The sequence below is a fragment of the Triturus cristatus genome, chromosome 3_2, assembly GCF_964204655.1.
Source record: "Triturus cristatus chromosome 3_2, aTriCri1.1, whole genome shotgun sequence".
In the NCBI taxonomy this organism is placed as follows: domain Eukaryota; kingdom Metazoa; phylum Chordata; class Amphibia; order Caudata; family Salamandridae; genus Triturus; species Triturus cristatus.
Window position 1 is genome coordinate 31,246,503 of NC_140584.1, and position 144,179 is coordinate 31,390,681.

General features: G+C 44.4%; 1 long non-coding RNA gene across 1 annotated transcript; it reads right to left on the reverse strand.

Annotated features, from left to right (window-relative positions):
- Positions 1 to 51,835: 51,835 nt before the first annotated feature.
- Positions 51,836 to 110,068, reverse strand: LOC146856723 (uncharacterized). The gene is made up of 3 exons (XR_014979808.1): positions 109,967 to 110,068; positions 109,743 to 109,834; positions 51,836 to 53,674 (listed from the first exon to the last, which is right to left on the reverse strand). It is a non-coding gene; the product is annotated as an uncharacterized LOC146856723 (long non-coding RNA).
- Positions 110,069 to 144,179: the final 34,111 nt, after the last annotated feature.

Genomic DNA, 144,179 nt, shown 5'->3' on the forward strand with positions numbered 1-144,179 from the left:
CTGTGTCCTATCTCGCATTTGTAAAGCTTTACAGTTTACAAATAAAAATTCACATGAGTACTATCTGTCTGTTTCCCTCTTTTCATGAAGGACTCATCCCTATTCCACCTAGCTGTGTCTCACTGGCCCAGGTATCAGTGCATGTGACTACATCTCCCATAATGCATTTCTGGGTGTGCTGGTGGACATGTACTGGAGATGCACTAAGGTTGCCTTTCGGGGGGTGTGAGTGGGTTGGGTATGTATCAGGGGGTTTTGGCATGCATCTTACCTTTTCTGGTGTCTGTGCGTTCGGAGCTGTCCAGGTCAGCCACGCTACTCACACTCTCAGGCTGAAGGGTGCTCTCCACCAGCTCCTCCAGGGGTGTTGGGTCTGTTGCTGTTGACGACCCACCTCCGGTCTTTTTGGCCTCGGCCAATCTTGTAGCCACCCTCTCCTTTGACCTTTGCCGTATGTCATGCCACCTTTTTCTGAGGTCTTCGACTGTGCGGTGTGTCACGCCAATGGAATTTACTTTTTCCTGGATGTCACTCCATATTTTTCTTTTTCGTGCCTCTGGCACACGTAGGGAACTTTTGCCAAACAGGAGGTCATGGCTGCTGACTATTTCCTGAGTGAGGACCTCCAGCTCCCTTTCGCTAAATGTTTATTTCCTCTTTCTGGGTGGTTCTTCCTGCTGCTTCTCTGGACCCTGGGACTCCATTTCTCTTGCTTTCAGTAGTTGAGCACAAATCTGCAACTCTCCTGACAGGCCCTCACTCAGCTTCTGGTTCTCATTCAGCTTCTGGCAATCAGGTGTAGCATGGGCAGTCACACTTCCTGGTTTGTGATGTCATCATTCTGCACCTGAATTGCAGAGTCCCAGATTTGTGATTCCTTAATTGCGTTCTCGCAGTTAAGGAATCGCAATTTTGGTAATCGCAAAGTAATTCTGCGATTTTTTGGGAATCGCTATTATTTTGCGATAATTTACCTACATCGGAATTTGCGATTCTCAAAATGCGATTCACAGAAAATCACAATTTCAGAATCGCACATTGCTTTTTACCTACATATGGCCCAAGGTTGTTAAACTTGAGCCCGTGCCTGACAGCGAATCGCACTGAAAACAACTATTTCTCAAAAAAGACCAATCAGCTGAAGAAACAATGCAAACAAGGGCAATTTTGCAAAGAACCCAACCCTTGCTTACAGTCCAAAGCAAATTTAAAAATGCTGCACCGCCACAGCAAGGTAGCTTTTCCGGCACTTTCAGCACAGGAAAGCTTCCACAACAGAGGGGTCCCCAAGGAAAAAAAGCAAAGGACTTTTCAGCCCCTTTACAAGTCACATGGTAACATTGACATCTTAAACAGAGCAAATATTTTGACATTATTGGTAGCTCAAGAAGATCTAAAACATTTACCTCCTAAATGTACTGAGGCAATATAATTTAAGTGCGGTAATTCATACGAAGCAATTTAGTAACTTGGGCATCACCTAAAATCGCTGATCTGATTTTAACAAAGCACAATGTCTTCTCTGAGTGGGGAATTATCATATCAGAGCCTCCTGTGGAGAAATAACAAGTAGTGTTACTGCAGAACGACCAAACAAAATCATCAAAAAAGGGTAGTACACACCTAGAGCAAAGACAGCGAAAGACCATTTTCTTTTTAAGGAACTCAATAGGGGAAGGCTCTGATTCTTATCCTTTCCCTGAGGTGGCTGGCGCCATATTCCAATAATATATATATGAACATACTTTGGTTTTTTCAAACAAATTTCGCCCCCAACTCTGGCAGACTACAAAAAAACAATTTTTTCATGAGCTTCACTTGCAACTCGCAAGCATCATTTATGGCATTGTGTGGTAACATATGCATTATCTATTTATATGTTTACTATTTAGTTGCATTTGGCTGTTTATATGTTCTTTTAGTGATGACATACTTCATTTGCCATATCTATTGCCATTTAAGTTCTGGTGCTGTTGGAGGGCTGTGGTGTATTTACAATGTGATCAGGCATGATGGAACAACGTTCTTCTATGTCTATGTTTGCCTATGTGTGGGAAGGGCTATAAAAACCGGTATTACCATGGTGCTAACCAGATTGAGAAAGGCTGCTTGACAGCCGAAACGCGTCTCTCCAGTCGTGGGGTCGAGGGTGACCCAGGGTAATAAAGAAGCCTTATACCTGCAGTCCTGAGTGCGTGCCTTCTTCCAGTGTATATACAACTGTAAAGGGTTAGGACCCTACTCAGTGAGGCTGAGCTCCCGTATATCTTAAACAACAAAACAGTGCCAACACTGATTTCTGATTCATTTTTTTTTTTAAAACATTGTAAAAAACAATGTCTTTGCGGAAAATCAATTTCCTTTTGAGTTAATCAAATGATTTATTTGCTTGACATCAACACTTTATACACAACTTAAATTCAACACACTATCATATCTTAAAAGAACTTTATTCTCATCCTTCAACACCCACTCTTTTTTCTCATCCTTCAATATTTTACATTCACATCACTTTCAGCACCCATTCATACAACAAATCTCACACATATTCAATGATTCTACCAATCATACTTCCCAAAGCTTACAGGCAACCCACACCCAGCTCACACTCCCAAAACAATCAACAATAAATGAATCCAATATTAGACGAGGCCAAAGATCAAAATGCGTTTCCAATAATTCGAAGCTTTTTTGTCTTAGATAACATAAAAAACAATTGTCCATAGAAACAGAGGTCGACGCGTTTCGAACCCCTCTCAATACGGGGCTTTCTTCAGGACTAGAAAGCTTAATTTATGTTATTGCTGGATCAGCCGATCCAAGCCTTTAAATCACAAAACTTCACATAGTGTTTGTATAATGGTGGAGAGAAAATGTTGAAGTTTTCTATCTGATGTATAGCCCAGCTCCCTCCGTATGGCACTTTTTGTTCCCGTTTGAGGCTACAGCTACACTTGACTGATTCGATTGAGTGTGGAGCAGGAGTTTGGATGAATGTATATATATATATATATACATATATATATTCAGTGAAAAAACCATGGGTTTAACACACGTTATAGTTAGGAATTAGCATTTAAAAAACCTTGCAAATTCAGTGAAAAAACCATAGGTTTCACACACGTTATAGTTAGCGGACATTTCACTCATAAAAAACCAATGAAATTCCCCCGTTATAGTTAGTTAAGCTAACTATAACTCGCGCACCCGCAATCCACTGCTGATGACGTAACATATTACATCACTCATGACATGGTCAGTGACATCACTCATGACATCACTGATGACATCTCAAATGACATCACTGATGACATCATCCAGTGAATGTGTGTTTTTCTGAATATTAAATATGTTTTATATATGTATATCTCAAGGTCGATGGAAGAATAAATGGGTATATAAGTGTCTAAAAGGATGATTTGTTTGTGAAATCCTAACAAGAAGTATTCCTTCGGGAATCACACTATGTTACGACACCTTGAGGATGTACACCCTAGGACACATGCACGACATACTAGAGGAAACCCTTCAGTAAGTCGAGCAAGCACATCCACAGCAGCTCAGCCGAGTCCTTCTTCGGAAGCTCAGCTGAGCCCTTCATCTGTGGGGGCAGATTCACCTTTTTCTGGTCCTGTGGAAACTAACCATCGGTTTGCGAGGGTTACAATGCGGTGTTCATTTTGCCATGGTCTAATTGTTCATAGGGAAACCAGTCTTCCCCTCATTAACAACAAAATAGACCAGCACATTTGTCCTACCAGCTAATGTTCCCATTCTTCCTTTCCTCTGTCCCTGCATGAACACAACGGCTCTTTTAAGAGCCAACCTTACCTCTCAATTTTTTTACATTTTTTCTTAAAAACTTTTTTTTTTTTTTTACCGTTCAGTAAGCGTATTTTTTTTTTTTTTTTTTTAAACTAAAAAACAATTACCACATTACAAGGTCTTTGAGGGATTAATAACTAAATACTGAAAATCTGTTTGAGGAGAAGTGGAAGAAAGGGACCATCTAATTTCTGACTTACCTGACCCACCCAACAATTTAATTTTTAATTAAAATTTAATTGAAATTACTTGTAAAAATGTTTTTTTTTTCGAAAATTTTCTTTCACAATCTGAAAAAAAAGAAAAATGTATTAATATTTAATAAATCATGATATAATACAGTACACGTATTTACATATTTTCCAAAAACAATTTTTTGCCATATTTTTGCTGTTTTCAGAATATGTTGCATCTCACTATAAATCGTGAAAGCAATTGCATTCATCACTTAACAGCGGGCAAAAAAAAAATAACAATCTCCTAAAGATTGTTTTAAAAAAGCCCAGAATCTCTTTTCACTTAAACATAACGTTATAGAAATGCAAAATATTAAAAAAAAATATCATCTAATAACAATAACTATTTCTTTAAAATACCGTCTGACAATTTTGTTACAGAAGCATAATCACAAAAATAATATATCTCAAATAACTCCACAATACATCTGGTTACATTTCATTTAGGCCAAATGGTAATTTTAAAATTCTTTTTTGATTAAATTTCCAATGGTAATCTAATAAAATTCCAAAATTTAAATTGTACAGATGTTACCGATTCTCTCTAAAATTTTGGTTTCCGAAAGATTAATTAGTAATTAAATAAGTCCACAATACAATTGGTTACCTTTCCTTATGGCCAAATGGTAATTTTAAAAATCTTTTTTAATTAAATTTCCAATGGTAATCCAATAAAATTCCAAAATTTAAATTGTACAGATGTTACCGATTCTCTCCAAAAATCAATTGGGAATCATTACACAGTGTCCAGCCTTTTTCACATTTAAGATAAACTGTGTAATGTCCTGAAGTTACAGTAGGTCCTTCATGGAAAATTATTGCAACTGTTACAAAAGTTTTTTCTGAAATTGATAATTGCTGTCCTATAAACTTCTTTATTAAAGTATCCAATTTTGAACCATCAGCTCTACATCGTTGCATCATTAAAATTACATACTGTCCGTATTCCTTTAAAATTAACGTTGAAAACATGTCTGATTTACACTCACTGCATTCCATGCTATGATTAGCATCTTTAACTAATTTAGCAAAAGTGACTGTTTTACACTCTGGCAATGTTAAATAAATAAACCTTTCAGAATCAACATTAGAGCCACATGTATGGAAACAGTTTTCACAACTATGTTCCCATTTATAAGAGAGACCAAACATATTTTCAATGTGTACCCCTTCTTCTTCCAGTACCTGAAGAAATTACATCAAGAATTCCTGTGCGTCTTGCTGTACATTTTGAGAAAACTGTGTTCGTCCTGAACATACATCTAAAAGTTTTCTAATTTCAGTAGCACTTTCTATTTTAGTTTTATCATTACTCAGCTTTTCAAAAAGGAGACTCAACTCAGAACAGAATCTTTTTCTCTGATTTACTATTATCTGTTCTTTCAAACTTTCCAGATAAAATACAACATTCAGCACTACATTAGCGTAGCAGTTGACACCAGAGCTATTTTCAAAATGACAACCTACAACCTCTTCAACATTTTCCTTTTTCTTTTTGCTTGCAATTACATCACTCCTCTTTTTTTTCTCCTCTCTACATCCTCATTATAGATATTCTCAATTCTCCTTTTTCGAGAAACAACACGTTTTTCCAACACAGGATACTGACCTAAATGAGGAGCATAGGTTCTTCTTAATCTATTATACTCCTTTACACAATTTGCATCAGCACTAACTTTTGAGTCATCAAAGTCTATCATAAATAAACCAGATAATGTTTTCACTCGTGACAAAGCAACATAAGCCATACCTTCTTTGAACACAGTTGAACCAATGTTTACAAAAGCACAATCTACAGTCAATCCTTGAGACTTGTGAATAGTTACAGCATATGCTAGAGAAAACGGAAACTGTTTCCTACGTACATATAAGTCTTTCACAAGCATGAAACGAACTGTACAACGACAAATGTCTATAACTTCTTCTATCTGATCAAATTTTATTTTTAAACATTCAATTCCATCTTTTTTCTGGTAATTAATAAAACCCACAACTCTTCCCATAGCTCCATTCACTAAACCTTTTTCAACATCCAAATTTCTCCTTAAAAATACTCTACAGTTCATGCAAACATATAGATTTTTTTCTAATCCAGCTATTTTGGAAATGTTCTTCTCTAGTGAATCCAATTTATTTTTCAGTTTGCCTGTTAATGTAATAGTAATTCTTTCATGCTGAATTTTGTCCACTGCTTCCAATTTCCTAATCTCTTCCTTTTCCAATTTCAAAAGTTCCTCATTGAATATTGAGCATTCACGTAGAGTTGGCATTAAGCAGATGACACTTTTCTTCCCTGCAATGTTCTTGTATATTTTTGCTGCAACTATTTCTTCCTTTGGGAATAAATTATGTAGCAACCGACTCTGTAATGCTTTCGTGCCAGCTTCAGTGAGTAGTCCAATTCTGATATCTTTCAGAATACTTCCATATTCTTCATCGTTTGCTTGCCTCATATTAGTAGTAAGTTCCTTGTACTCAAAGAAGGACCAAATATTTGCATTACCAATGCTTCCCAATGACTTCTTTGTGTCTTCATGTGTCACAGTATTAAACACTGGTTGTCCTTTAACTGGAGTAAGCTGTAGAATATCCCCAAAAACTATGACATGTTTTTCACCAAATAACACGTCATAGTCTGTCCTTAGAATTTGCTGCATTCTTAAATGCACAAAGGCAAGCATTAAGTTTGATACCATGCTCACCTCGTCAATAATGAGAACTTGCATCTTCTTCAATACTCTTGAAACTTCCAAGCATGCTTCTCCAGTTAGCTTGTGGTATTGTATTTTGTTCTCATGCTCCACTGGTAACATTAGCAAACGATGTAAGGTGATTCCTTTTATGTTATATGCTGCTAACCCAGTTGGAGCAGTAACCACACAAGACAAAGTTGAATCTGTTTTTTGCTGTAGGTAGCTTCTGATGACTTTGATTAAGAAACTTTTTCCAGTTCCAGCTTGTCCGCTTACATACATCCTGATTGGGTGAAATGATGTGCATGAGCACTCTTTTTTTTCATGTTGTAATCCGTGATCAATTTTGTTTCTGATCTCTTCATGAATTTGTTGCTGCTCTTCATTCAGTTGTCTTTCCAAATTTGGTAAGTCTATAAATTCTTCTTGAGCTTGATTCATAGCCATTTCCACTTCAGTCATTGCTATTGCAGCTTCATTTTCAACGATTGGTTGTCCTAGGGGATCTTGACTGAGTGTTCCAGAACTTTGGCTGTCTTGAGAACTGTCTCTAGCTACTTCAGCTGCAATTGTAGTTTCCTGTTCAATTTCTTCATTTAACATTTGCACATAATTTCTGAAAGTACTGCATTCTATGCTGTCTTTGCAAGCATTAAAGGAATCTTCATAGCTTTGAAATTCTCCCAGTAGTTCGTCCTCTGAACGCCATGGTTTAAACAGCTGTAAAAGAGCCAAGTAGTAAAATTCCTTTTTGTCAGTAGTGTCGCAACTCAGCTTCCGGTGATTTATCAAACTTCCTTTTGTTTGCTTCACCAAACATCCTTCCTCACCAATGACTTTATATTTTCCATTGTTGATGTCTTCTGCGGCTTTCCGTGAATAAATGTAGTTCTGCAGCACTTCATAGAGACACATGTTCTCTAGATGAACACTTCTCTTTGGGTAATATGTGTCCAACATGTTTGATTTCAAAATATCTGTACTTTCTGGGTCATTCTCGGCCAAATATTCAATTTCTCCAACAGATTTCAGTACCCGATTTCTCATTGCTGCAAGGCCTAAACTTGCCCAAATTATTCTTCTTGATTTTGAGTAGAGACTTGCAGAAGATAACCTATCTGAACATTCGTAGGATCCAATTTCTCGATGCGATAACATCTTTAAACTGAAACTGTACAGCTTCTTACTGACAGTCTTCTCGTGAGAAATCTCTTCCCATTCAGTTTTTTCTGATTTCGTAATGTAAGACGTAACATATCGAGCAACAGCAATGGAATTGCCAGCTACATACTGTATATCCATGTTAGCATTCCACATGAATAAAATGACTGGGTTGTAGTCATTTATATTTTTTGATTCTTCTTTTCTTTTTAGGTTGTAGGTATTCTTAGGTGATTTTCTTGTAATAGTATGTCTCACAGCTGACATAAAACTGTTTACTCTTCCTTTTGAAAGAACAGGTCTAGGAAATCCAAATCGACATTTAGTGTAGAATTTATCTTTTGTCTTGTACTTCCGTCGACAGTATTTTCCACACCGATGACTTTGGAAACGTAAAACTTGCTCTTTTAACTTTTTCTCTTCTGTGCTTTTTGGTATAGCACATGTTGCATATTCTTCAATAAAAGATAACACTGCTTCATCAGTATCTGTTCCAAACTTTGGGGCATCCTTGATCCACAACAGCATATGAATATGAGGAGCACCTCTTGCCTGGTACTCTTTTCTCCAAAAGAAATCCACAACTTCTCCAAGAGGTGGATTTTTTGCAGATGATGGACATCATAGCCTCAAATCTATGATTGAAATATCTGCAAACATTAACCGGATCCAATGAGCACAGTTCTCCTGCTGGCTTGTATTCGATGTTTTTAATGTTTGAATTTGCCTCTCGTAGAAAATCCAGTAAATCATCCCAAGCGTACTCAGCACAGCTTAGGGTAAGGAACCATGTTGGTGTTCCTAAATTCCGTAACATGCATTTTAATTCACCATGGCGTCGGTACCAATATTCATTTGTCCCACGCTGACAAGCCATCAGATTGATCAGTTGTGTTTCCAAATGATCATCTCGGTGCTGCACTTTCTCCATAAAATCCTTAGCAGACACATTTTGTAAATGTACTCCACTTTTTAAAATGTGATTTACTGCATAAGACAATGCAGACAAGTCGCTTTCAAATAAAAGATGGAACAAATAAGGAATACTTTGTCGAAATCTTGGATCTTCTGCATATAGTCTTGTAGTCCGATACTCAGATGCTGGAATCTGTTCTGGACGTTCATCGTATCGTCCTCCTTTTCCTGTAGGAAACAGCTGGGAAAAACATCGAGCTTCCAAGCTCTCCTCCCATACACTCACGGGAGTTCCTTTTGCTTTCTTCATCTGAAAAAGATCAATAGTGTCTCCCATAACTTCTTTTGAATGAAGAGGATGTATGCTAAAATGTTCATAAATTTCTTCTTCCTTTGACTTGTCCACTTTTTCAATTTGTCCAGTTGGTCTTTCTGTGTCTTCTTGTAAATCTTCTTCTTCTTCTTCTATATAAATTGATTCATACCATTTGTTATTCCTTTTCAAATACAAATTTGCTCTTTGTACTTTCCGTACATCTACCAGCTCCTGCCAAATCTTCTTATTCTTTGTAGGTACACCATTAACCAGAATAACTAATGGTTCAGTTTCCAAAGTATCTGCATCAATAGTTTCCATATTTTTTTTCAAATCCAAGGGCAAATACACCACTCTTCCTTTTAAACCTCTCAGTAAATCTGAAGGAGGTAATTTACCAGTTTTGGGCTCCATACGTACTATGGTCTGGAAGGGATGAACACATTGAATAAGTATAGACTCATATGTATTTAATTCAGAAAGTTCGGCAGGAATAGCATCCAATTCTAAATTATTATGTACAGCTCTGGTCGGCATTCTATTTTCTTCTAACTTGTTGTAACAGTATTTACAAATACGCTGATCTTCACCCAATTCAAAACAATTTTCAAGAAATATATATGTGGCAAAATCCTTCCACTTATAATTATCTTCATTTTCACTTTTTCTGTAGAGATCAACATTCCTGGTTTGTTTTTTATAATGAGTTCTGCGGCAACAAATACAAGTAATATTTGGTCTTTCTTTAGAGATGATTGCAAATTTTGTCATTTGATCATCAAATTTCTTACTTACAGAGGGTTCTACATTCTCTTCCACATCTTCCTCGATAACTGTGTCATTACCTGCACTCTCTTGTTCTGGACCAAAGTAACAAAACTGAATTTCATCAGTAACCTTCTCTACATCTGATACTGATCCACGGAACAGAGCCCTATTCAATTCATCTAACTTTATTGCTGGACTTTTAGCAAAATACAATCGTCTCACAAACTTTCTCATTTCAGTATGATGAACAGCCAGCATCCTAAAATGATGAAAAACCCTTTTACACACTTTTCTAGATAGACAAGCCAGAGAATGTCCCTGCCAACCAGTATTCTCTCTCACTCTGCATGGATCTAGACTTTGAAGCACCTTAATCTTCTGTTTAACACTTTTTTTACTATATTCTCTTAGAAACTCACGAAATTTATCAATAGATTCCTGACGCACAGTGCAAATACTACTACAATTCCAAGTGTACACTGGGGCTTTAGGACGTCTCCCCATAGCCTCATCCGCCATCACTTGTTCCTCATCTCTTGGAACCATTTTCTCCTTCTCCATTATACAACCATTTTTCACTTCATAAGCACGACCTCTGGTGTCAACTGCATGCAGCAAACTATTACTTTGAAAATAACTCTCTTCATTAAAAAAAGGTTCACTACTTGAACTATGCATCCATTCTCCTAAAAACACTTTACAAAAGTTTGTTCTTTTCACTAGTCTTTTCCTTTTGCTTTGTGATTTCAGTACATTGACCATTTTATCTAATGTACGCATCCTGTTCAAAATTAAAATGAATAGTTTCCTTTTTAATTCTAAAGCCTTTGCTGCAATGGCTTCAATTTCTTTTTTTCTCTTATAAAATTTAGCTTTTTTCTTATATTTCTTCACATCCTTTATCAAATTGGACATAACTCTTCTCTGAAACATTTTTCTACGAATCTCTTTAAACGCTGTTTTTCTTTTTAAGTTAATCTTTATTGTTTCTGAAGGTATATTTGCATTAACTAAATGCTCAATTTTTTCCTGTTGTTTTCTATTTAAAACATTCTTTCCAGTACAGACATTTTGTACATTTTTCCTTTTTTTGAATATATTGTTTAAAAAATCTTTTGTCTGCTTACCAGAAGACTTTCTCTTTTTCCCAACATGAGCATCTCCAACTAACTTAGGTCCTCCAGTTGTCTTCAAATATAGATTTTTTTTGTGGTTTTTCCTTAGTCTGGATTTTGTAGGCATCTTAAATTTTGTTCACTGCTCTTCAGCAATATCTGAAAAAAACTAAAAAAAAATTCCTTTATTTTTTTTAAATATATTACTACATTTTTTATGATCTTTTCAAATCTTAAAATACTATGTACCCCTTTCCTACAAGTGAAAATCACAATAACACCATCACAAATTAAATATCTAAAAACAATTCCTGTGTGCACACAGAGTCATGGTTTGAAATTAGGCAGAAAACGAAATTTCTTTGCCAATTTGAAAGCACACTTACTACTCTTTTTTTGGCAAGTGATAAGTACTTTTACAGTCTGACACATTTTGAATCCACTTTTCAGATTCTGAAAACAGCACATGTCCAAACAGCTTTTTGAGACCAGCAACATGTGTAACCTGGGTGACTGACTACACTCCAGCAAGGGCAACCAGCCTTAGTGATGCTGAATGTATTTGCATTACTGACTGCAACCTCAAACCCCACTCGGTTGTGAATACTATGCATGATTCTACAGGATAAGCAGCTGGGTGTGTGCTAAGAGTCTGCTTCTGCAGAAAAAATAGCTCCCCCTTTCCTACTAATGCAAATGTAAAATTACCAGAGTAATACGCAATAAATCTCTGTCTATAATTCCTCTTTGCACACAGAGTCATGGTTTGAAATTAGGCAGAAAACGAAATTTCTTTGCCAATTTGAAAGCACACTTACTACTCTTTTTTTGGCAAGTGATAACTACTTTTACAGTCTGACACATTTTGAATCCACTTTTCAGATTCTGAAAACAGCACATGTCCAAACAGCTTTTTGAGACCAGCAACATGTGTAACCTGGGTGACTGACTACACTCCAGCAAGGGCAACCAGCCTTAGTGATGCTGAATGTATTTGCATTACTGACTGCAACCTCAAACCCCACCCGGTTGTGAATACTATGCATGATTCTACAGGATAAGCAGCTGGGTGTGTGCTAAGAGTCTGCTTCTGCAGAAAAATAGCTCCCCCTTTCCTACTAATGCAAATGTAAAATTACCAGAGTAATACGCAATAAATCTCTGTCTATAATTCCTCTTTGCACACAGAGTCATGGTTTGATATTAGTCAGAAAACGAAATTTCTTTGCCAATTGGAAAGCACACTTACTACTCTTTTTTTGGCAAGTGATAAGTACTTTTACAGTCTGACACATTTTGAATCCACTTTTCAGATTCTGAAAACAGCACATGTCCAAACAGCTTTTTGAGTCCAACAACATGTGTAACCTGGGTGACTGACTACACTCCAGCAAGGGCAACCAGCCTTAGTGATGCTGAATGTATTTGCATTACTGACTGCAACCTCAAACCCCACTCGGTTGTGAATACTATGCATGATTCTACAGGATAAGCAGCTGGGTGTGTGCTAAGAGTCTGCTTCTGCAGAAAAAATAGCTCCCCCTTTCCTACTAATGCAAATGTAAAATTACCAGAGTAATATGCAATAAATCTCTGTCTATAATTCCTCTTTGCACACAGAGTCATGGTTTGAAATTAGGCAGAAAACGAAATTTCTTTGCCAATTTGAAAGCACACTTACTACTCTTTTTTTGGCAAGTGATAAGTACTTTTACAGTCTGACACATTTTGAATCCACTTTTCAGATTCTGAAAACAGCACATGTCCAAACAGCTTTTTGAGACCAGCAACATGTGTAACCTGGGTGACTGACTACACTCCAGATAGGGCAACCAGCCTTAGTGATGCTGAATGTATTTGCATTACTGACTGCAACCTCAAACCCCACTCGGTTGTGAATACTATGCATGATTCTACAAGATAAGCAGCTGGGTGTGTGCTAAGAGTCTGCTTCTGCAGAAAAAATAGCTCCCCCTTTCATACTAATGCAAATGTAAAATTACCAGAGTAATACGCAATAAATCTCTTTCTATAATTCCTCTTTGCACACAGAGTCATGGTTTGATATTAGTCAGAAAACAAAATTTCTTTGCCAATTTGAAAGCACACTTACTACTCTTTTTTTGGCAAGTGATAACTACTTTTACAGTCTGACACATTTTGAATCCAATTTTCAGATTCTGAAAACAGCACATGTCCAAACAGCTTTTTGAGACCAGCAACATGTGTAACCTGGGTGACTGACTACACTCCAGCAAGGGCAACCAGCCTTAGTGATGCTGAATGTATTTGCATTACTGACTGCAACCTCAAACCCCACTCGGTTGTGAATACTATGCATGATTCTACAGGATAAGCAGCTGGGTGTGTGCTAAGAGTCTGCTTCTGCAGAAAAAATAGCTCCCCCTTTCATACTAATGCAAATGTAAAATTACCAGAGTAATACGCAATAAATCTGTCTATAATTCCTCTTTGCACACAGAGTCATGGTTTGAAATTAGGCAGAAAACGAAATTTCTTTGCCAATTTGAAAGCACACTTACTACTCTTTTTTTGGCAAGTGATAACTACTTTTACAGTCTGACACATTTTGAATCCACTTTTCAGATTCTGAAAACAGCACATGTCCAAACAGCTTTTTGAGACCAGCAACATGTGTAACCTGGGTGACTGACTACACTCCAGCAAGGGCAACCAGCCTTAGTGATGCTGAATGTATTTGCATTACTGACTGCAACCTCAAACCCCACCCGGTTGTGAATACTATGCATGATTCTACAGGATAAGCAGCTGGGTGTGTGCTAAGAGTCTGCTTCTGCAGAAAAATAGCTCCCCCTTTCCTACTAATGCAAATGTAAAATTACCAGAGTAATATGCAATAAATCTCTGTCTATAATTCCTCTTTGCATACAGAGTCATGGTTTGAAATTAGGCAGAAAACGAAATTTCTTTGCCAATTTGAAAGCACACTTACTACTCTTTTTTTGGCAAGTGATAAGTACTTTTACAGTCTGACACATTTTGAATCCACTTTTCAGATTCTGAAAACAGCACATGTCCAAACAGCTTTTTGAGGCCAGCAACATGTGTTACCTGGGTGACTGACTAGACTCCAGCAAGGGCAACCAGCCTTAGTGATGCTGAATGTATTTGCATTACTGACTGCAACCTCAAACCCCACTCGGTTGTGAATACTATGCATGATTCTACAGGATAAGCAGCTGGGTGTGTGCTAAGAGTCTGCTTCTGCAGAAAAAATAGCTCCCCCTTTCCTACTAATGCAAATGTAAAATTACCAGAGTAATACGCAATAAATCTCTTTCTATAATTCCTCTTTGCACACAGAGTCATGGTTTGATATTAGTCAGAAAACGAAATTTCTTTGCCAATTTGAAAGCACACTTACTACTCTTTTTTTGGCAAGTGATAACTACTTTTACAGTCTGACACATTTTGAATCCACTTTTCAGATTCTGAAAACAGCACATGTCCAAACAGCTTTTTGAGACCAGCAACATGTGTAACCTGGGTGACTGACTACACTCCAGCAAGGGCAACCAGCCTTAGTGATGCTGAATGTATTTGCATTACTGACTGCAACCTCAAACCCCACTCGGTTGTGAATACTATGCATGATTCTACAGGATAAGCAGCTGGGTGTGTGCTAAGAGTCTGCTTCTGCAGAAAAAATAGCTCCCCCTTTCCTACTAATGCAAATGTAAAATTACCAGAGTAATACGCAATAAATCTCTGTCTATAATTCCTCTTTGCACACAGAGTCATGGTTTGAAATTAGACAGAAAACGAAATTTCTTTGCCAATTTGAAAGCACACTTACTACTCTTTTTTGGCAAGTGATAAGTACTTTTACAGTCTGACACATTTTGAATCCACTTTTCAGATTCTGAAAACAGCACATGTCCAAACAGCTTTTTGAGACCAGCAACATGTGTAACCTGGGTGACTGACTACACTCCAGCAAGGGCAACCAGCCTTAGTGATGCTGAATGTATTTGCATTACTGACTGCAACCTCAAACCCCACTCGGTTGTGAATACTATGCATGATTCTACAGGATAAGCAGCTGGGTGTGTGCTAAGAGTCTGCTTCTGCAGAAAAAATAGCTCCCCCTTTCCTACTAATGCAAATGTAAAATTACCAGAGTAATACGCAATAAATCTCTGTCTATAATTCCTCTTTGCACATAGAGTCATGGTTTGAAATTAGGCAGAAAACGAAATTTCTTTGCCAATTTGAAAGCACACTTACTACTCTTTTTTTGGCAAGTGATAAGTACTTTTACAGTCTGACACATTTTGAATCCACTTTTCAGATTCTGAAAACAGCACATGTCCAAACAGCTTTTTGAGACCAGCAACATGTGTTACCTGGGTGACTGACTACACTCCAGCAAGGGCAACCAGCCTTAGTGATGCTGAATGTATTTGCATTACTGACTGCAACCTCAAACCCCACTCGGTTGTGAATACTATGCATGATTCTACAGGATAAGCAGCTGGGTGTGTGCTAAGAGTCTGCTTCTGCAGAAAAAATAGCTCCCCCTTTCATACTAATGCAAATGTAAAATTACCAGAGTAATACGCAATAAATCTCTTTCTATAATTCCTCTTTGCACACAGAGTCATGGTTTGATATTAGTCAGAAAACGAAATTTCTTTGCCAATTTGAAAGCACACTTACTACTCTTTTTTTGGCAAGTGATTGTAACGCCCTGAACGTCTCAGGATCGTTTAACAGACACGATAATGAGAACGCAACCACTTGTGAAGGTTTAGTTATTTTAATGAAGGCAAAAATAATACAAGGAATAAACAAAGGTTATAGTCACTGGAATCCTCCAGGCTAAGTACGTTACCAGCCCACAGCATGGATGGTCCTAACCGTCCTCTGCATATACGCCGATCCCGGCGTATGCCAACAGAGGGCAGAAATGAAATGGCCGACAATGCCAATCGGTAGGCTGTGAGGGGCACGAAGAGTGTTGGGGAGAATCGAGGAGTCAGGGAAACACCCAGCCGGGGTCTCTACCTGAAGGGAGCAGCCGCTCAACCTCTTCCTCAGACTGCACCGGGACGCGGAGTCACCTCCTGGTGATGCGTCACCGATACCCCAATCACAAGCAAAGAAGACTGAACCGAGAGCAGCCGCTCGATCGATCCTGTGGACTTCCGAGTCTGTAACGCGGCAAACACCTCCTGGTGTGCATTACAGCTGGCAGTCCCTGTATCTCTGGTCGGGCTGGGAGTTACGACTCCAACCAGCAAAAGCGCCACTGCGCTTTGACTCAGCCGAGTCAAAAAGCGAAGCTCAATGGTTATCCGGTAGAGCTTCCGGGTCCTTCACAGGTGACGATGGGGCAAGACACGGCCCAGGGAGTAACGACTCGACCTACCTCCGTTCTTGCCTTACTGGAGCACCACTCCGGAACACTGCTCTTCACTAAGCAGGTACGTCGGTGTAAACACAATATCCGACAGCGTTGTACCTCCCGGTTCCTCCCTTTATAGGGCGTGTTTTCCTTGAGTTATGTAACAGCTCTCCTGTTTACATAAGGGCGTGTTTTCCTTGAGTTATGTAACAGCTCTCCTGTTTACATAAGGGCGTGTTTTCCTTGAGTTATGTAACAGCTCTCCTGTTTACATAAGGGCGTGTTTTCCTTGAGTTATGTAACAGCTCTCCTGTTTACATAACCTCTCAACCGCTAAGCATCCTGGGAGATGTAGTCCGTTTTCGCTGGTTACCGTTTTCCTCCCCTCGCATGACAGGAATTCTTGACAGTACATCCTCCCTCTCAGCGGCTCCCCACGGGTCCAGCGCTGGCAGGAAAACGCCGATGGAACAAGGAGACCAAGCGCGGAGCATGAACCCCTTCAGCCGGTTCCCATGACTGCTCCTCCGGGCCATAGCCTTTCCACGCAACCAGGTACCACAGCTTCCCCCTGCGCCATTTGGACGCCCGTATGCCCGACACTTCATACTCCACCTCCGACTCCACGCATACCGGCCTAGGTGTCCCAGACGGCTTGGAGGGTGCTGGTTTGAGCAATGATACATGAAAGACAGGGTGTATCCGCAATGACTGGGGCAAGCACACCTTCACGTTCACGGGACCCATACACTTGGTAATTCGATAGGGGCCCATGTACTTGGGATGGAACACACTGTTCTTTCGAAACCTCATGTTTCTTGTGGATATCCAGACATAGTCTCCAGTGCGGTACAGTGGCCCGGGCCTTCTCTTCCTGTCTGCCGCAGCCTTGTATCTTCTCTTGGCCTCTATTAGGACAGCCCTTGAGCGCATCAACGTGTCTTTTATGTGTGCCACCCTGTCCGCTGTGGCGGGAATCCTGTCCTCTCTGAACGGATGTAGAAATGGCAAGAACCTGGGATGTTGGCCATAGTTGCTATAGAACGGAGATGACTGTGTGGAGCTGTGAGTGGCGTTGTTATAGGCTATCTCTGCAACCCATAGCAAGTCGACCCATTCTTCCCTGCCCTGGTCCACAAAACATCGCAGATACTGTTTGAGCGTTTGGTTCAGGCGCTCGGTTTGGCCGTCCGTTTGAGGGTGGTAGCTGGTGGACAGGGCGGTCTTAACATGCAGCGCAGTGCACCAAGTCTTCCAGAATTGCGCAGTAAACTGCGACCCCCGGTCTGACACGATCACCCCAGGTAATCCATGCAGTCGTACCACATTCTTTAGGAGTAGTGACGCCAATTCCCCGGCCGTAGGGACTCTCTTGCAGGGGATGAAGTGCCCCATTTTCGTCAAGTAATCCACCACCACCAGTATTGCCGTCATCCCCTGGTCTACCGGTAGGCCCACCACGAAGTCCAGTGATATGCTATCCCATGGTCTATCCGGGGTCGGAAGTGGATGTAAGAGCCCTTGGGTTCGGCCATGGTCGGCCTTCATGGTAGCACACGTAGGACACTCCTGTCCCCACCTCCTGACATCCACTCTCATGGTTGGCCACCAGAAATGCCGTCCCATGCTAGCCACCGTTTTTTCAAAGCCCAAATGACCTGCGCATGGAGAGTCATGGCACCAGATGAATGCTTGTTTCCTTAGCCTAGGCGTGGGTATCAATAGGCACCTGCCCTTCAGGGGTATCCCGTCCTTCAGCTGCCATTCTCTGTGACTGAGGAGCCACCTCCGCCATGCGAATGACCTGATCCCTCTCTTTATTCCCCTCAGGAAAGTATCCGGTTGGATAACCCCCAATACCATCCTCGGGGAAATGATGGAATGCTCGGTCGCAGGCAATGGTTCCTTAACTGCAGATTGACGGGACAGGGCGTCCGCCTTCCGGTTTTCCGTCCCCGGCCGATATGTGATGCGGAAGTTGAACCCCGCAAAGAAGATCATCCACCGCAGCTGTCTGGGAGAAAGGTGTCTTGTGGCCGTCATGAACTGTAGGTTCCGATGGTCCGTGTACACCGATACCACATGTCTTGCCCCCATCAACCAATGCCTCCATTCGGTGAAGGCGTCCTTGATTGCGAGAAGCTCCTTCTCCGCAATATGGTAGTTGCGTTCGGCGTCGTTGAGTTTGCGGGACATGTACGCAACGGGATGAAGCACCCCTGTGTCGTGGTTGCGTTGGGACAAGATAGCCCCCAGCGCCACATCCGATGCGTCCGCTTCCACCACGTAGGGGAGATCCGGATCGGGGTGAGCCAACACCGGCGCCTTACCAAAGGCGCTTTTCAGGGCCTCAAAGGCTTTGTTCGCTTCAGGGGACCAGACAAACTCCTTGGACTTCCTCAGTAGCTGTGTGATTGGGGCCACCAATCCTGAAAATCCATCTATAAACCGCCTGTAAAAGTTGGCGAAGCCAATGAAACTTTGGACGTCCTTCACGCTTTGGGGCACCGGCCATTCTTTCACCGCCTTGATCTTTCGTTCTGCCATCTCCTGTCCCTCTGGACTCAGCATCACTCCGAGGAATTCCACGGATGTGACGTGTAAGTCACACTTGCTGAGTTTACAAAACAGCATGTTTTCCCTCAGCTTTTGGAGCACAGCTTTGACGTGGTGTACGTGCTCCTCCACACTGGACGAATAGATGAGGATGTCGTCGATATATACGACCACGTAGATATCCAACTCTGAATACCTCATTCAAAAAGTACTGAAAGGCTGCCGGGGCGTTGCACAGACCGAACGGCATGACGAGGTACTCAAAAAGGCCGAACCTGGTCTTAAAGGCGGTCTTCCACTCGTCTCCGTCCCTCATGCGCACCAGATGGTATGCCCCTTTCAAATCCAACTTGGTGTAGATACGAGCTTTCTTGACCTGTTCCAGAAGTACACTGATGAGAGGCAAGGGGTACCGATTCTTTACGGTTATCGCATTCAATGCCCTAAAGTCCACAGAGGGGTTGTGTTTCTGTAGCCACGGCAATCCCAATATGACGCCATATTGGGGCGCTCGGATGATGTTAAAATCGATTTGTTCCAAATGGTTCCTCCCACATCTCATCGGAAGGACCCCCGTGTGCTGCCCGATGGGCCCCGTCACCAATCGCCTTCCGTCTACAGCATAGACGTCTTCGGGTACAGCTTTGGGAAGAAGCACTAGCCCTAGCCTGCATGCCTCGTTGTGGTCCATAAACATGCCAGTGGCCCCTGAATCCACCATGGCCACAACGGGTATCCACTGGTCATGCACTCCCACGTGCACTGTGAGAAACAGGTGTCGTTGTCCCTTAGTGACCGAGTTGGAAAGTGAAGGGATGGATGAGTGACTCCGAGATGCCCCTTCTTTGGTCTGGGAGTCCTCTAGTTTTCCGCCGGTACGTCCACCACGTCTGTTACCGACCGGTTGGCCCGATAACGTGACGTCTTCTGTTTGGCAGGGCATTCACGTACGTAGTGGCCTTTTTTGCCACAATATAGGCACAATCCTTGTTTACGGCGTGACTCTTTCTCCGTGGCTGTGAGGCTCGCTCGTATTGCGCCGATGTCCATGGGTTCTCCCTTGGATGCGGTGGAAGTTTCAGGACTTCCCACTGTCACATAGGATGGAAGGGATTTTCCTTTTCTCCCATGATCCCCCTTTCTTTCACTTAGCCTATGTTCCAGCCGTAATACCAGGTTGATAAGGCCCTCACATGTCTTGGGTTGTGGGTCAATATGAGCCACGGCGTCCTTGAGCTCATCGCACAGCCCGTGATGGAAGAGCGCCGTCTGTTTAGCAACAGGCCACTTGGTTTCCGCAACCAGCCTTCGGAACGCGTTGAGATACTGCACCAGGTCGTTGGATCCCTGTCTCAACTCAAGCATTTCACGGTCCGCCGTGTACGAGTCAGCCCTTCTGTCGAAGACTTTCAGGAATTCCTCGCGAAAAGCACCCCAATCACATAAGATGGGGTCGTCCCTGCTCACCAGAGGTACGGCCCATTGTGCCGCGTTTCCAGCCAAATAGGATATAAGGAAAGCCACACGACCCTGACTCGTGGGGAACGCCCTTGGATTGCACGATAAATGTAGCGCCACTTGTGTGAGGAATACCTGCACTGTGTTAGGATCCCCACTGTACCTCTCTGGTGTTGCCAAGGGGACGGCTACCGGCATTTCCACTACTACCGCAGGGGTCTGGTTCGTGAGGGAGGTACTGGGCGTGAGCGGGTCCAATTGGATAGCATCCAGTCTGGCTTTTACATCGGCTGTTTCTTGCCTGGAGGCAGCCAATTCAATTTGCACGGTCGCTAAAGCAGCCAGCACATCATCAAGTGTTGCCATGTCTGTTATCGACCGGGAGACAGTTAGTGTTATTAAGGTCAGATATTTTGTAACGCCCTGAACGTCTCAGGATCGTTTAACAGACACGATAATGAGAACGCAACCACTTGTGAAGGTTTAGTTATTTTAATGAAGGCAAAAATAATACAAGGAATAAACAAAGGTTATAGTCACTGGAATCCTCCAGGCTAAGTACGTTTCCAGCCCACAGCACGGATGGTCCTAACCGTCCTCTGCATATACGCCGATCCCGGCGTATGCCAACAGAGGGCAGAAATGAAATGGCCGACAATGCCAATCGGTAGGCTGTGAGGGGCACGAAGAGTGTTGGGGAGAATCGAGGAGTCAGGGAAACACCCAGCCGGGGTCTCTACCTGAAGGGAGCAGCCGCTCAACCTCTTCCTCAGACTGCACCGGGACGCGGAGTCACCTCCTGGTGATGCGTCACCGATACCCCAATCACAAGCAAAGAAGACTGAACCGAGAGCAGCCGCTCGATCGATCCTGTGGACTTCCGAGTCTGTAACGCGGCAAACACCTCCTGGTGTGCGTTACAGCTGGCAGTCCCTGTATCTCTGGTCGGGCTGGGAGTTACGACTCCAACCAGCAAAAGCGCCACTGCGCTTTGACTCAGCCGAGTCAAAAAGCGAAGCTCAATGGTTATCCGGTAGAGCTTCCGGGTCCTTCACAGGTGACGATGGGGCAAGACACGGCCCAGGGAGTAACGACTCGACCTACCTCCGTTCTTGCCTTACTGGAGCACCACTCCGGAACACTGCTCTTCACTAAGCAGGTACGTCGGTGTAAACACAATATCCGACAGCGTTGTACCTCCCGGTTCCTCCCTTTATAGGGCGTGTTTTCCTTGAGTTATGTAACAGCTCTCCTGTTTACATAAGGGCGTGTTTTCCTTGAGTTATGTAACACCTCTCCTGTTTACATAAGGGCGTGTTTTCCTTGAGTTATGTAACAGCTCTCCTGTTTACATAAGGGCGTGTTTTCCTTGAGTTATGTAACAGCTCTCCTGTTTACATAACCTCTCAACCGCTAAGCATCCTGGGAGATGTAGTCCGTTTTCGCTGGTTACCGTTTTCCTCCCCTCGCATGACAGGAATTCTTGACAGTGATAAGTACTTTTACAGTCTGACACATTTTGAATCCACTTTTCAGATTCTGAAAACAGCACATGTCCAAACAGCTTTTTGAGTCCAGCAACATGTGTAACCTGGGTGACTGACTACACTCCAGCAAGGGCAACCAGCCTTAGTGATGCTGAATGTATTTGCATTACTGACTGCAACCTCAAACCCCACTCGGTTGTGAATACTATGCATGATTCTACAGGATAAGCAGCTGGGTGTGTGCTAAGAGTCTGCTTCTGCAGAAAAAATAGCTCCCCCTTTCCTACTAATGCAAATGTAAAATTACCAGAGTAATATGCAATAAATCTCTGTCTATAATTCCTCTTTGCACACAGAGTCATGGTTTGAAATTAGGCAGAAAACGAAATTTCTTTGCCAATTTGAAAGCACACTTACTACTCTTTTTTTGGCAAGTGATAAGTACTTTTACAGTCTGACACATTTTGAATCCACTTTTCAGATTCTGAAAACAGCACATGTCCAAACAGCTTTTTGAGACCAGCAACATGTGTAATCTGGGTGACTGACTACACTCCAGCAAGGGCAACCAGCCTTAGTGATGCTGAATGTATTTGCATTACTGACTGCAACCTCAAACCCCACTCGGTTGTGAATACTATGCATGATTCTACAGGATAAGCAGCTGGGTGTGTGCTAAGAGTCTGCTTCTGCAGAAAAAATAGCTCCCCCTTTCCTACTAATGCAAATGTAAAATTACCAGAGTAATACGCAATAAATCTCTGTCTATAATTCCTCTTTGCACACAGAGTCATGGTTTGAAATTAGGCAGAAAACAAAATTTCTTTGCCAATTTGAAAGCACACTTACTACTCTTTTTTTGGCAAGTGATAAGTACTTTTACAGTCTGACACATTTTGAATCCACTTTTCAGATTCTGAAAACAGCACATGTCCAAACAGCTTTTTGAGACCAGCAACATGTGTTACCTGGGTGACTGACTACACTCCAGCAAGGGCAACCAGCCTTAGTGATGCTGAATGTATTTGCATTACTGACTGCAACCTCAAACCCCACTCGGTTGTGAATACTATGCATGATTCTACAGGATAAGCAGCTGGGTGTGTGCTAAGAGTCTGCTACTGCAGAAAAAATAGCTCCCCCTTTCCTACTAATGCAAATGTTAAATTACCAGAGTAATACGCAATAAATCTCTTTCTATAATTCCTCTTTGCACACAGAGTCATGGTTTGATATTAGTCAGAAAACGAAATTTCTTTGCCAATTTGAAAGCACACTTACTACTCTTTTTTTGGCAAGTGATAACTACTTTTACAGTCTGACACATTTTGAATCCACTTTTCAGATTCTGAAAACAGCACATGTCCAAACAGCTTTTTGAGACCAGCAACATGTGTAACCTGGGTGACTGACTACACTCCAGCAAGGGCAACCAGCCTTAGTGATGCTGAATGTATTTGCATTACTGACTGCAACCTCAAACCCCACTCGGTTGTGAATACTATGCATGATTCTACAGGATAAGCAGCTGGGTGTGTGCTAAGAGTCTGCTTCTGCAGAAAAAATAGCTCCCCCTTTCCTACTAATGCAAATGTAAAATTACCAGAGTAATACGCAATAAATCTCTGTCTATAATTCCTCTTTGCACACAGAGTCATGGTTTGAAATTAGACAGAAAACGACATTTCTTTGCCAATTTGAAAGCACACTTACTACTCTTTTTTTGGCAAGTGATAACTACTTTTACAGTCTGACACATTTTGAATCCACTTTTCAGATTCTGAAAACAGCACATGTCCAAACAGCTTTTTGAGACCAGCAACATGTGTAACCTGGGTGACCGACTACACTCCAGCAAAGGCAACCAGCCTTAGTGATGTTGAATGTATTTGCATTACTGACTGCAACCTCAAACCCCACTCGGTTGTGAATACTATGCATGATTCTACAGGATAAGCAGCTGGGTGTGTGCTAAGAGTCTGCTTCTGCAGAAAAATAGCTCCCCCTTTCCTACTAATGCAAATGTAAAATTACCAGAGTAATACGCAATAAATCTCTGTCTATAATTCCTCTTTGCACACAGAGTCATGGTTTGATATTAGTCAGAAAACGAAATTTCTTTGCCAATTGGAAAGCACACTTACTACTCTTTTTTTGGCAAGTGATTGTAACGCCCTGAACGTCTCAGGATCGTTTAACAGACACGATAATGAGAACGCAACCACTTGTGAAGGTTTAGTTATTTTAATGAAGGCAAAAATAATACAAGGAATAAACAAAGGTTATAGTCACTGGAATCCTCCAGGCTAAGTACGTTACCAGCCCACAGCACGGATGGTCCTAACCGTCCTCTGCATATACGCCGATCCCGGCGTATGCCAACAGAGGGCAGAAATGAAATGGCCGACAATGCCAATCGGTAGGCTGTGAGGGGCACGAAGAGTGTTGGGGAGAATCGAGGAGTCAGGGAAACACCCAGCCGGGGTCTCTACCTGAAGGGAGCAGCCGCTCAACCTCTTCCTCAGACTGCACCGGGACGCGGAGTCACTTCCTGGTGATGCGTCACCGATACCCCAATCACAAGCAAAGAAGACTGAACCGAGAGCAGCCGCTCGATCGATCCTGTGGACTTCCGAGTCTGTAACGCGGCAAACACCTCCTGGTGTGCATTACAGCTGGCAGTCCCTGTATCTCTGGTCGGGCTGGGAGTTACGACTCCAACCAGCAAAAGCGCCACTGCGCTTTGACTCAGCCGAGTCAAAAAGCGAAGCTCAATGGTTATCCGGTAGAGCTTCCGGGTCCTTCACAGGTGACGATGGGGCAAGACACGGCCCAGGGAGTAACGACTCGACCTACCTCCGTTCTTGCCTTACTGGAGCACCACTCCGGAACACTGCTCTTCACTAAGCAGGTACGTCGGTGTAAACACAATATCCGACAGCGTTGTACCTCCCGGTTCCTCCCTTTATAGGGCGTGTTTTCCTTGAGTTATGTAACAGCTCTCCTGTTTACATAAGGGCGTGTTTTCCTTGAGTTATGTAACAGCTCTCCTGTTTACATAAGGGCGTGTTTTCCTTGAGTTATGTAACAGCTCTCCTGTTTACATAACCTCTCAACCGCTAAGCATCCTGGGAGATGTAGTCCGTTTTCGCTGGTTACCGTTTTCCTCCCCTCGCATGACAGGAATTCTTGACAGTACATCCTCCCTCTCAGCGGCTCCCCACGGGTCCAGCGCTGGCAGGAAAACGCCGATGGAACAAGGAGACCAAGCGCGGAGCATGAACCCCTTCAGCCGGTTCCCATGACTGCTCCTCCGGGCCATAGCCTTTCCACGCAACCAGGTACCACAGCTTCCCCCTGCGCCATTTGGACGCCCGTATGCCCGACACTTCATACTCCACCTCCGACTCCACGCATACCGGCCTAGGTGTCCCAGACGGCTTGGAGGGTGCTGGTTTGAGCAATGATACATGAAAGACAGGGTGTATCCGCAATGACTGGGGCAAGCACACCTTCACGTTCACGGGACCCATACACTTGGTAATTCGATAGGGGCCCATGTACTTGGGATGGAACACACTGTTCTTTCGAAACCTCATGTTTCTTGTGGATATCCAGACATAGTCTCCAGTGCGGTACAGTGGCCCGGGCCTTCTCTTCCTGTCTGCCGCAGCCTTGTATCTTCTCTTGGCCTCTATTAGGACAGCCCTTGAGCGCATCAACGTGTCTTTTATGTGTGCCACCCTGTCCGCTGTGGCGGGAATCCTGTCCTCTCTGAACGGATGTAGAAATGGCAAGAACCTGGGATGTTGGCCATAGTTGCTATAGAACGGAGATGACTGTGTGGAGCTGTGAGTGGCGTTGTTATAGGCTATCTCTGCAACCCATAGCAAGTCGACCCATTCTTCCCTGCCCTGGTCCACAAAACATCGCAGATACTGTTTGAGCGTTTGGTTCAGGCGCTCGGTTTGGCCGTCCTTTTGAGGGTGGTAGCTGGTGGACAGGGCGGTCTTAACATGCAGCGCAGTGCACCAAGTCTTCCAGAATTGCGCAGTAAACTGCGACCCCCGGTCTGACACGATCACCCCAGGTAATCCATGCAGTCGTACCACATTCTTTAGGAGTAGTGACGCCAATTCCCCGGCCGTAGGGACTCTCTTGCAGGGGATGAAGTGCCCCATTTTCGTCAAGTAATCCACCACCACCAGTATTGCCGTCATCCCCTGGTCTACCGGTAGGCCCACCACGAAGTCCAGTGATATGCTATCCCATGGTCTATCCGGGGTCGGAAGTGGATGTAAGAGCCCTTGGGTTCGGCCATGGTCGGCCTTCATGGTAGCACACGTAGGACACTCCTGTCCCCACCTCCTGACATCCACTCTCATGGTTGGCCACCAGAAATGCCGTCCCATGCTAGCCACCGTTTTTTCAAAGCCCAAATGACCTGCGCATGGAGAGTCATGGCACCAGATGAATGCTTGTTTCCTTAGCCTAGGCGTGGGTATCAATAGGCACCTGCCCTTCAGGGGTATCCCGTCCTTCAGCTGCCATTCTCTGTGACTGAGGAGCCACCTCCGCCATGCGAATGACCTGATCCCTCTCTTTATTCCCCTCAGGAAAGTATCCGGTTGGATAACCCCCAATACCATCCTCGGGGAAATGATGGAATGCTCGGTCGCAGGCAATGGTTCCTTAACTGCAGATTGACGGGACAGGGCGTCCGCCTTCCGGTTTTCCGTCCCCGGCCGATATGTGATGCGGAAGTTGAACCCCGCAAAGAAGATCATCCACCGCAGCTGTCTGGGAGAAAGGTGTCTTGTGGCCGTCATGAACTGTAGGTTCCGATGGTCCGTGTACACCGATACCACATGTCTTGCCCCCATCAACCAATGCCTCCATTCGGTGAAGGCGTCCTTGATTGCGAGAAGCTCCTTCTCCGCAATATGGTAGTTGCGTTCGGCGTCGTTGAGTTTGCGGGACATGTACGCAACGGGATGAAGCACCCCTGTGTCGTGGTTGCGTTGGGACAAGATAGCCCCCAGCGCCACATCCGATGCGTCCGCTTCCACCACGTAGGGGAGATCCGGATCGGGGTGAGCCAACACCGGCGCCTTACCAAAGGCGCTTTTCAGGGCCTCAAAGGCTTTGTTCGCTTCAGGGGACCAGACAAACTCCTTGGACTTCCTCAGTAGCTGTGTGATTGGGGCCACCAATCCTGAAAATCCATCTATAAACCGCCTGTAAAAGTTGGCGAAGCCAATGAAACTTTGGAAGTCCTTCACGCTTTGGGGCACCGGCCATTCTTTCACCGCCTTGATCTTTCGTTCTGCCATCTCCTGTCCCTCTGGACTCAGCATCACTCCGAGGAATTCCACGGATGTGACGTGTAAGTCACACTTGCTGAGTTTACAAAACAGCATGTTTTCCCTCAGCTTTTGGAGCACAGCTTTGACGTGGTGTACGTGCTCCTCCACACTGGACGAATAGATGAGGATGTCGTCGATATATACGACCACGTAGATATCCAACTCTGAATACCTCATTCAAAAAGTACTGAAAGGCTGCCGGGGCGTTGCACAGACCGAACGGCATGACGAGGTACTCAAAAAGGCCGAACCTGGTCTTAAAGGCGGTCTTCCACTCGTCTCCGTCCCTCATGCGCACCAGATGGTATGCCCCTTTCAAATCCAACTTGGTGTAGATACGAGCTTTCTTGACCTGTTCCAGAAGTACACTGATGAGAGGCAAGGGGTACCGATTCTTTACGGTTATCGCATTCAATGCCCTAAAGTCCACAGAGGGGTTGTGTTTCTGTAGCCACGGCAATCCCAATATGACGCCATATTGGGGCGCTCGGATGATGTTAAAATCGATTTGTTCCAAATGGTTCCTCCCACATCTCATCGGAAGGACCCCCGTGTGCTGCCCGATGGGCCCCGTCACCAATCGCCTTCCGTCTACAGCATAGACGTCTTCGGGTACAGCTTTGGGAAGAAGCACTAGCCCTAGCCTGCATGCCTCGTTGTGGTCCATAAACATGCCAGTGGCCCCTGAATCCACCATGGCCACAACGGGTATCCACTGGTCATGCACTCCCACGTGCACTGTGAGAAACAGGTGTCGTTGTCCCTTAGTGACCGAGTTGGAAAGTGAAGGGATGGATGAGTGACTCCGAGATGCCCCTTCTTTGGTCTGGGAGTCCTCTAGTTTTCCGCCGGTACGTCCACCACGGCTGTTACCGACCGGTTGGCCCGATAACGTGACGTCTTCTGTTTGGCAGGGCATTCACGTACGTAGTGGCCTTTTTTGCCACAATATAGGCACAATCCTTGTTTACGGCGTGACTCTTTCTCCGTGGCTGTGAGGCTCGCTCGTATTGCGCCGATGTCCATGGGTTCTCCCTTGGATGCGGTGGAAGTTTCAGGACTTCCCACTGTCACATAGGATGGAAGGGATTTTCCTTTTCTCCCATGATCCCCCTTTCTTTCACTTAGCCTATGTTCCAGCCGTAATACCAGGTTGATAAGGCCCTCACATGTCTTGGGTTGTGGGTCAATATGAGCCACGGCGTCCTTGAGCTCATCGCACAGCCCGTGATGGAAGAGCGCCGTCTGTTTAGCAACAGGCCACTTGGTTTCCGCAACCAGCCTTCGGAACGCGTTGAGATACTGCACCAGGTCGTTGGATCCCTGTCTCAACTCAAGCATTTCACGGTCCGCCGTGTACGAGTCAGCCCTTCTGTCGAAGACTTTCAGGAATTCCTCGCGAAAAGCACCCCAATCACATAAGATGGGGTCGTCCCTGCTCACCAGAGGTACGGCCCATTGTGCCGCGTTTCCAGCCAAATAGGATATAAGGAAAGCCACACGAGCCTGACTCGTGGGGAACGCCCTTGGTTTGCACGATAAATGTAGCGCCACTTGTGTGAGGAATACCTGCACTGTGTTAGGATCCCCACTGTACCTCTCTGGTGTTGCCAAGGGGACGGCTACCGGCATTTCCACTACTACCGCAGGGGTCTGGTTCGTGAGGGAGGTACTGGGCGTGAGCGGGTCCAATTGGATAGCATCCAGTCTGGCTTTTACATCGGCTGTTTCTTGCCTGGAGGCAGCCAATTCAATTTGCACGGTCGCTAAAGCAGCCAGCACATCATCAAGTGTTGCCATGTCTGTTATCGACCGAGAGACAGTTAGTGTTATTAAGGTCAGATATTTTGTAACGCCCTGAACGTCTCAGGATCGTTTAACAGACACGATAATGAGAACGCAACCACTTGTGAAGGTTTAGTTATTTTAATGAAGGCAAAAATAATACAAGGAATAAACAAAGGTTATAGTCACTGGAATCCTCCAGGCTAAGTACGTTACCAGCCCACAGCACGGATGGTCCTAACCGTCCTCTGCATATACGCCGATCCCGGCGTATGCCAACAGAGGGCAGAAATGAAATGGCCGACAATGCCAATCGGTAGGCTGTGAGGGGCACGAAGAGTGTTGGGGAGAATCGAGGAGTCAGGGAAACACCCAGCCGGGGTCTCTACCTGAAGGGAGCAGCCGCTCAACCTCTTCCTCAGACTGCACCGGGACGCGGAGTCACCTCCTGGTGATGCGTCACCGATACCCCAATCACAAGCAAAGAAGACTGAACCGAGAGCAGCCGCTCGATCGATCCTGTGGACTTCCGAGTCTGTAACGCGGCAAACACCTCCTGGTGTGCGTTACAGCTGGCAGTCCCTGTATCTCTGGTCGGGCTGGGAGTTACGACTCCAACCAGCAAAAGCGCCACTGCGCTTTGACTCAGCCGAGTCAAAAAGCGAAGCTCAATGGTTATCCGGTAGAGCTTCCGGGTCCTTCACAGGTGACGATGGGGCAAGACACGGCCCAGGGAGTAACGACTCGACCTACCTCCGTTCTTGCCTTACTGGAGCACCACTCCGGAACACTGCTCTTCACTAAGCAGGTACGTCGGTGTAAACACAATATCCGACAGCGTTGTACCTCCCGGTTCCTCCCTTTATAGGGCGTGTTTTCCTTGAGTTATGTAACAGCTCTCCTGTTTACATAAGGGCGTGTTTTCCTTGAGTTATGTAACAGCTCTCCTGTTTACATAAGGGCGTGTTTTCCTTGAGTTATGTAACAGCTCTCCTGTTTACATAACCTCTCAACCGCTAAGCATCCTGGGAGATGTAGTCCGTTTTCGCTGGTTACCGTTTTCCTCCCCTCGCATGACAGGAATTCTTGACAGTGATAAGTACTTTTACAGTCTGACACATTTTGAATCCACTTTTCAGATTCTGAAAACAGCACATGTCCAAACAGCTTTTTGAGTCCAGCAACATGTGTAACCTGGGTGACTGACTACACTCCAGCAAGGGCAACCAGCCTTAGTGATGCTGAATGTATTTGCATTACTGACTGCAACCTCAAACCCCACTCGGTTGTGAATACTATGCATGATTCTACAGGATAAGCAGCTGGGTGTGTGCTAAGAGTCTGCTTCTGCAGAAAAAATAGCTCCCCCTTTCCTACTAATGCAAATGTAAAATTACCAGAGTAATACGCAATAAATCTCTGTCTATAATTCCTCTTTGCACACAGAGTCATGGTTTGAAATTAGGCAGAAAACGAAATTTCTTTGCCAATTTGAAAGCACACTTACTACTCTTTTTTTGGCAAGTGATAAGTACTTTTACAGTCTGACACATTTTGAATCCACTTTTCAGATTCTGAAAACAGCACATGTCCAAACAGCTTTTTGAGACCAGCAACATGTGTTACCTGGGTGACTGACTAGACTCCAACAAGGGCAACCAGCCTTAGTGATGCTGAATGTATTTGCATTACTGACTGCAACCTCAAACCCCACTCGGTTGTGAATACTATGCATGATTCTACAGGATAAGCAGCTGGGTGTGTGCTAAGAGTCTGCTTCTGCAGAAAAAATAGCTCCCCCTTTCCTACTAATGCAAATGTAAAATTACCAGAGTAATACGCAATAAATCTCTGTCTATAATTCCTCTTTGCACACAGAGTCATGGTTTGAAATTAGACAGAAAACAAAATTTCTTTGCCAATTTGAAAGCACACTTACTACTCTTTTTTGGCAAGTGATAACTACTTTTACAGTCTGACACATTTTGAATCCACTTTTCAGATTCTGAAAACAGCACATGTCCAAACAGCTTTTTGAGACCAGCAACATGTGTAACCTGGGTGACTGACTACACTCCAGCAAGGGCAACCATCCTTAGTGATGCTGAATGTATTTGCATTACTGACTGCAACCTCAAACCCCACTCGGTTGTGAATACTATGCATGATTCTACAGGATAAGCATCTGGGTGTGTGCTAAGAGTCTGCTTCTGCAGAAAAAATAGCTCCCCCTTTCCTACTAATGCAAATGTAAAATTACCAGAGTAATACGCAATAAATCTCTGTCTATAATTTCTCTTTGCACACAGAGTCATGGTTTGAAATTAGACAGAAAACGAAATTTCTTTGCCAATTTGAAAGCACACTTACTACTCTTTTTTTGGCAAGTGATAACTACTTTTACAGTCTGACACATTTTGAATCCACTTTTCAGATTCTGAAAACAGCACATGTCCAAACAGCTTTTTGAGACCAGCAACATGTGTTACCTGGGTGACTGACTACACTCCAGCAAAGGCAACCAGCCTTAGTGATGTTGAATGTATTTGCATTACTGACTGCAACCTCAAACCCCACTCGGTTGTGAATACTATGCATGATTCTACAGGATAAGCAGCTGGGTGTGTGCTAAGAGTCTGCTTCTGCAGAAAAAATAGCTCCCCCTTTCCTACTAATGCAAATGTAAAATTACCAGAGTAATACGCAATAAATCTCTGTCTATAATTCCTCTTTGCACACAGAGTCATGGTTTGATATTAGGCAGAAAACGAGATTTCTTTGCCAATTTGAAAGCACACTTACTACTCTTTTTTTGGCAAGTGATAAGTACTTTTACAGTCTGACACATTTTGAATCCACTTTTCAGATTCTGAAAACAGCACATGTCCAAACAGCTTTTTGAGACCAGCAACATGTGTTACCTGGGTGACTGACTAGACTCCAACAAGGGCAACCAGCCTTAGTGATGCTGAATGTATTTGCATTACTGACTGCAACCTCAAACCCCACTCGGTTGTGAATACTATGCATGATTCTACAGGATAAGCAGCTGGGTGTGTGCTAAGAGTCTGCTTCTGCAGAAAAAATAGCTCCCCCTTTCCTACTAATGCAAATGTAAAATTACCAGAGTAATACGCAATAAATCTCTGTCTATAATTCCTCTTTGCACACAGAGTCATGGTTTGAAATTAGACAGAAAACGAAATTTCTTTGCCAATTTGAAAGCACACTTACTACTCTTTTTTTGGCAAGTGATAAGTACTTTTACAGTCTGACACATTTTGAATCCACTTTTCAGATTCTGAAAACAGCACATGTCCAAACAGCTTTTTGAGACCAGCAACATGTGTAATCTGGGTGACTGACTACACTCCAGCAAGGGCAACCAGCCTTAGTGATGCTGAATGTATTTGCATTACTGACTGCAACCTCAAACCCCACTCGGTTGTGAATACTATGCATGATTCTACAGGATAAGCAGCTGGGTGTGTGCTAAGAGTCTGCTTCTGCAGAAAAAATAGCTCCCCCTTTCCTACTAATGCAAATGTAAAATTACCAGAGTAATACGCAATAAATCTCTGTCTATAACTCCTCTTTGCACACAGAGTCATGGTTTGAAATTAGGCAGAAAACGAAATTTCTTTGCCAATTTGAAAGCACACTTACTACTCTTTTTTTGGCAAGTGATAAGTACTTTTACAGTCTGACACATTTTGAATCCACTTTTCAGATTCTGAAAACAGCACATGTCCAAACAGCTTTTTGAGACCAGCAACATGTGTTACCTGGGTGACTGACTAGACTCCAGCAAGGGCAACCAGCCTTAGTGATGCTGAATGTATTTGCATTACTGACTGCAACCTCAAACCCCACTCGGTTGTGAATACTATGCATGATTCTACAGGATAAGCAGCTGGGTGTGTGCTAAGAGTCTGCTTCTGCAGAAAAAATAGCTCCCCCTTTCCTACTAATGCAAATGTAAAATTACCAGAGTAATACGCAATAAATCTCTGTCTATAATTCCTCTTTGCACACAGAGTCATGGTTTGAAATTAGGCAGAAAACGAAATTTCTTTGCCAATTTGAAAGCACACTTACTACTCTTTTTTTGGCAAGTGATAAGTACTTTTACAGTCTGACACATTTTGAATCCACTTTTCAGATTCTGAAAACAGCACATGTCCAAACAGCTTTTTGAGACCAGCAACATGTGTAATCTGGGTGACTGACTACACTCCAGCAAGGGCAACCAGCCTTAGTGATGCTGAATGTATTTGCATTACTGACTGCAACCTCAAACCCCACTCGGTTGTGAATACTATGCATGATTCTACAGGATAAGCAGCTGGGTGTGTGCTAAGAGTCTGCTTCTGCAGAAAAAATAGCTCCCCCTTTCCTACTAATGCAAATGTAAAATTACCAGAGTAATACGCAATAAATCTCTGTCTATAATTCCTCTTTGCACACAGAGTCATGGTTTGAAATTAGGCAGAAAACGAAATTTCTTTGCCAATTTGAAAGCACACTTACTACTCTTTTTTTGGCAAGTGATAAGTACTTTTACAGTCTGACACATTTTGAATCCACTTTTCAGATTCTGAAAACAGCACATGTCCAAACAGCTTTTTGAGACCAGCAACATGTGTTACCTGGGTGACTGACTAGACTCCAGCAAGGGCACCCAGCCTTAGTGATGCTGAATGTATTTGCATTACTGACTGCAACCTCAAACCCCACTCGGTTGTGAATACTATGCATGATTCTACAGGATAAGCAGCTGGGTGTGTGCTAAGAGTCTGCTTCTGCAGAAAAAATAGCTCCCCCTTTCCTACTAATGCAAATGTAAAATTACCAGAGTAATACGCAATAAATCTCTGTCTATAACTCCTCTTTGCACACAGAGTCATGGTTTGAAATTAGACAGAAAACGAAATTTCTTTGCCAATTTGAAAGCACACTTACTACTCTTTTTTTGGCAAGTGATAACTACTTTTACAGTCTGACACATTTTGAATCCACTTTTCAGATTCTGAAAACAGCACATGTCCAAACAGCTTTTTGAGACCAGCAACATGTGTTACCTGGGTGACTGACTACACTCCAGCAAAGGCAACCAGCCTTAGTGATGTTGAATGTATTTGCATTACTGACTGCAACCTCAAACCCCACTCGGTTGTGAATACTATGCATGATTCTACAGGATAAGCAGCTGGGTGTGTGCTAAGAGTCTGCTTCTGCAGAAAAATAGCTCCCCCTTTCCTACTAATGCAAATGTAAAATTACCAGAGTAATACGCAATAAATCTCTGTCTATAATTCCTCTTTGCACACAGAGTCATGGTTTGATATTAGGCAGAAAACGAGATTTCTTTGCCAATTTGAAAGCACACTTACTACTCTTTTTTTGACAAGTGATAAGTACTTTTACAGTCTGACACATTTTGAATCCACTTTTCAGATTCTGAAAACAGCACATGTCCAAACAGCTTTTTCAGACCAGGAACATGTGTTACCTGGGTGACTGACTACACTCCAGCAAGGGCAACCAGCCTTAGTGATGCTGAATGTATTTGCATTACTGACTGCAACCTCAAACCCCACTCGGTTGTGAATACTATGCATGATTCTACAGGATAAGCAGCTGGGTGTGTGCTAAGAGTCTGCTTCTGCAGAAAAAATAGCTCCCCCTTTCCTACTAATGCAAATGTAAAATTACCAGAGTAATACGCAATAAATCTCTGTCTATAATTCCTCTTTGCACACAGAGTCATGGTTTGAAATTAGGCAGAAAACGAAATTTCTTTGCCAATTTGAAAGCACACTTACTACTCTTTTTTTGGCAAGTGATAACTACTTTTACAGTCTGACACATTTTGAATCCACTTTTCAGATTCTGAAAACAGCACATGTCCAAACTGCTTTTTGAGACCAGCAACATGTGTAACCTGGGTGACTGACTAGACTCCAGCAAGGGCAACCAGCCTTAGTGATGCTGAATGTATTTGCATTACTGACTGCAACCTCAAACCCCACTCGGTTGTGAATACTATGCATGATTCTACAGGATAAGCAGCTGGGTGTGTGCTAAGAGTCTGCTTCTGCAGAAAAATAGCTCCCCCTTTCCTACTAATGCAAATGTAAAATTACCAGAGTAATACGCAATAAATCTCTGTCTATAATTCCTCTTTGCACACAGAGTCATGGTTTGATATTAGTCAGAAAACAAAATTTCTTTGCCAATTGGAAAGCCCACTTACTACTCTTTTTTTGGCAAGTGATAAGTACTTTTACAGTCTGACACATTTTGAATCCACTTTTCAGATTCTGAAAACAGCACATGTCCAAACAGCTTTTTGAGTCCAGCAACATGTGTAACCTGGGTGACTGACTACACTCCAGCAAGGGCAACCAGCCTTACTTATGCTGAATGTATTTGCATTACTGACTGCAACCTCAAACCCCACTCGGTTGTGAATACTATGCATGATTCTACAGGATAAGCAGCTGGGTGTGTGCTAAGAGTCTGCTTCTGCAGAAAAATAGCTCCCCCTTTCCTACTAATGCAAATGTAAAATTACCAGAGTAATATGCAATAAATCTCTGTCTATAATTCCTCTTTGCACACAGAGTCATGGTTTGAAATTAGGCAGAAAACGAAATTTCTTTGCCAATTTGAAAGCACACTTACTACTCTTTTTTTGGCAAGTGATAAGTACTTTTACAGTCTGACACATTTTGAATCCACTTTTCAGATTCTGAAAACAGCACATGTCCAAACAGCTTTTTGAGACCAGCAACATGTGTAATCTGGGTGACTGACTACACTCCAGCAAGGGCAACCAGCCTTAGTGATGCTGAATGTATTTGCATTACTGACTGCAACCTCAAACCCCACTCGGTTGTGAATACTATGCATGATTCTACAGGATAAGCAGCTGGGTGTGTGCTAAGAGTCTGCTTCTGCAGAAAAAATAGCTCCCCCTTTCCTACTAATGCAAATGTAAAATTACCAGAGTAATACGCAATAAATCTCTTTCTATAATTCCTCTTTGCACACAGAGTCATGGTTTGATATTAGTCAGAAAACGAAATTTCTTTGCCAATTTGAAAGCACACTTACTACTCTTTTTTTGGCAAGTGATAACTACTTTTACAGTCTGACACATTTTGAATCCACTTTTCAGATTCTGAAAACAGCACATGTCCAAACAGCTTTTTGAGACCAGCAACATGTGTAACCTGGGTGACTGACTACACTCCAGCAAGGGCAACCAGCCTTAGTGATGCTGAATGTATTTGCATTACTGACTGCAACCTCAAACCCCACTCGGTTGTGAATACTATGCATGATTCTACAGGATAAGCAGCTGGGTGTGTGCTAAGAGTCTGCTTCTGCAGAAAAAATAGCTCCCCCTTTCCTACTAATGCAAATGTAAAATTACCAGAGTAATACGCAATAAATCTCTGTCTATAATTCCTCTTTGCACACAGAGTCATGGTTTGAAATTAGACAGAAAACGAAATTTCTTTGCCAATTTGAAAGCACACTTACTACTCTTTTTTTGGCAAGTGATAACTACTTTTACAGTCTGACACATTTTGAATCCACTTTTCAGATTCTGAAAACAGCACATGTCCAAACAGCTTTTTGAGACCAGCAACATGTGTTACCTGGGTGACTGACTACACTCCAGCAAAGGCAACCAGCCTTAGTGATGTTGAATGTATTTGCATTACTGACTGCAACCTCAAACCCCACTCGGTTGTGAATACTATGCATGATTCTACAGGATAAGCAGCTGGGTGTGTGCTAAGAGTCTGCTTCTGCAGAAAAATAGCTCCCCCTTTCCTACTAATGCAAATGTAAAATTACCAGAGTAATACGCAATAAATCTCTGTCTATAATTCCTCTTTGCACACAGAGTCATGGTTTGATATTAGTCAGAAAACGAAATTTCTTTGCCAATTGGAAAGCACACTTACTACTCTTTTTTTGGCAAGTGATAAGTACTTTTACAGTCTGACACATTTTGAATCCACTTTTCAGATTCTGAAAACAGCACATGTCCAAACAGCTTTTTGAGTCCAGCAACATGTGTAACCTGGGTGACTGACTACACTCCAGCAAGGGCAACCAGCCTTAGTGATGCTGAATGTATTTGCATTACTGACTGCAACCTCAAACCCCACTCGGTTGTGAATACTATGCATGATTCTACAGGATAAGCAGCTGGGTGTGTGCTAAGAGTCTGCTTCTGCAGAAAAAATAGCTCCCCCTTTCCTACTAATGCAAATGTAAAATTACCAGAGTAATACGCAATAAATCTCTGTCTATAATTCCTCTTTGCACACAGAGTCATGGTTTGAAATTAGGCAGAAAACGAAATTTCTTTGCCAATTTGAAAGCACACTTACTACTCTTTTTTTGGCAAGTGATAAGTACTTTTACAGTCTGACACATTTTGAATCCACTTTTCAGATTCTGAAAACAGCACATGTCCAAACAGCTTTTTGAGACCAGCAACATGTGTTACCTGGGTGACTGACTAGACTCCAGCAAGGGCAACCAGCCTTAGTGATGCTGAATGTATTTGCATTACTGACTGCAACCTCAAACCCCACTCGGTTGTGAATACTATGCACGATTCTACAGGATAAGCAGCTGGGTGTGTGCTAAGAGTCTGCTTCTGCAGAAAAAATAGCTCCCCCTTTCCAACTAATGCAAATGTAAAATTACCAGAGTAATACGCAATAAATCTCTTTCTATAATTCCTCTTTGCACACAGAGTCATGGTTTGATATTAGTCAGAAAACGAAATTTCTTTGCCAATTTGAAAGCACACTTACTACTCTTTTTTTGGCAAGTGATAACTACTTTTACAGTCTGACACATTTTGAATCCACTTTTCAGATTCTGAAAACAGCACATGTCCAAACAGCTTTTTGAGACCAGCAACATGTGTAACCTGGGTGACTGACTACACTCCAGCAAGGGCAACCAGCCTTAGTGATGCTGAATGTATTTGCATGACTGACTGCAACCTCAAACCCCACTCGGTTGTGAATACTATGCATGATTCTACAGGATAAGCAGCTGGGTGTGTGCTAAGAGTCTGCTTCTGCAGAAAAAATAGCTCCCCCTTTCCTACTAATGCAAATGTAAAATTACCAGAGTAATACGCAATAAATCTCTGTCTATAATTCCTCTTTGCACACAGAGTCATGGTTTGATATTAGTCAGAAAACGAAATTTCTTTGCCAATTGGAAAGCCCACTTACTACTCTTTTTTTGGCAAGTGATAAGTACTTTTACAGTCTGACACATTTTGAATCCACTTTTCAGATTCTGAAAACAGCACATGTCCAAACAGCTTTTTGAGTCCAGCAACATGTGTAACCTGGGTGACTGACTACACTCCAGCAAGGGCAACCAGCCTTAGTGATGCTGAATGTATTTGCATTACTGACTGCAACCTCAAACCCCACTCGGTTGTGAATACTATGCATGATTCTACAGGATAAGCAGCTGGGTGTGTGCTAAGAGTCTGCTTCTGCAGAAAAAATAGCTCCCCCTTTCCTACTAATGCAAATGTAAAATTACCAGAGTAATACGCAATAAATCTCTGTCTATAATTCCTCTTTGCACACAGAGTCATGGTTTGAAATTAGGCAGAAAACGAAATTTCTTTGCCAATTTGAAAGCACACTTACTACTCTTTTTTTGGCAAGTGATAAGTACTTTTACAGTCTGACACATTTTGAATCCACTTTTCAGATTCTGAAAACAGCACATGTCCAAACAGCTTTTTGAGACCAGCAACATGTGTAACCTGGGTGACTGACTACACTCCAGCAAGGGCAACCAGCCTTAGTGATGCTGAATGTATTTGCATGACTGACTGCAACCTCGAACCCCACTCGGTTGTGAATACTATGCATGATTCTACAGGATAAGCAGCTGGGTGTGTGCTAAGAGTCTGCTTCTGCAGAAAAAATAGCTCCCCCTTTCCTACTAATGCAAATGTAAAATTACCAGAGTAATACGCAATAAATCTCTGTCTATAATTCCTCTTTGCACACAGAGTCATGGTTTGATATTAGTCAGAAAACAAAATTTCTTTGCCAATTGGAAAGCCCACTTACTACTCTTTTTTTGGCAAGTGATAAGTACTTTTACAGTCTGACACATTTTGAATCCACTTTTCAGATTCTGAAAACAGCACATGTCCAAACAGCTTTTTGAGTCCAGCAACATGTGTAACCTGGGTGACTGACTACACTCCAGCAAGGGCAACCAGCCTTAGTGATGCTGAATGTATTTGCATTACTGACTGCAACCTCAAACCCCACTCGGTTGTGAATACTATGCATGATTCTACAGGATAAGCAGCTGGGTGTGTGCTAAGAGTCTGCTTCTGCAGAAAAAATAGCTCCCCCTTTCCTACTAATGCAAATGTAAAATTACCAGAGTAATACGCAATAAATCTCTGTCTATAATTCCTCTTTGCACACAGAGTCATGGTTTGATATTAGTCAGAAAACAAAATTTCTTTGCCAATTGGAAAGCCCACTTACTACTCTTTTTTTGGCAAGTGATAAGTACTTTTACAGTCTGACACATTTTGAATCCACTTTTCAGATTCTGAAAACAGCACATGTCCAAACAGCTTTTTGAGTCCAGCAACATGTGTAACCTGGGTGACTGACTACACTCCAGCAAGGGCAACCAGCCTTAGTGATGCTGAATGTATTTGCATTACTGACTGCAACCTCAAACCCCACTCGGTTGTGAATACTATGCATGATTCTACAGGATAAGCAGCTGGGTGTGTGCTAAGAGTCTGCTTCTGCAGAAAAAATAGCTCCCCCTTTCCTACTAATGCAAATGTAAAATTACCAGAGTAATACGCAATAAATCTCTGTCTATAATTCCTCTTTGCACACAGAGTCATGGTTTGAAATTAGGCAGAAAACGAAATTTCTTTGCCAATTTGAAAGCACACTTACTACTCTTTTTTTGGCAAGTGATAACTACTTTTACAGTCTGACACATTTTGAATCCACTTTTCAGATTCTGAAAACAGCACATGTCCAAACAGCTTTTTGAGACCAGCAACATGTGTAACCTGGGTGACTGACTACACTCCAGCAAGGGCAACCAGCCTTAGTGATGCTGAATGTATTTGCATGACTGACTGCAACCTCGAACCCCACTCGGTTGTGAATACTATGCATGATTCTACAGGATAAGCAGCTGGGTGTGTGCTAAGAGTCTGCTTCTGCAGAAAAAATAGCTCCCCCTTTCCTACTAATGCAAATGTAAAATTACCAGAGTAATACGCAATAAATCTCTGTCTATAATTTCTCTTTGCACACAGAGTCATGGTTTGATATTAGTCAGAAAACAAAATTTCTTTGCCAATTTGAAAGCACACTTACTACTCTTTTTTTGACAAGTGATAAGTACTTTTACAGTCTGACACATTTTCAATCCACTTTTCAGATTCTGAAAACAGCACTTGTCCAAACAGCTTTTTCAGACCAGGAACATGTGTAACCTGGGTGAATGACTACACTCCAGCAAGGGCAACCAGCCTTAGTGATGCTGAATGTATTTGCATTACTGACTGCAACCTCAAACCCTAAAAGTATTCCTCATTTATACCAGTACACCTTAATTTATGGTAAAAACATAGTCCATATGTTGTAAAGGTTTTCTCCTTTTCTCTGTTACATGTCATTGCATCTCTGTGGGATCTCTAGTGTTCTAGAATGTCAAGTCACTGATGCTAGAGAAAAGAATGTTAGAGTCAGTGTGGTGATGAACCTGCTGACGGTTGGGTGGATGAGCTGTTAACCTACAACTTGGAATAAACCTACTTGTATTCACATTCAAAGTATCTGCATCTTTCTTCGTGGGAAGAAGTTACTTTGCAACACTGGCGACGACTGGGATCATCATCAGCTCAACTCCAACCCTCAACTACATCTAGAAGGCAACCTGCTTCATTTACTGTGAAGAGGACTAAACTCCCAAGTAAGAATGTTCTTTATTTAACATTTATCACAACATAAGTGATAAATGACTCAGCTTCAACTCGTGGTCTCACCGCGTTTTAATTTAATGACTTTTTATAAAAGGGAAAAAAACGCAATATTCTTCTTGATTTTCAAACCTTCGTGTGACTCTCAAGCCTTTACGTCCGTCTAATTGTGCTGATTTGCCATTTTAACCTTTAGTGTTGGCTTGTCAGAAAATATACGGGCTAAATTCATTTTAAAATTTTCCTCGTACGTTTCTCTGCCTATTTGAATTTGAATATCACTTACTCTGACACTCGCGCTGTCACGCGCAACTTCGTCTTCCAGAACTCTTGTTTCTCCGTGTTCTCCGTGTTCAAGGAAAGCCTCTCGCTCCTTCATTTTCGAGACGGTGACGCCTTACGTCTGACGTGCCCCGCGCGAAGACACATCACATCTAGAGCGCAACGTTGGACAAACAGAGGTTTGGAACGCGTTGGAACGCAACGTTACATCGCGCTGTGGATTTTCATCGCGTATGCAATTGGCTGACAAATACATTGTTGCTAAGCAATCTCTAGTCAACAAGCCTGTTTATCGTCTCACCTAAACGGTGTTAAAGGCAGAACTGGAACTCGTTTGATCAGCTGGTTGGTAGCGGATCACAGTTTAAACTTGAACGTGTCAAGTGGCCCCGGTGTTACAGCGCTGACACGCACAGCCTTTTCGCTTGTCAGTTCTTCTCGGTTTGATCAGCTGGTTGGTAGCGGATCTTCTGTACAACCACACTGACACGCACAGTCTCAATGTAAGTGACTTGAGCGTGTCAAATGGCTCCTGTGTTACAGCGCTGACACGCACAGTTTGAGGTTTGTCAATTCTTCTAGTAAATTTAACTTACAACTACACTGACGCGCACAGTTTCAGATTTGATGATTTAAGCGTGTCAAATCATTTTAAAGGTGCAGCGCTGACGCGCACAGCTTACAATTTTGTACTTCTGGTATTTTATTGTGTTAATACTCACCACGTATTCTTATAATGTAATGTAGTGAATATACTTTGCTTTTCTTACAAACCAGATGCAGGCGCATGGATATCCTCATAACTCAGTTAGACTGTATCAAACAGCGTTTTCTGCACATCCATTATCATTGATAACAACATACTACTGAAACACATAACATATAAATATCATTCTGGACTTGGTTAATTTATAATTGTTCAAGTTCATCAGTCCAACTTAAGTACTTTTTTCTCAATATTATTTGTGTTATTTCACATATTTCTTTCTCTGTTCTCATTTTGACCATACAAACACCTAATAATGCAGAATGTAACAGCGGCTCCATTCTTCCTGCAGTCACCAGGTGACCCACCCATCAAATGGTCCAAATGGAAAAAAGTCTTTGAGCGATATGCTCGTGTGTGTGGCACTTCTCTCAGTGTGGAAAGGAAGACGGCTTTGCTCATGCACTGTCTTGGTTCGGAAGGACAAGATGTATTTGATCATCTTCCAGACGTCCCTGACAGTGCTGCATCTGGGTTGAATGAATTTGAACAGTGTATTTATAAGCTTGATGCACATTATTTACCAAAGGTCAGTACCATCTTAGAGCGTTATCATTTTGGGAAACGTATGCAAAAAGAAGGTGAAAACATAGAGAATTACGTAACTGACCTTAGGCGCCTAGCTTCCTCCTGTAAATTTGATGTTCACACGGAGGAAAGGATACGGGATCAGTTCATGCTTGGATGTGTTTCTGAGAAAGTGCGTGATGAACTTTGGATGAAGGATGAACCATCTCTAGATGAAGTTTTAGTAGTGGCAAAAAGGATAGAGCACTCTCTACAATGTGTAACGGAGATCAAAAAAGATCTCAACAAGGATCTCAACAAAGAAGTTTCTGTGGTAAATACTGATGTAAATTCAAAAGCGAAAGACTCTCAAACAAATTCAAAATTCAAACTAAAAACTAGTAATAAGTCTCGAACCAGTCTTAATAAAGAGAATAAGTGTTATAGGTGTAACAGTACTTCTCACTGGGCCAATGACAAGTCTTGTCCTGCTATAAATGCTGTGTGCTCTTATTGCAAAAAGAAGGGTCACTTTGTCAATGCTTGTAGGATCAAAGCTTCCAAAAAGAGTGTCAGTGAAGTTTCTGATGGAAACGTGTCTGACCAGCATGATTTCGAGTGTGGGCAGATTGTAGTTCAAGTTGGTGGTGATGGACCACTGGACTTCATTTTAGTTGAAGGCCACAAAACTAAAGTTTTGTTTGACTCAGGGGCAAAGATTACCATTGTCTCAAGTAAATTCTTTGATGACAATTTGAGTGGAAAAATCAAATTATTAAAACCTGACATTCGTCCAACTGCATATGGAGGTGAACCCATTGAACTAAGAGGGTATTTTGATGGACTCATAGAATATGAGGGTCGTTTCGCTACAGGGAGGGTTTATGTCTCAAAGAAAGGAGATAGCATCATCAGCTGGTGGCATCAAAAAGATTTAGGGGTCATGTTAGATCCAAATAATTCTCCCCCCATCATTATCAAGGAGTGGAAAGCTGTTGAGTCCGTTGATGATGCATCCTTGCAATCTCTTTTAATAAGAGAATACCCACAGGTGTTCGGAGACAAATTAGGCTGTCTTAAGGGCTATTGTCATAAGATTAAACTTTCTCCAGGTTCAGTTCCAGTATCTAGCAAGGTGCGTAATGTCCCTTTTACTGTCAGGGAAGACATGTTTAAGGAATTGAACAAACTTAAGTCCCAGGGCATCATTGAGGAAGTAGAGGGGACATCATGGCTAGCTCCGGTAGTAGCCGCCAGGAAGGCTGACGGATCCCTGAGACTCTGTATTGATCTCAGGCAACTCAACAAGTGTGTACTTGTGGACAGGTATCCTCTGCCAAATATATCAGAGTTGTTGGGCATGGTAGGTGACGCTAAGATATTCAGTTCTATCGATCTTACTTCAGCATATCACCAGATCCTACTTGATGAATCCTCAAGGGATTTAACAGCTTTTGTCACACCCTTTGGAACATTTAGGTTCATAAGACTCCCGTTTGGTTTAGTTTCTGCTGCCTCGGTCTTCCAACGTGTTATGGAAAAGGTCTTGGTTAACATCCCTGGGGTCTGTGTATATCAGGATGACATTTTGGTATATGGTTCAGATGTAACAGAACATGGCAAGAGGGTCAGGCAAGTGTTAGACAGACTCACTACACATAACTTGACCATTAAACGAGAGAAATGTAAGTTTGGCCTTAGCAAAATTGATTATTTAGGACATACCATCAGTGCTGATGGTGTAGTTCCTAAATCTGATCTTGTGAACACCATCAAAGATCTGATAGCTCCCTCTTCTAAAGAGGAACTCATGCAATTTCTTGGGATGGCTGAGTACTACAACAAGTTCATTAAGAATTTTGCTGAAGCCACTTTTAACATGAGAAGTCTGCTAAAAAAGGGGGAAAAGTTTGTTTGGAACGAACTTTGCAATAAAGAATTTAATGACATAAAGCTCAGATTACAGAATGCACCAAATCTCCGGAATTTTGATCCTACCAAAAGCTCCATTATTTCAACCGATGCAAGTTTAAAGGGAATTGGTGCAGTCCTGTATCAAGGTGGTACATCCCCTGACAACACTATCATGTTCATTTCAAGGTGTTTGAAGGGTGCAGAATGTCGATAATCAGTGATTGAACGTGAAGCTCTTGCGGTATACTGGGCTATTAAAAAATTAAAAAAGTTCCTGTGGGGCACTTCCTTTGTTGTGAGAACTGATCACAAACCTCTATGTGAGGTGTTGACTAACAAGGGCATTGACTCCATATCTCCTAGGATTTCGAAATGGGTCGTTGGCTTGCAGGGGTTTGACTTTATTGTTAAACATGTTCCTGGCTCTGATAATTTTGTAGCGGATACTCTGTCCAGGCTAGTTCCTGCTAACCAATCTGATGTATCTGGTGAGAATGGTGATCCATCATTTGGTCATCCTCATGATTTTGTTTGTGGGGTAGATTACAAGGTAATCTCTCAAGAACGTTGGTTGGATGCCTGCAAGAATGATACCATAATTCAAGAGGTCTTGAAACTTATTTGTGATGGTTGGAGTTATAGAGAACAAGGCGGAGTTTCGGTGAAAGACTTTTGGTCAGTTAAGGACCAACTCTCCTGCTGTGAAGGATTTTTGCTGAGAGGTCATAGGCTAGTTCCTCCAGTATCCCTGAGAAAGGAGATACTGGATCTAGCACATGAGGCACATTTGGGCATCTCTAAAACCAAAGAGAGGGTACGCTCCAGTTACTGGTGGCCAGGACTTGACTCTCAAATAGAACATTTAGTTAGAGAGTGTGTCCAGTGCTCCCTTAGCGAAAAGAGTTTGAAGACTAGGACACAACCTATGGAGAAGAGATCTCGTCCTACTGGTCCCTGGAAGGACATAGCCCTTGACATTTTGGGTCCCATTCATGGGGATGGGTCCGACATATTTATTGTTGTTGTCATTGATCTATTTTCAAGGTGGCCAGAAATTTTTTTTGTAAGGAATGTTAACACCAACACTATTATTAACTGTTTCAAAGATCTCATTACTAGAGAAGGGATTCCTGAAACCTTACTCACAGACAATGGGGTGCAACTTGTCTCAAGTGATATGGAGTCTTTTCTCAGTAATTGTGGCATTACTCATAAAAAGTGTGCTTTGTATCACCCTGAATCCAATGGCACTGTTGAACGCTTCAATAGAGTTTTAAAAGAAACTGTGTCCCTAGCCAAATTAAGTGGGCTCAATTGGAAGGATGAAGTTTCGAAAAGAGTTTGTGTGTCTCGTTTTGCACCCCATACCACTACAGGCAAGTCTCCCTTTCTGTTGTTTCGGGGAAGGGATCCTGATACTTTTTTAGAACCTCCCTGGGTGAACAAGTTTCTTTCTGATAAGGGTGTGATGTTGGATTCTACATCGTGGCAAGAGAAAGAAGATTTGAAATGTTTAAAGAGTAAAGAGAACTATGACAAGCGTCACGCTGTTAAGTCCACAAAGGTTAAGGTTGGTGATCTTGTCCGGATCAAAAGACCGGGGTTTTGTGTCTCTGGTTCTAAGTTCTCAAAGCCTATAAGAGTTACAAGAGTTTTTGACAATGCTATAAGAACCTCTGATCACAGGGTGTGGAATTTGGGACGTGTTGCTCCATGTAATGCAAAGGTCTTAAGTTTCTCTCGTGATATCCAAAAGAGGGAGGTGAATCCAGAAGCGGTTATGAGGCCCAACAGGGTTTCACGCACTCCATCTTACTTGAATGATTATGTTATGTAATGTGTTATGTAATTGGTATGGATATATTATCTTTATTGTTTTTCTTTCCTTCTTCTGTGTTGTGTAAAGGGGGGAGATGTGTTGTAAAGGTTTTCTCCTTTTCTCTGTTACATGTCATTGCATCTCTGTGGGATCTCTAGTGTTCTAGAATGTCAAGTCACTGATGCTAGAGAAAAGAATGTTAGAGTCAGTGTGGTGATGAACCTGCTGACGGTTGGGTGGATGAGCTGTTAACCTACAACTTGGAATAAACCTACTTGTATTCACATTCAAAGTATCTGCATCTTTCTTCGTGGGAAGAAGTTACTTTGCAACACCATAATATTTTACATGTTCCTTACATTTAAATTTCTCCCAAAACACAAAATGATAAACACAACTTCAACAAAAGGAATCCCAAATCTATTATTCATTTCTTAATTTACCACATACATCCCCTCTCAAACTCATAACTCACCTTTAAAATGAGTTAGTTGTGAAAGAAATGTGGCACTCAAACAGCAGATTATCAGAGCCAGGATCTCTGTTCTGTACACCTCTCTCCTCTCAGCAAAACCAGATAATGGCAATGTTTCCCTCTCTTTTTCCACACATATACATGTTAATTTCAAATCTCAGTGCTTCCCCCTTTTTTTCAAATGTAATCACACATTTCTATTGGTTGAAAACCAACCCTTTTCCAAAAGTACCCTTCCCCCAACTTGACTTCTGCCTAGCACCCTTCCCCCAACTTGACTTCTGCCTGCTACCATAGCAACAGCTCATGGAACACTGCTCTGTGAAGTCAGGTCAGAAGTTCACCACACAATGTTTCATATTCAAAGAGCAAGAGTGCTTGACTTTTCTAACCTAACAGCAAATCCATAGTAATGTTCTTTGGTAACACATTTTTCTGTACCAATACAAAACATGCTTCTATAAATTGACACGTACAGCCTAGTTTTTAGTGTAGAATGGTATGAAACAGCCAATGAGTTCTTTTTATTTAAAAAAAATATGTATGCCTCCATTTCCAAACTGTCTTTCATTTCTTTTTCCCTTTCTACTGAAATACACCTCCTGAGTGCATCCAGATCTCCTTTGAAGATGTTTACAGTGTGGATTGTAGGGCACAGCTATGTCTTCTGGAGTGAAAAGTATGCAGAGAAAACAGGTATGGTGAGAGACCTTGCTTTGCCAAATGTAGACATTAAATAGATTGGTCAGAGAGGGTTAAAGTGGCACCAATTGATGCCATTGGTGAAATCCTTCATGCAAATCCAACACCCTGACCTCATAATAGTGCACTGTGGTGGCAATGACCTAGGCACTTTGACTGGGGTAGGTCTGGAAATGCTTATGAAGGAGACCTTTGCACAACTGTTTTCACTTTTCCCTAAAACTGCCTTTGTGTATTCTAACATATGCCAAAGGCAAAAATGGAACTGGTCCAATCATTTTTGTCCGCAGATTGACAAAGCAAGAAAGCACGTCAACAAATCTGTTTGTGCTTTCCTCCGAGACTATGGTATGGGTTCCATTTACCACAACAACTTGCGTTACGACATGCAAGACATTTATAGAGGAGATGGTGTACACTTCAATGATGAAGGGAACAGAGTCTTCCTCTTGAACCTTAGACTCTGCGTCGGTACTTACTTGTAGGTACCACTAAAAAATCACTTCAAAAACACAACGGCTCTTTTTAGAGCCCCCTAATATCTAAACACTTAAATCTGAATTTTATTTCTTTCTTTATTTTTTTTTTCTACCGTACGCGTACGGTAAGCTTACCGTAAGCTTACCGTACGCGTACCCCGCGATTTTTTTTTTAAATTAATAAATGTATTTTTTGTACTTTTGTGTCCTTCTTTGACCCCCTTTCAAATGTTAGGGGGTCTATAACTCTCTTCCTTGCCCCCTTTTCACGTTATCTCCCTTTTTTTCTCTGTGTGAAACACACGAAATGGCGGCCGACACTTCCTGATTTCGTCCGATTCGAATGTTTACAGTCATGTGACAACCAATCAGATTTGAGCTCGCGCACGGCACCGTACGCGTACGGTAAGCTTACCGTACGCGTACCCCGCGATTTTTTTTTTAAATTAATAAATGTATTTTTTGTACCTTTGTGTCCTTCTTTGACCCCCTTTCAAATGTTAGGGGGTCTGTAACTCTCTTCCTTGCCCCCTTTTCTCGTTATCTCCCTTTTTTTCTCTGTGTGAAACACACGAAATGGCGGCCGACACTTCCTGATTTCGTCCGATTCGAATGTTTACAGTCATGTGACAACCAATCAGATTTGAGCTCGCGCACGGCACCGTACGAGTACGGTAAGCTTACGGTAAGCGCACGGTAAGCGCACGGAGCGCGCTTACAGATATATATATTGATTTAAATGCTATTTTCTCAGGAACTACTGAACAGATTTACACCAGACCTACAAAAGGCACTTCCTTGACCTGCGGACTACCTCTCTGCCAAATTTCAAGTAATTCTGTTCAGCCGTTCGGGCTGTAGCTGTGTCTAAAGGTCCTATGGAAAAATGCATGGGGAAAACGCGTTTTGGGACCCCCCTTTTTTCTCAGCCCCCGCTTGACGAATCACCCCGAGACTTTCAGGGTAGGAGCGGAGCGGAGCGCCCCATTAGTTTTGAAAATTTTGCGAGGATTTGTCGACCGGCGCCAAAGTTATTCCAAATAGAATGTTGCGGATTTCCTATGGAAACAGGGTCCTAACTATAACTACCTACTGGCGACTGCCAGTAGGTAATATATATATATATATATATATATATATATATATATATATATGTATATGTATATATATATATATATATATATATATATATATATATATATATATATAGAGAGAGAGAGAGAGAGAGAGAGAGAGATGTGTGTGTGTACTAATATCGAGAATGTAGATACAACTATTGAAGTTAGACCTCGACTGTAAAGAATGTATTTAAATGAAAAAGTTGTAAGGAAAGCATAAAGGAGAGAGTAGAGTGAGAAGAGAGAGGAACATAGAAAAGAAGAGAGAGAGGAAGAGGGGAAAACCTCACACCATGATACCTGAATTCTTGTTCAATCTTATAGGCATGGGACTACATTCCAATCTCTCAGAACCCATCACAAACCTGATTGTTATGTCTCTCATGATGCACTTTGATGCAGGTGTAGTTCACAAAAGTCAGTCACCTACAGGGCCCTGTGCAACGAAATCCACCATGGTAGAGCCCAGGACTTCCCATGCACACTGCCAGAGGTGCCAAGAAAGTTATCAAGAACTAGTCATCTACGAGGCACTGTCCATGCACAATCCCAGAGGTGGAAGACGGTGCCAGTGTAGTTCACAAGATTCAGTCACCCACGAGGTGAGGTCAATGCATTTTTTGTTTTCTTGTTTTATGTAGCACAAACTCGACCCGAAGGTATTGGAGCTGCTTTACATGAGCACCAGTTACATTAAACAAGGACACATACATTTTATGGCAGGCATGGGGAGATTAAGTTATGTGCCCAGAATCACAGTAAGCTGAGCCGAGGCCGAAGCTCGAACCTGGTTCCCCAGCAACAAAGTCAGAAGTTCTGCCGTTACGGGGATCTATGCAGTGAAATCCACCACACAGTAGTTCACGAGAGCCAGCCACCGCAGGGGCCCGGTGCAGCGAAATCCAGCCCAACAGAGCCTATGGCCCACGGCCCAGTGCACACTGGCAGAAGTGTAAGCTCACATGATCCTGTCACCTATGAAGCTCTGGTGAAATATTCACCCACAAGAAACACCGCAATGCACTAGGCACATTCTTCGACTGGGGTGGCCGCAGTTCTCAAGAGCCTGTCACCTATGGGGCCATGTGCAGAAAATTCAGCAGAGCTCCTGACGCACCAATGCACGCTCTCGGAGGTGCTGGCAAGGTTCACAAGAGCCACTCACTTACGGGTCTCTGCGCAGTGAAACCCACCGTCCACGTGTAAACCCACGGCGCACCAGACACACTCCTATTAGTGGTTGGGTGGGTGTTGAGACCTGGCCGACTATAGGCTTTTGCCATAGGGAAATCCGTAGCGGCTGAGCATGTGACCCACCGAGCACCCACGCACGTGATCGGTAAGGGCGTCAGATCCAAGGTTACACCATTAGAGATTTTTCACCACAGATAAACAAAGCCTAGAGACACCTGGCGCTCTGACACAACCTCTAGCGCCTAGAGGTCGTTTGAAGGGCAGGAGGTGCTGTATAAAGACCGCGCAGCGTAGAATAAACACACACTCCTCTAGCAGGCAGCGGAAAGCTGTTTGCAGAAAATAGATTTCCCTACCACATCACACATGTCAGGCTGCAGGAGCATCTCACATGCTCAGATGGTCTCCTCACACAGCTGGCGTGCCCTCCGCCATCTGAGAGCCATTAGCAGGGCGCGTGGGGACACCCCAGCTGTGGTGTGGCTGACTAGAGGAACTTCAGGACAAAGAGGCGAAGCTGGTAACCACAATCCAGCCTGGGCCAGCAGCCAAGCGTGAGGCAGCGGACACCCAGCCCTCCGGCAAACGCTCACCATAGCGCTGTTTATATTTGCATCGCGCTTTCACTTTGAAAGCGAAAGCGCGATCCAAAGTAAACACGCAGAGCCTGTCTCCTTTTGGGAGGCCCATCAGGACTGGATCTCAGAGGCTTGTTTACATAACACGCTTCTGAGATAAGAATTTGCTTCACGACAGCCGTAAAGCAGGAGACCCAGTCCGGATGGGCCGTCCCAAAAGGACAAAGGGCGGTAACACAGAAGCCTCATTTTCAATGGGAAGCCACCGTTAACCATAAAGGGTGAGGCTACCCAATGAAAATGAGGGGCGGGGCTTCAAGCCCCCTTCTAAAATATACTCACCCACAATATGTCTCGCAGACGTGAGCAACGCATGCGCGCTGCAACGCAGGTCTGCGAGACCTAAAAAGCGACTTGTCGATCCAGAACTTAGCATGTGCCTAAAAAACGTTGACATCACATGCCTACATTGACATCATATGCCTACATGGGATATGGAAAGAGGAGGAACAACCACTGGGAGAATATGCAGAAATCTTTACCCCCGCACAAATATCAAGGAAGCACGGTCATCCCAAAGGGGGAATATACACTAAACAAAAATGTATTATTTTCCAGTCTCCTAAGTAATGCCTCATTTATACAAGGCATAAAAATAAGTAATTGGAACTATGGCAATGCCTTGGGATCCATTATAATTTTAAATATCTACATCCATCCGAATTCAACCCAAAAACAGAGGTATATAAAAATAATACAAAGTTATCTTCTGTCCTTGGAAATTTTGCATCAAGGCATTCCCTGAAGGAAGTGACCCGAAATGGGTCACCCGGGTCACTCACAACCACCTCTCTGCCTTCCAAATAATGAAGAGTCAATCAGACAGTAGAGAATACAAACCAAAGTTATTTTATTAATATTACGCTACAGCGGAGTCCAGTCTGACCAGCCTCCTGTGATGGCTGACGAGGGATTCACTTTCCCCAGCATAAAGGTAAGAGTTATACATTTCTACAACTGGGCAGTGACACGCCCACACTGTAACTTTCCACAGGGAGACAGCTCGAACAAAGGGGCACACAAAGATGTGCTAAGAGTCTGAGACCGGGCACACACTATCTCTCTGGTGAGGTCATACAGTCTGTGCTTGCACCTGGAATAGTGGGAGCACCCTCTATCTCAGCGAAAGGTAAGCATTAACAAGCAACTTTCTCATGCTTCAGTGAGGCCTAACCTTGGAGATGCAAATGCATCCCAGCAGTTTTCTGCTGAGACAAGCAACATGAGACAAAAGCTTAGTTTCAATCATAGGGTGAAATGGAGGCTGCATAAGAGAAAATAGCTGCACAGATGCCAACCTCATATACATAACATCTATACTTATTGATTGTGTGCGCATACAACATGAATTAAATAAAATAGCTACATAAATGCTAACATAATATCATGTATAATAGCAATATGGCAGTGAGGCATTTCAATTCTAACAGACCCTCCTTTTAGCATTAAAAAGCAAATTTTATTTGCGCTATCAGATTAGGGTCTTTACAATTCTAAAGGTAAAAAAATTGTTCAATCACAAGGTCTTGTTGCTAACTTATGAACTATCCGTCTGAACTAAATATTCAATGAGGCTAAACACGCGTGGTGTCAGCATTGATACACAGCAGGCAAATAAACTGGGAAACAGTGTATGCAGAAGCAGCATGGCAAAATTAGTATCAGCAAGTACGACTAGACCAAGAAGTATCTTCCAACCCCATGTCACAAACAAAATCCAAACCCACCCTGATAATATCCATGTACCTGTTCCTTTGTACATTTCAGCTGACAGAAAACATTTTCAATATGGGACAAACTATGTATGGCCTTATGCAGGTCCTACAATACTTAATGCAGTGAGGGTGTTGCTCCAACCAAAAGATGAACAGACTATTTTCTCTTTTTGGACCAGCCCTGCTCTAGACGCGGTGCTGCAAATGGCTGTTATTCTTCAATAATGGGGCGACCAAAGGATACATGGTGATTGGGAGAGAAATGCAACACAATGGAATTGGTGACCAAGGAACAAGAGGATGGGCAAAACTCTTCTTTCCAGTGTCCTTCAGAGAGCTGTCACTGGAAGGCTCCTATTGTTTATCAGGCGTAGGCGCTGTTGAGCACCGGAGGTGGAGCAGCTCGTCCAGCTCAGATCAGAATCCCACGTTGCAGGGCAAGGTATTTCTTTCTTTAGAATCACAGTCCATTTGCCCTGTTCGTTGACTGTCCAAACAATGCACCAATCTCCCTTTTCCCAAACTATCGTTGGTACCACGGGCAGGATACATGCATTCTATTCTTCAGCAATACAGTCCATCCCTACTAATCTGACTTTCTCTTCGGTGCACTGTTCCTCCTGCGGGGTGTAAATTACACCTGAACACTCTGGGCACAGAGGGGTCAGGAAAAGGGGGGTCAAACTCAAGGGGACCAAGGGGCAGAGGCTCAAACACAGGTGAGCCCATTGGCTGGGGCTCAATGGGCTAGGACTCAAGCACAGGTCGGCCAACAGTCTAGGGGCTCCTAGAAAGCCCCTCTTTCTTTCCTTCCTTTTGGTGGTCATGCCTCATCTAGCACGTCTTTGCTCTGCAGCTACGCCTCAGTCTTATTCAAGTGGATGGTCCATAACGAGCAGCCAGGCTGTGCATCGCGTCTGGCTGTTTAATGTGACTGCAGGGCGTCACGGACCTATTAGTGTATAGAATGCAAACTTTCAGTTAACTGGCAAGGATAAAACTTTATGTAATTTTTTTTCAATCAGGACATCCTTTGAATTACTATATCTGTCAATTCCTATATTATTCATCTAAGAACCTCAAAAAGGAAAAACGTGTGATGCAAAATTACCAGGGGCATCTGGATACCCCTTCCAGAATTGTGCGTCATGCGCACCATACAGTATACGGGCTGAGAAATGTCTCATCATACCCAAAGAAATACATATGCATCTGGCAATATTCTTCTTTTTTCCCTGGCCTATTAATTCACCATCCCTCGTCCCTTCAAATGTGCCCTACTTTCAACTTAAACATCATGACTTCCGGTACCCACCCAGCAGGGCCTGCTACAAACATTCTTTTCATTTCATCTTGGTCATTTTCCTTAGCTGTTGGGTCTGCAAACACATTATTCCTTACCACATCATCAGTTACTTTCCGGTGGGCACTACACTTACTCACAATTCACAACCCAGTTACTCAGGCTAAGTAATAAGGGACTCCTGATGTCTCTGCAACTGTATGTAGTGTTGTGGTAACATGAGCAATAGTGGTGGTTCCACCTGGGCATTTAAACAAGAGCCACCGACATATAGTTCCCCTTAAAGATCAGATAAGGGAACATCAGTCCAGTATACCCGTCCTTTCATCTCCCTTTCAATTCCATCATTTAGCAGAAAGGAGGGACAGTAACATGGCTGACTTCAAGGTGACACATCTTTAAACTTTTAATCATGACATTTTTTGCGAACAATGCCAATTTATAGCCGGTTAGAAGTGCAATGGCGAGGTGCTGTGTCTCTGTTTATTCAAGGGCATGTTCACAGCATGGTGTACCATAACTGTAAGATCAGTGGCTAAAACGAGTCCAATCAATTGTCATATGGAGACTGCCACCATCATGACCGCCCCCTAGACAGCTCGGGAGGGCTCTTGTGGTAGCATCAAAGACAGAAAGTACACAACAAGCCGTCTTGTGTACTTACAACACAAAACAGCACGCAACAATATATGTACCAAGCAAAGAAACCAAAGAAAGCACAGTTAATTAGTTGCCCAAGTGTTAGTTGCTCAAAAGACTGCTTCAAGCATTTAAAAATAAAGGTTAATGCACCTCATGCATTTCTTTAGTGTTAGTTCGCCAAGGAGCTAATCTCCAACCCCCCTTCGACAGTAGGTGACCTAAGTAGGAAACCTCCTGTCGACAATACTTATCCCTTTGAAAGGCACACTCCCTGGCCATTTAAAGCTAAATGCAATAACAATTTGTTAGAAATGGGGGTCTCTAGTTGGCAAAGTAGGTACCTTTGTCCAAATAGGGACCCTTCCGTCAAGTCAGGGTAAGGGGAATACGAGCTTTAGATAGCCCCCTCACAGTAACACAGAGAAAACACCACAAAAGGACACCACACCAAATGCACATCCTCGGTCTCTGTCACACTGAAACCAGACAGTCAATCCACAATCAGGCAGAAGCACACAAAAATGTTGAACAAAAAAATAGCCACTTTCTAAAAGTGCTATTTTCAAACACAGACTTTAAAACCATCCTTACTAAAAGATGTATTATCAAATTCGGAGTTTAAGGATACCACACCCCAATTTTCTATCTTATCCCTATGGGAAGATATGCTTGTAAAATGTTACAAAGCCTTCCCATTCTGTCCTATGAGCAAGATAGCCTTTCAATAGTAAAAAAAAAAAAAAATTGGCAGTATTTCACAATCAGAACATGTCACTCACACCAGTACACGTCCTACTTTTCACATTCACCGCACCCTGCCCAGGGTGGTACCTTGGGCCTGCCATAGGGGTGTCCTATGTACAAACTGCGCACAGGCACTGCGATGGCAGGCCTGAGGCATCTTTTCCGGGCTACTCATGCGGGTGGGACAATCAGCTCTGCAAACCCACTAGTAGCATTTGATTTACCAGCTCTGGCACACACAATGCACTGCAGTAGGGATCTACTGGTAAAACAAATATGCCAATCAGGGAGAACTAAGTACAATATCAAGTTACACCGGGAGAACTTGCACTGTAACACTGATCAGCAGTGGCAAAGTGCCCAAAGCATCTAAGCCAGCAAAAACGAAATCCAGCATCAAGAAAACTAAGGAGGTAGAGGCAAAAGTCAAGGAAAACCACACCAAGGATGCCAGGACTAACATTATTTGCCTGCACTGTCCCTACAACTTTGCTGTGTGTCTGAAACGATAAGCAAGTAACTACCCTTTTTAAACATTTTTATAGATGCTCGGTCTTTCTGCATAGTCCTAAGAAGCGCAGTGAAACCTATGACTCCTAACAGTCAATGTGGATCCGGACAAAGACCTATTATTGAAATAAATAGTACCGCCAAATGAGGTATTTAAGATCAGTGATAGAAAAATTTTAAGCAGCAGAAAGAACCATTAGCAGAAGCATAGCAATGGCTAGAACAGCAGGAGGTTGGAACACCACATTTTCATGAGCTTCACACCAATCAGTCAGAAAATCATAGACACAATCAGAATAATGGGGCTATTACAATTTAACCGTCATCTCCTCAACCACGTCTTTCTCAACCAAATCCTGCAACATACACAACAAGGCTCGCTGCCCCACCCATTGTATCCGACAATAAGGGATACAAGGCAAGATAGCATTGTCTATAGCTGAGATAAAATCCTGGGATATCTGTAACAATTCCACCTCTTCATCGCCTGTTGCCCCTAAAGTGAATGGCGCATCTGCAAAACTCAAGGGGGGGGCAAACACTATGTACTGCTTACATTAGGACCCAGCATCAGACATTCATATGTCAAAAGGCAATAATAGTAAGATACCAAACCCATCACAGTCTCACCACAATTAGACATTAGCACAAACGGAAAATTCACGATAACAAGGACCAATAATCAGAGCAAAAGGGCACAAATATGTGCTACAACTAATGCATCTGAAACACCAACGAAAACACTCTTAACACTGTGCTATGTTAAATACGTAACAGAAAGAGGCAATGTAGACCAAATACTTCCAAATGTCTACAACTAAGTCGCTATTGCATAAAAAACCACAGTAAAAACGAATCTGTGAACAAACAATCAAATCTCCTTTTAAGACACAAATCCTGCCCACTAAAATCTAGAAACACTTTTACTCTCTCATCTTTTCCCTGGCAGCAGCAACTGAAATAGCTTGTTCCCTCTTTTCTGCATTTCCCACCTCAGATCACACACGTTCCTCCATTTGCATCCAGTCTCTATCCTCAACTGCATATACCTGGGTCCCAGTACTTACTAATATCAGGGGATGAGAAACCACAGTAGGAGTAGCACAGAAATAACAGACATTATCATCACTGCTGGCCATGCCACAAGAATACGCGTTAGCGAAAAAGGACGCTGAGGCAATATGCGAGTCAGGGGTACTAAAGGTTATAATGGCCACGAATGGCGGGGACAAAGGAAAGCAAAATGTGCCATAGCCTACACAGCCTGGGCAACATGGCAGGAGCAGAAAAAGCAGAAATAGAAACAGCTGAATATTTAAAGCAATAAAATCATAGTGTAATGTATCAACTGTCATTATGTAAAAAAATGCTAAAGCCGTCTCTTGTTGGGACATTTTAGACTGTATATCCTTATCAGAAATCTGATATTTAACATCATCTGGTGTACAGTAATCTGTGCTTTTTAATTCGCAAAAACGAATCTTTTTATGTCGGGCCTGAGTCACAAACAACAAATTGGTAACCTTTCTCAACTGAAACTATTGTTGCTGCAACCCTCTCTAAAACTGCCTTTGTAATTTCTATTTTAAAACTCCTATAACTTTGATATTCTTTCCTAAGTGGGGAAATCTGGACCTTCCACCGTTGCCACAGTGGATTTGGTAATACCAGAAATGTTACAGCCAAAAACCTTATCTTCAAATACAGCAACCTGTTGAAATGTGTTCTTATTTTCTTTCTGAAAAGAATTCACATTTGCCCTGGACAACTTATTCAAATTAATTTGAGCATTCTCCATATTTTGAGGGAGCATCTGAGCTTGAAAAACTCCGGAGCACCTTTTATTTCTGCTTGTGAAACAACACATTGTAACTCACTTTCATTCCCTGCAAACAACTTTTCTGAGCAAACTCCCCTGTACCATCATATTGGTTTTTTTTCTTAAATCCGTCTGCCTTTCAAGCTCATTTTCTTTGTGTCTCACTTCTCTGTCTGCTGCTCTGCGTGTCCAGAAACTGCCCAAATAAAACCCCTCCTTTTCCTTCTGCAGATGAGGCTGTGTATTTCTGCATGCATCCTTTTCATGGAAAGACATAACAGAAACAGCTAGAGAAATTCCATTCTTATCTCAAGGCCAAAGGCCGCAGTAAGCCTCCCAAACCAAACTGAATCACAAGATGTGTGTTTCAACTTTGAAAATCCTTTTTTATTCAATATAAATACGCACTTTCTGAAATGCTTTAAACACCTTTTTCAAATTAAATACACGTTCTATTGTGAAGTCAAATCTAAATTAGGCACACTCACTCAAATCAATCATGAATTAATTACTTGAGCATTCCTTGCACTACCCATCAGACTAAAAGCATCAGCATCTGAGTAGGGCTCATTCATTCATTTGTACTTGCATGCCACTTTTCAAATGCAACTTCATGTCTGTAGCTCAAAGCAGCTTTCATCATTTTGCAATGTCCAAAGCTAAATGTAAGATCTGGGCGTCATCAGCACACCCCTGCTTTTTTAGGTCTCGCCTGAGCCAGTGCATACACTGCTCTGCGAGACATTTAGTAAACAGGCTTTTAAAAGTCCTACCAAAAGCTGGCTGGCCTAGAGCGTGCGGTTACGCACACAATGATGAGCAGAGACGCCATATGGCTTTCCTCTCACGTCATTGTGCGCGCACACCTCTCGCCAGCCTGCGTGTTTTTTTTCTATTTCCTTTTTGCACGCGCGCACACAACTCCTGGTCGCAGCCGCACGTCTTGGTAAAAGATAACGTCGTGCTCCCTACACAGCCATTGTCGTTCTCACACCTACGATCGGGATCGCAATGGTTAATTCCAATGCATCACTTCACACAGAGCTGAGTCAAGTGTTTTGTTTCACCCCGGAATAATTCGTACAGTAAATATTTACAAATCTGCATCCAATGCGGTCATCTATTTTTCCCAATCTTTCGATCAAGTCCTCTTTTTGCGTCTACATCTCGGATGTCGGCCAGTCTCTAACTCTAACCGCGCTGCTCACTCTTTCCGCTTTCGTAAACCTCTCTAGCCGCCCCTTTCTCTCTATGGCTGTGCGGCTTACTCGGATCAAGTCCTCTTTTTGCGTCTACATCTCGGATGTCGGCCAGTCTCTAACTCTAACCGCGCTGCTCACTCTTTCCACTTTTGTAAACCTCTCTAGCCACCCCTTTCTCTCTATGGCTGTGCGGCTTACGCAATGATCGCTGTTTCTTTTACGTCCCGGATGATAGTCTTGTGACAAGCGCTGAAGGGGTGCTGGTCCCAGCACAGAATGTGGAGACTCCCGAACCTTGTAGGAAGAGGTAATCGCCACCGTACCGCCAGACACTTTGTATTACTACTTTCTTTGGAATTGCGGCAGTTTTGCCACATGATCTTGGGGCAGCCATATTCATGCAAAATGGCATATTTTGAAACCTGACCTTCACGCAGTTGGCACCTGTCCTGAGTATATCTACTGGCATGTATTCCTCCTTCCCCCTTGTACAAAGACCTGATCGTGAAACCAGCACACCTGCGGGCTACTTTTAATGCCCTTATTTAAATTTGAGCCACCTTGCCCCAAAACACAGTATGTTATGTGTTCCACCCACCCCTTAGACATTGGTTTGTGTTGTGTGACACTTTCTCTTAATGCAGAGTCAAACCTGCAGCGCAAAATAAACAGGAACCGCGTTAAGTCTACCCTGACATGCGTGACATATGTCCTCAATGCAACTGTGTGTCCAACTTTTCTTTTTGATTACTCCTTATAAAGAAACTGACGTGCGCCATCCCTCAGGAATGTGATTTAGCTTTTTCAAGGTAAATTCATATTCGAGGAACAGATTTTTGTATAGTTATAGATTTGCCGCATTTGCCACATAATCCATTATCTGCCACATAATCTTAAGATTTTAACAAAAAAGACATTTTATTTTTGTCTCAAACGGTCCAAAAGTTTCTAAAAATGTAGCAACAAGCATTGGCATAGCCAATAGGTCTCGCCTTTAGGACTTTATAAGTGTTTAGCCATGCAACAGTTGATGTTGTTGCACCAAGGATATTGTGCTGCATAACTAAATACTTATAAGGTTCCAAAAGCGAGACCTATTGGCTATGCCAATGCTTGTTTTTGTTTTGTTATTACATCATGCTCTCTAACTGTCTTACTTCACATTCTCCCCATTACACATTCCTTCGTCTTTTCTCAAACCATTCATCCTATGCAAAAAACAAACATATATATATATATATATATATATATATATATATATATATATATATATTACCTACTGGCGGTCGCCAGTAGGTAGTTATAGTTAGGACCCTGTTTCCATAGGAAAACCGCAACATTCTATTTGGAATAACTTTGGCGCCGGTCGACGAATCCTTGCGAAATTTTCAAAACTAATGGGGCGCTACGCTCCGCTCCTACCCTGAAAGTCTCGGGGGGATTCGTCAAGTGGGGGCTGAGAAAAAAGGGGGTCCCAAAACGCGTTTTTCCCATGCATTTTTCCATAGGACCTTTAGACACAGCTACAGCCCGAACGGCTGAACAGAGTTACTTGAAATTTGGCAGAGAGGTAGTCTACAGGTCAAGGAAGTGCCTTTTGTAGGTCTGGTGTAAATCTGTTCAGTAGTTCCTGAGAAAATAGCCTTTAAATCAATATATATATCTGTGGCAGCTTACGGTGCGCTTACGGTGCGCTTACCATAACCTTACCGTACGCGTACGGTGACGTGCGCGAGCGCGATTCTGATTGGCTGTTAGATCTTAGTAAACATTCAAATCGGTCGTAACCAGGAAGCGGCGGCCGCCATTTTCTCTCTCGCACTCTGGGTGGGGGAGGAAAAACAAAGGTGGAAAATATGTAAAGGAGCATGTTAGACAGCTCCTAACCACCTAGCATTGATTAAGGTGCCCCACAAGACCCCCCAAGACAAAAAAAGCAATTTTTTTATTTTCGAAAAAACGCCGATTACGCTTACCGTACGCGTACGGCAAAAATGAATTATAAAAAAAAAATATCCACATTCACCCCTCCCCCGTGTGCAAAAGGTGCCCGCAAGGCACTTTTTGTGCATGGCATATAATAAAAATGAACAATTAATAGATTAAGTTTCTCAACGAAGCGCATAATATGTCCTCCGTGTGCGGACGATGCGCGAAGCGCATCGTGCGTACATGGCCCATCCAGCGTAACGTGGGCACGTGGTGCGCGTAGCGCACCGCGTGCCCACCGTGCGTGCACGGCACTAACTGCATAAAGTGGGCGCGCGGTGCGCGAAGCGCACCGCGTGCACACCGTGCGCGCACGGAACGAACTGCGTTAAGTGGGCGCGCACGCCACGAACGGCATAAAGTAACTTAGCATTTAAAAAAACGTACAAATTCACTGAAAAAAACATAGGTTTCACACACGTTATAGTTAGGAATTAGCATTTAAAAAACCTTGCAAATTCAGTGAAAAAACCATAGGTTTCACACACGTTATAGTTAGCTGGACATTTTACTCGTAAAAAACCATTGAAATTCCCCCGTTATAGTTAGTGCAGGCAGGCAACTATAACTCACGCGACCGCAATTCTCTGCTGATGACATATGTGTCTTTATGAAAAAAATATATTTGTAATATATGTATAGCTAAAATTTAATGGAAGAAGACATGGGCAAATAAGTGTCTAAATACAGTATTAGCATCAGCAGAGGATTGCGGTCGCGTGAGTTATAGTTGCCTGCACTAACTATAACGGGGGAATTTCAATGGTTTTTTACGAGTAAAATGTCCAGCTAACTATAACGTGTGTGAAACCTATGGTTTTTTCACTGAATATATATATATATATATTTTATTACTATATTCCCTTTTTATTCTTCAAAAAGAGTGGACGGCTGACCTTCCAATGGGCTTTTCAAAGCAACAAAAACAACAAGAGAACAAATTAAGCTAATTTCAGGCATTTTCAAGAAAGGGCCCAAATTCATTATTTTGCCTGGCAAAGGAATTGCAAGTACTTTTTCCCAAAAGACAGTCCTCAGACCGTAACAAAAACAAACTGATGGTGCACCATATTCAAAAACTAATTCTAGCACTTGTTCCAAAGACGATCCTCAGACCGTGTCAAGCAAAGGAAACCACAAGTCAGTCCTCAGACTGCACCAAGACAAGACAGTCCTCAGACTGTACCAAGACAAGATAGGCTCTAGCCCCAGGCCTTTTCAAGAATAAGCCAAATCAACAAGTGGCCTGGCAGAACGTTCAAAAACGCTCTGTATCACAAGTGTCCGCAGACCCACCAAGTTAACCAAGACAGCACCGCACTTACCAAAAATCAAGATGAACTCACCTGGTGCACACAGGTCAAACAAGATTTTTCTCCACTGCCGACTCTTCGGCCCAAACGGTCAGATCCAAGGTTTTTGCCTTTTCAGGACCCCACCCAAGAAGACCGCTAGACGAGGAGCCATCCGATCAGACAGGCAGGGCAGCCATGAAAACCAAGCTCAATCGTGTGGGGATTACCGATCCGCCAATCCGACCTGACACAACCTCGACCTCTACAACCCAACTACGAGCGAGATGGGTCACCTGGTGGAGTCCCTGTTCAGGCACCAAATGAAGGAAGTGACCCAAAATGGGTCACCTGGGTCACTCACAACCACCTCTCTGCCTTCCAAACAATGAAGAGTCGATCAGACAGTAGAGAATACAAACCAAAGTTATTTTATTGATATTATCCTGTGATGGCTGACGAGGGAGTGACTTTCCCCAGCATAAAGGCAACAGTTATACATTTCTACAACTGGGCAGTGACACGCCCACTCTGTAACTTTCCAAAGGGAGACAGCTTGAACAAAGGGGCACACAAAGATGAGCTAAGAGTCTGAGACCGGGCACACACTATCTCTCTGGCGAGGTCATACAGTCTGTGCTTGCAGTTGGAATAGTAGGAGCACCCTCTATCTCAGCGAAAGGTAAGCATTAACAAGCATCTTTCTCATGCTTCAGTGAGGCCTAACCTTGGAGATGCAAATGCATCCCAGCAGCTTTTTGCTGAGACAAGCAACATGAGACAAAAGCTTAGTTTCAATCATAGGGCGAAATAAAGGCTGCATAAGAGAAAATGGCGGCACAGATGCCAACCTAATATACCTAACATCTATACTTATTGATTGCATGTGCATAAAACATGAATTAAATAAAATAGCTAGATAAATGCTAACATAAAATCAGGTATAATACGAGCAATATGGCAGTGAGGCATTTCAATTCTAACATCCCTGCATACTTACAGGTGATTTTAACATAAACATGGCCAACCACCATGGATGAAGTGGAAACTTAAAAAGAATAGACAGAAACTGGGGCATCGCAATCCAAATCTCTAAATTTGGCTCAATCAACAAATCAGGTCATGAATTACTATAAACAATGGAAGCCTTCGAGCAATGAACAGTCGCACTCAAGGAGACATTCCGATGAATGCCAGAAGGAAAACCAACAAATCAAATTTGTTTTTGGACTATACATTTGCATCCCTTGAACCTTTCCACAAAATCTCATGCTTCAAAATCTGCAATAGTTGTGAAAGTGACCATTCGCTACAAACCCTTAGTATTCCAAATTACAACACAAATCGGGAAACTTAAAAAATACATTGGCACACAATTGGCAATTTCAAACAGCTCTATAGCCCCTTACCGGCAGTCCAAGCACAAAACCTGTTATTCTAGCTCACTGGACAGAGAAATGAAAGCTATAAATCTCCAGTCACAACCGCAGGCCCAAATAAAGCTCAGAGAATTACGGAAGTCTTATGAAAAAAAGTCAATCTGGGAAGCAAAGAAAGCAAAATCGTAACAAGACTGGATAGATATAGTTCAAGCCTGGCAAAACCAACTCATTATGGTCATTAATAAGCCAATTAGATAGTCACAACACGGAACCAGTGGGAAATAATATCTCTGAAGAAGCCTAGATAGCTCGTATATCCGCTCTTTATGATACACAAGACGATTGGCTAGTAAATACAATAAATATTTTAGGTGAAACAGCGTTGGCCTTTAAACTAAGCGAAATCACTAAAACATTGAGACAAGCTGGGGAAATTGCGCTCCCGGTCCAGATGGCCTCCCAGGGGTCATATATAAAGAAGACCGGGATTTCTGGAGCAGCCACTTCCAAATTTTATTTACCTATTGCTTAACCACAGAAACTATCCCAGACACCAGGCATAATCCTACAGCCAATCTATAAGAAGGGCACTTATGGCTCTCCGGAAAGCTATGGAATGATAGCCTTATTCGATACCACTTCCAAAATATTTGCAGGACTCATCTTGACAGAACTTGAAAAATGGGCTAGCAAAAAACGTAATCCCATATAATCAGACAGGTTTCAGATCAAAAGCTAGCACTTTAGACAATCTGGTAGCTCTAAATATGAATGTCGACAAATGTGTGTTAAAGAAACAATTACTATACACATACTTTGTGGACTTTTCAAAAGCCTTCGACCATGTCATCGGCAATTTATTATGGAAAAAACTGTGCAGTTGGGAAATTCCGCCAAAATTACTGCGTGCAATTCAACTTTTATACTCTAATAATTAGACCCAGGTCAAACTCGGGCAAAACACCAATTTGACAGAAAAAAAGAGGTTTGAAGCAAGGCTGCATCTTGGCGCCTGCACTATTCAATCTATTTCTGGAGGATCTTAGTGCTTGCTTGGAGACAACCAATTAGTATCCACCAAAACTGGCAACCAGGAAAGTCGCCTCACTACTATACTCTGATCATCTTGTCCTTATGAATCTAACTGGGGTGGACCTACAGAGGCTACTGAACCAACTAAACATATTTTGACTGAGAATGAAACTGCTATTAATTCACAAAAACACAAGTAGTGATTTTCGGTAGGAATTTAAATAAGAAAGGCAGCTGGTCACTGGGGGCGAAACTAATTCTATGAGCCACGTAATACAAATATCTTGGTGTATGGTTACAAGATGAGCAGTCACACAACTTACATCAGAGTGCACTAAAACCAAGAACTGCTTCCCTAATTTTAGTTGTTCAACAAATACACCAGAAATTACAAAGCCCGACTTTTCAGCCACTACTAACTGCAATACAAGCCAAGCTTATACCAACTTTCCGCTATGGCACTGAAGCCATCCTGGGCAGATTTGGGCCTTTCCTCAACTCAGCACAAAATAAGGTCTTCAGACTTTTATTTCAGCTTCCCCAGAGTGCATTTCCCTCTCAGATCCGACTAGCATTCAGCTAATAAATCAAAAACGAGCACAAAGAGGTGCACTGATCCAACACGTCATTACTAAGACCTTCCGATGGAAACACATTACGAGCTTTGATATGGAATTATATTCAAAACAAAATGCACCAAAATTCGAACTGAGCCCGAACCCTTCACACAGCATTACAACGCTATGGGACTTGGCACTTCTGCACAAGTCATTAAAAAAAGTAATTAATTACCAAACGAGGAGGCTGTCATGGCTCGACCATAAAGAAGAGTTCAGAAAAAGAAGGCACGCATGGACAACGATAGACATCTACAGGGAGCCGTACACCCAGAAATACCTTACGACATTACTCAGATCATTTTATAAAAACAAACTATTGCAGTTACATTTTGCTTTATGCCAAACACTAGAATGTAGCCCCAAATGGCAATCGTAACCTTTGAATATAAAGTGCAGACTGCTCACTACATGTAGAAACCTTGAATAACATTTTATCAATCTGTCCAATCTTATTAACGGAATGGACAATTTTATTGAAAAGATTTTTTAATATGTATGGTATTTGATCATGTCAGCACACTTTACTATTCTGCATGAAAGTGGAATCCACACAAATAATAGCTGCTTTCATAAAATGTTATTGTAGGAAGGTGGAATCTGACTATATGGTTGCCCCCAACTTTTTGCCTGGTATTTGGATGGTTTTTGACTAGTCTAGCTGGGATCCTGCTATCCAGGACCCCAGCCTATCTGCTTCCTCCCTAAAACTGATGTGAGTACCCTAGGTACATTCCAATTGGATACTGAGGACACCCTACCAGCCCCTTGTAGATGGTACCCTAGGTACCCATGGCATGGGTCTCTCAGAGGCCTACCAGGGGCTGCAGCACTTATTGTGCCACCCTGGGACAGCCATTCCAAATGACACCACCAGACCACTACTGTAGTCTGGGTAAGGTGGTGCTTGCACCCCCTTACAGGGATACAGGTACCCTGTATCCCGACTATGTACAACACATGTATTCTCATTGGTCACCCCTCAAGCAGGCCTTGCTAATCATACAAGGCAGGGTGCTGGGATATGTGTGAGGGGGGACCCCTACCTGAGTAGGGCCCCTCTGCAACCCTCGTAAAAATTATTACTGGGTTGTTTGTAGTGTAGCCATACCATATACTCTTAACCGCATTATAAGTATATCGCGATAGCGTGATAACTTGAGAATGGCTACACAGAACCATATCGTGTTTGGTGTCAAACATGTAGGAATTTTACCCCCAGTCCAGCCATGGGCATGAGGACATGATTCCCCCCTGCTAGAGGGGCGATATGGGAAAAGCGGCAGAATTTAGACACCAATTTAAAAGTGCACACGTATCACAAAATGGCTACTACCCGCCACCCACACGACTCTGGCTGGCTGTTGCTGGGGAAAATCCCAGCCTCGCCAGCTGGACAATAGGGCTCCTGTGGCAGGGAGGTGCTAGCATCTCCCCAGACAGTATATGTGGATTGGAACTGGGTGGGTGCACCATATGTTGCCTTTCAGAGTTGCACGTAGGCAGCTACAGCGCCTACATTCTGCATACACCGCCTGGAACCAGTTCAGGGGCATCCTGCCCATCGCCCAGGCAGGAAACACACAAAGGGGAGTGGGTGTAGCCACCCTTTCCCGCCTCAACTCTCATTGGTAGGCTCTGATCAGGACCCTCTCCTAATCTTGGGGATAAAGGTGAATACTGAGTCCCCAGAGCCTCAGATTATTCTTGGACTTCACAGACGTGACCTTCGACAAGCTACTGCCCAGCTGACTGAAGAAATCTCCCTTGGGGTAAAGGAGTTACCCCCCCTGCTTGGCAGGCACCTGAAACACTGCAAGTGACCCAGTTGGAACTTCGCTACTCCTACGGACTTCGTCTACTCCCAGCAACCTTGAGGTGGATTTCCTAAGCATCCCAGAGGCCAGTGAGTGTGCACAGCGAGTTTGAGCACCGTGGACCGTGTGGGTGCCGAGATTCCCAATACCCCCAGGACCCGCCTCTTGCATAGCACACGACCCTGACCAGTGGGGAAGTTGTGCTTTGGCCCCTTATTGAGCCAACTACCAAGCAGCAATTGTGCTAAAGATCAGCGCCCTAGCCCCCTCCGGAGGCCCGTGGGCTCCCTTTACGCAATCCATTTTGCTGCCTTCTGCAGTCCCTTGTCTTTCAACTTGCGGGCCCTAGCGGAGGACAATCTCAACATTTAAGAGTTCCCCTGGTTGCTCCAGGCCTGCTCTACAGTCTCTCCAAAGGAGACCTCTCACAGACCTCATGGGTCTGCACCAGTAGCTGATTTGTTCATCTTACGTGGGTTGCGGTTGCCAAGGCTTAGTGGATCCAATCCGGACACTAACACCGCAGCAACCCTCATCCAACGTGGGACAGTCGCCCTCTAGAAGCTGGCCTTCCTTGAAGCCTCCTGGAGCCCGTGGCTGCAGATCCAAGCTACACCTCTTTCCACTTGAAGCACCCGACATTGACGGGCTCTTTCCTTTGAGCTCCCTGGTCACTGTGCCGTGACCCAGACTCTGTCCCCTCTGCTTTCAGGTTCCTCTCTACAAGATCTACAACTTCATTCTTCACGGCATCATCAACGCTTTTGGCTAGCAGCAGTTTTGTACATTTTTTTCCCATTGAAAATCAGCCCGCGACCCGACATCGAAAACAACCTATGCACCCGGCTTCCCTGGGGCAGGTAACAGTGGTACCTCGGTACTCTCGTGGTAGTGGGCTCCTCAAAGGCTTAACTCTAAGCCCTTAACTTTGAACTCCTGCTAGAAGTGTCTTTAATCTGTTTAAATCAAACCGCGACATTCTCCCTAGGCTATAATAGAGATCCCGATAGCAGCTATTTCCACTGCACGCGCCTCCCGTGGGTCCCCTTCCTCATAACCTGGGGTGGATTCTTAAGGGGCCAGCGATCCTAAATGCCCTAGGCATTGTCTGTAGAATTGTCTTGGTTCTTATACCACTTTTTTAATATATGGTTTGGTCCCCCCCTGGGGCCCTGTGATTCCAGTGCTATTTATTGTATGTATCAATGCTTGTTTGAATTGTAACTTTGCCTCTAGCCTCATAAAGAGACTTGTGGGATTCTGTTTAGAATAAATACATATATTTTATATATATACCTGTGTGGGCTACTCTTTCATTTGGTCATTCAAGAGGTTATCTATGGTAAAACAATAAGCTTAACACTCCTTCAAGACTTAGCCTGAAGGCTGCTCTCCACAGCTACCACTAGGATAGCTTTCTTTAAAGGTTGTCTTAAGCCTATCATCAATAAGAGTCGAATTGGACTGGTACAAGGTGTCCCCTATAACTAGGAGACAGCATATGCCAGGCCAACTTCTCACATTGGTGTGCAGCGGTTGGATTCAAGCTTGCGATTGTTTTACCAGATAACACATTGAATTTCTAAAGTGAAAGCCACTTGGTACCAAAGGTACATATAAATTCAAGCTTAGAATATAATAAGTTCTACTGAACTTAGGAGTTGTGTGTAGAGGGCTTAGCACACCTTGACTACAACTCAAGAAAGGGTTCAGTAGGCCACACCTAATGTAGGTAGATACACCAGTACCACTACACTAGAAATGTCTTTAGGTTCAGGTGCCCATAAGGCTCTGGAAGGACCCCATAGGGTTCCAGTCGACAAATATGATCATCTCTCCTTTGCTGAGCTTAGGGAGATGTGCACCACTAGGCAACTTAAGACAAACAAAGGTGCCAATACTCAACGTCTCAGGGAAATCCTGCTCATAGCAGACTTTAAGCAGACTTTAGTGTCTGATGGGGTAGACAGGTTGGGTGGGCATCCCCCAGAAGAGGACACCCCTGGGGTGGACTCTGATGAGGACCAGGAAGAGGAAGAAGAACATGACCAAAACCATTCACAACATGGAGGTGATGGCCCAAGAGGCACTCTCTCCATCCCTAAAGGGAGAATGGTGGATCCAAACAGAAGGAACAGATCCCCCTCAGTGGGCTAACCATTCTGAGAGATCCAAAGGGACCTCTGCCTCTTCTCAGAGAAGAGAATCCTCCCAAGAGAGGAAATGCAGACTGATCCAGTTTGAGCAGGCTAAACTACAGCTCAGGAGAGAACAGTTAGCATTGGACAGGGAATCCCTGGAGCTTCAGAAAGCTTCAAGAAAGTGGGGTCTAGAGACCCCTGGTGGCAGTAATAACCCTAGAGTTAGAGAGAAAGCTCCTGACAATAGGAACCTACATAAGATTGTGCCCCCCTATCAGTCAGGGGATGATATCCACAAATGGATCACTGCACTTGAGAGGGCCTGTAAAGTTCAGAGGGTCCCAGTAGAGCAGTGGGCAGCAATCTTATGGCTCTCCTTTGCAGACAAAGGTAGAGACAAGCTCCTCTCTGTCAGAGAAGAGGATGCAGATGATTATTATATCTTGAGAGATGCTTTGATAGAGGGGGTTGGCTTAACCACTGATCAATATAGATTAAAGTTCAGAGACACCCAGAAAGCCCAGGATCAAGATTGGGTAGACTTTGTGGATTGTGCTACCAAGGCTCTGGAAGGTTGGTTAAATAGCAGTAAAGTAAATGATTATCAAGGATTGTACAATTTCATCATGAGGGAGCAGATTCTTTATTATTGTCAAAACCAACTCTTACACCAGTACCTGGTGGACTCTGATCTGACCTCTCCCCAAGCATTGGGTAAGAAGGTAGACAAATGGGTCAGAACCAGGATTAGGCCCAAGAACCAAGGTGGTGACCAGAAGAAAGATTCCACAAAGCCCAAAGAGAAAGGTGGGGATAATAAAACAGAAAAATCCCCTGAAGGGCCCCAAAAATCCAGTTCTGGGGATGGGTCCCAAAATCCTTCCTCTACCAATAAGAAACCATATTGCCATGTGTGTAAGCAACCTGGCCACTGGAAAACTGACTCCAGTTGTCCAAAGAATGGCAATAAAGAAAATGTTCCTCCTGTTGCAGCTCCAACACCTCCTGTTACTACTAGTAGTAATCCCCCAGGTGGTGGGAGTGCACCCAAAAATTTAGTTGGGCTTTATGGGGGAACTCAGGTGGACTCTGGCCTAACCAGGTCCCCTACACAAGCAACTCTAGTCTGTGATGGTGGCATGGGGTTTGCCAACTTTACCATGAGTCCCAATATCTTGGGCAGGTACAGACAAGAGCCCATGATCAATGGTCAGAAGGCTGTGGCCTACAAGGACACAGGAGCTAGTGTCACCATGGTGATAAAGAGACTAGTGCCCCTAGAACAGCTTTTACCTGAGTTTAGCTACCAGGTGACCAATATTGATGGAGTTAGGACAGATCATCCCATGGCAGTGGTAAATCTCAGCTGAGGAGGGGTCACTGGCCCAAAGAGAGTGGCAGTGTCCCTAATCTTGCCTGTAGATTGTCTACTGGGGAATGACCTGGAAATCTCAGCCTGGGCTGAAGTAGACCACAATGCCCATTTAAGAATGTTAGGCATGCCTGAGAGAGTGGATGGGACCCTGAGGGCCTCACCTCCACCCCAGGTAGAATTAAAGGGAGTGAAGCCTGAAACTATGGATCACTCCACCCAGACAGAGAGCATAGGGGGTGAGGAACAGACCTCCCCCCACCAGACTAAAGGTAAGGGTCAGCTTTCTAAGGGAACTGATCCTGCCCCTTGTGAAGTAACTGCCCCAGAAGTGGTCAGGCCTGTCCTGGCTACAGCTCTGATGGCAGGGGACCCTCCCAAGGTGGTACCCAGTCTGGAGCAGGTATCCTGCCCCTCTCTACCCTGCCTCAGTCAGCCCAGGGCTGCAGAGGTCAGGGAGGTCAGTAGACCCTTAATGGGCCCCTGCCCAGAGGAACCCCCTCATCAGCAGATTAGGGACACCCAGCAGAGTAGTTCTAGCCAGGTGACCATTCCTCTACAAACTGAGGGATCCCCTTTACCCCTAGGTACAGGTACCCCCCAGATGGACCTTGTTGGGCACAGGGAAACCTGGAGCATAGTTGCCCCAAACCTTCCAGTGCCCTCCACTATTCCAACCAGAGGGACCCAACCCCCAGCTGTAGGCAGCCAGAGGTTGACCCTTAGGGCCAGATATGACCCAGTCATGGACAGAAAGGCTTCCATGGTGACCAGTGACCTGAGGAGGTTGAGACCACCCCAAATAGGGCCTCACTTCCAGACTCAGACACCCCACCAGCCTGCTTCTGTACCAAAACCCAATACAGGTAATTTCCCTAGACTTTGGAGAAACTCTAAAACCCCTTGGGGTAGGATTTCCCAAGTGGACCATGAGACAGGGAGCAACCATGCTAGTGCAGGTTCTTCCTTATATGGCCACTCAGGAAATAAAGGCTTATCTGGACAAGGTTAGCCTTATCTCCTTTCGTTTGGGGGGGGGGGTTATGTAGGAAGATGGAATCTGACTATATGGTTGCCCCCAACTTTTTGCCTGGTATTTGGAAGGTTTTTGACTAGTCTGGCTGGGATCCTGCTATCCAGGAGCCCAGCCTATCTGCTTCCTCCCTAAAACTGATGTGAGTACCCTAGGTACATTCCAATTGGATACTGAGGACACCCTAACAGCCCCTTGTAGATGGTACCCTAGGTACCCAGGGCATGAGTCCCTCAGAGGCCTACCAGGGCTGCAGCACTTATTGTGCTACCCTGGGACAGCCATTCCAAATGACACCACCAGACCACTACTGTAGTCTGGGTAAGGTGGTGCTTGCCCCCTTACAGGGATACAGGTACCCTGTATCCCACCTATGTACAACACATGTATTCTCATTGGTCACCCCTCAAGCAGGCCTTGCTAATCCTACAAGGCAGGGTGCTGGGATATGTGTGAGGGGGGACCCCTACCTGAGTAGGGCCCCTCTGCAACCCTCACAAAAAATCATTACTGGGTTGTTTGTAGTGTAGCCATACCATATACTCTTAACCGCATTATAAGTATATTGCGATAGCATGATAACTTGAGAATGGCTACACAGAACCATATCGTGTTTGGTGTCAAACATGTAGGAATCATACCCCCAGTCCAGCCATGGGCATGAGGACATGATTCCCCCCTGCTAGAGGGGCGATATGGGAAAAGCGGCAGAATTTAGACACCAATTTAAAAGTGCACATGTATCACAAAATGACTACTACCCGCCACCCACACGACTCTGGTTGGATGTTGCTGGGGAAAATCCCAGCCTCGCCAGCTGGACAATGGGGCTCCTGTGGCAGGGAGGTGCTAGCATCTCCCCAGACAGGATATGTGGATTGGAACTGGGTGGGTGCACCATATGTTGCCTTTCAGAGTTGCACGTAGGCAGCTACAGCGCCTACATTCTGCATACACTGCCTGGAACCGGTTCAGGGGCATCCTGCCCATCGTCCAGGCAGGAAACACACAAAGGAGAGTGGGTGTAGCCACCCTTTCCCACCTCAACTCTCATTGGTAGGCTTTGATCAGGACCCTCCCCTAATCTTGGGGATAAAGGTGAATACTGTGTCCCCAGAGCCTCAGATTATTCTTGGACTTCACAGACTTGACCTTCGACGAGCTGCTGCCCAGCTGGCTGAAGAAATCTCCCTTGGGGTAAAGGAGTTACCTCCCTGCTTGGCAGGCAACTGAAACACTGCAAGTGACCCGGTTGGAACTTCGCTGCTCCTACGGACTTCGTCGACTCCCAGCAACCTTGAGGTGGGTTTCCTAAGCATCCCAGAGGCCAGTGAGTGTGCACAGTGAGTCTGAGCACCGTGGACCGCGTGGGTGCCGAGATTCCCAATCCCCCAGGACACCGGCCACCTCTTGCATAGCACACGACCCTGACAAGTGGGGAAGTTGTGCTTTGGCCCATTATTGAGCCAACCACCAAGCAGCAATTGTGCCAAAGATCAGCGCCCTAGCTTCCTCCGGTGGCCCGTGGGCTCCCTTTTACGCACTCCATTTAGCTGCCTTCCGCGGTCCCTTGTCTCTCAACTTGCGGGCCCTAGCGGAAGACAATCTCGACATTTAAGAGTTCACCTGGTTGCTCCAGGCCTGCTCTACAGTCTCTCCAAAGGAGACCTCTCACAGACCTAGTGGGTCTGCACCAGTAGCTGATTTGTTCATCTTGCGTGGGTTGCGGTTGCCAAGGCTTAGTGGATCCAATCCGGACACTAACACTGCAGTGACCCTCATCCGTCGTGAGACAGTTGCCCTCCAGAAGCTGGCCTTCCTTGAAGCCTCCCGGAGCCCGTGGCTGCAGATCCAAGCTACACCTCTTTCCACTTGAAGCACTCGACATTGAAGGGCTCTTTCCTTTGAGCTCCCTGGTCACTGTGCCGTGACCTAGACTCTGTACCCTCTGCTTTCAGGTTCCTCTCTACAAGATCTACAACTTCATTCTTCACGGCATCATCGAGGCTTTTGGCTAGCAGCAGTTTTGTACATTTTCCCATTGAAAATCAGCCCGCGACCCGACATCAAAAACGACCTATGCACCCGGCTTCCCTGGGGCAGGTAACAGTGGTACCTCGGTACTCTCGTGGTAGTGGGCTCCTCAAAGGCTTAACTCTAAGCCCTTAACTTTGAACTCCTGCTAGAAGTGTCTTTAATCTGTTTAAATCAAACCGCGACATTCTCCTTAGGCTATAATAGAGATCCCGATAGCAGCTATTTCCACTGCACGCGCCTCCCGTGGGTCCCCTTCCTCATAACCTGGGGTGGATTCTTAAGGGGCCAGCGATCCTAAATGCCCTAGGCATTGTCTGTAGAATTGTCGTGAATCTTATACCACTTTTTTAATATATAGTTTGGTCCCCCCCTGGGGCCCTGTGATTCCAGTGCTATTTATTGTATCTATCAATGCTTGTTTGAATTGTAACTTTTCCTCTAGCCTCATAAAGAGACTTGTGGGATTCTGTTTAGAATAAATACATATATTTTATATATATACCTGTGTGGGCTACTCTTTCATTTGGTCATTCAAGAGGTTATCTATGGTAAAACAATAAGCTTAACACTCCTTCAAGACTTAGCCTGAAGGCTGCTCTCCACAGCTACCACTAGGATAGCTTTCTTTAAAGGTTGTCTTAAATCTATCATCAATAAGAGTCGAATCGGACTGGTACAAGGTGTCCCCTAGAACTAGGAGACAGCATATGCCAGGCCAACTTCTCACAGTTATCTTAAAGCAGAACGGCTATTGACTGCAAAAAGTCTGATGAATGCAACGTAAGGATGGCCCCAGTGTGTTTTTTCTAAACGGAGCACAATATGAACTCCTGTGATAATTAAAGGAAATTGTTGAAATTCCATTTATAATATAGTAGTACATTTTTTAAATGTTTTTACCTGTGCAATATTTTATGGTTTTTATTAACTGAATAAAATAACCTTTGAACCTTCGTGGTTAGTGTGCATGCTACTTAGGGAGGATTTCAAGCAGCGCCAAAACGCTCTATTATCCGTCTATGGTTAACACTTTGCATTAGGTCATAGTTAAAGCTGTTTCAACACAGCCTGAATATTGATTGAATTTAGCCTACCTATGGGTATTTTATAGGATTTCTTTCGAATGTTTTGCAATTGATAAGGAGGAGTTCGTCTATAGTTACCATGCCACTCTTTCCGCCCTTCTCCTCCCCCTCCCCACTTCTAAATTGCAACCATCCCCAAGTGTGCCTCCTAACATTAGATAGCTGAAAGGGAGAAATAACAATTGGGGTGATGAAGTAAAAAAGGCTCCAGTCACCCACTAAATGTATTTCTGAAAAATTGATTTTTAGGCTGGCCAAATACCAGAAAATATATTTTAGATGTAGATCTAAAATTCAGGACTACCTCACTTAGAAAAAAGGCAACTGCGAAGTGTGAACACATATATTTATCCTTGTTATTACTACAGTGTATTGTAAATGACCTTGGAAAACACTGTTATGCAAAAAGTAGGCTAACTTTATCTGGGGTTGTAGGTTTTCCCATTCAGAAAGTACCTGGTTTGGCAGTTTTGGCTACCCCGTATCACCTGGAGCAGAACCAAGTCTAATGTGCATAAGGCGAGTCCTAGAATAGGCATGGTGGACAAACAATGATGGACTGGAATACTGTAATTACCTGTGGCTGACATTAACTCATGCCCACCACCCATCAGCTTTTTGCTTTCTTCAGTACTGTATCACAGAATTAATAATATAATGACTTGACAGAAGAATAGCTCTCACAAGACTTATGACGTGACATCTCACACAATACACAGTTTAACCTTTTGTGTTCTGAAAGAATACTTTTGTTAATGAGTACTAAATGGACAAAGCAACATGCAGTAAACCAAAATTGTAATATAACAGTGATATGCTGTTTATTATAACTGTTGGGGAAGGGAAGGGGCAGCATGACTCACATGAGTCATCTCCTCCCAAGTGTCATGGCCTCTTCGCACACTCAGCGGTGATGATAAGTAGCATATTACATTCTTCTGTAGCGATATCTGACTATTCCAAACCACAGGCACATATTCACACAAACATATGTTCATGAAACAACATTTGACGCCGTGCTCACTTATACACAAGCAATAGGACCATTCTGGTTCTCCTGTTTAAAAAGCATACAGAGGATGTTGCAGTATTTGGCAACCATCCAACAATCTACACTGCCTCTCCCAGACAAGATCCTGAAATGGGAGTCAATGTCCAGCTTTCTTCCTTCTTGGAAACTATAGCTTTTCATGGCCCTTTGCAGGCAGAATCTTTTCCTATGCATGGTACTGGGACAATATGGGTACCGTCTCTTGACAACCTCCCTTCATTTCAGGACACCAATTTTGTTATGCTATCATTCTTTTTTGATTTGTGAGCCACCGTCAATAACATGGATTCTAATATGTTCGTCTGCAGACTACAGGGCTGGGAATTTGGACCATGATCTTGGCATTGTTTTTGTCTTTTCTTCAGAACAGCTTTCAAGCTGTGGCCCTTCCTTATTTTCAAACTGCTGCTTCCAGCTTTGCTGTGAGGGCCTCTCGGGTCTCTCTCAATTCTACTGTTTTTACCATTTCTGTTGCATATCTAGCGTCCTGTATTCTTTCCTACTGTTTTGCCTTCTATATCTGTGCTGATGATACCTAAATTATTACCAGTGGAAGAGTAGTAGTACTTCACAGTATGATGAAGTCACTCTCTGCATCGATCTCTTTCCATTTTAGAAACTGATGTCAACACATACAAGACTGAACTTCTGGTCTTCTAACACTCTACGTCAGTTTGGGCATCCACTTGGTGGTCTAATGCTCTTGAAGTGCCATCTCAGCCTAAAGACTTGATGCACTGCTTGGAGTCTTCATTGACAAATCCTTGCATTAAAGAATCATGTTAACTATGTGGTCTCCACCTGTTGCCTTTAATTCTGACCTTGGAAGTCTTAAGGCTTGAGGCCTTCATCTCCTCATGCCTGGATCATGGAATCACTCTTTAGCTTGGCCTCCCTAACACTCCGATTGCTTGTCTTACTTTTGGTATGAATTGCATAGCATCCCTCTCTTCCTACCTTGCCACACTGGAGTTGCTCTCCGATAGAAACTGATCCTCTTTAAATCTCTGTGCATCTATTAACATGTCATTCAAGGCAGTAGAACTGTTTTCCTCTGTTCAGATTTCTTGCCTATGTTCGTTAGCACACTCTCCTTTCTTCCTTGTTTCACTTACTTCAGGATCCCCAGGGCTGTCAAACTTAGGCCAGCAGTCATTCTGTTCTCCACTAGGCATCTCAACTCTGGAAATATATTTCTTCCACTCTCCAAAGTAATTAAGCCATGTTTAAGTACCTTCTCAAGATGGGATAGTCCCCAAGTAAATCACCTTTTGCTCTCGCCAGACACCAATTTGACTAGAATTAGGACATCCTTTCTGTGTCGTAAGCACTACATTGAATATTCTCAGACTAGATACAAAGATACAAAACTACCTGTATTTTGCCAGAGTAAAAACCAGAATAAGGCACAAAAGTACTTTCCCGATGGGCTAGAGGGTTATATTGCCAGACTAATAGTAGGCATGTGCCACAGGGGCGTCTAACAAAGGGCCAGGAGTACTGGATCCGTGTCATATTTTCAGGATAACAAATGATTATATAAACTTTTTTCCTTTAAATCCACTCTATGCACATTTATCTTTTGTGATTATCATGATAATATGGCATGGATCCAACCCTTCTGGACACACATTGGACACCCCTGAGAGTGGCTTATTATTTGCCTACTATACCTACCATTATATAATGGCCCATTGCTAGACGTTATAAGAATGGACAGACCTACCCCCACCCTACGATGATACATAATTGTCGCCCGGGGTGCTGATGCATTTGTAGTCCTCCTGTGTGGACTGCCACAGCTCTGAAGAAGTGTGGGATCACGCTGAAGTCTAATGACAGAAAACAAGACTCATATGTGTGTAAAGACTTTTTAGTGAGACAATACTATAGAATACTAGGTTTTCATTATAATATTTAATTGTTTTAAACACCACTGTTTTCCAAATTGTGTAGTATGTTGCTGGGTGGTGGGCAAAGGCTATAGGGACAAGGAAATTAGGGGCTTCACCACCTTACCTTGCACTGGGTCCCCCTTAGGTTTTGTTGCACCACAGCTCAGTGGTGGGAGCCAGTACTTGTGTGCCCTAAAATAATCTGACATAAGAATTTCCGTATTTTTAAATCCTCCTTCATTGGCTATATTTTTTCATTTTTCCAAATCTAATCCCTGCCTCACATTTCTTTTGCTTCAATTGATTTGGAGCTGAACAACACTGACAACCTTAAGGTGACAGAGTTGAAGAAGCTCTGCAAGGAGAAAGGCCTGAAAATGGGAAAGGTGGACACCAAAGTGAACTTTTAAATAGCCCTCAGAACCTTTGAGGAAGTGTGTAGAATGCAGGTTGCAGCAGAGGAGCATGAGGAGGTGGGCATGGAGAATAAGAATAAGGAAGGAAATAAGTGAAGCCACAGGTCCTAAGCTGCAGCTACAAGAGGAGGACAGCGTGCCCACAGAAGTGAGATCTCCTATGAGGGCAGAAAGCAGTGTTTCCACTCACAACCTGTCCCCTGAAGGGTTGGCAGACAGGGAAGCAGAAAGGGAGCTCAATCTGCAGTTGGCCAAAGTGAAATCGGAGGTAACAAAGAGGAGGCAGTTGCAAAGAGCGCCCTGAAGGAAAGGAATTTGGTACTGGAGGAGAAAAAGGCTGAGGATGAAAGGGCCATTGCCAAGGAAGAGGCAGAGAAGCTCAAAGGTTAACCAATCAGAGTGCGGCTCAGGATACAATCAAAGCATTCACCTAATCTCAGCACAACACCCAATGACACAACTACTGACAACAGTATGAAACACAGCATAGCTTACTTTGCGAAACTGGACTTGAACGATTAAACAAATAATAACAATAACCTTTGAGCAATTTACCTAAATGTAGAAACAGAAAATTCAATCTCTTCTAAAGAAGTTGCACAAACAGACGAAAACAGGTTCTTGACCAGCATGAACCTACTTCTGGTTCCTGTGCACTAAGGAATAAATAAATGACACCAACCTGAATTAATACACATTCACAACTAGACCTTTGATAAACCCCTATCATCTTGTGAATGTGGTGCCTCACAATACACAAATCCCCATAGTAGACAAGTACCAACAAAGAGATCTTGTATTTTTGACAAAATCAAAAATGCCAAACCTCAAAATTAGTACACAGATAATAATACGTGCAGACAAGAAACATAAATAAACAATTAGAATATCATAATTCGACGCAAAGCCCTCTTGAACACAGCTTGGTTACCGTGTAAGAGCAACTGAAAACAAGACAAGCATCAAATTTGCAAATTCGAGCAATGAACATTTTAATAATGATAAGCACATTCATTAAACGTGGATGAACACCTAAAATCTAATTGCACACGCATAGCCCTCTCATACACAAATTGGACACCACAAAATGCAATTCAAAAATAAGAAAAAAAGCCTAAACATTACAATAACTGAGCTCCCCATGATTTCACAAATCAAAGCCTCATAGCCCAAGTGCTCACAACCTGCATACAAGTCGAATTGACTCTGAAATCCGAGCTACAAATTCCACAATGAACTGCTCAAAAGGTAAAATACAATGCTCTCAATTGCACAATCAATCACGATACATCACCCTACTTATATTTACTTATCCTCAGTTCATGGATCAGCCTCGGGAATGCCAGAACACTGCCATAATCTGAAATGGAGAGAGACTCAAGGAAAGGTTAGTTTGGAGGCTTCATTTGTTGAACCATGAAGGTCCCTCGCATCTAATTAGCTCATCCAGATCCAGCTGAAAGCACCCAAGTCCAGCCTGTAACCATCCTCTGCTACTAGATTTCTGATATAGTGTTTTTTCTCTTATGTCAAATTAAAGGCATTACAGAAAGCAAATCAATGGCAAAGTCGGTCAGTTATTTAACAGTAAACAGAGTATTATGCAACTCAAGAAATAAGTCATAAATCAGAGATAAAACTGGCAAAGTGTAAACTTTTAAGGTTCAGGGGAAAGTTAACCCAACACACCCTGGGGAAAGCTCATTTATAGGGTTAAATAACATCGAACACATACATTTGGGTGCCAATTCCGATCCGGTAAAAACCGGGTACGAACCGTCGGACGGAGCCCTATCTCCGTCCGACTCGTACCCGGTGCTAAATCCATCCGAAAATGCAAGTACGATTCGCACGGAAACACCATTTCCGTACGAATCGAACAAAACACCGACCGAACAGAAACTAAACACAATTCCGATCCTGAAAGGCGCCGACCTGACGTCGGTACGCATCCAGCCTACGTTTCACGAACCAGGAAGTACGAATCGAACCGACGTCATCCCGCACGGAAAATATTTACCGGCTGCCAAAAACTGCCGGGAAATCAGGACGACACACGCAAGGAGCAGCTGGACGCGATGAACAGACATGGACCCGAACCTACGTGCCATCCCTGCCCTCCTAGCAGTCCACCTGGCGTACAGGAACCGACGCAGACGCCGCAGAAGGTCAGCACAACAACCAGGGGCACTGGGGGGGGCAAGGGCAGGACACACAACACCAACACATGGTACCAAATCACACATGGCCTGGACATACCTGACCATCAGGGCCTGGTCACTTCCAGGGGGTGGGGGCGAGGCCAGCAACGCAAGCGTCCGCCACAACGGAAGTGGATGGTCACGCGAACCGGTACGTACCCTACCCAGGCCGCAAGAGCGTGGGTACGGAACGTACCACGCGTCCCCCTACGTCACTCCAACAATGGCGGTACGGCCCGTACCCACGTCAGAAAGGCCTTGGTACGGCTCGTACCAGCATTGCTGGGGTCATGTAGGGGTACGCGTGGTACGACCCGTAGCCACGCCCCCAAGGCCTGTGTACGGTGCGGACCCCATGGCACCGTAACAATGGGGGGACGCACCGTACCCACCCACCAAAGGCATGGGTACGGCCCGTACCCAGGCACGCAGAGCGTGGGTAGGGGTATGTACGGACCGTACCCCCACCCGTGGAAGTACGGCCCGTACCCCCACCCGTGTATGTACGCACCGAACCACCACCCCAGCAGTGTATGTACGCCCCGAACCCCCACCCGTGTATGTACGCACCGAACCCCCACCCCAGCAGTGTATGTACGCCCCGAACCCCCACCCGTGTATGTACGCACCGAACCACCACCCCACCAGTGTATGTACGCCCCGAACTCCCACCCGTGTATGTACGCACCGAACCCCCACCCCAGCAGTGTATGTACGCCCCGAACCCCCACCCGTGTATGTACGCACCGAACCCCCACCCCAGCAGTGTATGTACGCCCCGAACCCCCACCCGTGTATGTACGCCCCGAACCCCTCCCCAGCAGTGTATGTACGCCCCGAACCCCCACCCGTGTATGTACGCACCGAACCCCCACCCGTGTATGTACGCCCCGAACCCCCACCAGTGTATGTACGCCCCGAACCCCCACCCCAGCAGTGTATGTACGCCCCGAACCCCCACCCGTGTATGTACGCACCGAACCCCCACCCGTGTATGTACGCACCGAACCCCCACCCGTGTATGTACGCCCCGAACCCCCACCCCAGCAGTGTATGTACGCCCCGAACCCCCACCCGTGTATGTACGCCCCGAACCCCCACCCCAGCAGTGTATGTACGCCCCGAACCCCCACCCGTGTATGTACGCACCGAACCCCCACCCGTGTATGTACGCACCGAACCACCACCCGTGTATGTACGCACCGAACCACCACCCCAGCAGTGTATGTACGCCCCGAACCCCCACCCGTGTATGTACGCACCGAACCCCCACCCCAGCAGTGTATGTACGCCCCGAACCCCCACCCGTGTATGTACGCACCGAACCACCACCCCACCAGTGTATGTACGCCCCGAACCCCCACCCGTGTATGTACGCACCGAACCCCCACCCCAGCAGTGTATGTACGCCCCGAACCCCCACCCGTGTATGTACGCACTGAACCCCCACCCCAGCAGTGTATGTACGCCCCGAACCCCCACCCGTGTATGTACGCCCCGAACCCCCACCCCAGCAGTGTATGTACGCCCCGAACCCCCACCCGTGTATGTACGCACCGAACCCCCACCCGTGTATGTACGCCCCGAACCCCCACCCGTGTATGTACGCCCTGAACCCCCACCCCAGCAGTGTATGTACGCCCCGAACCCCCACCCGTGTATGTACGCCCCGAACCCCCACCCCAGCCGTGTATGTACGCCCCGAACCCCCACCCGTGTATGTACGCACCGAACCCCCACCCGTGTATGTACGCACCGAACCACCACCCGTGTATGTACGCCCCGAACCCCCACCCCAGCAGTGTATGTACGCCCCGAACCCCCACCCGTGTATGTACGCACCGAACCCCCACCCCAGCAGTGTATGTACGCCCCGACCCCCAACCCGTGTATGTACGCCCCGAACCCCCACCCCAGCAGTGTAGCGGAGTACACCGGTCATTTGGGTTTGCACCGCCACGAGCTCAGCCTGTCTATCCTCCATCCTTCCTTGGTGTTGCAGTTGACAGCCATGTTGCTGGGCCTGCAGGGTCTTCATCTCCTGGAGGGTCCCCTTGATGTCATTGAGGGTGGACGCAATCTGGTCCATGCCCCTGGTGTCACGCCGGTATGTATCCAGGATGTTGCTGACCTGGGACACTACCGGGTCCTGAGCTGCCTGGTCAGGTTCGCGCCTCCGCCGTCCTCCACTCCCGCCACCCCTGCCCACGTGCACCTGGCCTGCCGTTGTGGGCGCATCGGGTCTCCGGGACCCCTGAGGGATGGCATCTGCGTTGCCGCCTGCCTCCTCCTGGGTGCCCGGAGGACCGTGTCCCTCCTGGGCAGACTGGCTGGGTGGTCGTGTGCGGGCAGGGCTCCTGGACGTCTCCTGGGATGTGGCAGGAATGGGGGTGGTGGTTGGCACAGTTGTACCTGACGCAGGTGCTGCAGGTGGTTGGACACCAGAGGGGCCAGGTTGGTCTGGGTCATCCACGGAGTGGTGAGAGTCATCGCTGGCGGTGGGGTCCTCATCCCGCGGAGCCTGGTCCTGTGAGACTTCCCCCCCAGTGTTGGGGGGTGTTCGTCGACGTTGACCTGTGTGTGAGAGAGACAATGTTAACAGTGTTACATGTGGCATCCATGTTTCATGCATTTCTGATTTGGCACTCTTCCTCTGGGTAGTTGGATCTGTCTTGCATTCCTCTCACAGTGCACTTGTGCATGGGTATGTCCCTTGGCCACAGCTGTCAGGGCTTTACGCATGTGTGACACAATCTTAGTTGATGCATCTATTTGGGTACACAGTCAGCAGTGTGGTGTGCGGGCATAGCGAGCCATGCAGAGGGGCCTTACGTGTTGCACTGTACGTGGCCAAATGGTGTTTTGCCAAGGCAATTTGATGTTGCAGGTAGGTGACTGAAGCATTTGTGACAGGGTTCTTACCGACACAGTGGGTGGGTATACTGGGTGTGTGGTTAGGTCTGTGCCTGCAGCACGGATGGACTCGTGCACAGATTGACACATGGACCGGTCTTCATCTACGGTAGGGGGGGTTTGAGGCACTGCCAGACCTTGTCTGCATGCACACAGTCCACCGGCTGACGAGTGGACATGGCCACACCACCCAAGGGTGATTTAGTCTCCCTGTGTCTCCCTTCCTCCCTCCCTCTGTCACCCTCCTCCCTCTGTCGGTCTCCCTCTGTCACCCTACTCCCTCCCTCTGTCTGTCTCCCTGTGTCCCCCTCTGTCTCCTTCCCTCTCATTCCCCCTCTCCCTCCCTCTATTTGTCACCCTCTGTCACCTCAGGCCAGCTTCCTGGGCACACACAGTTAGCCGGTCTTTGAATGGCCATTGGCTTGTTCATGTGAGTTAGTTCCTGTTCTCCGGGCACCCATTGGGCAGTGTGTCTGAGTGTAGGCTGCTGCTGTGGCGGTGTGTGCTGAGACTCTATCAGAGCGATGCATCTTCATTGTCTGCTGTTATGTGCAAATTGTGCCTTCAGACCCATGTCATCCTGCATGGCAGCCACCATTTGCAGGCAAGACAGTACTGTGTGGGTACACACAGTTTGTATGGCTGTGCCCTGGGCCATATGGGCTGAGGGCATTGTTGTGTGCTTGTGAGTTGCTCAATGTTAGTTTTGATGCCCCCACTCCCAGCATCGACCACATCCTGTGTTGTGTTGGTGTTTTGTGTGGCCTGTGACTTGGCATGGCCCTGATTGATGCATGGGGCATGGAGGCGCTAGTGGCATGTGTGTGTTTGTGGAGTGTTGTTGTGTCCGGTGGTGGCTTGGGGGGGTGGCATGCATGATTGATTGTGTATGGCATCCCCCCCATGTGAGGTGAGTTGTTTGTGTACTCACCAGGGTCTGGGAGTCCTGGCAGTCCGTGTAGTCCCTCCACCGCCAGCGTGGACATCACCTTCTCCTCCCAGGGATGGTATTGTACCGGTCTGGGGTGCGGCCCTCCTCCAGTGATGTTCCCCTGGTTGTGATTGTCAGTCATCTTCCTCTTGACCGTCCTCCGCAGATCGTACCACCTGGATTGGCACTCGTGCCTGGTCCTTCTGGTGGTCCCAACAGCATTCACAGAATCGACAATCCTCTGCCACATGGCCGTTTTTTCGGATATGCTGGTCTGTCTGACCAATGTCCCAAAGAGCTGTGGCTCGACTCTGAGGATTTCGTCGACAAGGATCTCCAGCTCCTCCTTTGTGAACTTTGGATTCTTGGTGGTGGACATGGCGTGGGGTGTGGGTGTGGATGGTTGTGGGGGTGTGGGTGTGGATGGCTGTGGGTGTGTGGGTGTGGTAGTGGAGGTGTGTGTGTGAATGTGATGAGGGGGTGTTTGTGTAGGTGGTTGTGTGAAGGTATGCAAGTGTGAGGTTCAAGTATGGTGGTGTGGGTCGTCTGTGGGCTCTGGCAGCAGTGGGTCTGTTGCAAAGGCTCATGGTTTGTGTGTGTGGTCCATTTTTATTGGTCCATTTGTGGGTGTGGCTGTGTTTGAAATTTGTGTGGGTGTGTTATGAGGAGTGATTGAGTTTTGGGCCTCTGTTTGGCAGTTTGGCAGTTGCAGGTCAGTGTATGTGATGTTTGTGGGGTTGTTGGGCATGTTTGGTGGTGTGGGGAAACTCTAATTGACTCTCCTTGTGTAAATATGGTTTGTCCTGGTTCAGTACGTGTGTTTTTGGCGTCAGTACGGTCCGTACATGCACTGGTGGGGGTACGGTCCGTACATTCCCTGGTGGGGTGTGGGTACGGCCGTACATACACGGGTGGTGGTTTGGTGCGTACATACACGGCTGGGGGGGGGGTGTTCGGTGCGTACATACACTGCTGGGGTGGGGGTTCGGTGCGTACATACACGGGTGGTGGTTTGGTGCGTACATACAGTGCTGGGGTGGGGGTTTGGTGCGTACATACACGGGTGGGGGTTCGGGGCGTACATACACTGCTGGGGTGGGGGTTCGATGCGTACATACACGGGTGGGGGTTCGGTGCGTACATACACGGGTGGGGGGGGTTCGGTGCGTACATACACGGCTGGGGGGGGGTTCGGTCCGTTCATACACGGGTGGGGGTTCGGTGCGTACATACACGGGTGGGGGTTCGGGGGCGTACATACACGGGTGGGGGTTCGGGGCGTACATACACTGCTGGGGTGGGGGTTCGATGCGTACATACACGGGTGGGGGTTTGGTGCGTACATACACGGGTGGGGGTTCGGGCGTACATACACTGCTGGGGTGGGGGTTTGATGCGTACATACACGGGTGGGGTTTGGTGCGTACATACACGGGTGGGGGTTCGGGGCGTACATACACGGGTGGGGGTTCGGGGCGTACATGCACTGCTGGGGTGGGGATTCGGGGCGTACATACACGGGTGGGGGTTCGGGGCGTACATACACTGCTGGGGTGGGGGTTCGGTGCGTACATACACGGGTGGGGGTTTGGTGCGTACATAAACGGGTGGGGGTTCGGGGCGTACATACACTGCTGGGGTGGGGGTTCGGTGCGTACATACACAGGTGGGGATTCGGTGCGTACATACACGGCTGGGGGGGGTTCGGTCTGTTCATACACGGGTGGGGGTTCGGTGCGTACATACACGGGTGGGGGTTCGGGGGCGTACATACATGGGTGGGGGTTCGGGGCGTACATACACTGCTGGGGTGGGGGTTCGATGCGTACATACACGGGTGGGGGTTTGGTGCGTACATACACGGGTGGGGGTTCGGGGCGTACATACACTGCTGGGGTGGGGGTTCGGTGCGTACATACACGGCTGGGGGGGGTTCGGTCCGTTCATACACGGGTGGGGGTTCGGTGCGTACATACACGGGTGGGGGTTCGGGGGCGTACATACACGGGTGGGGGTTCGGGGCGTACATACACTGCTGGGGTGGGGGTTCGGTGCGTACATACACGGCTGGGGGGGGTTCGGTCTGTTGATACACGGGTGGGGGTTCGGTGCGTACATACACGGGTGGGGGTTCGGGGGCGTACATACACGGGTGGGGGTTCGGTGCGTACATACACGGCTGGGGGGGGTTCGGTGCGTACATACATGGCTGGGGGGGTTCGGTCCGTTCATACACGGGTGGGGGTTCGGTGCGTACATACACGGGTGGGGGTTCGGGGGCGTACATACACGGGTGGGGGTTCGGGGGCGTACATACACGGCTGGGGGGGGTTCGGTCCGTTCATACACGGGTGGGGGTTCGGTGCGTACATACACGGGTGGGGGTTCGGGGGCGTACATACACAGGTGGGGGTTCGGGGCGTACATACACTGCTGGGGTGGGGGTTCGATGCGTACATACACGGGTGGGGGTTTGGTGCATACATACACGGGTGGGGGTTCGGGGCGTACATACACTGCTGGGGTGGGGGTTCGGTGCGTACATACACGGCTGGGGGGGGGTTCGGTCCGTTCATACACGGGTGGGGGTTCGGTGCGTACATACACGGGTGGGGGTTCGGGGGCGTACATACACGGGTGGGGGTTCGGGGCGTACATACACTGCTGGGGTGGGGGTTCGATGCGTACATACACGGGTGGGGGTTTGGTGCGTACATACACGGGTGGGGGTTCGGGGCGTACATACACTGCTGGGGTGGGGGTTCGATGCGTACATACACGGGTGGGGGTTTGGTGCGTACATACACGGGTGGGGATTCGGTGCGTACATACACGGGTGGGGGTTTGGGGCATACATACACTGCTGGGGTGGGGGTTCGGTGCGTACATACACGGGTGGGGGTTCGGTGCGTACATACACGGCTGGGGGGGGTTCGGTGCATACATACGCGGGCGGGGGGGTGGTGGGGTGTTCGGCGCGTATGCGGGCACATGTCTCCATGGTTGCTATGGGAGTTCGGTTCGGACGGTGTTTTTTGCGTACGGTTGTGAAATGGGGAGGACGGGAGGGATCGTACTTGCGCTGTCGGACTTTATTTTTCCGCACGGTGGGTTTTTCGACCGGGGACGTGTCGGTGACTTTTCCCGACCCGAGGACGTGTGGGGAAATCTTCCCAATGCGATTCGTATGGACTTTTTTCCGTTCGAATCGTACTTGGCAGTTTGTACACTACTTTGACGATTCGGACGGAAAAAAATCCGGATACGAGTCGGACGGGGAATTTTTTTACCGGATCGGAATTGGCACCCTGGTGTGAACATGTAAGGGCCCTTAAATCACACCCAATCATAGAACTAAAGAACGATACAGTTTGGAATCACACTTGTCAGCACTGTCTCACAGATGCATACAATATGGTTCCCATGCTACTGTGCTCGTGCAACGCTTCATAATTAGTACAAATTTGGGTAAAAATCAAGGTTAAGTTCCCATGAGAATTAAATTGTGGTCCCGCTATGGCTAGTCCCTGAGAAGCAGTTACTTTAATAACACAGCATGAAACGAAGCTTGAAAATGAAGCATCACGTTGTATCTGAGAAAATGAGATTGTGCTTCAAAACTTTACTGACACATTAACAATCTTATGTTGAGTGCATGGTGCGAAAAGGCAGAGATTGAGTAAGTGTTGAAGGCCCTACATACTATGCTATACCTAGTATGCTATGCTAAACCCAAATTTGATATGGTGTGAGTTGCATTCTGATTTAGAGGGAGGAGCCCACTACTCCTTGTAGCCCACTACTCCTTGTAATCACAGAATGGTAAAGGCTACAGAGTGCTGATCATCTTGTATACGTAGTTGCCCTAGAATGGTGATTCCCCAAATGAAATGCAAAAAAGAATCAAGAAGTCACTAGCTTTGATTTTCTCAGATCTGAGCCCATAAGGGATGTTATTTGATTATAAATTTACAATAAAAGTTGTCTCACGTGTTTTTTCACAAGTATGAGCCAACAAAGATTATCAGATTGGAAGGAGGGTTTTCTTTATTAATGTGTGCACTATGACACTTGACTAGCACCAAAAAAAACTTCTACCAAGGAATTTCTGTATGCTAACGAAATAGTTTTTGCGTGTAATTGCATCATTGTATATTTTCTGCTTTGAGAGAGCCACAGGCCTGTGTGCCCAAACATGTTGGCTGTTTTTCTGCTACCTTTATCAGTCAGTCAGTCAAATAGCTTTATTTCGATAACAGGTATCATAAAAGCAAGATCATTCATACAAAACCAGAATAAAAGATACCAGTTACCATAAAAACAGTAATAAAAATAAAAATGTACATTCCGTCCAATTATTTTATACATGGGATTAATCATTTTACCGAAAGATTATTAACAGTAGCACACTATCCTTGAATCGGACAGGAGATTCATATGTACATTTAGTAAATGTTAAAAAGTAACTCAATAGTTAAAACGAGCTGAGAAAATAAAAACGTGCATCTCTTTCAGGTGTATGATGACAGTAAGAATTTTTTTTTTTTTAAATGCATTCACATTATGGTTTCATACCTCCCTACGCAAAAGTTTGGACCTGACAAGCCAAACACAGCCAAGATACTTTGCCACACCACAGGCAAAAAGAACTCTTGAATCAGATTTCAGGATCCGCAGAGCAGCACGATGATCCAAGATACCCAGCTGTCTACAAATTAGTTTTATCCATCTTGATCTAGCCCAGGAGTATGCTGGGCATGCAAACATGAGATGGGCTACACTCTCTTTTGGTGCCTCTCAACAGGGACAATCAGAGATTGTTTGTCGAGGAGGGCTCCATTTTGCGGTTAACTCGCGAACTGAAAGGGAGCCGACCCTAAACTGTATATAGAGTGTCCTCTCTTTTGGGATCTGGATAAGATCCATGTATGGTTCAAAGGATATGTGCTGCTTGAACTGGTAAAAATCATCTACCATCCTACCTACGCTAGGTTTGCTAAGTTCCTGTGTGTCAACCCAAGCGCAGTATACTTTTTTAAGATCCTCCTTGCAGGGTGGGTTCTGATCTTCCCAGGAGTCTTTAAGACCTAGGGCAAGTACTAATTTACTTACATTGTTAATCCAACTCACCCTGTGGTTGCAATCTAAGCTAATTACTTATTTGAATGCAGCAGCGTATTTAGAGAGTTCAGCAGTTCGCAACAGCCGAGCCCAATAAAACAGCGGTCTTGATCTGGCAATATCTCTGTAGGAGCGTCGTCCCATATCACTCATCTAAGATTTGAGTGGAACATTTCGATGAAGGCTCACTAACTCTCGCAAGAACTTGTGTTCGGATATACAGATCTCAATTCCGCACCATAAAGGGCCGAGCTAACTGCCTTTGCAGCATAGATCGTGAGCGCTGGAGCAACAGGTCTGCTATGGGAGAAGCAATGTTCTCTGCCTATTGCCCCAACCACACGTTTGTGATTCAAGAGCATATTGTTAATGTGGGGATTCCAGTGCATTGTTTCGGAGAATCGGATGCCCAAGTAGTCAAAGGTCTTGGCTCTCTCCAAACGCGTTCCACCCAGGGTAAAAATGTGTCTAAACGGCTTGTAGGGGTTAAATGTCATCAACTTAGTCTTTTTAGTGTTGATGGTCAGCCCCCTTGAGGTACAAAAAAGCTGGAACCTATCCAAAAGTTTCTGCAGCCCAACCTGGGTCTTTGAAATCAAGAGCGTGTCATCTGCGAACAGAAGGGTGGGTACCCTATCTCCTGCCAGGGCCAGGGCGTTAGCAGGAATTTCCTGAAGGAAACTAACCACCCGTTCACATATAAGGAGAACAGGGTAGGCGCCATAACACAGCCCTGGCGTTTTTGTTCTTGGGACCCCCACCTTACTTGTGCATAATTACCCTTGTGCAATCGGACCAGCAGGTTAAGAATAAGCGGGGAAATACCCAGCTCACCCAAAATTTTCCATATTTGTCCCCAAGGGACCAGGTTGAAGGCAGTCTTCAGGTCGATAAAAGCAAGGTAAAGATTGCCTCCACCTATCACGACTACCTTCCAATAAAGGAGAAGCAGCCTGAACGCCTGGTCAACCGTCCCTGTTCTAGACCTAAAGCCCACCTGATGTTGGGAGAGGATATTCTCGTCCTCAACACAGGAATGAATTCTCTGCAGCAGCACCCTACCAACTACTTTTTGGATGGCATCAATTAAACTAATCGGTCGGTAGTTGGCAGGGTCCTCCCTAGCTCCCTTCCACAATTCGGGTATAGGGCATTCATTAGAGATGGAATTAATTAGGAGCATGATATATTTCGCCCAATTGCTAGGGTTCGCAAGGAGTAGATCCCCCGGGAAACCATCCGGTCCAGGGGCTTTTGTTGGTACTATTCTTTTAATTGCCCCTTCTACTTCATTTAGGGTAAAAAGATCATAAATATTTGGGGTAAAGCAGGGAATTAGCTGGTCGCAGGGCCCTTCTTGATGAATTGTGTCTGACCCCGTGTATAATTTCCTAAAGTGGTCAATCCAATCTTGGCTCGATATGTGATTGGGAATTAGGTCGAGGTCTTTCCTGTTAGCCCCCCTAACAAGATTCCAAAATAAAATGGGATCCTTTGCTAGGCTAGCATCTTTTAAGTCCTGCCAGTGGGATTCTTCCCACTGTAGCTTTGCACAATGCAACGCTGCTTTGTACTCCTTCCTAGCTAATTGAACACTTGGACAATTTTTACTTTTAATACCTAGGGCTTCCCTTTTTTGCCTGCAAGCTTTGGAAAACCAAGTCTGTCTGATTTTTGGGCGTGCTTTGTGGGTGTTGGAGCTAGCAGCTATTTAAAAAAAAGACCCCATCTGCTCTACAGTTCTTGCATAAATATCCAAAGCCTTCTCTGGAGCGACGGGGTTAAGAGATACCTCCTGCAGATCAGCTATGTTTTCTGCCAGAACTCGGTTAATTCCAACCATTTTTGAATCATTAGCAGCAACTTTAGGCCATTTAAGGTATCTTCTGCAGTTGGAAGGGACCACTTCCTTGGTCGCCAGATTCCTAGTTGCAGCAGGGACAGGGCAAAAAGAAGGCCAAAGGGCCTTCATAGTCAGACAAAGTGGATTATGATCGCTGTCTAAAGTAGAGGCTATTTCCATGTCAATCATACTACTCCACAATCTTACATCTATTAAGATGTAATCAATGTTGGATGGACAGCTGATTCTATTGTATGTGCAGGCCCCTTCAACATCTGACTGGGTTCTGCCATTTGCAGCCCTCAACCCGAATTCCAGAGGAAGCGCATTCAGCTGGATTGCGACCCGTGACCATCTTTTAATGGGGGCATGCTTAAAGGTGGGATACCCCATCTTGCTTCATCTTCCTCTAACCCCAACATGTCGTCCATGCTGAGAGGCTCAAATGTACAATTCAGGTCTCCCGCGATCACAAGATGTGAATCGGGGTGGCAGCTAGATAACTCTTGCTCCAAGGATGAGACAATAGCTGAGGACGCTCCCCCTCTTGTCCCCCTTACATATACGTTAAACAGCTCAAGAGTTATGGCTCCTTTTTTCCATTAATGGTAAGCCTCATTAAGTCTGGGCTTGCACAATTTCGTTCGATGATTCTACAGCCCAGAGCAATATTAACCCAGACAAGCAGACCCCCAAGGGGCGCCCTCTCCCTATGGCAGTGGTTCCCAAACTTTTTTGACCCGCGCCTCCCTTGACCTATTGGCCATTGGCCGCGGCTCCCCATTATGTTACTTTTTTTAAGCAGATGGGGGATGCTCAGCCTGTGGAGTACTTACCTTTTTCTCCCTGAAAATGACTGGGATGAAGCCAATGAAGGTAATATAATCATACGGCTTCCCTCTTGCCTGCAGGCCCAACAGTGCCAGCAGTCTGCGCATTCACGGATGTTGGTGCTTCTAGGCTAGGAGATCACCACTGCGAGGGTGATTAAAATACTCTGGGAGAGGTGTCAGAATCAAAGTACACCTTTTAGTAGATGCTAATGGAGACCGCTTTGATTTCAAATACAAAGGAGAGATTCGCCATCGAACATTATACACAAATTGCAGACTTCTATCACTGGCTGAGGGGGGAGGGGCCAGGGACTCAGACCAGAAGACAAATCTGTAGGTCAGAGATATCAACCCCAGGAGCAGGATGCAGGACTTGTTTATCACAACTCTGGATTAACCACTCTCTGCCCCATTGAAAAACCTGGGATGGACAGTATGAAACTTTCAGTGAGTGGCCAGGATTCTCATGAACCTTGAGATGTGGCCGGGAGACAGCAGCATACATATGATATCATAAACCAGTGGAGTTTAGGACCACAGTGTGAGGAGTCATACAGGAGTTAAGCACCACTGGTGATAGCATGAGTCTGGAGAAGCACCACAGACAGGCGGCAGTGGTTCGAGAGTGAAGTGTCACCACCACAGTTATGGGGAAATATTTGCAATGGTTTAAGAAGAGATATGGGTGTGTGAAGCTAGTAATAAGGAGTGTGGGGGAGAGAGCAGAGCTCTGGGGACTCCACACTGCAGACTAGTGAATGATGATTAGAATAAATGAAGGACAGATGGATGCCAAATAAGCAATCATGTCAAAATACTGCCAGTGTGTTCTCAGTTAGCTCTCGCAGTGCCAGTCGGTGACCTAGCACGGGGGGTGAGATGCAGTCTAAGTGGTCAACCAATGCAGAGAACCATGGTAAGAATACTGTCTTGGTCATTCTACAGATGCAGATCACACAAAATACATAGGATGCAGAAATAGAGCTCTTGTTGAGCCTGAAGCCAGCCTGAGGATCATCCATTTAATTGACAGATTGCACAAATGATTGCAACTGTGATGTCACCACCTCCTGTAACAGTTTTGTCATATAACGATCATTTGAAATTGGCCTAAATTGTCAATATATCTTTGAGGTCAAACAAAGTGGGTGCACTTTGTATAGTTTCACATCACAATAAAGTTGCACACAGCAATTCACAGAAGCTTCTAACAGGGTGCGGAAGTGCCAGGGAGGCGCTTCATGCTTCCTTTTGGATGTGAGAGTGCCCCCTCGCTCCTCTCATGTCCCTTTTAATTCCCCAATACTTGTTTTTAGGCCAGACAAGAGGTAAAAGTAAAGTAACAAGCATGCAAATAAAAGCTGATCCCCTGTAACTCCTGATTTTATCACAAGCCTCATAACGTCATGACATGCGCTGAGAGCGATGTAACAAAAAGAGGAGTCTCTTGATTTCAGAGCCCAGCATGTCGCCTTCTTCCTTCCTCGCTCTGCTTTGGTGTCCCTCCACAGCTCCGGTCACGCGAATGGTAAAAGAACGCACCTGCGGGATCTGTGTGCCATATAACATCTTTTGCAAAGTAGTGACATCATTAGAACAGAAATATTTAGATTTTTTTCAGCAATTGTTAAGTTAAAAATAGGGACTGCTGAGAATGGACTCAAAATAACTTGAAAACAATTCATACATATAAGGAGCACTCAATTCGAAACAATATTTCCAAACACAATTTTTTTTTTATTCAAACATAAACAATATTTATTCTAAATTCTCATATTCTCCCCCAACAAGTAGGGTATCCAATAGATTGCATATAAACATCCTCAATATGTTTGTGGTGCTTTATCCTTGTTGCATATAGAAGTCTGTTTTTTTGTGGATGATTTGTCAATAAAGTTCTTTCTGATCCATCCAACGATCATTCCATACTTTTAAATTCCAATCCTTTTATATTCCAATCAATCTATCCAGGAAAAATGCTTCAATACCTTATTTCACAAAATCTCAACAGCCGACGAGTTTCGTCCCCTCCAGGGACATCATCAGGGCTGTGAAATAAACAAATATTCAATCAGAATCTCATCCTACACGTCAATATATTCAAATCCTCCATAAATCATTTCCTGCCTATTTAATAATCTCCATAGTTGGTCAGGATGTAGAACAAATCATTCTGGTTTTTAACAAACACCTGCGCACTTGTCCATATAATCCAGTTTATGATTTGAAGAGCTCCACATTACTCAAATTCCCCTCATGTGATACAATACCACTCATTTTCATTCCCCCGTATTCTTATGTATATTCTAGTTCCACGTTATTAACTTTTCTTAACTGCTCTCAACTCAGTTCCCCACTTATTATAATCCAATCATGTTACTCTTGTTATGCCGTAGCAATTTGACCCAAAATTTTCAATTCAACACTACCAGTCCCAGCAAGTCTTTTACTCTTCTCACTTTCATCTTCCAAATCTTGGTGAGCTCTTCCGGGGCTATTTTATAGAAAACAAAGGAAACAACATATTCTCCACCTATTCAATCCATTCCCTGATTGTACAAAACCTTCTCTCTACACTCTCTGACTCAGTACCTGTATGTGTTCAAACGTCGATGCTGCCCTTCTCGTCTCTCACCACGGTCTGTCCGTTATTCCAGCTTCATACAGCAACCCGTCCCGCTCCTTCGGTTTAAACTGACAATCCAGCCAATCACTATGAGTTGTTTCTAATTAATCAACCTGTTCTCTCTCCGGTCCGCTATTAATCCGACCAATCATCTTACACCGTCTCAGAGACTGTTATACCAACCAATCATCATACACCATTCCAAGACCCAAAGTTTAACAAATCCTGTTCCCTCTCTGGTCCGCTACATCGTCCAATCCGTAGGCCCCATTATCTTGTTACTTTAAATCTACCGGGCACTTCTATTATCGACCCCATTGCTCCTACTATTAGAAGTGATGGCCGTTGAGTTCCTAATACGCGGCATGCCCCTTGTCTGTCGTATATCCATAATAATGAGTATCGCTGCCTCTTCTAAAGCTTAGACTCTTATGTTGTTATCCATTTCGTCCAATCACATACATTCTTATGTTTACTGCAACCAATCATTGTGTGTTATTACAAGTCACGGTATGTAGCCCGCCAACATCTGCCGTTCTCCTACAACCCAGACCATCTGAGTACCCAATCACTGCAGTCCATTACCCCGTCTCGTATGTCAAATACAATCACCGTACGCCATTACAAATCACGGTCTCTAGCTCTGATTCATTCCCCCCACTCTATTCACTAAGGCAGATCAAGTACTGCAAATCCATACGGTCAATCATAGTGCATCATGGCGCATCACAGGCTATCTATCCGTGTCATCAGCCCTATTTCCCCATCGAGGTAGTCCAAATGACCCGTCAAATCCCACACAGTTGTACAGCATCGTTCGCCCCAATCTTTCCACCCCAACGGGCTGGGTACTCCAATCCATAACCAAAACGTCAATTAACCATCCAGTAAGGTCTCTTATTCCTGAACCATACTGGTGAATAAGCGTTGAAATATATTATTCAATGTCTACGTTTATCGATCATTATCGTCTGCTACTATTCGTGATTTCCCTCTAAATTCCATATATTCTGCCCCTGCATGAGTATTTTTTCTCAACAAACATCATATCCCCTGCTCCAATTACCATCCATACATGCATTTCTTTAAATTAAACTTCAGCTTCTAACCAATCTGTTAGCTACCCCTCCATACCAATTTTAATCTCGATAGACATACAAAATACTGGTCAGATTGTCAAGAACCTTACTTATCAGTCATCATAAATCACTGAAGTTTCCACATCCTTTGCTCCGGAAATATTGATAATTCCAGCCCTTACGTCAAAAAATAATGCTGTTCAGTATCACTATTCAAACCCATTGTTACAGCCCTACATTTGCTGATCCATTTCGCTTCTTCCTGCCTGATACGCAATTCCCAGTCCCCTCCTCTATTCCCGGGAAGTACCCTCTGTATACCATGAAATCTGAACCCTCGCTCAGTGTTGTGACATTCTTCTATATGCATATACAGAGGTGATCTAATATCATGATTCAAAATTGCACGTCTGTGTTCCTGTAGTCTGATTTTTAAAGTTCTTTTGGTACTCCCAATATAGATCTTTTTACAGGCACATATAATCACGTATACTACTCCTGTACTGTTGCAATTAATAAATTCTCTTATAACATACTTTTTTTTGTGTTGTACCTAAATTCTTAAATTTTGTTAATACCCAATTCACAAATATTACATGTTCCACACACATAAAAACCTCCTGGCTGCTTAGGTAGCCAATTCAATCCTGTCTTTGCATCTGCTGGTATATAATTCCTAGTGATCAAATTTTTTATAGTTGCGCATTTCCTGTATATCACGCCTGGCTTATCCCCTATTGAATTGCCCAATCCTGGCACACCTGTTAATAAGCTCCAATTTTTTCTAAGAGCCTTATATATGCCACTTTTTTCAATACAGTGCGTGGTTACAAATGATACCTTTTCTTTCAATTGCCTTCTTTTCTTTTGTACAAGAGTAGTTTCCCTCAGTATCTCCATTATTCTTTTCCGTGCCTCTAATAGATCTTTCCTTTTGTATCCTCTATCAGATAATCTACTCTGTAGACCATCTAGCTCTTTCCTAAAGTCCTGTTCCGAGCTACAATTTCTACGTAATCTAATCATTTCCCCATAAGGGATCCTTTTAACCACTGATTTCGGATGGAAGCTCTCAGCACATAAAATAGAATTCGTCGCCGTTGTTTTTCTAAACAGTTTGCTTTTGATCAAGTCATTATCTGTAAACAATTCCACATCCAAAAATGCTAGCCTCTTTGAACTATGATTCATTGTGAACTTCACATTAAACTCATTCCCATTTAGGTAATCAAAATATTCCAGGAGTTCAGCCCTGCTCCCTTTCCATATCATTAAGATATCATCAATGAATCGGACCCAAAATAAAATACAGTCCGTCCATCTTGCTGCCCCTTGGCCCCAGGCATGCTCCTTCTCAAACAACCCCATAAAGAGGTTAGCGTAAGAAGGAGCAGACCTGGAACCCATCGCTGTACCTTTTATTTGCTGAAACCATTGGTCTTCAAAAAGAAAGAAATTATTTTCTAAAATCAAAGTGCTCATTTGCACCAACATTTCTGAATGTGCACGTAAGCTTGCACTCCGGCTACTCAAAAAGTAACTCAAGGCTTGTATACCTTTGTCATTTTTAATACAAGTGTACAACCCAATTACATCTAAAGTTACGAGTATCATTCCTTCTTCCCACTTGAAGTCCTGTAATTTATTTAGGACATCCATTGTGTCCCTGATATATGATGGTAAATTTACCACCAAGGGTTTAAGGAAGCAATCTACAAATTCAGACAAGTGTTCAGTCACACTTCCAATACTGGACACTATGGGTCTCCCAGGTGGATCTGTTTTTGATTTATGGATTTTAGGTAGGGCATAAATAAAAGGAAAGGTAGGTTTAGACACGTTCAAATATTTATATTCGGCATCATCAATTAGACCTTCCTCTTTCCAGGAGAATAATCGTCCTGCGATTAACCTAATCACCTTTTCCATCGGGTTACCTTTTATCCTTACATAGCAATTAGAATCGTTTAACTGATTATATATTTCCTGCACATAATCTGATTTTTTCAGTATGACAATGTTCCCACCTTTATCTGCTTCACAAATAATTATCTTATTATCGTTCCTCAAACCTTCCAATGCTGTTCTCTCCTCCTTCGTGATATTATCCCTCAACCCTCTTCCTTTTTTCCCTCCGTCTTCCATTTTATGAAATTCTTCTAAGGTCTTTTTTACAAACATATCAATTGCTGAGAATTGGGGCCCTTGTGGTATAAATTTAGATTTGACTCTTAACCTAAATGTACCTACTGTGATTAAAAGTTCAGCTATGATGATTGCAGAATTGCATAATGTGCATTTATTAATGTCATTAACAGAAGGGGAGAGATTTGGAATGGATGACATTGCAGCAATGTTGGATGTACCTATGGACTATGGCTGCACCAGTGGGTTAAGAGTCAAATCTAAATTTATACCACAAGGGTATAAATTTATGTGCTGAGAGCTTCCATCCGAAATCAGTGGTTAAAAGGATCCCTTATGGGGAAATGATTAGATTACGTAGAAATTGTAGCTCGGAACAGGACTTTAGGAAAGAGCTAGATGGTCTACAGAGTAGATTATCTGATAGAGGATACAAAAGGAAAGATCTATTAGAGGCACGGAAAAGAATAATGGAGATACTGAGGGAAACTACTCTTGTACAAAAGAAAAGAAGGCAATTGAAAGAAAAGGTATCATTTGTAACCACGCACTGTATTGAAAAAAGTGGCATATATAAGGCTCTTAGAAAAAATTGGAGCTTATTAACAGGTGTGCCAGGATTGGGCAATTCAATAGGGGATAAGCCAGGCGTGATATACAGGAAATGCGCAACTATAAAAAATTTGATCACTAGGAATTATATACCAGCAGATGCAAAGACAGGATTGAATTGGCTACCTAAGCAGCCAGGAGGTTTTTATGTGTGTGGAACATGTAATATTTGTGAATTGGGTATTAACAAAATTTAAGAATTTAGGTACAACACAAAAAAACAGTATGTTATAAGAGAATTTATTAATTGCAACAGTACAGGAGTAGTATACGTGATTATATGTGCCTGTAAAAAGATCTATATTGGGAGTACCAAAAGAACTTTAAAAATCAGACTACAGGAACACAGACGTGCAATTTTGAATCATGATATTAGATCACCTCTGTATATGCATATAGAAGAATGTCACAACACTGAGCGAGGGTTCAGATTTCATGGTATACAGAGGGTACTTCCCGGGAATAGAGGAGGGGACTGGGAATTGCGTATCAGGCAGGAAGAAGCGAAATGGATCAGCAAATGTAGGGCTGTAACAATGGGTTTGAATAGTGATACTGAACAGCATTATTTTTTGACGTAAGGGCTGGAATTATCAATATTTCCGGAGCAAAGGATGTGGAAACTTCAGTGATTTATGATGACTGATAAGTAAGGTTCTTGACAATCTGACCAGTATTTTGTATGTCTATCGAGATTAAAATTGGTATGGAGAGGTAGCTAACAGATTGGTTAGAAGCTGAAGTTTAATTTAAAGAAATGCATGTATGGATGGTAATTGGAGCAGGGGATATGATGTTTGTTGAGGAAAAATACTCATGCAGGGGCAGAATATATGGAATTTAGAGGGAAATCACGAATAGTAGCAGACGATAATGATCGATAAACGTAGACATTGAATAATATATTTCAACGCTTATTCACCAGTATGGTTCAGGAATAAGAGACTTTACTGGATGGTTAATTGACGTTTTGGTTATGGATTGGGTGTACCCAGCCCGTCGCGGTGGAAAGATTGGGGCGAACGATGCTGTACAACTGTGTGGGATTTGACGGGTCATTTGGACTACCTCGATGGGGAAATAGGGCTGATGACACGGATAGATAGCCTGTAATGCGCCATGACGCACTATGATTGACCGTATGGATTTGCAGTACTTGATCTGCCTTAGTGAATAGAGTGGGGGGAATGAATCAGAGCTAGAGACCGTGATTTGTAATGGCGTACGGTGATTGGATTTGACATACGAGACGGGGTAATGGACTGCAGTGATTGGGTACTCAGACGGTCTGGGTTGTAGGAGAAGGGCAGATGTTGCCGGGCAACATACCGTGACTTGTAATAACACACAATGATTGGTTGCAGTAAACATAAGAATGTATGTGATTGGACGAAATGGATAACAACATAAGAGTCTAAGCTTTAGAAGAGGCAGCGATACTCATTATTATGGATATACGACAGACGAGGGGCATGCCGCGTATTAGGAACTCAATGGCCATCACTTCTAATAGTAGGAGAAATGGGGTCGATAATAGAAGTGCCCGGTAGATTTAAAGTAACAAGATAATGGGGCCTACGGATTGGACGATGTAGCGGACCAGAGAGGGAACAGGATTTGTTAAACTTTGGGTCTTGAAACGGTGTATGATGATTGGTTGGTATAACAGTCTCTGAGACGGTGTAAGTGATTGGTCGGAGTAATAGCGGACCGGAGAGAGAACAGGTTGATCAATTAGAAACAACTCATAGTGATTGGCTGGATTGTCAGTTAAAACCGAAGGAGCGGGACGGGTTGCTGTATGAAGCTGGAATAACGGACAGACCGTGGTGAGAGACGAGAAGGGCAGCATCGACGTTTGAACACATAGAGGTACTGAGTCAGAGAGTGTAGAGAGAAGGTTTTGTACAATCAGGGAATGGATTGAATAGGTGGAGAATATGTTGTTTCCTTTGTTTTCTATGCAGGAAAAAGAAATTTTTGATGGTCTTAGTTGCGATTGACTGATAATATAAGATAAAATAGCTCCGGTAGAGCTCACCAAGATTTGGAAGATGAAAGTGAGAAGAGTGAAAGGCTTGCTGGGACTGGTAGTGTTGAATTGAAAATTTGGGGTCAAATTGCTACGGCATAACAAGAGTAACATGATTGGATTATAATAAGTGGGGAACTGGGTTGAGAGCAGTTAAGAAAAGTTAATAACGTGGAACTAGAATATACATAAGAATACGGGGGAAAGAAAATGAGTGGTATTGTATCACATGAGGGGAATTTGAGTAATGTGGAGCTCTTCAAATCATGAACTGGATTATATGGACAAGTGCGCAGGTGTTTGTTAACAACCAGAATGATTTGTTCTACATCCTGACCAACTATGGAGATTGTTAAATAGGCAGGAAATGATTTATGGAGGATGTGAATATGTTGACGTGTAGGATGAGATTCTGATTCAATATTTGTTTATTTCACAGCCCTGATGATGGTCCAGGAGGGGACGAAACGCGTCGGCTGTTGAGATTTTGTGAAATAAGGAATTGAAGCATTTTTCCTGGATAGATTGATTGGAATATAAAAGGATTGGAATTTAAAAGTATGGAATGATCGTTGGATGGATCAGAAAGAACTTTATTGACAAATCATCCACAAAAAAACAGACTTCTATATGCAACAAGGATAAAGCACCACAAACATATGGAGGACGTTTATATGCAATCTATTGGATACCCTACTTGTTGGGGGAGAATATGAGAATTTAGAATAAATATTGTTTATGTTTGAATCAAAAAAAAATTGTGTTTGGAAATATTGTTTCGAATTGAGTGCTCCTTATATATATGAATTGTTTTCAATTTTTAAATGGTTTAACGATGGCCATTTTTAAGTGAGCACGAACAGTGTAGAACATTATTGAAAGCTTACATACTGAAAACAATAGAATTATTCCCTGTGCGCACAAGTGTGGGACCTTCATCGTTTTGGCAAAATCAAAATAACTTGATCAATGCAAAGTGAAACCTCCGAACATACATTTGAATAAAGAGCAAACTGTCGGGTTTCGTGGCGCTTGCCGTTCCCCGCTATCCCGCTAAAGCACACACAAATATGCCGGGATACTCACTTCCAGGTGGAGGCTGAGCCCCGGTCTAGTCCTTGGCAGCTGACGACAGGTCACAGAAGCACGTCCGGGGGAAACGTTTAAACATCGCGTTTCCCGCCGGCTCCGTGCTTCGAATCCTTCAGGATTTCCCTGGAAACGCGTAGGAAGTTCTCTGAGCCCAGACGCCACTGAATTCAGCTGTTGGTTTGTTTCCCCTCCGTGCAGGAACGCTATTATTTTGGTTCAATTGGTGTCCGTGCAGGAGCGCTATTGTTTTGGTTCATTTGGTGCTCACGCAGGAGCGCTTGTTTGTTTCACGAAGGTCATTCTGCGCAGGAGCGCCATCCGGGGCAGTTCGTGTTCTGCCTACAGTAACCCTTACCTCGCCAGCGCACTGGAAGGGGTGAAGGGTTTTCATGCACAAGGAGTGCTTTACTTTGGATTTGGTGTCCTCTGCGCAGGAGCGCTGTTCCTTACCATTTGACATTTGTGCATGACACGTTGCGCAGGAGCGCTTTTCCTTGGTTCTTCTTGGGTAGCATCGCGCAGGAGCGCCTCACCTGGATTACCCTTCTTTGCAGCTGCACTGATGTCTGAGTACCGTGGTCTACAGAAGCACGGGGAACAACCTTTACAACGCAACTTTTACAACGCACTACACTTACAACGCATTTTTTACAACGCACAATCCATTACAACGCATGACATTACAACGCATGACACTACAACGCATTTTTAAAAACTACCTTTACAACGCATTCCATTACAACGCATACTACCATTACAACGCATACCATTACAACGCATAATATAGTAATTTTTACCCCTATACTATCCAACACTTACCCTACTGTTGCACCCCCTGGAGTTAGAATAGTAATTTTTACCCCTATACTATCCAACACTTACCCTACTGTTGCACCCCCTGGAGTTAGAATAGTAATTTTTACCCCAATACTATCCAACACTTACCCTACTGTTGCACCCCCTGGAGTTAGAATAGTAATTTTTACCCCTATACTATCCAACACTTACCCTACTGTTGCACCCCCTGGAGTTAGAATAGTAATTTTTACCCCTATACTATCCAACACTTACCCTACTGTTGCACCCCCTGGAGTTAGAATAGTAATTTTTACCCCTATACTATCCAACACTTACCCTACTGTTGCACCCCCTGGAGTTAGAATAGTAATTTTTACCCCTATACTATCCAACACTTTCCCTACTGTTGCACCCCCTGGAGTTAGAATAGTAATTTTTACCCCTATACTATCCAACATTTACCCTACTGTTGCACCCCCTGGAGTTAGAATAGTAATTTTTAACCCTATACTATCCAACACTTACCGTACTGTTGCACCCCCTGGAGTTAGAATAGTAATTTTTACCCCTATACTATCTAATACTTACCTTAAATGCAATTTAATATTATGCGTTGTAATGGTATGCGTTGTAAAGGTGGTATGCGTTGTAATAGAAATGTGTTGTAAAGGTAGTTTTTAAAAATGCGTTGTAGTGTCCTGCGTTGTAATGTCATGCGTTGTAATGGATTGTGCGTTGTAAAAAATGCGTTGTAAGTGCATGCGTTGTAAAAGTGTGCGTTGTAACGACATACATCCCAGAAGCACTGGTGAGTCCCCGGCAGGAGAACGTTTTGTGTATGTTTTAAGGGTTGTTAAAGACGAGAGTGGGGTTCTTTACCAATCGGGTTCTTTTCTGTTTTCCAGTTGGCCCTGAGATATCCTGCGAGTTCCACCCCACTCACCAAGCCTCTACATTCTTTTCTGGCTCCTATCCCTGCGTCCATCTCATCCCTGTTGGGTTCTATATTCCACGAGGGTCAGGTGGGTACAGGGGCGGGCGCTCTTGTCGTCTCTGAGGAATCGCTTCACAAGCAGAGGTAAGTCTTGTGGCACAACAAACACAGAAAATCGATAATGGCAGTCTTTCTGTTATTTGAAATGATTTTGGGCACAGGTAAATGTCAGACTATATTAATTGTCACAGTGTTGGCCCCACTTTGCCCAAGTCTTTTTCACAAGGCTATCCGTGTAGATCATTTAAAGAACGTTTGGCTGGTGGGCTAGGGACACATTCACTGTTAGGTCATTGTCCCGGGGTACAATTAAGTTTAATTTATTTTCACTGCAAAGAATGTCAGAAAGCCGGGGCCGATTGGATTAGTGTGAGAAATGTCACACAGCAGGTTGTGAGGGTGGTCCCTACATACAGGGTTAGTTATAGCGGTGAACTTAAAAGAAAACTTAATAAAAACAAGGCAGGAGGAATCAGAGGATGTGACCGTCAGGAGATGATAGTGCGGTCACCAGCACCCCCGTGTGGTTGTTGGGAGAATGGGCTGCTATGGTAAAAACATGATCTAAATGTAATGCAATTATATCATTTTTGCGCATCTGATTGCGGCGCCCCTGGCTATTTCTGACGGCGCACCGGGGTGCCGCGGCGCACACATTGGGAACCGCTGCCCTATGGTAACAGTTGGTATGAAAAAACAGGTGTAGCCAGACTTAAAAAGGGGGACTAAACTCCAGGTTTCCTGGGAGAGGCAGATGTCTTGGCCTTCTATTAGTTTATTCCAGTCGGGCAATGGCAGTTTACTGCTAAGTCCGGCTACATTCCAAGAGATGATCTTAAGCTGGGGGCAAGGGGCCAAAGCGGGGGCTGTCACTCGTAAGAAAGTTGCTTGGGGCTGGGGCGGTGAGGCAAGAGGAGCACCAGGGGCGGCCCTCTCTATGTCCATGTTTGCAACTGCAATCTGATCCCTCACCTTATCAGTGCAGCAACTAATGTGATTGATAAGAGTTAGATTTATAGATGGTTCATAAGGGACAGTTAAAGATGTTATGCTTGGAAGGATTCTTGGGGTACTATTGTGGGGAATGTCAAAAGAGTCCAGATGTGGGATAGGGGCTATTCTCAGTCAGTCGTTAGCATCTAATGTGCTCCTCCCTTCTGTGCATGACTCTGGTGTAGTACCCTGTACCCTGGCGTCAATATTTAGTGGAGAGCGTCTGAACTGGATAGCTGAAGACCCTGGGGGACAAGTCCGAAATTCTAATGCTAGTAGGTTTTCAGCCATTTCGGGCTTGGCCAGGGTGAGTTCGATGTAATAGCAAAAAAGAACAAAACAGCTGACCAAGGTCAAGCACTTAGAGTTCCATTCGGTGACAATATATACATTCAAGTGCAACAACTCCCAGTATCTGCTGTTTAAAGATACTTGTCTTACAAGGAGTCCATAAAGAAAAAAAGGAAGGTGCACTCCATCATAAGTCTTTACAAAAGCAACGCCAATATTTGGAAATACTTTTCTTCCTTTATTCGTAGTCTTCAATAAGAAAATAGGCACACAGCCAACGCGTTTCGTTCCCCCAAGCCTTGGGAACTTCGTCAGGGCTGCAATCATTTATAAAAACAACCACATAAATATACATCTAAAATACATATATAAGTGACAATATAAGACAATAAACATAAATGACAATGATATCTGAAAGAAACATAACAATTCAAACACTAAAAAGAAGCAGAAAACTTAACAGACTCAGAATTGACACATTACAAAACATGACAAAAATAACAATCATGATCAAAGTATGATTTTAAGATCAACCAACACGTACATTATGTGACATCCAAAAACTAGAGAAAATGAGAAAAAGGGTGAGAAGAACGACCAAGAATGAATAAAAATGATGAAAAATTAATTCAAGACCAGGTAAAGAGGGAGATCACCAAAGATTGCCAAAGAAAATATGTCCAAGGAATATATATCCTGTCCTATCTGTGTTCAATGTCTTCAATAAGCCACACTGAAATGAGGAGGTTAAGCATTAGAGCATCAAGATACCAAGATTAAAAAAAATAAACAAAAACTAAGAAAGGAAAGAATAGAAAGAATCAGAAACAACAATTAATAAGGAATATACCAAAGAACACCTCAAAGGAGGGTAAGTTCAAAATGATAGAAACACCCCAATCTAAAATAAGATAATAATAACAAGTGGGCTCGTGAGATAGAAACATCATCAAGGGCAAGAAGTATGCAATAAAGGTCAATTATAACTCTTCCTTACCTTCCTATAGGTGTAAGAAAAGGTCAATAAGACCCAAATACAGATAGTGTCATCAATATGGAAAGTAGAGTCTAAAATAGTTGCTCAAGAACACCAGTGTATACAGGTTCTAAAGAGAAAAATTAAAAAATATAGAAAAGAATAAACACCCAAATCCTAGGCAAGTGAAGAAGCTGGTGTGGTAACACAGGCAATGCAAGCGTAGGTTATTATTACCGCAAGACGCCAACATTGTTTCCTCTCTCTCTCTCTCTCCTTTGTAGGTCTCGCTGGCGTTGCAGCGCAAAGCGCTGCCGCCAGCGAGACTACTATTGTTGCCGTGTTTGCTCCCAAGGGAGACAGACCGGGGCACGCGCAGCGATCGGGTACTGTGGACGCGCTTCTGAGATGCACATGCCCCCAAGCGCGCGCGCGCCGCGCTCCGCCGGGCTTGTCTTGTTTTCATAGTCTACCGCCCACGTAGGTTTTTTATGTAGCTACGCCATGAGCTTTCTGCTTGGCATCTCGACTCCACAGAGACAGGGATTCCATAAGCGGAAGGGTCCACTTAGAGGTAAGTCGTTTCTGCAGCCAGTTTGTATACAGACTGAGCCTCAGTTTATAGCACGTAGGTCACTTACGTAGGCTCTTTATTTCCCAGACAGACTTCCCAGGAGTTTTTACCCGGCAGAAAAGTGTTTAGTCACTCCATGGTTGACTCGAGCGAAGATTGACGTTTTTCTAATCATCCTTCGTCAACTTTGTAAGTCCCGAGTTTGATGCATTTATTTATTGTTTGGCGCCCCTAGTTAGCAGGAACCGCGCCGTTTTATGTTATCAATCCATATTGTTTGCGGGCTATTGAGTTGTGATTTTGGTATTTTGTGTATGTCTCTACGCAGATATGTGGAGTTAACTTCAATTGTGATCCACTTGGCTGAGCTTTGAGATTTCCGCTCTAGCTCAGAAGCAGTCCTCCTGGCGAGGTACAAACGCAGAGAGATGTTTTTACCATTAGATCCTAGGTAGAGCTGTTTTGACACATTGAGGTATCCTGTAGCTCTTGAGATTACTTTGGTTTCTTTGTCTTTTCCATTATATATTTTACTTTGCTATTCACTGGGTACTGTGTTTGAGGAACTTTATTCCAATAGCGTCACGCCTACATTATTCTGTATTCTTTTATGGGTGTATTTACCTGTGGCTATTTGATATAATAAAATGCACACTTTCCGTTTTCCTTTTAGCTCTACTGTTGTCCACAGTTTAAACAAACTGAATTAGTCATCACCCTTGGGAGACTTTCTATAAGTGGTGTGGTTGATCCCCAGATGTATAAATTGTAAATAGTTATGTATATAAATGTATATGAGAAGGTGTATTTACTTGTGTTTCAGGTTTCCTTTGGCCCCCAGTCCTGATGAGGCCCAAACTAAACGGGCTGAAACGCGGCGACCTGATATAGAAAGAAGCCCTGTACCACTTGAATTCATGTGTAAAGAATAATTTGCAACACCAGTAAATAGTATAATAAGGTGTAATGTACTAATACCCTAAGAGGTGTTGACATGAGGGTGATCTTGATTGATGTGAGCTGCGAATTGTAGTTTTGGTGCTTATAAGTGTCTTTCGCAGCACAACTAATATTAGGGCTCCAAAGATTCTGTCTTCCGATACAGAAGTGTATTAATTGTACGTATATTTTCATGTTTTGTAAGTAAATGTTTGTTGTTTGTTTGATAAAGAAATACACATATATAAAAATTGGATGTATAATGACATACACCGAACCTACAACCTAGTGTGAGTGTGTTTTTGAATTAAGACAATTGGTCTGCAAGAGAATAATTTCTCATTGATGGATTAATTCAGGTCTCCATCAGCTATATAAATGATTGTTGTTGTATCCATTAAGCTGCATTATTTTTGCTCTTTATTGATCGTCCAAATGTAATAGCAGCCCGTGATCTCACTACTACGAGGCTCCCGCCGCCAAAATTCAAGTCTCACCAAGGCACATACGCTGGTATAATAAACACGGCGCGAACCAGGCGACATGGCAAAAAACAATAAAGTAGTCCCTACATTAAAAGATACTGCAGCGTAAGTTAACTGTAGTTGGTCGATGCTGCTTCCTCCTGAAACGGAAGAAAACATAAGTGACGTATCGGAGCACTAGCAAACAGTGAGCAAGATCCCATTCCTTTAGTGCTTTTACACACTCATACCACCACAGACCTGGGCAATTTCATGAGGCTGTGAATCCCCTTTAAGCCTAAAAGGAACCAGTTTTAAAACTGACTTAGAAACAGGTCCCAGCAATGACTATAAAAACCCTGAGGCAATCCATTCCAAGAAAACAAGCCCTCTGTACATTTCAAATGCTTTACCTTATTGTGTATTTCTTAGAAGTATTTGCTTCTGTTTCCATAGGCTTATTTTGTGACTCTTGTATGGCACACATTGTAAACTCAGTAGCCGAGAGTGTCTGGGCCTGGGCATGAGTAAGAGCCCTGAGGATGAAGGCAGTACGAGTTTCTCAAGGTGCCACTTCACAGCTTCTAGAGAGACACTTTTATTTGGAGGAAGGTTTTTGATTTTGTTTAATCCCTGTATGTAAGAGATGTGCATGCATTGTAAGAATGTCAGATACATCTGTCGGTATAAGTTATTACACAAAAAATTATGTAAACAGCAGTTACAAATGTATTTATTTAATTTCTTTTATATTGCTATTCATCCTAATTTAAGGACTCGGAGCGCTGTAGATCACACAACCATATTACATAAAGTCAATGACGCATACCAGTATATAAATAATGTACAGGGAATGTTTCATAAAGCCATGAGGGTTGCAAGGGGCCTTCTGACTAGAGTGCAATTAGACATGGGTGCACTGTCCTAGCCTGACACTTAACTGGGTGCACTTGGCACAGACGTGTGCATTGCAGCATTATTTCGACCTTCAAATGTCATGGTGAAAACCAAAAAGGTAGATATTATGAAGCAGCCCACCACTCAGGCTGAAATGACTCAATACCAGCAAAGGCTCTCCGAGTTTGATCTGCGTCACCAAGAGGAGAAAGCATACCTGATCACTGAGATATCTGATTGACCTTAGAATTAACAAGTATTTGCAATGCAATAGGTCTCTCATTTCCGAGAGTTTGAGCTATTGCCATTGTAAATGACAATTGCTTTTGTTATTGTGTTTTGAAAACCTGCAAGTGTGCATAAACACACATTTTGTACTTATAGTCCTTACTTATAAGAAGCAAGGCTGGCAGTAAAAGAGGCACAGTTACTACCAGCATTGCTTCTTGTATGCAATCACTATAAGTATAAAGTGCATGTTTACGCACGCTTTCAGGTTTTCAAAACATATAAATAAAAGGCATTGTAATTTACAATGCCAATAGCTCAACTCTCACAAAAGCGAGACCTATTGCATTGCAAATGCTTTTTTTTTTTATCATCCCCTTATCCACCGCCAAATGCCCTTTAACCCCCCCCCCCCCCAAACCCACTGGACTTTCAACACTATTGAAGAGTATCTAAAATGTTCAATAATTCCGTGTCACTTCAGAAGAAAATCTACCTCGATTCCTTTCCTTCCCACAGGATGCAGCACATATAATAAAACAAGGATTTGCAATGCAATAGGTCTCGCATTTAGGCGCGTTTGAGCTATTGACATTGTAAATGACAATGCCTTTTATTTTGGTTTTTAAAACATAAATAAAAAAGCAGTGTCATTTACAATGCCAATAGCTTAAACTCTCGTAAATGCGAGACCTATTGCATTGGAAATGCTTGTTTCATAAGTCACAATGGTACACCCAAAACATAAAAATAGAAATAGTCTACAACCAATAGCTATAAAATATCATAAGCGCTATCCAGAAATACGTTCGTACCACTAAGCATATTGAAGGCAAAGGTTTCAGTGTTTAAACAATGTCGTCATGTGATAGATCGGCACAATGCAGCGATATTGAATAATACAAAGGTTTACTTGTAAATCAAGAAACCACGTAAAAGATGCTAAAATCTATTTGCATATTGAAATAGATGCGGACAAGACCAATATATGGGCCCCTGCATTTGCGCTACGCAAAAATAGAGATAAAAATGAAAAGGCATCCTGAAAGGATTTCTCACCTTAAAAAATATATGTATGAAGGTATTACCGCCAATAAGGCACTGCTTCAAAGTAATAACCTTGAACAAAGCTGAAAGAACTCCTACGGTATCTGTTAACAGAAAAAGAAAGTTGTATAGCCAAAAACGAAAATATGACTTAAATATAACCCACAACAACGATACACAGAGCCCTGCAATGCACCTATATATATATATAAGGATATTCGCAGGGCAGCGCATACCTGAAAAGTTTTCTATAGCCAAGGCGCAGTATGATAGCTGTTAACCTCAAAAGAGGCAAAAGAGGCCATTGGTCTTACTTCCGCATTTAAAAGCCCCATCAGGAGGACACGTGACTGCATTCGTCATCATGATCAGTTGAACAGACATAGAGAAAGGTAAACTCCACAACTTTGCCTGCATGGCGGCCATATTGGAATGTAATCATTCAACAATAAAGAGACCTCAAAGGTGCATGGTACCACCATATATTAGAGTTCCTATTAAATCACAAGAAAAAATATATACAAGAACAATAATATCTATAATAATGATGACTTTCCCAGGGAGAAATAGACGATTAACATAGCCGAAAATGACCAACCAAATTCGACTATCCTAAGAAAAAGGAAGAGAATAATTTAAACGAAAGCCTATATAGTAATGAGCTCATAATTAGTGACAAAACCATAGAATAAATGGCCACTTAAATCACCGTAATATTAGGTGTGCACATCTGCCATCGGTACTGTAAATACCCGTAACTACTGTTACGACCTGATTTAAACGCCAGCTCGAGTATTCATCTGAAGCGGAATGGACCACTACTACCCCAGATGTTATCACTAATAGTAAATACTAATAGGCATACGAAATCCTACAGTATTAATTCATGACAACAACTGCCACCCACTCAAAATCGGCTATTAAAATAGCAACCATAATCCGGTATAAGTCAGGCTGTGGGAATGGTTATCAATATAGGTCTGGAACTCCTTAAGTACAAAGTACATGTCATGGTATGAGAAGCCGTACCACCATAAATAAAAGTTGACAAGTGAAAAAAGCGAGAAAAATAGAAAAGAGAGAAAAATAACAGATTGTAGATCTATAAGATGACAGGTAAATAATTAATTGAAGAGAAGAACTAACGGAAAAGAGTTGATAAAAACATATCAATATAGTAGTTGGCAAATATTTGAACTGTTAATTTTCTTCAATACAATTTTTTAAAATTCGTGTATTTTCTCACAAAATAGCAAGACACTGGTCAGTTACCAAGCAAATTCCAAGTCCAGTTGTATTTGATATGGAATCTCCTATTCAAGGAAGTAATGCAACTCCCTATCGGTATTATGGCCCATTTGTGTAGCTTTCAGACGGCAAATCCATCTCGCCTCCATCTGCCTGACTTTCAATTCTCGGTTGCCACACCTAACATTGATGGGTACATGGTCAATTCCATGGAACCAAAAATCCATTTTATAAGGGTGAGTTTTCGCATAATGCTCACTGACCGGATAACGTGTGTCACCATTAAGTATCGCCCTGAGGTGCTCCTGAATTCGGACTTTAAGTGGGCGCACCGTACTTCCTACATAGATGATATTACAATTACAACCCAAGACATAAACCACATGTGTTGTACTACAATTGATGAAATGCGTGATTGTATGTAATTTAGGTGTGTTGTAGGTGAAAGAAGTGATTTTATTTTTGCCCAGAGCGCAGACACTGCACAGTCCGCAGGTGAAGAAACCCATCGGTTTAGATGGTAAACAAGAGGTCTGTACGTTAGCCACATAGCTAGAACATAGGATATCACGTAGTGTTCTTCCCCTGCGATAAGTAATAGCGGGTCCGCTAGATATATGTTTGTCAAGACTAGGGATATCTTTGAGTAGACTCCAATTCTTCCTAAGGATCTTATACACTTGGCCACTGTTACTGTTGTACCGAGTAATGAATCTGGCTGCTCTGTCTTTTTTAGTTCTTGTTACCATGGTTGCGGTAGATTTATCACGAAGGGTATCCTCCCTCGTGAGTCTATGCGCCCTATTGACAGCTTTGTCGAGGAGTTTCCTATCATATCCTCGTTTCAGAAATCGTTTCTTTGATTCCGAAACATTCCTTTGATATGTGTCCTCCTCACTGCAATTTCTCCTTATTCTCGTCATTTCCCCGAAGGGGATATTGTTGTTGACCGAACAGGCATGTGCACTATCTGCATGCAAAACAGCATTGCATGCAGTTTCTTTTCTGTATAGCGAGCTTTGTATCATTCCCTCCTTTACGTAAAACTCAATATCAAGGAAAGTGATCTTTTCCTTGTTCCATGTCATAGTGAGCTTCACATTGAAGGGGTTGGTGTTCAAATATGTTTGATAGTCACACAGTAATTCGATGGGTCCAATCCATAGCATAATGATGTCATCAATATACCTCCCCCAGAACAAGATGTATTTAGTCCAGGGGGAGGCTCGTCTATGCCAGGCATACTCCCTCTCGAACCACCCCATGAAGAGGCAGGCGTAAGAGGGAGCAAATTTTGATCCCATCGCGGTCCCAAGGATCTGGTGGAACCAGTTCTTGTCATGTAAAAAAAGTTATTACTTAAAATGATATCAATCATTTCAAGTACCATTTCATTGGAATCATGATGGTCAGCTGGTTCCCTATCTAGAAAGGATCGAACAGCCAGCATCCCAAAATTCTTGTGGATGCATGTATATAGACTTACCACGTCCATAGTCACAAAATAAAGTTCATCAGACCACTGGAAGTTGTTGAATTTAGCCAAGATATCCTTACTATCCCTGATATATGAGGGAAGATCTAAGACACATTTCTGAAGGTTGCAGTCCACAAATTCAGAAAGTTTTTCAGTAGGGGAATCAATCCCTGAGATAATCGGGCGGCCAGGAGGAAAAGAACCGCCTTTATGTATTTTGGGTAGTATGTAGATGCAGGGTATTTGGGCTTATCATTCCTCAGGTACCTAAACTCATCCTCAGATAGCAGACCTGTATCTCTCCATTCACATAACTTAGTGTTGATCAACCTGGTGATATCCTTAATGGGATTTGCTGCAATTCGCTGATAACAAGAGGTGTCACCTAGTTGTCGTGCAATTTCGGACATGTAGTCACAATGGTTCATAACCACAACATTACTGCCCTTATCAGCCTCCTTTATGAGTTTGATGTAATCTAGGGATTGATTATGTGTCGTATGTCTCCGTGCCCTAACTATATCGTCCTGTATCAGTTATCAACAGCCTCTAACGTGGTGGATCCAATGTATGGCCAGATTTTTTAGGGACTCTTCATTTTCTCGATCACCATGCAGATCAATCTTGGGGACATTGACCATAAGGACTGTACGTGATTGTGCAAAGGAAGGGGTTGGAAATTTTTCTAGATGACCAGAACCTATGGGACGGAGACTCGAGTTTGCTAATAAATTAGACGGTCTAGTAAGCTTTGTGTTGTTTTGCAAAAAAGGTTGTTTTACCTGGTTGATATCGACAAAGGCTTGGGAGGAAACCACCTGTTTATAACTAGGTGCCTTATGGGTCTGGTCAGCGTATACTTTGAGGGAGGAAGAAGGGCCTTTGTGTGCAGTAACTCCTTCATTGTGTATATTTGTAGGTGCCCGTTGTGAATGGAGATTAGGAAGCAGGCTAACTGCTAGTTGGTGTAGCGTGTTTCCCGATGTTATTAGTTTGACTAAGGCCACTAACTCCTCTATCATCGTCCTCATTGCGCCTATTTCCAACCTGAGCGCACTGACAATCTGCATAGGATCTTCTGGTGTAGGGGCACATGTTCTTACTGGCTCGGGTGATATTTCGGTAGGGTTTGGGATTAGGGTTAGACATTGAGATATAAGTTCCCCCAAACATTCAGGGGCCTCGGCCAATGCCGCGAATCGATTAGAACAAATGACGACAGAAGGCTCTAAATGACTCGCAGCATCGTGAGTCAGTGGATTGTTATTTTGAGTGAGGGTGATTTCCTGCTGTCCTATCATCGAGTGGTCAGCCTGACTACTACATAAAGCGCTAATATGGGAGAGTTTCTGGAACATTGAGGGTATTATAGTTGGGCGTGGTTGTCTACAGCTTTTCTCAGGTGGAGATTTGGTGACACCAGTAGTCACCGGTAACTCGGCTAACAATATCCCTTCGCATTCTGGAATTAAAGTCTCAATTCTGTCAATCACATTGTTGTTGGGAATTTTCTTAATGGATTTCCTTGCCTTTTTCCCCTTGCCCACTCAGCCAGATGCTCCGTGTGCCCCCCTTTCCTTCCATGGTTTTCCTTTTTCCCATGGTTGCACCGTCAGTAATTTAATTAGACACAGTAAAGAGTCTGAAGCAGGTAATGAGTCAGAATCAGGAATGCAACGCAGGCTTTCACAAATGACGAATATTTAAACGTCTTTAAAACCCATAGTTCACTCGGAGGAGTAATACATTATCAGAGATCAGTACAGTACCTTATTTGATGTTTGGTGACTCCTCTAGGGTCAGATAGGCGATGAAAAGGGGGTGGCCCTGCCCTGTCTCTCCCTGGCGATGACGGGGAGAGGCAGCGCTTTATGCGCAGGATGATCTGAGCGCCTCCCGCTTGTCAGCGGCAGCTGCGGATGGCGCTATGCACCCTGGGCTTGGTAGTCCACTGCTCAGGTCAGTTGGAGGTAAGGCCTGCAGTGTACTGGCAGCGTGGATGGAGTTGCTCCAGTTCGACAAGCACCCCGATGGTCCCTTGAGGGATGGCAGGCAATCACAGGCAGGAGGTGAAAAAGCGAGCTGCTACCTTTATAAGAAAACAAGCATAGAATAGTAATAAAAGGAATGGTAACAACCTTTCAATTGAAGAAACTTGTCTCTGTATTAATCATCCTCTGTAATTATGAGTAACAATGATATTTTTAAAAAGCATAATTAACAAAGAAACACATTCAGCACTTTAACCCTAGGAGTAAGCAAATTTAATTTCAAGACCGGAAGCTAACATTATGCATACAACTTTTAATTCTACTCTTCTGCAGCACCTTTAAAGAACATTCAACATAAACAATCTAGACTTATAACTCCACAGTCCATAAATAATCCTTGCTTAGAACACTCTTCCTCTTTAAATGCAGCCTTAAACTTCTTTCCTTCGTCTCTTCTTCTTCCCTTCTTAAACAGCTGTCTCCTGTCTTTCTTTCCTCCTCTCTATGCAGACTCTATAGAGAATATCAAAGTATCACTTATATATCATATAATACAACGCTTCTCTATATTTATTTTCCTTAATTATCCAATTTACTCTAATTAAATCACCTTACTCAAATAAAATTCATACTCCGTTATTTCCTTATACCATAACGATGAGTACTCCATGTTACTTGCTTCTCCTCCTCATCATACTTATCTTTATACTCTTTACACTTTTTCTTTTGGTTGTCTGTTTTATGCTGGGTCGAGGAGGGCGGGTTAATGTTAGCCTCTATGTCTTTAATGAAACCTTGATTCTCTGCATTTCATTTGGAGAATCGCCATTCCATTTCAAGACTGGGGGCTAACATTATGCATGTTAAAAGCCCTTTAACAGCACATTTGACACATGCTTTATTGGCCTAAAATAATGCCTTGCAAATGTCCCCGCATTCGACCAATCTGCCGCTTTCAGATTCTCCTCTAATCGACCACCTGCCATGTACACCTTACTGCCATCGCATCTCAAAGAATGTGCTTTAAATTTAACAATATTAATTCCTGCTTCCTTCATAATATCTTTTACCCATCTTGCAAAAGTCACTGAACTCACCGCCTTATGCGGTTTTACATATTAAATTAATAATTGTTCTACTCCAGGAGCTCTATGCTCCAACACCCTTCGCTCATATTCCAAAAGACAAACAATTGATGGACCGAATGCAGAACAAATCAAAACATTCACCCCCAGTCAAGAGATCTGGGTTAAATCCATCATTCTTTTGCTCACCATGCCACCCCAGTTTAGACCTGGCCATATGCAACTCAGTCTTGACCCTGTGCCTCATGGGAACAGTCCATCCCGAGCTGCCAAGCCAGGTCCTCCCTGGACCGGATCCAGAATCCTAGGAACGGTTTCAGGGTTTCACCCCTCTTCAGCCAGGATAGCTTGATTCCAGTGGCACAGTGACCCAGGACGAAAGGCTGGCCATACCTGGCGCACATAGGACGAGAAAGCATATGGCTGGGTCCAAACTGGAATGGCATGGTGAGCAAAAAAACAATGGATTTAGACCCTGATCTCTGTACTGGGGTGAATGTATGACATTGTTCTGCACTCTGTCCATCAATTGTTCTTTTTGCATTTGTGACCCCGAGTGGGACGGGTATGCCCAGACTTGGGTCCCGTGCTCCCCATGCCACTGGAGTCAAGCTATCCTGGCTGATGAGGGCTGAAAGCCGGAAACCGCTCCTAGGATGCTTGTTTCCCGTCCAGGGAGGACCTGGCCTGGCAGTTCGGGCTGGACTGTTCCCATTAGGCGCAGGGTCAAGACTGATTTGCATATGGCTTGGCCCAAACTGGAATGGCATGGTGAGCAAAAAAACGATGGATTTAGGCCCAGATCTCTGTACTGGGGTGAATGTATGACATTGTACTGCATTCTGTCCATCAATTGTTCTTTTTGCAATTGTGACCCCGAGTGGGACGGGTATGCCCAGACGTGGGTCTTGTGCTCTCCATGCCACTGGAGTCAAGCTATCCTGGCTGATGAGGGCTGAAAGCCCCAAACAGGTCCTAGGATGCTTGTTTCCAGTCCAGGGAGGACCTGGCCTGGCAGTTCAGGCTGGACTGTTACCATTAGGCGCAGGGTCAAGACTGATTTGAATATGGCTGGGTCCAAACTGGAATAGCATGGTGAGCAAAAAAACAATGGATTTAGACCCAGATCTCTCTACTGGGGTGAATGTATGACATTGTCCTGCATTCTGTCCATCAATTGTTCTTTTTGCATTTGTGACCCCGAGTGGGACGGGTATGCCCAGACGTGGGTCCCCTGCTCTCCATGCCACTGGAGTCAAGCTATCCTGGCTGATGAGGGCTGAAAGCCTGAAACCGCTTCTAGGATGCTTGTTTCCAGTCCAGGGAGGACCTGGCCTGGCAGTTCGAGCTGGACTGTTCCCATTAGGAGCAGGGTCAAGACTGATTTGCATATGGCTGAGTCCAAACTGGAATGGCATGGTGAGCAAAAAAACGATGGATTTAGACCCAGATCTCTGTACTGGGGTGAATGTATGACATTGTTCTGCACTCTGTCCATCAATTGTTCTTTTTGCATTTGTAACCCCGAGTGGGACGGGTATGCCCAGACTTGGGTCCCGTGCTCTCCATGCCACTGGAGTCAAGCTATCCTGGCTCATGAGAGCTGAAAGCCCGAAACCGGTCCTAGGATGCTTGTTTCCAGTCCAGGGCAGTTCGGGCTTGACTGTTCCCATTAGGCGCAGGGTGAAGACTGATTTGCTAATGGCTGGGTCCATACTGGAATGGCACAGTGAGCAAAAAAACGATGGATTTTGGCCCAGATCCCTGTATTGGGGTGAATGTATGACATTGTTCTGCATTCTGTCCATCAATTGTTCTTTTTGCATTTGTGAACCTGAGTGGGATGGGTATGCCAAGACGTGGGTCCCGTGCTCTCCATGCCACTGGAGTCAAGCTATCCTGAATGATGAGGGTTAAAAGCACGAAACCGGTCCTAGTATGCTTGTTTCCAGTCCAGGGAGGACCTGGCCTGGCAGTTCGGGCTGGACTGTTCCCATTAGGTGCAAGGTCAAGACTGATTTGCATATGGCTTGGTCCAAACTGGAATAGCATGGTGAGCAAAAAAACTATGGGTCTCTGTACTGGGGTGAATGCATGACATTGTTCTGCATTCTGTCCATCAATTGCTCTTTTTGCATTTGTGACCCAGAGTGGGACGGGTATGCCCAGACGTGGGTCCTGTGCTCTCCATGCCACTGGAGTCAAGCTTTCCTGGCTGATGAGGGCTGAAAGTCTGAAACCGCTCCTAGGATGCTTGTTTCCAGTCCAGGGAAGACCTGGCCTGGCAGTTCGGGCTGGACTGTTCCCATTAGGGGCAGGGTCAAGACTGATTTGCATATGGCTGGGTCCAAACTGGAATGGCATGGTGAGCAAAAAAAGGATGGATTTAGGCCCAGATCTCTGTACTGGGGTGAATGTATGACATTGTTCTGCATTCTGTCCATCAATTGTTCTTTTTGAATTTGTGACCCCGAGTGGGACGGGTATGCCCAGACTTGGGTCCCATGCTCTCCATGCCACTGGAGTCAAGCTATCTTGGCTGATGAGGGCTGAAAGCCTGAAACCGGTCCTAGGATGCTTGTTTCTAGTCCAGGGAGGACCTGGCCTGGTAGTTCTGGCTGGACTGTTCCCATTAGGCGCTGGGTCAAGACTAATTTGCATATGGCTGGGTCCGAACTGGAATGGCATTTTTAGCAAAAAAACTATGGATTTAGGCCCAGATCTCTGTACTAGGGTGAATGTATGACATTGTTCTGCATTCTGTCCATCAATTGTTCTTTTTGCATTTGTGAACCTGAGTGGGACGGGTATGCCCAGACATTGGTCCCGTGCTCTCCATGCCACTGGAGTCAAGATATCCTGGCTGATGAGGGCTGAAAGCCTGAAACCAGTCCTAGGATGATTGTTTCCAGTCCAGGGAGGACCTGGCCTGGCAGTTCGGGCTGGACTGTTCACATTAGGCGCAGGGTCAAGACTGATTTGCATATGGCTGCATCCAAACTGGAATTGCATGGTGAGCAAAGAAACAATGGATTTAGGCCCAGATCTCTGTACTGGGGTGAATGTATGACATTGTTCTGCATTCTGTCCATCAATTGTTCTTTTTGCATTTGTGACCCAGAGTGGGACAGTGTTCTGCTTGGGTTTTCGGATCAGATAGAACCCGCTCATCAGAGCCTCACTAACCCAGCCAGAACGTTACCCCCTCCCTAGAACCTATTTACAATCCTGCAACCACATATATCTATCACCTAAGGACAGGGGATTCCTACTATGTATACCAAGACCTCACAATCGGCGGCCTCGCGATCCCATACGGATCCAGACCTCTCTGCCCATACGACAGTATTACAGGTGGCGGCCTCGCGGTCCCATACAAACCCAGACCTCTCTGCCCATACGACAGTATCACAAGTGGCGGCCTCGCGGTCCCATACGAACCCAGACCTCTCTGCCCATACGACAGTATCACAAGTGGCGGCCTCGCGGTCCCATACGAACCCAGACCTCTCTACCCAGGCGGCAGTCTCAGCACAATCGGCGGCCTCGCGATCCCATACGGATCCAGACCTCTCTGCCCATACGACAGTATCACAGGTGGCGGCCTCCCGGTCCCATACGAACCCAGACCTCTCTACCCAGGCGGCAGTCTCAGCACAATCGGCGGCCTCGCGATCCCATACGGATCCAGACCTCTCTGCCCATACGACAGTATCACAGGTGGCGGCCTCGCGGTCCCATACAAACCCAGACCTCTCTGCCCATACGACAGTATCACAAGTGGCGGCCTCGCGGTCCCATACGAACCCAGACCTCTCTGCCCATACGACAGTATCAGCACAATCGGCGGCCTCGCGATCCCCTACGAATCCAGACCTCTCTACCTAGACGGCAGTCTCATACGACAGTTCATCCTATGATCCCCATAACATACAAAAAGGGAATCAGTCTCACTATTCATCAGATCACACAAGGATTGCCAGTTCGGGCATAGCCTGTTCTCAGGTTCGAGGGGCTCCTCTTTCCTTTATTCAGTTACCACTTACCTGATCAGGGTTAACATCTGTTCATGTAGCCACAGCTGACTAGAAGAATAGGCTACCCTCTTATACAAGAACACGCATCACATGTCGGTTCACTACAAACTGGATACTTTATTACTCATTACATACACAATCACATAACATTACGATATAACACATAACCTGCAAAGAAAAGTGAAAGATTAAGTTATACACTCTAATAAGAAAGGGTCGACATCACCTTAGTAGTATGTAGCCTGCACTCAGTGGTCATCTAGGTTCCCTTCTCGTCTGTGCCTCGGCTCGCCTGGAATCACCCTTCTCCGAGTCACTGGGACCTCTTCCTTATCGGCTACTTTCTCCTCTCTGGCTATTCTGCTAGGAAAGCATCTGTCTCTCGGTTCTCCTCCGCCTTCAAGATGGCGTCTGTCTTCCCTGGAATAAGTAGTAGCTTTACTGCTAACGGCTAGATGCCGCCTACGGACTGAACATGAAACTGCCTCAGACTTTCACTAATATAGAGGTGCATTTCCTCATGGAAAATTCCGGCCCGTAACCTGCCGCCCACCAAATTCTTGTACCTCCCCGTACCAAGGACACGTTCCCAGCCGGCCGGCCTGATGTAGTGTCTTCGGCATGAAGAAAAATACAATCCTTCGATAAGGGCCGGCCTGAACCGGTTCTCTCCAAGCGAATAACACCTCATAACTAAAACATTACTCTTGACCTAGAAGAATCCCAAGCTGCCGGAGCAGAAAGAAAGATGGAGTCTCTCCCGTTTGAGGCCTACCAGGCCTGAATTCAGCACAGCTCCATGAAATACCCTCACTACAGGACAGGTTATCCCTAATACTAACAAATCTATCCCCTAGGCTATGTGTGCAAGCCCTGATCTATGGGGAAGAGCACAGAATCATGTCGAAGTGCCTAGTAAATAGGCTCCATTCACTACTCTAACCCTTAGGCTTGAATGGTAAGAGACTGAAGACACATTCAATCACTTGTTAACACAAGAAGGCCGGGAAAATCGAGCAGAACATTTCACCCTTGACTTCAGTCTATTATACATTCATTAAACAGAACTAACATCTGTGGAAGAATAATATGAAACAAGACTAACTGATCTAAGTCTAGTACCAGGTGTGCAGAATTGAAGTAGTGAAGGAATACACTGAATAAAGCAACAGATAGAAATCAAAATGCCGATAGCAATCAGAATACCTCCTAATATTTGACGTAACAAATGCAAATCAGGTAACCAATTAAAGAGCCAGTCAAACCAGCCCTGGTCAATGTGTTTTCTAACTTCTTCTGTCAAGTCATGTAATTTGTCAATGTGAACCTGAATGGATTTTGTATGATCCGACAAGTTAAAACAACAAAGACCCTCAAAATCAGAACAATCATGTCCATGTTTAAGCAAAAGATAATCAATGGCCGCTCGATTTTGTAAGATAGCCCTTCGTTCACCTTGGGCGTCTAATAGCATGTCAGACAGGATTGTAGAAGTATGATTGATGGATTTTACCATCCAGCAGGCCATTTTCCCAATAGATTTGGCATTATAAACTGCCAAAGCAGGAACACCAACAATTGAAACAGCCAGGCTAAGGTATTCAGACTTGGAATATAAATGCAAAGATGAGTCACAATCCTCCGGTAACCTCACTGTATCTCGGATCACACGAGAGTTGGCATTTGGATGTGACGAGAACATGAGTAAGCTCAGTCTAGTAATGGCACAAGGGCCTCCAGAAATATTTGCGGGGATATATGGCCAGGAAGTATTACCACATGAGAAAAGCCATCCGGCAGGTAATAACATCGTGCGATAGTGACTGGGGGTAACTACCATACTCTTGCAAGTCATGTTATTCTGAACAGAAGTACATGTTTTCGGTGTCCTTTGAAAGCACAAAGTTCGTTCATGAGCGGTGAATAGAGTGGCACCTTTCAATTTTAAACGCATACATTCAGAAATCGCACTAGGATCACAAGTAAGGAAAAAACATAAATCACCTTGTGTGATATTATAGGTAACTATTTGGGACTGGACAGGCGGTATCGGGTCTGACAGTACAGTACACAAGGGGCAATACTCATGGGCAGCGAAATCGCCCAGAAGAACATTGGGGCGAGCATTTGTTATATTAAAAATATGAGTCAGAGTCTCCAATGAAGCAGGGACAGCAACCAAACAAGTTGCCAATATATCAGTTACCGATCTCATCGGTGTCAAGCAGAAATGAGGGGTCTTCGTCACTTGCTTGGCCAATGTAACCCAAAAGTTTGGCGACGAATCCCACGCAGCGAAGGAACGCGACACTCGGGTTCTCAACTCAGCCCGGGTTGATGGGATCCCTCCTCTCTCGTCGTACCATCCCAAAAGGAGTCCAACGCCGACACATCCTGCAGCAACAGTCCAAAGAATGATCTGAAAAAGAATCAAATACAGGCATTATTCATTCTCGTAAGTAACATTTGTCAGCCGGGACTGCTTCCCAGCTATCTTTCCCTGGTCTCATAACTAAAATGGTGTTGTCTTGACCGGTTGCAATCACTTCTGCTTGTTCAGGGGGATTCTTAGGCGACTGCACCCAAACTCTGGCCCCAGGATTATCTGTGGAGCCAAAACCTTTCTGGCCTCGTACAGTTAGCAACGTTGGGGCAGTGCCTTTTGTAATCTCACCACTGAAAACAGGCATTATCAGCAATTGAGCCACTCGGTCAGTTTTATGTATCAGTAAGTCAATCTCACTGCTATTCAGCAGGAGCACCTTAATCTCTCCCTGATAATCACTATCAATTATTCCTCCAAGCACCTGAATGCCCTTTACAGCCAGCCCCGATCTAGGGGCAATTAATCCGAAATTTCCAGGTGGTATCTGAACACCAACACCTGTTTCAATGATGACTCGATCTTTACTTTTTATAATGGTGTCATCCATGGCATGCAAGTCTAAACCTGCCGACCCTGGGGTTGCTCTGCATGGAGCCAAAGCTCCGGGAGTAATCTCCCAGTACATCATAGTCTCTCTGATCTCATTGGGTTTAGCATTAACATTCGGAGGAAACAAACGCATAAGTGGGGATTCAGCATTTAGAAAAGGACGGTTATTCAAAATCAATAGCGCTTGAGGCAAAAAATCTCGCCAATTCTTATACTTGTCATCTGTTAATTTGCGCAATTGGTCCTTTAGCAGGCCATTCAACCTCTCCACAAGACCCGAGGCCTGTGGATAATATGGTATATGAAACACCCATTCAATATTGTTTTCCACACAGAATTCCTGTACCAATCTTCCACGAAAATGGGATGCATTATCAGATTGAATTTGGAATGGCACACCATAATACATCATAATCAATTCCAATGTTTTAATAGTATTCAATTGGGTAGCTTGCTTACAGGGAAGGGCCACCAACAGGCCACTGTATGTATCAACAATGGTGCAAACATATTGACAATTCCTACTCATAGGAAGTGGACCAATGTAATCAATCTGCCAAATCTGAGCGGGCAATTTCCCGCGATGTAAATGACCTTTAACAATTTGGGGCACTTTGCGCTGCCTGATATGCTGACAAATGGGACAATGTAGAATAACATTTTTAATTAAATCTAGGGGAATATAAATTCCTCGATCAGCAGCCCACCTGCTAGTGGCTTTTTCTCCAAAGTGTCCTGCTTTCTGGTGGGCCCATTTCGCCAATCCCGCAATATCAGAATCTTGCGTGTCCACCACTGCCTCAGCAATTTTAGATTTCTCATCTGCAATGTTATGAAAGAATTTGTCAAGAGAGTCTATCGGGGTATGAGCATCCACATGGAAGATTGTAACAGTACTCTGTGGGAGCATTTCCCAAATCTCCTGCCATAATTCTTTTCCCCACAATTCTTTGGAATGGATTTTCCAACTATGGGAATGCCAAGCCGGTAACCAAACTGCCAGTCCATTGGCAGTAGACCAAGAATCGGTAAAAATATGACATGTGCCAGGTAACTCTTGTTTCAGAACTTGATAAACAGCATAGAGTTCAGCAAATTGACTGCTCTTACCCTCACCAGTTGTACTCAGCAATTTTTGTGTGATCGGATTATAGGACACTGCCTTCCAATGCCGTTTCGTCCCTATGAACCTTGCTGAACCATCCGTAAACCAGACATGGTTTCTGTCCTCTGCGGACAAATCATCAAAAGGTTTACCCCACTTAACAGGAGATTCCTGTACTAAAGGTACGGAACATTCACTCTCAGTTTCAGTTGATGGCGCCCGTGCCACCTGCTCATGCAAAGATGCAACTCCTTTTTGTCCCACACGTGCCCTGTCTTGTATATACCATTTCCGTTTAATCACATTCGCCTCTTGAGCGTGTCCAATTCGGTGAGTTTTCGGCGAACTCATAACCCACTGCATGATAGGAATTTCAGGTCACAAAACTATATCATGTCCCAAAGTCAATTGCTCGGTATCCACCAGAGCCCAATAACATGCAAGTAGCTGTTTCTCAAAAGGTGTATAACGCTCACCAGCATCAGGTAACTTTTTGGTCCAGAAACCTAACGGTACTCTACTCTTGCCTTGTTTCTGCCACAAACTCCAATTCGCATAAAGGCCTTGTACAGACACATTCAAATCCACATCACCATCACATACAGGCCATAAATCCAGAGCATGCTGAATTGCTTCTTTTGCCAGACTGAACGCATCTTGCTGTGGTTTACCCCATTCAAATGCATTCTTTTTACGAGTGACCTGGTACAAAGGGGCCAATATTTGACTCAAATGAGGAATATGCTGGCGCCAAAATCCAAACAAACCAATGAAGCTTTGGGCTTCTTTCCTATTTCTCGGAACTGCAAAATCAAGAATTTTCTGTTTAACCTGAGGGATCACTTCTCGGTGCCTTTCATGCCAATTAATACCCAAAAATTTCACAGCCTGGGACGGACCTTGTAATTTATCCGGGTTGATTTCCCAATCTCTCTCACGCAAGCACTCAATGACTCTATCCAATTGGGTCTGAACTTCCTCTTGTGATTCACCTTGGATCAAAATATCATCAATATAGTGACATATCTGAATTTGTGGATGAACTGGTACCTCAGCCAGATGCTCTGCCACCAGCCGGTGACATATCGTAGGACTATGCACATAGCCCTGAGGAAGACTTCTAAACGTCATCTGACGCCCGTTCCACGTAAAACTGAATTGTTCCTGACACTCAGGGGCAATCGGAATCGAAAAGAAAGCATTAGCAATATCAATGGACGCATACCAAGTACCTGGATGTTTCTGGATTCTTTCAATTAGGGTAATAACATCCGGTACTGCAACAGTCAAAGAGGGTGTGTGTCTATTCAATTCTCGATAATCAACAGTCATACGCCAAGAATTATCACTCTTACGTACAGGCCAAACAGGATTATTCCAAGCAGAAGTAACTGGGGTTATAACTCCTGCATCCACCAACTCCTGAATAGTGGTACTAATCTCTTCATGACCACCTGGAATACGATACTGCTTCTGACGAACCACTTTTGTCGCCTGGGGAACTTTTATGGGGGGCATTCTTAAACGACCAACCCGTACAGGCCTGGACGATATATAATGTTTAGTTCCAAATTGCTAACATCCATCATCTAAGTGCAAAGTCATTCCTTTCAAAATATCAATTCCAATTATGAATTCTAAGAGTGGCACCACTAATACAGAGTATTCTTTTCTAGGAATTCTACCTATTCTCATTTCAAGTAAGGTTTGAACTGCGGGAGTTTCCTTTCCACCTAATCCGGTAATTGTAAAAGGCTGACCTTTAAACTTCTTTGATTTTCCATGAATAAGAGTGGCCTCCGCTCCTGTATCTACCAATGCTCGGGCCCTTTGGATATTACGATGTCTCCAATAAATATCAATATCTACATAGGGTCTATTATCTCTGTGAGCCCATCTCTGTACTGGAGCTTGACCTATTTCCTAGTCCTTTTTATTGTGTTCTGTGTACCAGGATAAATCAGGATAAAGACTCTCACGGTTCCTAGGTATCGATACCTCCTGTTCATATCCATCTCCATTACGAAATGGATTACTGTTCCCTGCATTGTACTGCGGGTTTCGATCGGCCAATATGTGTCGATCCTCTCTCCTTCTCAACTCAGGGGATTGATCCCTATCATCTCTACGTCTGCTGTTAACATAATCATCTCTCCCCCTCTCTCTTTCCCCCTCTCTCTCCCTGTCTCTCTCACGACGGGGGGACAAATCACGCGCATAACGTCGATCATCACGACGATCAGAGCACCCACGGCGGTCGTCATCACCGCTACCGTCAGAAAAACCACGATCATACTCAGTTGTCCGAACACGCCGGGCACCCTCCTTTCGATCCAAGCCACGTTTGCGAAACATTTCCCACAAACGAGAAGTAGTCTCACCATCAATGTCCTCCTTCCGCACACCATCGGCCATAAGACCAAAAAACATATCACGTCTAGTAAGTTTATTGTCACCAGGAGTACGAGTGTCAGGCCGGGACTGCCGTTCAGGTTTAAACCACTCACCCAACTCACCGAGTTGGCGTACCGATTCCAGCACCACAGATAACATGTTACCAGTCTGATTAATCAATAAAGTCATCATGACCTGCTTATAAGCAACAGGGGAAGAACGAATAATACGATTCCGCACAGAAGATGTTAAGAAACCATCAAGCAACCGGTCAGCAGTATTCAGAAAAATTGCCGTTTTCATCACCTCCTCTTTGAGACGTTGCGCAGCATCGCGCAAAGTATACCACGGTTTGTCATTCAGAGGCCAGTCAGACTCAGTAGGATATTTTTGATTACAACCCTCAGTCGCCAATTGAAGCAAAGAAATTTGACCACCACCATTAAAGTTACGAAAATGATCCTGTACAGTAGAATCCGAACTCAAGGAACAAAACTTCAATCGCCAGCATCCAGCATAATGCCAGCAGCGCCCAGTTCATAAAGGCGCACCATCCATGTGAGCAAGGGCTCACCAACTCGCTGTCGAAATCGCTGCAAAATATCACTAATTTCTTGTTGAGTAAAATCCTCCAAAGAGTCTAAAGCAATACCATTCAGAGCACCGGGAGCCTGCTGCACCTTCCGTCGAAAAACTGGATGCGCCGAGACCGCGGGATGAGCATCACAAGGAGCTCGACCAGTACACGTAGAGGAACAATCAGTGGAAGAAGCATCGACCCCGCTCGAAGGACGAGCGCAATCACGGGGTGCACCATCAGAGGCGCAAGAAGCAGATTTACAAGCACGGCCGGAGCGAGAGGACTCGCGCTTGGCAGACTCCTCACCCGAGGAAGGAGAATCACTCGAGTTCCAGATATTACCATCCCATTCATCAGGATTCCAATCCAGTCCGGCTTTCGCCACGACCAGACGCACCTTCCGCGTCGAAACCCGACCACGCAGATTCTTGTATTTATAACGAGCAATTCGCACAGCCGCCCTCTCGGCAATAGTTTGGTACGTCTCAAGTTTGTCAGCAAGCAATTTATTTTGACACCGCAACAAAGTATGAGCATTCTGAATCTCAACAAAGTTCGCTTCCACATCCTTATGCACATTCTGTAACTTCAACAACCTCTCATGCAGGATCCTGTACGCAGACAGAACAATCCAACCTCTGCGCCCCAAAACGGGAAGCTCATCACCCTTAGATACCGGCGCCTTCTGTAAACAAGTAATCACATTAGCCGGCTCCGCCAGCTCCAAAAAAGAATTCCAATTCTCACTCAAACCAGTAGAATCAGCCCACTCACGGGCTAAGGCTTCATAAGGGGTTGAATCCCAGCCGGGAATATCAACGGGCAACTTAAAAGTAGATTTCGACTTTCTAGAAAACATCTTTGAAAAGAAAGAAAAAGAGAAAAAGAAAAAGAAGAAAGAGAAAAGAAAACTACACGCAGGTATATACAAATAATATAGAAACAAAACCACGCACGCGCCGAAGGCAAACGCGATACAACCACAACGCACACAGGTTTCGTAAACGGTTCGTGACGCCAAATGTTCTGCTTGGGTTTTCGGATCAGATAGAACCCGCTCATCAGAGCCTCACTAACCCAGCCAGAACGTTACCCCCTCCCTAGAACCTATTTACAATCCTGCAACCACATATATCTATCACCTAAGGACAGGGGATTCCTACTATGTATACCAAGACCTCACAATCGGCGGCCTCGCGATCCCATACGGATCCAGACCTCTCTGCCCATACGACAGTATTACAGGTGGCGGCCTCGCGGTCCCATACAAACCCAGACCTCTCTGCCCATACGACAGTATCACAAGTGGCGGCCTCGCGGTCCCATACGAACCCAGACCTCTCTGCCCATACGACAGTATCACAAGTGGCGGCCTCGCGGTCCCATACGAACCCAGACCTCTCTACCCAGGCGGCAGTCTCAGCACAATCGGCGGCCTCGCGATCCCATACGGATCCAGACCTCTCTGCCCATACGACAGTATCACAGGTGGCGGCCTCGCGGTCCCATACGAACCCAGACCTCTCTACCCAGGCGGCAGTCTCAGCACAATCGGCGGCCTCGCGATCCCATACGGATCCAGACCTCTCTGCCCATACGACAGTATCACAGGTGGCGGCCTCGCGGTCCCATACAAACCCAGACCTCTCTGCCCATACGACAGTATCACAAGTGGCGGCCTCGCGGTCCCATACGAACCCAGACCTCTCTGCCCATACGACAGTATCAGCACAATCGGCGGCCTCGCGATCCCCTACGAATCCAGACCTCTCTACCTAGACGGCAGTCTCATACGACAGTTCATCCTATGATCACCATAACATACAAAAAGGGAATCAGTCTCACTATTCATCAGATCACACAAGGATTGCCAGTTCGGGCATAGCCTGTTCTCAGGTTCGAGGGGCTCCTCTTTCCTTTATTCAGTTACCACTTACCTGATCAGGGTTAACATCTGTTCATGTAGCCACAGCTGACTAGAAGAATAGGCTACCCTCTTATACAAGAACACGCATCACATGTCGGTTCACTACAAACTGGATACTTTATTACTCATTACATACACAATCACATAACATTACGATATAACACATAACCTGCAAAGAAAAGTGAAAGATTAAGTTATACACTCTAATAAGAAAGGGTCGACATCACCTTAGTAGTATGTAGCCTGCACTCAGTGGTCATCTAGGTTCCCTTCTCGTCTGTGCCTCGGCTCGCCTGGAATCACCCTTCTCCGAGTCACTGGGACCTCTTCCTTATCGGCTACTTTCTCCTCTCTGGCTATTCTGCTAGGAAAGCATCTGTCTCTCGGTTCTCCTCCGCCTTCAAGATGGCGTCTGTCTTCCCTGGAATAAGTAGTAGCTTTACTGCTAACGGCTAGATGCCGCCTACGGACTGAACATGAAACTGCCTCAGACTTTCACTAATATAGAGGTGCATTTCCTCATGGAAAATTCCGGCCCGTAACCTGCCGCCCACCAAATTCTTGTACCTCCCCGTACCAAGGACACGTTCCCAGCCGGCCGGCCTGATGTAGTGTCTTCGGCATGAAGAAAAATACAATCCTTCGATAAGGGCCGGCCTGAACCGGTTCTCTCCAAGCGAATAACACCTCATAACTAAAACATTACTCTTGACCTAGAAGAATCCCAAGCTGCCGGAGCAGAAAGAAAGATGGAGTCTCTCCCGTTTGAGGCCTACCAGGCCTGAATTCAGCACAGCTCCATGAAATACCCTCACTACAGGACAGGTTATCCCTAATACTAACAAATCTATCCCCTAGGCTATGTGTGCAAGCCCTGATCTATGGGGAAGAGCACAGAATCATGTCGAAGTGCCTAGTAAATAGGCTCCATTCACTACTCTAACCCTTAGGCTTGAATGGTAAGAGACTGAAGTCACATTCAATCACTTGTTAACACAAGAAGGCCGGGAAAATCGAGCAGAACAGACGGGTATACCCAGACGTGGGTCCCGTGCTCTCCATACCACTGAAGTCAAGCTATCCTGGCTGATAAGGGCTGAAAGCCTGAAACCACTCCTAGGATGCTTGTTTCCAGTCCAGGGAGGACCTGGCCTGGCAATTCGGGATGGACTGTTCCCATTAGGGGCAGGGTCAAGACTGATTTGCATATGGCTGGGTCCATACTGGAATGGCATGGTGAGCAAAAAAACGCTGGATTTAGGCACAGATCTCTGTACTGGGGTGAATGTATGACATTGTTCTGCATTCTGTTCATCAATTGTTCTTTTTTCATTTGTGACCCAGAGTGGGACGAGTATGCCCAGACGTGGGTCTCGTGCTCTCCATGACACTGGAGTCAAGCTATCCTGGCTGATGAGGGCTGAAAGACCGAAACCGGTCCGAGGATGCTTGTTTCCAGTACAGGGAGGACCTGGTCTGGCAGTTCGGGCTGGACTGTTCCCATTAGGTGCAGGGTCAAGACTGATTTGCATATGGCTGGGTCCAAACTGGAATGGCATGGTGAGCAAAAAAAGGATGGATTTAGGCCCAGATCTCTTTACTGGGGTGAATGCATGACATTGTTCTGCATTCTGTTCATCAATTGTTCTTTTTGCATTTGTGACCCAGAGTGGAACAGGTATGCCCAAACATGGGTCCCGTGCTCTCCATGCCACTGGAGTCAAGCTATCCTGGCTGATGAGGGCTGAAAGTCTGAAACCGCTCCTAGGACGCTTGTTTCCAGTCCAGGGAAGACCTGGCCTGGCAGTTCAGGCTGGACTGTTCCCATTAGGGGCAGGGTCAAGACTAATTTGCATATGGCTGGGTCCAAACTGGAATGGCATGTTGAGCAAAAAAACGATGGATTTAGGCCCAGATCTCTGTACTGGGGTGAATGTATGATATTGTTCTGCATTCTGTCCATCAATTGTTCTTTTTGCATTTTTGACCCAGAGTGGGACGGGTATGCCCAGACGTGGGTCCTGGGGTCTCTATGCCACTGGAGTCAAGTAATCCTGGATGATGAGGTCTGAAAGCCCGAAACTGGTCCTAGGATGCTTTTTTCCAGTCCAGGGAGGACCTGGCCTGGCAGTTCGGGCTGGACTGTTCCCATTAGGTGCAGGGTCAAGACTGACTTGCATATGGCTGGGTCCAAACTGGAATGGCATGGTGAGCAAAACAAACGATGGATTTAGGCCCAGATCTCTGTACTGGGGTGAATGTATGACATTGTTCTGCATTCTGTCCATCAACTGTCCTTTTTGCATTTGTGACCCCGAGTGGGAGTGGTATGCCCAGACGTGGGTCCCATGCTCTCCATGCCGCTGAAGTTAAGCTATCCTGACTGATGAGGGCTGAGAGCCCGAAACCGGTCCTAGGATGCTTGTTTCCAGTCCAGGGAGGACCTGGCCTCGCAGTTTGGGCTTGACTGTTCCCATTAGGAGGAGGGTCGAGACTGATTTGCATATGGCTTGGTCCAAACTGGAATAGCATGGTGAGCAAGAAAACGATGTATTTAGGCCCAGATCTCTGTACTGGGGTGAATGTATGACATTGTTCTGCATTCTGTCCATCAATTGTTCTTTTTGCATTTGTTACCCCGAGTGGGACAGGTATGCCCAGAAGTGGGTCTTGTGCTCTCCATGTCACTGGAGTCAAGCTATCTTGGCTGATGAGGGCTGAAAGCCCGGAAACCGGTCCTAGGATGCTTGTTTCCAGTCCAGGGAGGACCTGCCCTGGCAGTTCGAGCTGGACTGTTCCCATTAGGCGCAGGGTCAAGACTGATTTGCATATGGCAGGGTCCAAACTGGAATGGCATGGTGAGGAAAAAAACGATGGATTTAGGCCCAGATCTCTGTACTGGGGTGAATGTATGACATTGTTCTGTATTCTGTCCATCAATTGTTCTTTTTGCATTTGTGACCCCGAGTGGGACGGGTATGCCCAGACTTGCGTCCCGTACTCTCCATGCATCTGGAGTCAAGCTATCCTGGCTGATGAGGGCTGAAAGCCCGAAACCAGTCCTAGGATGCTTGTTTCCAGTCCAGGGCAGTTCGGGCCTGACTGTTCCCATTAGGCACAGGATGAAGACTGATTTGCTAATTGCTGGGTCCATACTGGAATGGCACAGTGAGCAAAAAAACGATGGATTTAGGCCTAGATCCCTGTACTGGGGTGAATGTATGACATTGTTCTGCATTCTGTCCATCAATTGTTCTTTTTGCATTTGTGACCCCGAGTGGGACGGGTATGCCCAGACGTGGGTCCCGTGCTCTCCATGCCACTGGAGTCAAGCTATCCTGGCTGATGAGGGCTGAAAGCCGGAAACCGGTCCTAGGATGCTTGTTTCCAGTCCAGGGAGGACCTGGCCTGGCAGTTCGGGCTGGACTGTTCCCATTAGGCGCAGGGTCAAGACTGATTTGCATATGGCTGCATCCAAACTGGAATGGCATGGTGAGCAAAAAAAAGATGGATTTAGGCCCAGATCTCTGTACTGGGGTGAATGTTTGACATTGTTCTGCATTCTGTCCATCAATTGTTCTTTTTGCATTTGTGACCCCCGAGTGGGACAGGTATGCCCAGACGTGGGTCTTGTGCTCTCCATGCAACTTGAGTCAAGCTATCCTGGCTAATGAGGGCTAAAAGCCTGAAACCACTCCTAGGATGCTTGTTTCCAGTCCAGGGAGGACCTGGCCTGGCAGTTTGGGCTGGACTTTTCCCATTAGGGGCAGGGTCAAGACTGATTTGTATATGGCTGGGTCCAAACTGGAATGGCATTGCGAGCAAAAAAACTATGGATTTAGGCCCAGATCTCTGTACTGGGGTGAATGTATGACATTGTTCTGCATTCTGTCCATCAATTGTTCTTTTTGCATTTGTGACCACGAGTGGGACGGCTATGCCCAGACTTTGGTCCCGTGCTCTCCATTCCACTGGGCTCAAGCTATTCTGGCTGATGAGGGCTGAAAGCCCGAAACTGGTCCTAGTATGCTTGTTTCTAGTCCAGGGAAGACCTGGCCTGGTAGTTCTGGCTGGACTGTTCGCATTAGGCGCAGGGTCAAGACTAATTTGCATATGGCTGTGTCCAAACTGGAATGGCATGGTGAGTAAAAAAACGATGGATTTAGGCCCAGATCTCTGTACTGGGGTGAATGTATGACATTGTTCTGCATTCTGTCCATCAATTGTTCTTTTTGCATTTGTGAACCTGAGTGGGACGGGTATGCCCAGACGTGGGTCCCGTGCTCTCCATGCCACTGGAGTCAAGCAATCCTGGCTGATGAGGGATGAATGCCCGAAACCGGTCCTAGGATGCTTGTTTCCAGTCCAGGGAGGACCTGGTCTGGCAGTTCGGGCTGGACTGTTCCCATTAGGCGCAGGGTCAAGACTGATTTGCATATGGCTGGGTACAAACTGAAATGGCATGGTGAGCAAAAAGACTATGGATTTAGGCCCAGATCTCTGTACTGGGGTGAATGTATTACATTGTTCTGCATTCTGTCCATCAATTGTACTTTTTTCTCTCATATTCCAGCAGACAATCAACTACACACAACTTTGGTTTTAAGGAAATCTAGGATAAAAGATTGATTCCGACATAGTCTTAGTTCTCTTCCATATTTAAATATGCACTCCTTCTGGACTATATATCCTACTACTTACCTCCAAAGCCTTAACGTCTGAACAGCGCCTGCATGATACCAGGCATAAAAGTGTTGCTAACGTCTCTGTATTCTTTTTGAATCCAAATACCTCTTTACCGTCCAATCCAGAAATAATTTCTAAATCTTATTTACATCCCACAGCACATCAATGCATGCCCTGGGAGGTCTTGGAAACCTCATACTTTTCAAAATCTTACAAACTAATACACTTTCTACCAACTGATCTTCCATCCACCTCTGCTTGACCTGCAGAAACTGCTGACCTGTAACAATTTAAAGTCCTGTAACGTAATCCTTCCTCAAACATTTCTACCCAATAATTTACTGCCTCAAGAGCCTCCCCGAGATCCAAACTCTTTTCCTAGCACCAACTTGCCCAAATTCCTTTATACCTACTTCTGGTTCCTGGATCCTAAGATTCCTCCAGTAACTCTGAAGCCCTGCTCGAAAGTCTCTGCAGACTTCTGTTTCTCCTGATACCTTCCAAAAAAGTAGACTCAACACCCCATACTATGCCAAAGGATGCTCCTGCTCTTCTCCATTCTTCAAAGATCCTTCTCCTACTGGAATCAAAAAAGGTACCACACACGCCAGCTCCAGCACCGCTAGAAACCATACCTGAGAAACCAAAAAAGGAGTCCCCAAAACTATTTGGCATTCTCCTCTCTCACTTTCAACAGTACCCTCTGCAACATTGCAAAAGGAGGAAACGCATAAGCTCTCTTCCCTTTCCAGACCTGAAGGAATGCATTTACTGCACTCACCTCTGGATCCAGCATCCAACTGTAATATGTTGATAACTGACAGGTCAGTCTACTTGCAAATAAATCCACTTCTAAGCGTCTCCCTAACTCGTTTATTCTATAAAAAACTCTGCGATCCAACTGACAGTCACTGTAATCAGTCAAATGCCTTGAACTCCAGTCCACTGATATAGTCATCTCCCCTGGCAAGTAATCTGCTCTCACAGTTATCTAGTACTCCAAGCAAAAATCCCCAAAATCCGTTGCTTCTTCGATATCTGCTCCCTCCTAACCTGTTGATGTACGCCACCGCAGATACATTGTCCATCTTCATTAATACTGTCTGTCCTTTCAAATCTTTCTTAAAACTCTTCAGCGTATACACCCCATCAGTTAATTCTAGGAAATTTATATGCTTCGATTTCTCTTCCTGTGTCCACACTCCCCCAGTATCTAAAGCTCCCAACAAAGCTCCCCAGCCTCTCAAGCTTGCATCCTTCTCCAGGACAAAATTGTGGACAACAACCAAAAATAGCTCACCCATTCTAAGCTTTCACATTGTTCAACCACTGTGACATCTCCCCTTTCTCCTCTGAAACTAGTCTTATTTGGTCTCTAAACTAAAGACCTTTCCTCGGAGCCTCTCCTTTCTACCTCTGCAATGCTCAATACTGTAGAAGGCCTTGGAAAGATTGCCTGGATAGAAGAGGATAGCCATCCTATCACTCAAGCTAGTTATCTTAAAGACAGGAACTCTCTTTTTAATACCTGATTAATTTCCTTCTTTATCATTCTCACGTTCCTCTCTGGAAGCTGAAGAATTAACTTCTTTGTGTCTATGTTGGGGTGGGACAGAGGGACCACAGAACATGCCTGGTAAGTTCAAGGAAGGTGTTTATTGCCTCTTTGTTTTATTTCTCTTCTGCTGGGTTACTTTAGGCAGGGACTTGGCAAACCAACAACCAAAGGCAAAAGAAATCCCCAAAAGTCTTTGTAGCAGGGAAAATGTCCAAAAAACACAGAGTGGTCTTCGTTCTCTCCTGGTCTTCTCTTCAGACCCTCAGGTATCGTGGCTTCCGGTTCCACTCGGTCTCTTCCACAGGTCCGGATATTGTTGGTCAGCGAGAGGAAATAAAAAAAAAAAACAGAGATCACCGTTAAATCACAGGTCTCTCCCCTTTCTCTGTGCTACCGTCACCAGAACAAGCAAAACGGGCAGTGAGGGAAGGACGTGAGGGGAAACCGGTGTGGTGCAGACAAAAAAAAATGACACTCATGTGACCTAGTTTCCTGTGCCTCCCCACCACCCCCACCAGAACGACCCTCCTAATGGTACTCGCCTTGGACCACAGCCCGTGTCCAGGACTGTGGTACAGGGACCCGGGGCACCCTCTCTACTCCGTGAGCTGCCGGGCTTGGTAGCGATATATACTGCTCTTTCCTGGGTCTCAGCCCTCTCTCCGTTTTCTTTGTCTCCGTCCTCTGGACCGTCCTCCTTACTCCTCGGTTCTCTCCTTCCCTTCTCTGGGTCAGCTCTCGACGACTCTGGTTCCGTCGTGGCGTCTTTTCTCTCGTCCTCCGCTGATGGCGTCAGGCGGTCTCGGGTTTTCCCTTGCCGACACTAGACCGCGCACTTCATCCGGTCTGTGCAGTGAGTTGGCACTCTCCGCTGTGCAGTTCCGGTATGCTCCGTACTTCTCCTCCTCACAGTCTACTAAGAAACCCAAGAACTCCAATTCTCGGGTTGGTTCCAATAACGATTTTTCTCTGTTTATTATGAAACCTAAAGACTCCAACATACCTATTACATCTCTCAAATCCTTCTTTAACTCGTTCATACTCGGAGACATTATCAAAATGTCATCCAAGTACACAATCATTCGTACTCTTCTCCCTCCCAAACAAGCCTACCCTCGTGACCTCTGTAAAGCACCATGGTGCTGAAGAAAGACCAGAAGGAAGGCACTGAAATTGGTATAATTGACCCTTCCATTGGAATTGTAAGTACCCCTGACTCTCTATGTCCATAGGGATAGTAAAGTAAGCATCCTTCAAATCTAACTTTACCAACCAATCATTCTCCATTAACAAATCCCTCAGGAAATGGATGCCCTCCATTTTTAAATGCCTGTTCTCCAAATATTTTTTCAGTTACCTGAGATTGATCACTGGTCTTCATCCTTTGTCTTTCTTTTTAACCAAATAAATTGTGCTTACAAAACCCTTTTCTGTTTCCTTTTTGCATTTCACAGTCTCTTTTGCCACATAGACTCTATCTCTGCGTCCACTACTTTCTTTAATTCCTCGTTCACTTTCAACTCTCTTGGTTCCTTCCCCTGAAGAGGAATACTTATCAACTCTATACCATAACCTTGTACTTTTTTCTAAAACCCATGGATCCTGAGTTAACTTCTTCCATTCCTTTAAGAACTCTCTCAAACAACCCCTTACTCTTCCTTGGGAAGAACCAGAAATAATCTCCATACTCACCTTGATTTCCAGAACTTTGACCTTGTGCACAAAAAACACTTCCTCTTCCTGATCTTCAGGCTCTTCCACGACTTGGATAGAAGGTTGTAGAGCTCTGAAATCCTCTTTATCCAAATTGAGTGTAATACTGGGACCTCTGCATGCCCCCGCTAGCATCGGGTTCTCTTCTACTAGCCCTTCCAAAAATTCCATTGCCAAACACCGTCTGCATATTTGCCTGCATCTTATCCAGAGCTGTAAACATTGCCAAGTACTTGCCTACACTCTTTATAAGCCCTTCACCAAAGAGTAAGCCTTTAGGGTAATCGCTGGGCTCTTTCTAAGCTATGTCCCCTAGTTTAGGGATTATTTTCATTAATATCGCCTTCCTTCTTTCTGACAGCAAACCTGCGTAATAATTCCCTAACAACACCACTGCTCTCTGGCTCCAATTCCTGAGCAGCTTAACAACAAGTGGTGTCTCTTTTAGATGGGCCTCCTCTACCATATTGATTATTCTGGCTATTGAACCCATCACATCGAGTACCTTATCCTGGCATATTTTAAGAGATCTTTCTAACCCTTTTCTATGTTCTCATGTTCTTGCCTTAACAAGAAACTTGTTAATTCTACATACAAATTGGGCGTCATGCACACTTTCTCCTCAATAACCAGCCTAGAGCATTCTGCTCTTAACACCGTCTCACCTCTCTGTCCAAAGATTTACGTAGCTACCCTTTAATTAATTTACCCACATGTTCCATGGGTCACCAATCTCCACTTCTAGGGTGTCTTATGTTAAAAGGCGAAAAAATCTCCTCACCTAGAGGATCCCACAAGAGCTCTGCCGAAGAGACTTCCATATAACTCTCAAATTAATTATCCATCTCCTCATTCTGCAAATCTAATATATATTCATTCCAGTCCTTTTAATTTGCTGGTGTTGGGCTCTCAATTACCCTACTGTTTCTATCATCTTTTGTGACGCTAATGACACCTATCTTTTGGGTGCCGGTGAGGACACCCACACTTTGTGTGCCGTTAAAGACACCTCTTTTTATGATGGAATTCAGACCATCCTTTCCTCTCTTAGACAAAAAAAGTCTTCAACATTGTTTGTCTTTTTCATCCTCTTCCCTCCTATTCCTATCAAATTATCATCATCTTTCGACATGGAAAACAAATTCTTCACCTGAATGCCAGTCTTTCCTTCTTTTGTTACCCAAAATGCCAACTACAGATTCCTGTATTTTAATTTTCATTTCCTGCTGTATAATTTTCCTAACCAAGTTCTCATCCATCTTACCAACCACCTGTCCTACACTGCTAACCTGTATTGGGTCCATATCAACAACAATCACTCAACTGTTATTAATATGAACCCACCAGACTTTCAACACTTTTTTCTTTTCTTTTTGTTTAATTCCCTACTATTTTCCTACAAATTCCTTACTCTCACCACAAACACTGCTTCTCACAAGGCTGTCCGAGCATAAAAGTAGCATATGAACGCTTATTGTAACTGTCACGGTCATCGCGATCCAGCGCCGTTGTCTTTCCATTAAATTCAATACAATTGGGCCCAACTCAAAATGGCGCCCAAATCTCAGAAGATCCTCTTGTATGTCATGCCGTCCGAATCACAAGCGCTTTCTGCGCTCACGCTTGACGGTGGACGGAGAGGATCTGCAGCCAAACGTTAAGCCCGACGCACGCACTCAAGAAGATACTCGGTTAATAGATAGGGTCTGGTGTTCTTTAAAACCCGAGACCTACAGACCGACACCACCAAATGGCCCAATTCTCACACTTCTCCTATTTATTTATAGGAACAGCACCCCATATGGCAGCACTGTTCATACACATCAACTCCTATGCTCAACATCACACTGCCTATTAAAAAAGAAATTGCCTCCGTAAATTAGAAGCACTCCGTATTTTTTTTACAATTAATAATTACAAAACTTTCCCAACACAAAGTACTAACAAAACAATACAATCTAATGAACTTTCAAACATTGTAAACTGTTATACCACAACATCATATAAATCTTAAAGGTACTTTTCTGTGTCAGAGTAGCATTTAAAAGACGAAGGGCCAGGTGTATAACCCTAAATTGCACGGGTTTGCAAACCATTTGCGCAGGCAAAATGTTACAGGGCCATTTACAATTCCTAATTAGTGAGTTGCAATTTATTTGAGACTCGCTAATTAGGAATTGCGAGTCGCTATTAGGAAGGGGCGTGCCAAGGGCGTCCCTTCCTAATAGCGAGTCTCTACCTTATGTAAGAATGTTTTGCGACCGCAATTGCAGTTGCAAAACACTCGCAAATTACTGCCATCTTCAAGAGGGCGGTAATGGGGTCGCAAATGGACCCCTTTCCCTTTGTGAATGGCTCCAAAAATATGTTTTAATGGCAGGAAGTGGTCCCAGGGACCACTACCTGCCCTTAAAAAAATGAAACGAAAACGTTACTTTTATTTTTTTTAATGCATCCCGTTTTCCTTTAAGGAAAACGGGTTGCATTTTTAAAAAAAACTGCTTTATTGAAAAGCAGTCCCAGACATGGAGGTCTGCTGAGCCCAGCAGGCCACCATCCCTGGGAGGGCCAGCCATTCCCAATGGGGTTGCAAATTGCAAGTGGCGCATTAAAATTCATGAGCCTCGCATTTTGCAAACCCATAGGTAATCGCTAACAGAGTCTCTGACACTGCTGTACATTTGCTTTTGCGACCTGCAATTTTTCACAATTTGCAAGTCGCAAAAGCAAATGGTCGTACAAAAGGCCCGAAGAGTGTTCTAAGCAAGAATTACAGAAGATGATTAATAAAGAGACAGTTTCTTCAATTGAAAGGTTATTTCCATTTCTTTTATTACTATTCTATGCTTGTTTTTGTATTAAGCGAGCAGCAAAACAGCCAACATGTCTTGGCACACAGGCCTAAGGCTCTATCAAGGCAGAAAATATACAATGATGCAAATACACACAAAAACTATTTCTTCAGGAAATAGAAATTCCTTGGTAGAAGGCTTTTTTGGTGCTAGTCAAGTGTCATAGTGCACATGTTAATAAAGAAAAACCTCCTTCCAATATGATAATCTTGGTAGGCATACTTGTGAAAACACACGTGAGACAACTTCTATTGTAATCAAATAACATCCCTTATGGGCTCAGAGCTGAGAAAAAAAATATTTTATTGAAAATCAAGGATAGTGACGGAGATGAATGGCCTGATCATGCATATATGTGTTTGTGAGAGGGACTAGTTAGTGGAAGGTATATTTAGACCTGGTGTCGGTTTAGAATATACGCATAGGCACAGAATACAAAGATAATTGAAGTGCTTATAGTCAAGGTTTTGAAAAAATAAGTAATGATAATGTAATCAAAACTTGGTTTAGATCAGGTATTGAATTTCTAACCTCAATCCATGAGGGGTATCAACCCCACCTAAGGGGTGCCACTTGGTGGGCAAAATAAGGAGAGGATGTTAGCTCCTTTTCGCATTCCAAACGGGTCCGTTAATTTATCTGTCTAAAAGTGTACACTTGCATTTGCTGAATTCCGAAAAAAACTAGGACTTTGTATATTTAGTTTCCTGGAAAGTAATACTGTATGGAAAGACATGAGTAGGGCTGTCATATAACTGGAAGTATCAGGGCAACCGGGATGGTACAATGCTTGTCTTTTTTGTTATTTTGACTCTTATTAGGTACTAGTTCAAGGATGTCAAACGGGCTCTCATGGATGTAAACCCTTCTTGATTGGTCCTTATGTTAGCCCAAACAGGGTAAAATTGTGACATACAGTGGGGAAGTGGTATGCGTTTCTATATGCGTATATGTGTGGTGAGGCTCCAACGGGGCCAGGTGGCCAGTTAAACAGTACTGGTATGATGGGCTGTTCTTTGAGTACTAAAGGTCATAGTGCCCCACAGGAGAAATTAGAAGGCATCATTCTGTTGGGAGACATCTGGGAGTTTAGGAGTCCTTATGCCTGGTTGGGTCCAGGTGCTACTTGTAACCCCCGGGGAAGTGCAGAGCAAGCTGAAGGATAAACCCTGATCGGAACTACTTGTAAGGGCCCAAAACAGGAACAAGCATTTGCAATGCAATAGGTCTCGCATTTGCGAGATTTTGAGCTATTGGCATTGTAAATGACAATGCCTTTAATTTATGTCTTTAAAAAACTTGCAATGATGAAAGGCATTGTCATTTAAAATACCAATAGGTCAAATGCAATTTTGTATCCGTTTGCTGCAATTTCTTCCACTTGCAGTACTTTTAGTAAATGCATAAAGTACTGAAATAAAAAAAAGTGCAAAACAGCAGTGATGGGATCTTGAGAGCAGTGTGGGAGTGAACAGAGTTGTGTTACGCCCTGTTTAACTCATCCCATAGGAAGGAGCCGACGCTGTCTCTGCTCCTTGTCCACGGCTGAGTGCCTTCACTCTGAGTGTCTGGCTAGCACACCCCGCCCCTGGGCGGAAAGACGGGGCACCCTCGTGGCTGAGTGCCACAGTGGAATGTGCTATGACACCCGATGACAGAGAGCAGTGACTGCCTCTATCTCTGGATGGCTGTGACATCTGTGGAATGACAGAAGTGACACCTGTGAACAGACAGCTGTGACAGTCTCTGTTTGCAGACGGCCGTCACACCCGAGGACAGACAGCAGTGACACCCTCTGTCTGCAGAAGGCTGTGACACCTGAGGATAGACAGCAGTGACTGCCTCTATCTGCAGATGGCTGTGACACCCGAGGACAGACAGCAGTGACTGCCTCTATCTGCAGATGGCTTTGGCACCTGAGGACAGACACCAGTGAGTGCCTCTATCTGCAGATGGCTGTGACACCCGAGGACCGACAGCAGTGACTGCCTTTATCTGCAGATGGCTGTGACACCTAAGGACAGGCACCAGTGAGTGCCTCTATCTGCAGATGGCTTTGACACCTGAGGACAGACACCAGTGACTGCCTCTATCTCTGGATGGCTGTGACATCTGTGGAATGATAGAAGTGACCCCTGAGAACAGACAGCAGTGACTGTCTCTATTTGCAGACGGCAGTGACAGCTCTGAACAGACAGAAGAGACACTTGTGGACAGACACCACAGCAGTGACAGACTCTGTCTGCAGGTGGCTGTGACATATGTGGACTGACAGAAGTGACAACTGCGGACAGACAGCAGTGACCAGTCCTGAATTACAATAAATCGCAGTGATTGGCCAGTGTAACAGGAGTCACTCAGCACCTCCGTGACAAGGCCCAACCAGGCTGAAGCATGACAGGTACTTCAGATGTTTTCATTCAGAGAGGATCTGGCCTCACTGCTTGACCTCAGACAGTCGCATCAGGGTGGGGGCCAAGACTCATTTGGATGTCAGTTGTCATTGTTTGAAGTGGAAACGTGAGCAACAAGCATTGAAAATTCAATAGGTCTCGCCTTTGATTAAGTTAAAGCCATTTGCTTTGCTAATGGTATTGTATAGCAAAGCAAATGGCTTTAACTTAATGAAAGGCGAGACCTATTGCATTTTTAGTGTTTGTTGACTACTGCTTTTGTTTCTATTTCTTTACTGAATCCAGTTCGTAAAGTGAAACGGCTCAAGCTCCATATTTAATAACATGGGGGCATATCAACAAGGGATTTATCTCTGCTTTTTTGGCTTTAAAAGCCAAAGAAGCGGAGATAAAACTAGCGCCCTATCAACAACAGGGTGCTAACAAGCAAATTTGCATGTTAGCACCCTTTTACTCTACGCTTCCCCTTGCATCTCTAATGAGATGCAAAGGGGGCGTTCCAGAGTAAAATAATAGGAGAAATGTCGCTAAAGAATGTCGCTAACCCTGTTAGAGACAAAACAAGCAGCGCTAACCGCGGTTAACGCTGCTTTTTTACGTCTGCTTATTTTCAGACTTAGCCATGATATCCTATGGAAGGAGGATATCATGGCTAAGTTTGCCTGTCCCTATCAACAAGGTAACGTGTGATTATCGCTGGGTTTCCAGCGATAATCTCACGTTAGCCTGTTAGCGTGTAGATTTTTATCGCTATTGAGATAAGCGTTGCTAATAGCACGCTATCTCAGCGATAAAAATTCACGCTAGCCGGCGATAATTATCCAAGCGCTAAGTGCGCTTTGCGATAATTATCGCCGGTTGTTGTTGATATGCCCCTAGTTGCTTGCAGGCTGCTTCTGTAGCATCCATGGAGGCAGGCGCAGACGGCTGATGCTATCGCACGTGCAGTTTACAGTGCGTGCATGACTCGCCCTGACCCGCCCTGCGTGATGGTGCGAGGTTGGCGCTCCGAATGTGAACGTGCTCCAGTGCGCCTGCGTGAGCCCAGCCTCCCTCTCTGAGGCCGAGGGCCCATTTTAATAAAGGCCTGGCACCCGTGCACAGAGCCAGCCTTTGCAGTGCATCGGCGGCAGGTCATTATCATTATTTAAATGTTCCTCTGCCTCGAGACTGTGTCCAGCCAACGCGTGCCTGTTGTGACACGGCACGTTAATATGCTGAGCCAGTCTGCATTGTGCTGAGGGAGCCCCCTGGACCTCGAGCCCCACCCTGCGGAACCTATGTTACGCCCCTGCAGGGAGGACCTGGCCTGGCACTCCGGGCTGGACTGTTCCCATTGGGCGCAGCCAGGTTAAGTCTGATTTGCATATGGCTGTGTCCAAACTGGAATGGCGTGATGAGCAAAAAAACTATGTATTTAGGCGCAGATGTCGGTACTGGGGGTGAATGTTTGACATTGTAAAGCATTCTGTCAATAAATTGTACTTTTCCAAAAGTGACACTTACAGCATCACCAGACACTCATTGTCAACAAGTTCAACTTTGAGCATCCTAAGGCACTCCTGGGCAAAAAGCGACCTTTGTATTATCCACAGACACTCATTGTCCGTAAGCTGAACTCATAACATCCCGAGATATCCACTGTTGGTCACTGTCTGAAACTGGCACCTGCAGGAGCCCAAGTTGCCCACTGTCAGAAACGGACTTTCATACCATCACGACATCAAAAGCCTGAAAGCTGCACCTGTAATACAACTGCCTGACAGTGGACATGACATCACACAAAATGCACTGCGAGGATGTTTTTATGTTACACTTTCTAAGAAGGAAACTTCTAACATCCAAAGCACCCAGTGTCAGAAAAGGACCCTGTTAACCTCCTCGACATTGTCCGGGTCGGCTAGTAACTTTGAAAATCGGTGGGGTGCAGCGCCGAAAAACTTACCAAGATGCTGCTGGCTGGTGTCGAAAGGGACACGATCTCCACACGCCTTCCCTTTAGTGCAAGCTTCTAGACCAGCCCAATATGTGAATGGGACTGAGGCTGCCGCACGGGCCTTTGTGTCGACGCTGATTGCAAAACAGCGCAAAAATCGGACACCACACTGCACAAAAATGCGGTGTACAATTTACTCACTGCATCGATCCCTTCCTGTGTTCCCAATGTGTACAGGTCATATTCTGAACTCACTATGTGAAGGTGCTTTCACATGATGTAAGGCAGAAGAAGGAGGCAGTGGGTAGTACATTATTTGCCCAATTTCACACAATTTGGTCAAGTGGGGAAGCCGTGATTAATCCCATTTTACACTTCTTTTTAGCACAATGAGATTTGCCAGGATTCTGAGTCGAGGCTGGACCCAGGTCGTCGGGGGGCGGCAGCCACCTAACACAGCACCGTCAGCGAAAGCTTGGCTCGGGTTTCCATGGGGACTCTCCGCAGTCTG